Source organism: Oncorhynchus nerka, linkage group LG26 (genome assembly GCF_034236695.1).
Source record: "Oncorhynchus nerka isolate Pitt River linkage group LG26, Oner_Uvic_2.0, whole genome shotgun sequence".
NCBI lineage: Eukaryota > Metazoa > Chordata > Actinopteri > Salmoniformes > Salmonidae > Oncorhynchus > Oncorhynchus nerka.
The window spans coordinates 180,927-302,822 of record NC_088421.1 but is presented as its reverse complement, the minus strand read 5'-3'; the positions used below and the strand labels follow the sequence as shown (position 1 = coordinate 302,822).

The following is a 121,896-nucleotide window of genomic DNA, read 5'->3' as shown; positions in this document are numbered from 1 at the left end:
GCCAAAGTCGAGGATTGGTAGGATGGTCAGTTTTACAAGGGTATGTTTGGCAGCATGAGTGAAGGATGCTTTGTTGCGAAATAGGAAGCCAATTCTAGATTTAACTTTGGATTGGAGATGTTTGATATGGGTCTGGAAGGAGAGTTTACAGTCTAACCAGACACCTAAGTATTTGTAGTTGTCCACGTATTCTAAGTCAGAGCCGTCCAGAGTAGTGATGTTGGACAGGCGGGTAGGTGCAGGTAGCGATCGGTTGAAGAGCATGCATTTAGTTTTACTTGTATTTAAGAGCAATTGGAGGCCACGGAAGGCGAGTTGTATGGCATTGAAGCTTGCCTGGAGGGTTGTTAACACAGTGTCCAAAGAAGGGCCAGAAGTATACAGAATGGTGTCGTCTGTGTAGAGGTGGATCAGAGACTCACCAGCAGCAAGAGCGACCTCATTGATGTATACAGAGAAGAGAGTCGGTCCAAGAATTGAACCCTGTGGCACCCCCATAGAGACTGCCAGAGGTCCGGACAGCAGACCCTCCGATTTGACACACTGAACTCTATCAGAGAAGTAGTTGGTGAACCAGGCGAGGCAATCATTTGAGAAACCAAGGCTGTCGAGTCTGCCGATGAGGATGTGGTGATTGACAGAGTCGAAAGCCTTGGCCAGATCAATGAATACGGCTGCACAGTAATGTTTCTTATCGATGGCGGTTAAGATATCGTTTAGTACCTTGAGCGTGGCTGAGGTGCACCCATGACCAGCTCTGAAACCAGATTGCATAGCAGAGAAGGTATGGTGAGATTCGAAATGGTCGGTAATCTGTTTGTTGACTTGGCTTTCGAAGACCTTAGAAAGGCATGGTAGGATAGATATAGGTCTGTAGAAGTTTGGGTCAAGAGTGTCCCCCCCTTTGAAGAGGGGGATGACCGCAGCTGCTTTCCAATCTTTGGGAATCTCAGACGACACGAAAGAGAGGTTGAACAGGCTAGTAATAGGGGTGGCAACAATTTCGGCAGATCATTTTAGAAAGAAAAGGTCCAGATTGTCTAGCCCGGCTGATTTGTAGGGGTCCAGATTTTGCAGCTCTATCAGAACATCAGCTGAACGGATTTGGGAGAAGGAGAAATGGGGAAGGCTTGGGCGAGTTGCTGTTGGGGGTGCAGTGCTGTTGACCGGGGTAGGAGTAGCCAGGTGGAAAGCATGGCCAGCCGTAGAAAAATGCTTATTGAAATTCTCAATTATGGTGGATTTATCAGTGGTGACAGTGTTTCCTATCTTCAGTGCAGTGGGCAGCTGGGAGGAGGTGTTCTTATTCTCCATGGACTTTACAGTGTCCCATAACTTTTTTGAGTTAGTGTTGCAGGAAGCAAATTTCTGCTTGAAAAAGCTAGCCTTGGCTTTTCTAACTGCCTGTGTATAATGGTTTCTAGCTTCCCTGAACAGCTGCATATCACGGGGGCTGTTCGATGCTAAATGCAGAACGCCATAGGATGTTTTTGTGTTGGTTAAGGGCAGTCAGGTCTGGGGAGAACCAAGGGCTATATCTGTTCCTGGTTCTAAATTTCTTGAATGGGGCATGTTTATTTAAGATGGTTAGGAAGGCATTTAAAAAAAATATCCAGGCATCCTCTACTGACGGGATGAGATCAATATCCTTCCAGGATACCCCGGCCAGGTCGATTAGAAAGGCCTGCTCGCTGAAGTGTTTCAGTGAGCGTTTTACAGTGATGAGTGGAGGTCGTTTGACCGCTGACCCATTACAGATGCAGGCAATGAGGCAGTGATCACTGAGATCTTGGTTGAAGACAGCAGAGGTGTATTTAGAGGGGAAGTTGGTTAGGATGATATCTATGAGGGTGCCCGTGTTTAAGGCTTTGGGGAGGTACCTGGTAGGTTCATTGATAATTTGTGTGAGATTGAGGGCATCAAGTTTAGATTTGCAAATTATGGTGGAAAATAAGTATTTGGTCACCTACAAACAAGCAAGATTTCTGGCTCTCACAGACCTGTAACTTCTTTAAGAGGTTCCTCTGTCCTCCACTCGTTACCTGTATTAATGGCACCTGCTGTGCATATTCTAGTCTAACAGGTTAACTATGCCACTTTGTTTACTTTGTCTACATTCTCATCTCATATGTATATACTGTACTCGATACCATCTACTGTATGCTGCTCTGTACCATCACTCATTCATATATCCTTATGTACATATTCTTTATCCCCTTACACTGTGTATAAGACAGTAGTTTTGGAATTGTTAGTTAGATTACTTGTTGGTTATCACTGCATTGTCGGAACTAGAAGCACAAGCATTTCGCTACACTCGCATTAACATCTGCTAACCATGTGTATGTGACAAATAAAATTTGATTTGATTTATTACAGCACCTAAATGTTCAAAAAGGTATTTCTGCAAACAAATTGCATTTAGATAAAATATAACATATTTTTATGTTCAAATGCCTCCTGTGAAGTCGTAATGTTAGTCATATGCCCAGCTTTCTGAAACGGGTCCCAAATGCAATTTCTCCCGCGTTGGATACATCAGGTCGCAATTGTAAATGAGAACTTGTTCTCAACTTGCCTACCTGGTTAAATAAAGGTGAAATAAAATAAAATCAGTGCGCTTTTGAATTGGCGCCTTTTCCTAGACCATGTTGCTATTTTGCCTTGCATTAATTGTCTAAGAAAAGTGAGAAGAGTAAACCCCAACTTAATTAGGGTTATAATCAATAACCCGACTGTTAAATGTGCCTGACTTTATAAATCATCCATATATGTCTACAGAAATGAGACACATCCTGGTTCTGTTGCCTGAGGGTTTGTTTAATGGCCTACTGATTCCGTGAGCTCCAAGCCTTACGCATCCACAACATGTCGGATAAAGCAATTTCACAAATGCGGCTGTTTTAATCTTTGCTACGCTGTAATATAGGCTTTACACTTTTCCCCCCATTTAGAACACACACTCTGGTATTACTTATCATTTATTTAGTGTTTACACTGTTCCAAATTAGAAAATTAGAATATTGTAATCTTAACAGCACCTGTCACACATTAATGCGCATGCAGCGCTGGCTCTGATTAATCAAATCAAATCAAATGTATTTATATAGCCCTTCGTACATCAGCTGATATCTCAAAGTGCTGTACAGAAACCCAGCCTAAAACCCCAAACAGCAAGCAATGCAGGTGTAGAAGCACGGTGGCTAGGAAAAACTCCCTAGAAAGGCCAAAACCTAGGAAGAAACCTAGAGGGGAACCAGGCTATGTGGGCCAGTCCTCTTCTGGCTGTGCCGGGTGGAGATTATAACAGAACATGGCCAAGATGTTCAAATGTTCATAAATGACCAGCATGGTCGAATAATAATAATAAGGCAGAACAGTTGAAACTGGAGCAGCAGCACAGTCAGGTGGACTGGGGACAGCAAGGAGTCATCATGTCAGGTAGTCCTGGGGCACGGTCCTAGGGCTCAGGTCCTCCGAGAGAGAGAAAGAAAGAGAGAATTAGAGAGAGCATATGTGGGGTGGCCAGTCCTCTTCTGGCTGTGCCGGGTGGAAATTATAACAGAACATGGCCAAGATGTTCAAATGTTCATAAATGACCAGCATGGTTGAATAATAGTAAGGCAGAACAGTTGAAACTGGAGCAGCAGCATGGCCAGGTGGACTGGGGACAGCAATGAGTCATCATGTCAGGTAGTCCTGGGGCATGGTCCTAGAGCTCAGGTCCTCCGAGAGAGAGAGAAAGAAAGAAGGAGAGAATTAGAGAACGCACACTTAGATTCACACAGGACACCGAATAGGACAGGAGAAGTACTCCAGATATAACAAACTAACCCTAGCCCCCCGACACAAACTACTGCAGCATAAATACTGGAGGCTGAGACAGGAGGGGTCAGGAGACACTGTGGCCCCATCTGAGGACACACCCGGACAGGGCCAAACAGGAAGGATATAACCCCACCCACTTTGCCAAAGCACAGCCCCCACACCACTAGAGGGATATCTTCAACCACCAACTTACCATCCTGAGACAAGGCTGAGTATAGCCCACAAAGATCTCCGCCACGGCACAACCCAAGGGGGGGGCGCCAACCCAGACAGGATGACCACAACAGTGAATCAACCCATTCAGGTGACGCACCCCCTCCAGGGACGGCATGAGAGAGCCCCAGTAAGCCAGTGACTCAGCTCCTGTGATAGGGTTAGAGGCAGAGAATCCCAGTGGAAAGAGGGGAACCAGCCAGGCAGAGACAGCAAGGGCGGTTCGTTGCTCCAGAGCCTTTCCGTTCACCTTCCCACTCCTGGGCCAGACTACACTCAATCATATGACCCACTGAAGAGATGAGTCTTCAGTAAAGACTTAAAGGTTGAGACCGAGTTTGCGTCTCTGACATGGGTAGGCAGACCGTTCCATAAAAATGGAGCTCTATAGGAGAAAGCCCTGCCTCCAGCTGTTTGCTTAGAAATTCTAGGGACAATTAGGAGGCCTGCGTCTTGTGACCGTAGCGTACGTGTAGGTATGTACAGCAGGACCAAATCAGAGAGATAGGTAGGAGCAAGCCCATGTAATGCTTTGTAGGTTAGCAGTAAAACCTTGAAATCAGCCCTTGCTTTGACAGGAAGCCAGTGTAGAGGCTAGCACTGGAGTAATATGATCAAATGTTTTGGTTCTAGTCAGTGCTAAATACGGCTGCTAGAATCCTAACTGAAGTTTATTCAGTGCTTTATCTGGGTAGCCGGAAAGTAGAGCATTGCAGTAGTCTAACCTAGAAGTGACAAAAGCATGGATTAATTTTTCTGCATCATTTTTGGACAGAAAGTTTCTGATTTTTGCAATGTTACGTAGATGGAAAAAAGCTGTCCTTGAAATGGTCTTGATATGTTCTTCAAAAGAGAGATCAGGGTCCAGAGTAACGCCGAGGTCCTTCACAGTTTTATTTGAGACGACTGCACAACCATTAAGATTAATTGTCAGATTCAACAGAAGATCTCTTTGTTTCTTGGGACCTAGAACAAGCATCTCTGTTTTGTCCGAGTTTAATAGTAGAAAGTTTGCAGCCATCCACTTCCTTATGTCTGAAACACATGCTTCTAGCGAGGGCAATTTTGGGGCTTCACCATGTTTCATTGAAATGTACAGCTGTGTGTCATCCGCATAGCAGTGAAAGTTAACATTATGTTTTCGAATAACATCCCCAAGAGGTAAAATATATAGTGAAAACAATAGTGGTCCTAAAACGGAACCTTTGAGGAACACCGAAATTTACAGTTGATTTGTCAGAGGACAAACCATTCACAGAGACAAACTGATATCTTTCCGACAGATAAGATCTAAACCAGGCCAGAACATGTCCGTGTAGACCAATTTGGGTTTCCAATCTCTCCAAAAGAATGTGGTGATCGATGGTATCAAAAGCAGCACTAAGGTCTAGGAGCACGAGGACAGATGCAGAGCCTCGGTCCGATGTCATTAAAATGTAATTTACCACCTTCACAAGTGACGTCTCAGTGCTATGATGGGGTCTAAAACCAGACTGAAGCATTTCGTATACATTGTTTGTCTTCAGGAAGGCAGTGAGTTGCTGCGCAACAGCCTTCTCTAAAATTTTTGAGAGGAATGGAAGATTCGATATAGGCCGATAGTTTTTTTCTGGGTCAAGGTTTGGCTTTTTCAAGAGAGGCTTTATTACTGCCACTTTTAGTGAGTTTGGTACACATCCAGTGGATAGAGAGCCGTTTATTATGTTCAACATAGGAGGGCCAAGCACAGGAAGCAGCTTTCAGTAGTTTAGTTGGAATAGGGTCCAGTATGCAGCTTGAAGGTTTAGAGGCCATGATTATTTTCATCATTGTGTCAAGAGATATAGTACTAAAACACTTGAGCGTTTCTCTTGATCCTAGGTCCTGGCAGAGTTGTGCAGACTCAGGACAACTGAGGTTTGGAGGAATACGCAGGTTTAAAGAGGAGTCCGTAATTTGCTTTCTAATAATCATAATCTTTTCCTCAAAGAAGTTCATGAATTTATCACTGCTAAAGTGAAAGTCATCCTCTCTTGGGGAATGCTGCTTTTTGGTTAGCTTTGCGACAGTATCAAAAAGGAATTTCGGATTGTTCTTATTTTCCTCAATTAAGTTAGAAAAATAGGATGATCGAGCAGCAGTAAGGGCTCTTCGGTACTGCACGGTACCGTCTTTCCAAGCTAGTCGGAAGACTTCCAGTTTGGTGTGGCGCCATTTCCGTTCCAATTTTCTGGAAGCTTGCTTCAGAGCTCGGATATTTTCTGTGTACCAGGGAGCTAGTTTCTTATGAGAAATGTTTTTAGTTTTTAGGGGTGCAACTGCATCTAGGGTATTGCGCAAGGTTAAATTGAGATCCTCAGTTAGGTGGTTAACTGATTTTTGTCCTCTGGCGTCCTTGGGTAAGGCAGAGGGAGTCTGGAAGGGCATCAAGGAATCTTTGTGTTGTCTGTGAATTTATAGCACGACTTTTGATGCTCCTTGGTTGGGGTCTGAGCAGATTATTTGTTGCAATTGCAAACATAATAAAATGGTGGTCCGATAGTCCAGGATTATGAGGAAAAACATTAAGATCCACAACATTTATTCCATGGGACAAAACTAGGTCCAGCGTATGACTGTGACAGTGAGTGGGTCCAGAGACATGTTGGACAAAACCCACTGAGTCGATGATGGCTCCGAAAGCCTTTTGGAGTGGGTCTGTGGACTTCTCCATGTGAATATTAAAGTCACCAAAGATTAGAATATTATCTGTTATGACTACAAGGTCCGATAGGAATTCAGGGAACTCAGTGAGAAACGCTGTATATGGCCCAGGAGGCCTGTAAACAGTAGCTATAAAAAGTGATTGAGTAGGCTGCATAGATTTCATGACTAGAAGCTCAAAAGACGAAAATTTGTAAATTGAAATTTGCTATCGTAAATGTTAGCAACACCTCCGCCTTTGCGGGATGAACGGGGGATATGGTCACTAGTGTAGCCAGGAGGTGAGGCCTCATTTAAAACAGTAAATTCATCAGGCTTAAGCCTCTTTCTCCAGCTCCTTGTTATTATTATTTTGATCATCATTATAATAAGTAATGTCATTATAATTAGTAGGCTTATTATAGCAGCCTTCTATAAACACCAATATGCACGTAGCGCTTGATCCTTACCTTCCCTCTTTTTCTTGATCTCCAGTAGTTTCCACAAACAAGTCAAATTTCTTCCACACATCTTTCTTCCCCTTTCCCTCCTGAGCATTCTCCCATATCATGTTCATTTTTCACATCCTCTGCATCCATTTTGCTGTCACGTGTTCAGAGTTTATAACTAGAGCCCGACCGATTTATCAGTTGACCGATATTATCCTTTTACCAATGTATTTGTATCGGCGTTTAATCCATTGAAAATTACGGAAATAAAATGCTGAGAAAAAGCTTTGCTAAAAAGCCTTCCTTCATAGAATTACTTTTTCATGTATTTCTTTATTTGACCTAAAGAGGGTGCTCTTTTTATGGCTATATACCCATCTTGCCTTGATGTGCTACACTAAGACTGGACACTACCACCGTGCCAACGCAACTACCCCAGTAAGAGGGGAGAGTGAACTAACTTAGTCTTACTGCTTCTACGGCGAGTGCTGAGTAGATAGCAGCTTGCCAAAAATGTGCGCTGGTCATACTGTTATGTGAAGTGTCATGATCGGGTGTCGTGACAAACAATGGATGCTATGCCCGAATGTGAAGTAAGTGCCGTGCTAAGAACGCTCAACTGTGGTAATGTTAACGTTACAGCCCTTTAGTGAAGCCAGCGAAATCTGGTGTTATATTTGCTCTATGCAAAGGGAAATCCTCAACCTCTGTCATTCAAATGTTTTCAGAGCCACAAAAAAAACCTTTGCAGGTTACAAAGTAGCACTTCGTAGCTATGTTTTGGACGTCCCTGCGCTAAACCCTAACCGTAACACTTACCTAACCCGAACCCTTACCGTAACCATACGGAGGAAAGTTCCAAGGAATCGCAGATAGCAATGAGGCAATGCTTGGTGGAAGAGGCAACTACCAGAATTCAGTAGCAGTAGTTTGGGGAATATTCAGAGGTGGAAACCTTCCGTGGGAATTAACGGGAATATATGGGAATTAACCTAAATATATGCAAATTATATTACTATCATTGAAATGTAGATGTTTTTGCATTGGATTTATTTACCATATCATATGGAAACAAACCTTTTTACCTTGTCATAAGTAGACATAATTGCAAATAATTGAAATCCTTCCAATAGAAAAAAAAAACGATTTAGTTACGAATTTAACTTTAATTAAATGGGTTGACTCTTCTCATGGGATTATTTCACTGAACATCAAAAGGAGGGAATATTGAATGATTCTTAATGATCCATTGCATATCCCAGTAACGTTTTCAACATACAGTTGAAGTCGGGAGTTTACATACACCTCAGCCAAATACATTTAAACTCAGTTTTTCACAATTCCTTGACATTAAATCTTCGTAAAAAATTCCCTGTCTTAGGTCAGCTAGGATCACCACTTTATTTTAAGAATGTGAAATGTCAAAATAATAGTAGAGAGAATGGTTTATTTAAGCTTTTATTTCTTTCATCACATCCCCAGTGGGTCAGAAGTTTACATACACTCAATTAGTATTTGGTAGCATTGCCTTTAAATTGTTTAACTTGGGTCAAACGTTTCGGGTAGCCTTCCACAAGCTTCCCACAATAAGTTGGGTGAATTTTGGCCCATTCCTCCTGACAGAGCTGGTGTAACTGAGACAGGTTTGTAAGGCCTCCTTGCTCGCACACGGTTTTTCAGTTCTGCCCACAAATTGTCTATAGGATTGAGGTCAGGGTTTTGTGATGGCCAATCCACTACCTTGACTTTGTTGTCCTTAAGTCATTTTGCCACAACTTTGTCGTAGGTCATTCTTCCGAGCTGGAATCAGTGCAGTTTATCCTCCTTTTACTCAACTGTAGTAACACAGTTTTGCCAGAAAATAATCTAATCTTTCTGGTGTTCCTAAATTTTATGTGGTGCTTACGTTGTTATTCATTTTGTATTATTATACCTTTATTTCAACAATGAACACAGACTGAGACCAAGGTCTCTTTTATAGCTGGGCCCTGCTTATACATGTTAACACATACAGTTTCAGAAACTACACAAGACAAACAAAACGATCACAGATAACACAAATACAGCAGCAGATTGTTACATTTACACACAGGTTATTTCAGGTTATTTCCCTAACAGCACAAGAACAAAAACAGTTACAAGCAATACAAAAATAAAAATGCTCCAATAAATGTTTAAAATGGGCAACAGGGGGACAAGAGTCTCAAGTTTAAGTTTAGTCTGCAGGCTATTCCATAAGCAAGGAGCGTAACAGGAAAAGGCAGCCAAACCCAACTCTTTTGAAATCTCATGGGCCTCAAGTGTAATTCATGCTTGAGACCTGGTTTTAGGAATTATAATTCTAATGCTGATGAGTGATGATAAATAAGAAGGTAGTTTATTCAGAAGTGCTTTATAGACAAACACGAGAGCATGTTCTCGTCTCACGGACAGTGAAGTCCAACCCACATTTTGATATAAAACACAGGGGTGAGTTCTATAGCTAGTACCTGTAATAATAAGTGCTCAATGATAAGTAGCATCCAGCGATTTAAGTGCTGATGCCGTAGCATGCGTGTAGATAATATCCCCATAATCTATAACAGACAAAAGTAGCTTGCACCTGTAAGTCACTCTGGATATGAGTGTCTGCTAAATGACTAAAATGTAAAGTGAGGGGAGAGAGAAAGTGGGTGGAGAGAGAGATGGGTAGTTGGCAGTTCCTCTTCGTTTAATACTAATGATAGCCCACACACATAATTGTGTAAGTGCGGTTTCCGTCCATGGTGCTGTGTTTTGTGTAGGTTTATCTACTGTGCAGCTGAGGTTAATGCACCCCCTTAGGTCCACAACAGCACCACTGCACATCTCCCCCTCAACTGCGAGAGTAAAAGAGTCTTGTCCATGGGGTGCCATCCAGGTTATTGTGTTGTACCCACTGGAGCGTAGTAGGGGAGCTATTACCAGTGTGATTCCTGCTCTCCCCCTCTCCTCTCCACGTTGTGCAGTGTCACGGGGGAGCTGAGAGAGCTGTCTCCACCTGTCTGTCCACTCCACTGGCTGCTGGCAGTCTGGAGCGTGGAGGGAAATCCCTATCTCTGAGTAGAATGGAGAAGCCCTCATTCTCACTGGATAATCCCTAAAGCCCAAGGACGTAGCCTGGGACTGCATTAGAGCTGATCTCATCTGGATCCCGCAACACTAACAGATGTTCTTATGTACATTTGAAATCTAATCTAACACATGTTGTGTGCTTGTTAATTGGACGGGTATGGTACGGTGTTGTTGAGCTGACTAATGTGATTTGGCAGTGCCATTGGTGCGTAGCAGTAAGGGCTCTTTTACAGAGAGGGTAATTTAACTGAGGTGAGCAGAGGGGAATTGGATGGAGTGTATAGTTTCAAATAGTGATACTTTCAAATAATGAGTCGGGTTGAGAACTGGTGACAAGGTCACTAACCTAGATTATTTCAATATACATGACTGTGCTACAATTGAGGAAATGGAAATGACACTCCTTCACTACCTCTGCAAGTTGAGACTGACTCACAAAAGCAATGTATGAGTCACTATATTAAAGTAACAGTCCAGTGTTTCCAGAGTTCTATGAAATGGTTTTCCTTCCAGGTGTTAAGATGGCACCGTACCGGATGGCCGCCGTTTTGATGGCTCCGACCCAACTTTGCTTAAGAGAAATATCTATGTGAGAATGCTGTTCATTGACTACAGCTCAGCGCTCAACACCATTTTCTCTGCAAGCTAATCACCAAGGTTAGGACCCTGGGACTGATCACCTGCCTCTGCAACTGGATCCTGGACTTCCTGACGAGAATAGGCAACATCTCTGCCACGCTGACCTTCAACACGGGAGTTCCTCAGGGGTGTGTGCTTTGTCCCCTCCTGTACTGCCTGTTCACCCACGACTGCTTGGCCATGGACGACTCCAACACCAAGTTTGCTGACGACACGACGGTGGTAGGCCTAATCACCAGTGACAATGAGACAGCCAACAGGGAGGATGTCAGTGACCTGGCAGTGTGGTACCCGGATAACAACCTCTCCGTCAACGTCAGTAAGACCAAGTAACTGGTTGTGGACTATAGGAAACAGGGGTCGAGCGCGCCCCCATCGACTGGGCTGCAGTGGAGCGGGTCAAGAGCTTCAAGTTTCGCTGTGTCCAAATCACTAAGGACTTAAAATGGTCCACGTGCACAGTGGTGAAGATGGCACGACAGTGCCTCTTCCCCCTCGAGGCAGAAAAGGTTTGTGTCCAAATCCTCAAGTTATTGCAACAACACCGCCCTTAATCACATGGCGTGAGGGTGATGCGGCTAGCCCAGTACATCACTGGGGCTGAGCTCCCTGCCTTCCAGGACAGGTGTTGTGAAAAATGGTAATTAGGTGTGTTCAAAAGCAGCTTTTCTGTGTTGGAATGGTGTGAGCGTACCCCAACAACAGAATGGTGTGGGCGTACCCCAACAACAGAATGGTGTGGGCGTACCCCAACAACAGAATGGTGTGGGCATATGCCAATTTTAGTGGGGTAATATTTGATATGTCTGTATATACACTGAGTGAACAAAACATTAGGAATACCTGCTCTTTCTATGAAAGACTGACTAGGGAATCCAGGTGAAAGCTATGATGGATTTGACAGGTGACATCAATCCGTGTATATCAGGTATTCCCAAACTGGGGTACGCACAATGCTGTCGGGGGTACGCCAAATAAAAATGTGATTCACATTGTTAACAAGTAAAATATATACAAATATTCACATTTTCAAACCATTCCATTTAATATTTTCTAATGGGGATATACAGTTGAAGTCGGAAGTTTACATAGACTTAGGTTGGAGTCATTAACTCGTTTTTCAATCACTCCATAAATTTCTTGTTAACAAACTACAGTTTTGGCAAGTCGGTTAGAACATCTACTTTGTGCATGACACAAGTCATTTTTCCAACAATTGTTTACAGACAGATTATTTCACGTATAATTCACTGTGTCACAATTCCAGTGGGTCAGAAGTTTACATACACTAAGTTGACTGTGCCTTTAAACAGCTTGGAAAATTCCAGATAATGATGTCATGGCTTTAGAAGCTTCTGATAGGCTAATTGACATAATTTGAGTCAATTGGAGGTGTACCTGTGGTTGTCTTTCAGGGCCTACCTTCAAACTCAGTGCCTCTTTGCTTGACATCATGGGGAAATCAAAAGAAATCAGCCAGACCTCCACATGTCTGGTTTATTCTTGGGAGCAATTTCCAAACATGTTCATCTGTACAAACAATAGTATGCAATTATAAACACCATAAGACCACACAGCTGTCATACCACTAAGGAAGGAGACGCCTTCTGTCTCGTAGAGATGAACGCACTTTGGTGCGAAAAGTGCAAATCAATCCCAGAACAACAGCAAAAGACTGTGTGAAGATGTTGGAGGAAACAGGTACAAAAGTCTCTATATCCACAGTAAAACGAGTCCTATATCGACATAACCTGAAAGGCCACTCGGCAAGGAAGAAGCCACTGCTGCAAAACCGCCATTAAAAAAGCCAGACTACGGTTTGCAACGGCACATGAGGATAAAGATCATACTTTTTGGAGAAATGTCCTCTGGTCTGATGAAACAAAAATATAATTGTTTGGCCATAATGACCATCGTTATGTTTGGAAGAAGAAGAACACCATCCCATCGTTTCACTGCCTTAAAATAAACCAATGTCAAATACAGGTAGCCCAGTCAAACAATAACATCCAGTCACATTAATCGTTACTCTCTCGCGGGAATTCCAAGAGAATTCTCTTCGATTATAATCACAGCCGTATATATCCCCCCCAAGCAGACACATCGATGGCTCTGAACGAACTTTATTTAACTCTTTGCAAACTGGAAACCATTTATCCGGAGGCTGCATTCATTGTAGCTGGGGATTTTAACAAAGCTAATCTGAAAACAAGACTCCCTAAATTTGATCAGCATATCGATTGCGCAACCAGGGGTGGTAAAACCTTGGATCATTGTTACTCTAACTTCCGCGACGCATATAAGGCCCTGCCCCGCCCCCCTTTCGGAAAAGCTGACCACGACTCCATTTTGCTGATCCCTGCCTACAGGCAGAAACTAAAACAAGAGGCTCCCACGCTGAGGTCTGTCCAACGCTGGTCAGACCAAGCTGACTCCACACTCCAAGACTGCTTCCATCACGTGGACTGGGACATGTTTCGTATTGCGTCAGATGGAAATATTGACGAATACGCTGATTCGGTGTGCGAGTTCATTAGAACGTGCGTCGAAGATGTCGTTCCCATAGCAACGATAAAAACATTCCCAAACCAGAAACCGTGGATTGATGGCAGCATTCGCGTGAAACTGAAAGCGCGAACCACTGCTTTTAATCAGGGCAAGGTGTCTGGTAACATGTCCGAATATAAACAATGCAGCTATTCCCTCCGCAAGGCTATTAAACAAGCTAAGCGTCAGTACAGAGACAAAGTGGAATCTCAATTCAATGGCTCAGACACAAGAGGCATGTGGCAGGGTCTACAGTCAATCACGGACTACAAGAAGAAACCCAGCCCAGTCACGGACCAGGATGTCTTGCTCCCAGGCAGACTAAATAACTTTTTTGCCCGCTTTGAGGACAATACAGTGCCACTGACACGGCCTGCAACGAAAACATGCGGTCTCTCCTTCACTGCAGCCGAGGTGAGTAAGACATTTAAACGTGTTAACCCTCGCAAGGCTGCAGGCCCAGACGGCATCCCCAGCCGCGCCCTCAGAGCATGCGCAGACCAGCTGGCCGGTGTGTTTACGGACATATTCAATCAATCCCTATACCAGTCTGCTGTTCCCACATGCTTCAAGAGGGCCACCATTGTTCCTGTTCCCAAGAAAGCTAAGGTAACTGAGCTAAACGACTACCGCCCCGTAGCACTCACTTCCGTCATCATGAAGTGCTTTGAGAGACTAGTCAAGGACCATATCACCTCCACCCTACCTGACACCCTAGACCCACTCCAATTTGCTTACCGCCCAAATAGGTCCACAGACGATGCAATCTCAACCACACTGCACACTGCCCTAACCCACCTGGACAAGAGGAATACCTATGTGAGAATGCTGTTCATCGACTACAGCTCGGCATTCAACACCATAGTACCCTCCAAGCTCGTCATCAAGCTCGAGACCCTGGGTCTTGACCCCGCCCTGTGCAACTGGGTACTGGACTTCCTGACGGGCCGCCCCCAGGTGGTGAGGGTATGCAACAACATCTCCTCCCCGCTGATCCTCAACACGGGGGCCCCACAAGGGTGCGTTCTGAGCCCTCTCCTGTACTCCCTGTTCACCCACGACTGCGTGGCCACGCACGCCTCCAACTCAATCATCAAGTTTGCGGACGACACAACAGTGGTAGGCTTGATTACCAACAACGACGAGACGGCCTACAGGGAGGAGGTGAGGGCCCTCGGAGTGTGGTGTCAGGAAAATAACCTCACACTCAACGTCAACAAAACTAAGGAAATGATTGAGACTGAAAAACAGCTTCTATCTCAAGGCCATCAGACTGTTAAACAGCCACCACTAACATTGAGTGGCTGCTGCCAACACACTGTCATTGACACTGACCCAACTCCAGCCACTTTAATAATGGGAATTGATGGGAAATGATGTAAATATATCACTAGCCACTTTAAACAATGCTACCTTATATAATGTTACTTACCCTACATTATTCATCTCATATGCATACGTATATACTGTACTCTAGATCATCGACTGCATCCTTATGTCACTAGCCACTTTAACTATGCCACTTTGTTTACTTTGTCTACATACTCATCTCATATGTATATACTGTACTCGATACCATCTACTGTATGCTGCTCTGTACCATCACTCATTCATATATCCTTATGTACATATTCCTTATCCCCTTACACTGTGTATAAGACAGTAGTTTTGGAATTGTTAGTTAGATTACTTGTTGGTTATCACTGCATTGTCGGAACTAGAAGCACAAGCATTTCACTACACTCGCATTAACATCTGCTAACCATGTGTATGTGACAAATAACATTTGATTTGATTTGCAGTCATGTAGCTGCTGCTCATTCCGTTTGCTCGAAAATGGATGAAAGGTTAAAAAAAGTAAGCTGTTTCCTCGAGCACATCCAATGCTAACTCTTCAGTAATTCTACATTTGTTGTTAGCTCAGTTAGCATGGACACAGACAGTTGTGAATCTGATGCAGCCAAAGAGCTACTGCCCCCTTACCCGGGAAAGCACCGAACAAAAGACAGGGACGTTGGACCATTGAAGAGGCGCAAATATGATGAACTACATTCATTTGGGGTTCACTTATATTGGGAGTAGTGCCTTTACTCAGCCACAGTGTGTCATATGTGCAAAAGTACTCTCTCACAACTCAATGATACTTTCACTCTTACGCTGACATTTTAGAAGCAAAACATGCTAATTTGAAAAATAAGGGTTAGGGTTTTTTAGTTAGAATTAAGATGATTTTTGAGTAGTACGACATGTATAAAAGCAACAGATACCATTAATAAGAAGGGACTAGAAGCATCTTATAAGGTGAGCTACCGAGTGGCTAGGACAGGCAAGCCCCATACTATTGTGGAGGACTTAATTCTTCCTGCCGCGGACAATGCTAGAGGAAAAGGTCCCAAAAACTATACAGACAACGCTTTCATCAAACAACACTGTTTCACGACGCATCAGTGACATGGCAGGAGATTTTATGAAACAATTACTGCTTCGCATACAGGCCAGTGAATTCAATGTGTTATAGCTGGATGAGTCAACATAATTGGCGGGCCTTGCACAGCTCCTGGTATATGTCCGTTACTTTTTTGGGGGGTCAATTAAAGCACACCCTTCTCATTAACCTGTGAGTTATTCACAATTGTCTATGAACAAATAAGGTTTCATATGTAAGATGGTTAAATAAAGAGCAAATTGATTGATTACTTTTATATTATTATTTGTGCTCTGGTCATATAAGAGCTCTTTGTCACAACCCGGCTTGTGGGAAGTGACAAACTCACACTCATTCTTATGTTTAATAAATGTATCGTATGTGTGTGTGGCAGGCTTACAATGATGGCAATAAACAACATTTGAGTGCGCTGACCCTGGTGCTAGAAGGGTGTACGTAGCTGGAGGTTGAATGTTTGGGACTATAAAACGTTTGGGAACTACTGGTGTAGATGAAGGGGAGGAGACTGGTAAAAATAAGGATTTGTAAGCCTTTTTTAAAAAATTGTACCTTTATTTTACTAGTCAAGTCAGTTAAGAACAAATTCTTATTTTCAATGACTGCCTAGGAACAGTGGGTTAACTGCCTGTTCAGGGGCAGAACGACAGATTTGTACCTTGTCAGCTCGGGGATTCGAACTTGCAACCTTTCGGTTACTAGTCAAACACTCTAACCACTAGGCTACCCTGCCGCCCCATTGAGATGTTAATTGTGTATGTGTGCCATTCAGAGGATGAATGGGCCATACAAAAGATTTACGTTAAAATGTTAGTTATTTTGGCCAATCCTCTTGTGAATTGAAGGAAAATTATGAAACACAGAGACAAAAGATACATTTCTGTATTTTTTTATTATTTTTTATTAGTCCGTTTTTGGGGCTTCCCTCGGCACCCATGAATACACACCGCTGCATCCTACTAAATAAACATATTGTAGTTGTCTTTATTATTTTGAATTAGGTGTGTTCAAAGAATGGAAGTCAGTAGCTGACACTGCACTTACCTGCACACGTCCGTGTTTGTGTATGTATTTTTGCTTAGTGTCATTCTCTGCTCTTTTGTCTGTACTTAGCTTAGGAGGAGCCAGTTAATGTACCTGCGGTGTCTGATCCTCCTTAAGATGGCACCTTGAAGGGCCTTTGTGTAAGAGGCACTTTCTCTAGCCATAAATTCACTCTTCTGTTACACACACACACAGTGCCACCTGAGCTCATGCAGGATGGATGAGCCTCTAAAACAGTGAGAGAGTTGTCATTGACTCTGCCTTCTGCTGCCTGGACCAACTTTGTCATACTTTTTTCTTCTGTGATCTTATCCAAAAGTCTTCTGAGTGCTTTTCTTTGAGAACCGTAAAACCTTTTCATCTTGATGGTCCCTCTGCATCTTTGGTTGGATTCAGCACAGAGAAGAGCCATTATAAAAAAATCTATTCAAAGTACAGACTTTTGTTCCTTTTACTATGTCGCACACTGCAAATACTCAATATATGACTAGAGGGTGACTATTAAACGGTTGAAACTATCTGGGAAAATCTGGTGCTGAAAAGACTACAGTTTGTACATGTAGGAAATTAGTATTTTGAAACTCAATCTTTTGAATGTATTTTATTTTTCCCTTCTCTCTTCAGGGTACGAAAAGACAGAGGATACGGCAATCTCAGAGAAGACATCCTTAGTTGACCAAGAAGACGCACGACTGATATTCCTCAATCAGCCACAATTGACCAAGTTCTGCAGCAATCACGTCAGGTAAAACCTCTGTTCATCGGGTTGGCCTGTCATTCCATTGTTTGCCTGCAGAATGCTGAAAGTCAATAACTGTGACAATACAGTTTCCCGTATGAAAGGATAAAAATAGAAAGTGTTAGCTTATAGCTCTAGAGACCTACTAGAGTGACTTACAGGTGTTACTCATCTCGCGCAAAATATACCTTGACACAGGATGTTACATACGTTTCCTCACACAATGCTCCAGTGCTGCGATTCAAGGATGGCTGCATTTTATATCGTCAGATATTTACTTGGATGATAAACGTCTATTCAATTGGGTGCACGAAGCGCCATCGAGTCGCACTGCAGTACTTGACGTCTCCCTCTCTCCCCTCTCCCTCTCTCGGTCTCTCTCTCCTTCCCACCTGCCCGCTTTGCCCTGAGACACACCGTGCTGGGAGGAAAAAGGAACAATTTTTAAGTGTTGTCGCCACTTGACAAAACAGGGGAATGGTCCTATGTTAATGTGCCAGAGTTTAAATATGGGCTCGGGGTGATCTATAGTGGGGATGGAGGAAGGTCAGGCATTGTTGGTGTTTCATACTGGAGAGGGAATGCAAAACAACGACGCTGGACAGAGTGGAATCAGGTGTATCAAAAAGGCAGTTTATTGGTCAAAGATATCTTGTCCTGCCGTTTATCGTGCACGGACCTAAGGAATGTGACTCCTGTGAGGAGTCAGAATAATTAGGCTGCTCAGCCAGAGTTTACAGCAGAATGTATACACAGAATAATGTAGGTGGAGTCTCGTCGTGTTGATCTTCTGACTGGTCCTGAAGAGTTGGAGGCGGGCCTTGCTCTAGCCAGAGCGGGCCCCCTTGGTGCACAGCAAAGTCCATTGCTCTTGGCACCCGACCAGTAGGGGGGGGTAGAGTGTGTGTGTACAGTGCTTCATGAAATGTGTGTGTGTCAAGGAAACGTGGATATTGGTAATGTCTGCTTTAGGCTCAGGTGTTTCCTGTCTTTGCAGGAGTGCATGCAGGGTTCAATGCCAGCGAGATAGCTTGGCACTTCTAAGCTCATTAGTGTTGCAGGATGCTCTTTGTAGTTTTACAGGGGAGTAATATTTGCGTGATGGCAGCTGTGTGTCCTTCGGATAATCATGTTATTGCACACAGGCTCTAGACTTGGCTGAAGACACTGGGCCCAGAGTTATCTGAGGGCATCCGGTTTAACCAGAGCTTTGGTCTGCTAGTAACGCTTTATATTAGATTATTTATATAACAGCATGCAGTATGAACCAGACTCCCCCTATAGAAGCATCCAGCTTTTACACCCTGATAGGACACAAATAGGCCACTAGACAATCGGATAAGGTGCAAATCTTAATTTGATAAGGTAATTGTCTATTAAAAAGTGATGAATTGACAAAAATAAGATACTTATGAATACCTGATAATTCTCAGTGAAATCTGATGATAATTCATATGGGTCAATTATGGTGATTGAAGTGGTACTCTCAAGGGGTATGCGCTGGCGTGAGAATCTGTGCTGTTTTCGTCACGGCAAGCATTTTTTCTGTATCGACCTCCAGCAAATCTGACCTCTTTGCCTTTTAAAGAGATACTTCGGGATTTTGCCAATGATGACCTTTATCTACTTTCCTAGAGTCAGAAGAACTTGTGGATTTTTTTTATGTCTCTGTGTCAAGTATGACGGATGTTAGAGGTATTTTCCTTAACTAGCCTCAGTGCAATGACTGGAAGTCTATGGGTATCTGCTAACATGCTGGAGCTAGTTAGCGACTTCTTTCAAACTGCACGCAGAGACATAAAAATTGTACTCTGAGGAAATAGATAAAGGGCATTTGTGCGCAGGTGTAAATACTCATGGTGCGGCACAATAGTGCGGCCTTCCAGACCAAATGTGGCCCCCGGGGGGATGGTGCTAGGGGGTTCAAACCAATGATTTATATATACAGATGACTGATAGGGGGTGCTGTGTTGAATCCACTGTGCCTCCATCTTGACACTCCCCCAAAACTGTCAAAAATATTTTGTAATCTAAAGAAATGCATTTATTAATGTCTATTTGTTTTTGCCCCATGTATTTTTTTGTAATAAAAAAAAGTTGTGGGGTTCATTTTACTCTTGTAAAGTAAATACAGGGTCTCATTGCCAAAATCCCAAAGTATACTTTATTTTAGATTACTGTCCCCACTACAACAAAAAAATACTTAAATACATTTTGTCCTTGAAACATTTTAATTGAAATACTGTAGAATTCCATTAATTTCTATGGAGGACTGCTCCTACTGGAAAGTGCCAATATTGCTGACCGGTGGCTTCGAAGGCTCTCAATGGCCAATACATAGTTGATATACATAATTGTCAGAAAACAGATTCAAATATTACCAATCGCTGGTTCACTTTTTTTGTGTGCACCTTACGAAAATATGCAGTGCCAGACGTGTCCCCCTGCTTAAGCCAGTACATGTCCAGGCCGTCTGAAGTTTGCTAGATAGCGTTTGGATGATCCAGAAGAAGATTGGGAGAATGTCATATGGTCAGATGAAACCAAAATAGAACTTTTTGGTAAAAACTCAACTCGTAGTGTTTGGAGGACAAAGAATTCTGAGTTGCATCCAAAGAACACCATACCTACTGTGAAGCATAGGGGGGGAAACATCATGCTTTGGGGCTGTTTTTCTGCAAAGGGACCAGGACGACTGATCCGTGTAAAGGAAAGAATGAATGGGGCCATGTATCGTGAGATTTTGAGTGAAAACCTTCCATCAGCAAGGGCATTGAAGATGAAACGTGGCTGGGTCTTTCAGCATGACAATGATCCCAAACACACCGCCCGGGCAACGAAGGAGTGGCTTCGTAAGAAGCATTTCAAGGTCCTGGAGTGGCCTAGCCAGTCTCCAGATCTCAACACCATAGAAAATCTTTGGAGGGAGTTGAAAGTCCGTGTTGCCCAGCAACAGCCCCAAAACATCACTGATCTAGAGGAGATCTGCATGGAGGAATAGGCCAAAATACCAGCAACAGTGTGTGAGAACCTTGTGAAGACTTACAGAAAACATTTGACCTCTGTTATGGCCAACAAAGGGTATATAACAAAGTATTGAGAAACTTTTGTTATTGACCAAATACTTATTTTCCACCATAATTTGCTAATAAATTCATAAAAAATCCTATAATGTGATTTTCTGGATTTAAAAAAAATAATTTTGTCTGTCATAGTTGAAGCGTACCTATGATGAAAAATACAGGCCTCTCTCATCTTTTTAAGTGGGAGAACTTGCACAATTGGTGGCTGACTAAATACTTTTTTGCCCCCCTGTATACAGGGTAAAGTTGAGAATTTCATAACGAGCAATCACTTTTGTGAGGCTTGGCTGAAGTGAGAGAAGATCTCTCCTTAAAGTAAAAACGGTCAAAACCATTCGATTTTGAGATCGGAATGAAATCCAAAGTTGCGCTATATAGTCATTAATTTGTAAACAATAAATATTAATAGATTACTGTCTCAAACACTTAAATCAGCAAAAATGACAAATTAATTAGTGGGTCCTGGTGATTTCAGACAGAAAACAGGCTACTTTGCCCCCCTAATCTGATAGTGGTAGTGGGGCGGTAGATGCCTAGTCTTTATACACACGCCTCTCTCTCTCTCACTCTCTCACTCTCTCACTCACTCACTCACTCACTCACTCACTCTGAGAGAGAAGTCAGCTCAGAGTGGCCCAACTCATGACCTCCATCAGAAGCCGATTTTAATTGAAAATGGAAAATGTAATGTTTATGCAACAAATGTTAGTGCATCGCATTAAACCGAATCGCACAAAATCATTTCAAATTATAATGTATCGTATCGGAGCCCATGTATTCTAGATGCGTATTGAATCGTCTTGAAAGGGAAAGATGCACATCCCTAGTGAATATATTACGGAGCTGAGTAACTTGGTGTACAGAGAGAAAAGGAGAGGGCCTAGATCCATACACTGGAGGATACTAGTTTTTTATTTTATTTCACCTTTATTTAACCAGGTAGGCTAGTTGAGAACAAGTTCTCATTTGCAACTGCGACCTGGCCAAGATAAAGCATAGCAGTGTGAACAGACAACACAGAGTTACACATGGAGTAAACAATTAACAAGTCAATAACACAGTAGAAAAAAAGGGGAGTTTATATACAATGTGTGCAAAAGGCATGAGGTAGGCGAATAATTACAATATTGCAGATTAACACTGGAGTGATAAATTTTATTTTTTATTTTATTTTTTATTTTTTTATTTCACCTTTATTTAACCAGGTAGGCTAGTTGAGAACAAGTTCTCATTTGCAACTGCGACCTGGCCAAGATAAAGCATAGCAGTGTGAACAGACAACACAGAGTTACACATGGAGTAAGCAATTAACAAGTCAATAACACAGTAGAAATAAAATGGGCAGTCTATATACAATGTGTGCAAAAGGCATGAGGAGGTAGGCGAATAATACAATTTTGCAGATTAACACTGGGGTGATAAAAGATCAGATGGTCATGTACAGGTAGAGATATTGGTGTGCAAAAGAGCAGAAAAGTAAATAAATAAAAAAATAAAATAAAAAAAAACAGTATAAAAACAGTATGGGGATGAGGTAGGTGAAAATGGGTGGGCTGTTTACCAATAGATTATGTACAGCTGCAGCGATCGGTTAGCTGCTCAGATAGCAGATGTTTGCAGTTGGTGAGGGAGATAAAAGTCTCCAATTTCTCCAATTCGTTCCAGTCACAGGCAGCAGAGTACTGGAACGAAAGGCGGCCGAATGAGGTGTTGGCTTTAGGGATGATCAGTGAGATACACCTGCTGGAGCGCGTGCTACGGATGGGTGTTGCCATCGTGACCAGTGAACTGAGATAAGGCGGAGCTTTACCTAGCATGGCCTTGTAGATGACCTGGAGCCAGTGGGTCTGGCGACGAATATGTAGCGAGGGCCAGCCGACTAGAGCATACAAGTCGCAGTGGTGGGTAGTATAAGGTGCTTTAGTGACAAAACGGATGGCACTGTGATAAACTGCATCCAGTTTGCTGAGTAGAGTGTTGGAAGCAATTTTGTAGATGACATCGCCCAAGTCGAGGATTGGTAGGATAGTCAGTTTTACTAGGGTAAGCTTGGCAGCGTGAGTGAAGGAGGCTTTGTTGCGGAATAGAAAGCCGACTCTTGATTTGATTTTCGATTGGAGATGTTTGATATGGGTCTGGAAGGAGAGTTTGCAGTCTAGCCAGACACCTAGGTACTTATAGGTGTCCACATATTCAAGGTCGGAACCATCCAGTGTGGTGATGCTAGTCGGGCATGCGGGTGCAGGCAGCGATCGGTTGAAAAGCATGCATTTGGTTTTACTAGCGTTTTAGTAGTGAGACCACCTTTTTCAAACCATTTAGTTTTTCTTACAGATACTTGGATGAGAATGGCGCCGGTGAGAAACGGCGGCCGTTTTATAGGCTCCTTCTCCCCCCGGTGATCTTCACATTTTTTTGTACGTAATGCTTCCGCCATCGTTTCTACTTCAATGAGTCTGAGGCGAAAGACATTGATTATTCGCCTCTGCCCTCTGTTGTATTGGCAAATACTATTTACCAAGAGATTTTTCATCTGTATTTTTCCTAGCTGTCTATTTACCACCACAAAGCACACTCAACGAGCTGTAGATTATTTGTATTGTGTTTATTATGGATACCCATTAGGCAGCAGCTACTCTTCTGGGGTCCAGCAACATAAGTTACATAGTGTTTAAAATACTACATTTCATTGGGCAATAAGCAAACAAGAAAATGCTCATCCAGAGGCGGCGCTCCTAGTGGCCAGTGATTTTAATGCAGGAAACTGATCCATTTCACCTCATTTCTACCATCATGTCAATAGATCACCTTTACCCCACATACAAAGCTAACCCCTGCCCTCCATTTGGCAAATCAAACCATAACTCTATCCTCCTGATTCCTGCTTACAAGCAAAAACTCAAACGGGAAGTACCAATGACGTGCTCACTACGAAAGTGGTCCGCTCAAACGGATGCTAAGCTACAGGCCTGTTTCTCTAGCACAGACTGGAATATGTTCCGGGATTCATCCGATGGCATTAAGGAGTTTACCACGTCAGTCACCGGCTTCATTGATAAGTGCATCGACGATGTTGTCCCCGTGTTGACCATACGTACATATCCCAACCAGAAGCCATGGATTATGGAGGCCATGGATCTGCTCTGAGCTAGCAGTTATAGCTGTTGCTTTCAAGGAGTAGGACGCTTATGAGAAATCCCGCTATGCCCTCCGACAAACCATTAAACAACCAAAGCATCAATACAGGACTAAGATCGAATCCAACTACACCAGCACTTACGCTTGTTGAAGGTGGCAGTGCTTGCAAACTACTGTATCACGGATTACAAAGGGAAACTCAGCCGAGAGCTGCTCAGTGACTCGAGCCTACCAGACGAGCTAAATGCTTTCTATGCTCCCTTCAAGGCAAGCAACACTGAACCATGCGTGAGAGCAATAGCTGTTCTTGATGATGACTGTATGACCTCTCCGTAGCCGATGTAAGACCTTTAAAGAGGTTTACATAAACAAGCCCGCAGGGCCAGACGGATTACCAGGATGCTTACTTAGAGCATGCACTGACCAGCTAGCAAGTGTCGTCACTGACATTTCAACCTCTCTCTGACCCAGTCTGTAATACCTACGTGTTTCAAGCAAACCACTATAGTCCCTGTGCCTATAAACGCCAAGGTCTAAAGTCTCTAAATGACTACCGCCCCGTAGCACTCACATCTGTAGCCATGAAATGCTTTGAAACGCTGGTCATGGCTCACGTCAACACCCTCATCCCAGAAACCCTGCACCCACTCCAATTCGCACACTGCCCCAACAGATACACTGATGACGCAATCTCTATTGCACTCCACACTGCCCTTTCCCACCTGGACAGGAGGAACACCTACGTGGGAATGCTGTTCATTGACTACAGCTCAGCATTGAACACAATAGGGCCATCCAAGCTCATCACTAAGCTATTCCCTGGGAATTAACACCGTTGTCTGCAGCTGGATCCTGGACTTCCTGACAGGCCGCACCCAGGAGGTAAGGGTAGGCAACAACACATCCGCCACGCTGACATTCAACACGGGGGCCCCTTAGGGGCGCGTGTTCAGTCCCATACTATACTTCCTGTTCACCAACGACTGCGTGCATGAATCCAGCACCATCATTAAGTTTGCCGACGACGTGACGGTGGTAGGCCTGATTACCGACGACGATGAGACAGCCTAGGTGGGCAAGACAAAGGAGCTTATCGTGGACTACAGACCCCCATTCACATTGACGGGGCTGCAGTTGAGTGGGTCGAGAGCTTCAAGTTCCTCGGTGTCCACATCACTAAGGACCTATCATGGTCCAAACACACCAACACAGACGTGAAGAGAGCACAGATGCACAATCGAGAGCATCCTGGCGGGCTGTATCACCGCCTGGTACGGCAACTGCTCCGCCCTCAACCGTAAGGCTCTCCAGAGGGTAGTGAGGTCTGCACAACGCATCACCGGGGGCAAACTACCTGCCCTCCAGGACACCTACACCACCCGATGTTACAGGAAGGCCATAAAGATCATCAAGGACATCAACCACCCGAACCACTGCCTGTTCACCCCGCTATCATCCAGAAGGCGAGGTCAGTACAGGTGCATCAAAGCTGGGACCGAGAGACTGAAAAACAGCTTCTATCTCAAGGCCATCAGACTGTTAAACAGCCACCACTAACATTGAGTGGCTGCTGCCAACACACTGTCATTGACCCAACTCCAGCCACTTTAATAATGGGAATTGATGGGAAATGATGTAAATATATCACTAGCCACTTTAAACAATGCTACCTTATATAATGTTACTTACCCTACATTATTCATCTCATATGCATATGTATATACTGTACTCTAGATCATCGACTGCATTCTTATGTCACTAGCCACTTTAACTATGCCACTTTGTTTACTTTGTCTACATACTCATCTCATATGTATATACTGTACTCGATACCATCTACTGTATGCTGCTCTGTACCATCACTCATTCATATATCCTTATGTACATATTCCTTATCCCCTTACACTGTGTATAAGACAGTAGTTTTGGAATTGTTAGTTAGATTACTTGTTGGTTATCACTGCATTGTCGGAACTAGAAGCACAAGCATTTCGCTACACTCGCATTAACATCTGCTAACCATGTGTATGTGACAAATAAAATTTGATTTGATTTGATTTGATTTGAGCATGCCTCGTCTCCCTCAGGAGGCTGAAAAGATTTGGCATGGGAAAAGGAAGCTAGGTTGAAGATTCTGTATCCCTGAAAACCGTATGTTTCTCATTTCTACAGATCCTGCTGAGGGTGATGGATGGAGGCCTATTATGGATTGTGTATCCGTATGTTTCTCATTTCTACAGATCCTGCTGAGGGTGATGGATGGAGGCCTATTATGGATTGTGTGTTTACAGTGCCTTTGGGAAGTATTCAGACCCCTTGACTTTTTCCACATTTTGTTACGTTACAGCCTTATTCTAAAATGGATTAAATAAAAATCCTCAGCAATCTACACACAATACTTCATAATGATGAAGTGAAAACAGATTTTTAGAAATGATTTTGCACATTTACAACACACTTACTCATTCTAGGGTTGTTTTTTATTTGTACTATTTTCTACTTTGTAGACTATGAAATAACACATAAGGAATCATGTAGTAACCCAAAAAGTCTTAAACAAATTAGAATATATTTTAGATTCTTCAAAGTAGCCACCCTTGATAACAACTTTGCACACTCTTTGCATTCTCTCAACCAGCTTCATAAGGTAGTCACCTGGAATGCATTTAATCAACAGGTATGCCTTGTTAAAAGTTAATTTGTGGAATTTCTTTCCTTAATGTGTTTGAGCCAATCAGTTGTGTTGTGACAAGGTAGGGGTGGTATACAGAAGATAGCCCTTTTTAGTCAAAGACCAAGTCCATATTATGGCAAGAACAGCTCAAATAAACAAATAGAAACAACAGTCCATCATTACTTTAAGACATGAAGGTCAGTCAATGTGGAAAATTAATCTGGCTCTCACGAGGACTGCCACAGGAATGGAAGTCCCAGAGTTACCTCTGCAGCAGAGGATAAGTTCATTATAGTTAACTACACCTCAGATTTCAGCCCAAATAAATGCTTCACAGAGTTAAAGTAACGGATACATCTCAAAAGGCCTCCATGGTCGAATTGCTGCAAAGAAACCACTACTAAAGGATACCAATATTAAGAAGAGACTTGCTTGGGCCAAGAAACACAAGCAATGAACATTCGACCGGTGGAATTCTGTCCTTTGGTCTGTTGAGTCCAAATTTGAGATTTTTGGTTCCAACCGATGTGTCTTTGAGACGCAGAGCAGGTGAATGGATGATATCTGCATGTGTGGTTCCCACCGTGAAGCATGGAGGAGGTGTGAGGGTGCTTTGCTGGTGACGCTGTCAGTGATTTATTTAGATTTCAAGGCACACTTAACCACAGCATTCTGCAGCGATACACCATCCCATCTGGTTTGCACTTAGTGGGACTATCATTTGTTTTTCAACAGGACAATGACCCAACACACCTCCAGGTTGTGTAAGGGCTATTTGACCAAGAAGGAGAGCGATGGAGTGCTGCAACAAATGACCTGACCTCCACAATCACCCGACCTCAACCCAATTGAGATGGTTTGGGATGAGTTGGACTGCAGAGTGAAGGAAAAGCAGCTAACAAGTGCCCAGCATATGTGGGAACTCCTTCAAAACTGTTGGAAAAGGATTCCTCATGATGATGGTTGAGAGAATGCCAAGAGTGTTCAAAGCTGTAATCAAGGCAAAGGATGGCTACTTTGAAGAATATGAAATACATTTAGATTTGTTTAACGCTTTTTTTTGGTTACTACATGATTCCATCTGTTATTTCATAGTTTTGGTATGTTCACTATAATTCCACAATGTAGAAAATAGTAAAAATAAAGAATAACCCTTGAATGAGTTGAGTAGGTGTGTCTGAACTTTTGACTGGTACTGTTAAGTAATTCAGACCATTTGCTATGAGACATGAAATTGAGCTCAGGTGCATCCTGTTTCCATTGCTCATCCTTAATGTTTCTACATCTTGATTGGAGTCCACCTGTTGTAAATTCAATCGATTGGACATAATTTGGGAAGGCACACACCTGTCTATATAAGGTCCTGCAGTTGACAGTGCATGTCAGAGCAAAAACGAAGCCATGATGTCAAAGGAATTGTCCGTAGAGATCCGAGACAGGATTGTCGAGGCACAGATCTGGGGAAGGATACCAAAAAATGTCTGCAGCATTGAAGATCCCAATAACACAGTGGCCTCTATCATTCTTAAATGGAATAAATCTTGAACCACCAAGACTCTTCCTAGTGCTGGCCGTCTGGCCAAACTGAGCAATCTGGGGAGAAGGGCCTTGGTCAGGGAGGTGACCAAGAACCTGATGGTCACTCTGATAGAGCTCTCGAGTTCCAGAAGAACAACCATCTCTGCAGCACTCCACCAATCAGGCGTTTATGGTAGAGTGGCCAGACGGAAGCCACTCCTCAGTAAAAGGCACATGAAAGCCTCCTTGGAGTTTGCCAAAAGGCACTTAACTTCTCTAGGGTAGGGGGCAGCATTCAGAATTTTGGATGAAAATCATGCCCAAATTAAACTGCCTGCTACTCGGGCCCAGAAGATATGATATGCATATAACTGGTAGATTTGGATAGAAAACACTAAAGTTCCCAAAACTGTTAAAATAGTGTCTGAGGAAAAACAGAACTGATTTGGCAGGTGAAAACCTGAGAGAAATCTATTCAGGAAGTATTTTTGTTTTTGTAGTTTTCTATTCAATGCCATTACAGTATCCATTGACTTAGGACTCAATTTGCAGTTCCTATGCTTTCCACTAGATGTCTTATAAATGAGGGAGTAAGACCAGTCTGAATGAGTGGACCCTGAAGTGTCAGAGCTTTTTCATGCGCAAAATCCCAAGAGTGCATTTCTTGTTTACCTTTTACGTTATTGTCCGGTTGAAATATTATAGATCATTTAGGCTAAAAACAACCTGAAGATTGAATATAAACATTGTTTGACATGTTTCTATGAACTTTACGGATACAATTTGGATTTTTTTGTCTGACTGCGTTTGAGCCTGTGGATTACTGAAGAAAACCTGTGAACAAAATGGAGGTTTTTGGATATAAAGAGACTTTATCAAACTAGATTGAACTCTTTGGCCTGAATGCCAACGCCTGGAGGAAACAAGGCATGGCTCATGACCTGGCCAATACCATCCCTTCTGTGAAGCATGGTGATGGCAGCATCATTCTGTGCGGTGTTTTTCAGAGACAGGGTCTGGGAGACTAGTCAGGATCAAGGGAAAGATGAACAGAGATCCTTGATTAAAAACCTGCTCCAGAGCGTTCAGGACCTCAAACATTGAAGGTTCACCTTCCAACAGGACAACGACCCTAAACGCACAGCCAAGACAGCGTAGGAGTGGCTTCGGAACAAGTCTCTGAATGTCCTTGAGTGGCCCTGCCAGAGTTCGGATTTGAACCCGATCTAACAACTCTGGAGAGACCTGAAAATAACTGTGCAGCGGCGCTTCCCATCCAATCTGACAGCTTGAGATGATCTGCAGAGAAGAATGGGAGAAACTCCCCAAATATAGGTCTACCAAGCTTGGAGCGTCATATTCAAGAAGACTCGATGCTGTAATCTCTGCCTAAGCTATTTAAAAATATATACTTTTTTTTAAATCTGCAAAAGTTTCTCAACCTGTTTTTCATTTGTCATTATGCGGTTGTGTGTGTATGTGTGTGTGTGTGTGTATGTATGTATGTATGTATGTATGTATGTGTATATGTATATATGTATGTATGTGTATATGTGAAAAAATATATTTTAGAATAGGTCGGTATTGTAACATAATGTGGAAAAAGTGAAAGGGTCTGAATACTTTCCGAATGCACTGTATACATTTTGTATACTGGTATAAGATGTCTATTAGCGAAAAGCAACTGATTAATGTAACTGAACTGATATTTTTTCTGTATTTCTTTCTGTATTTTTCTCTCTTTCTCAATCTCTCCCTTTCCATCTCTCTGCCCTGCAGCACTGCAAAGTATAATGTCCTGACGTTCCTGCCTCGGTTCCTCTACTCTCAGTTCAGAAGGGCTGCCAACTCCTTCTTCCTCTTTATCGCTCTCCTGCAGGTAAGAGACATTATTTTTATTGGTTGCGACAGCCTTGGCATCTGTAGCAAATATCACATGCATGGGTTGGAACCAAAATAGTTTTCCATTTTTTTGTTCTGAGCAGAACCAGTATTTTTTTTGTCCTGTTCCACTCTTTCGACCAGCAAAATAAAGTTCTGAACCGATTCCAACCTGCCAAAAGTAATGTTTTTTAAACCTTTTTAAACCTCTGAAATCGAATCATTTTTTGATTTAACTCGACATTAAAGGGAATTTCACCCTGGAGAGATCTGGAGACTTATGTTTTTGTGTGTGTATATATGGTTGTCCTTGTTCGATAGAGCCTTTGGATGTCTTTCGGCGATGTTCCTGTCAGCGTATTCATTGCTAAATATACAAGCTGACACAATTTTTCCCGTCTCTGAAGTGTGGGGGGGGCGGTGCTTTCGTGCTCTGGCCCTGTTCCTCCCCCAAGGCAGGCTTTTTTGAAAGGGAGGCGGACACTAACAGAATCCTTTGGGCAACACTGAAAGAACTGACCAGACCTAAATGACTTCAATTTATTCCTCTCATCAACACGTATTTGATGGAGCATTTTTTGTTGCTACATGGTGACATTCAGCCATACATGTTTCTACCTGAATATAGCGAAGAGGAATTGAAAAAGTTGGATTTAGCAAGAAGCTCAGCTACAGCCGATGCCAGCACCAAGAGGGCAGATGACAGATACAGTGGTTAGCTAAGTAAGTTATTTTTCATGCAAGCGAGCTACTAACTTTAGTTGATCTACTGAAACTCATATTGTATTGCTTGCTAACATACTACTGCGTTACAGTCAGGGAAAATCAAACATATCGGTTTGATAATGTAGCTAGTCAGGTTAGTAGGTAGCTAGTCCAGCTAGATAAGTTAGATTAACAACTACAGGTAGCCATATCCATGATTAAAAATTGGTTTTTACAACCGGAAATCTATTGTAACACTTCTTCTGTTTTTAGTCGTAGATGTGGCTACTAAACAGCAAGCTACAACATTAGAACCAGCCACCTAAAGCTAGGTTTACCAGCAAACGTTAGCACATGACTGGCGTTGGCTAGCTAGTTAGCTTGGCACCTGCCTACTTGTTACTATGATCCTGGCCTCACATTTGTAATGTTTTTGTAAATGTGTGTAACATCAGCAATGGTACATAGTTTTACTTGCTAGCTATATAACATAATTGATGAGGGTTGACATTGATTATGATATTGACCGTAGATCCATTTCAAAATCATACAATTATAGGCATGACGCAAGATAGGATTCCAAACAGATTTAAATAACAATTATTGGCTATCCAGCACGCTAGCTATCTAGATAGGGTCAGCCTTCCTACCTAGGTACATTTGTACGGTCCGGTCACTGCAAAGGTTGAGGGTTATTCCATATTTCTTTCTATTCGGCTAGATATTGTTCTAAATATAATCTCTGTGCCTCTGCAACTCGTTTTACCCTAATGGTGTTATTCTGACACAGTTCAACTGTCGTTCAAACTGTGCAATGGAGTATAATTTATCTTTTTTTTCTTACAGACAATACTGTGTGGTACCTGGGCTTCTTCCTGGAATGGATTCTTAGAGAGAAGCAGAATTCCTTTGCCTGCGTGACATTGTAGCAGAACTGTATCCCTCTCGATGGATTGGACATTATGCTGGATTTCAAGCAGAAGATGACTCAAGAGGAGCTAAATGGAAAGAAAGGGGGGGGGAAACTATCTCTAGAAGATGGCCACCGAGACAGAGGAGCTATCCATGAAGAACCACTAAGACGGTGACAATCTCGTGATTTTTGTTGTAGTTTAAAGATAATCGTATTGTGTTCCTGTTTCATCTGGAGAAGATGTATGTTTTTCCTTGGGAGATTTTCATTGATTATGTTGGAGTATTTGTGTTGACCAAATGCCCTCAATAGAGAACTGTGTTCAATCAAGAAAACCTACTCCTGACTCGTTCCGCTTTAGAGTGACGCCCAATTACTTGGTCCGCTCACACGGTGATGAGGTGTTGGGTTTTGCGCCAGACATCGCGTTTACTTTGATGGCATAAAAAAGCTAAATTTGAGTCTCATCTGACCAGAGTACTTTTTTCCCATATGTTTGGAGAGTCTCCCACATGCCGTTTGGCGAACACCAAATGTGTTTGCTTATTTCTTTCTTTAAGCAATGGCTTTTTTCTGGCCACTCCTGTAAAGCCCAGCTCTGTGGAGTGTACGGCTTAACGTTGTCCTTGTACGGCCCTCTCTTGGCAGGTTTGTTTTGGTGCCATATTCTTTAAAACATTTTATAATGGATTTAATGGTGCTCTGTGGGATGTTCAAAGTTTCTGATCTTTTTTTTATAACCCAACCCTGATCTGTAATTCTCCACAACCCTGACCTGTTTGAGAGCTCCTTGGTCTTCATAGTGCCGCTTGCTTGGGGGTGCCCCTTGCTTAATGGTGTTGCAGACTCTGGGGCCTTTCAGAACAGGTGTGTGTGTATGAAATTTCATCCTGATTTCGCCTGTAGCATTAGTTCTGTGGCACTCACAGACAATATCTTTGCATGTTTTGGAAACGTCAGAGTGTTTTCTTTCCAAAGCTGTCAATTATATGCATAGTCGAGCATCTTTTCGTGACAAAATATCTTGTTTAAAACGGGAACGTTTTTCATCCAAAAATGAAATACTGCCCCCAGAGGTTCAAGAGGTTAAGTTATGCTTACTAGCTATATTTGTTAGCTAAAAATAATTGTTATTCATGTCTTCTACACAGTATCTAACAAAGATACATTGACGGGGGAGTTCACCGTGAGGGCTGCCTGCCACAGGTCCATGAGGATGAGTGAAAAGCCGCACAGCATGAGAGTAGGGAAAGGTTATAGATGGCTACTAGCTACCTTGTTAAACATCTCCTGTGAGACACTGTCATCATCATTTATTCTGTGTTTACTTGATTTCTTTCCCACACCCCTGTTATTCATTGCCTAATTAAAGCCAATACAAGCTCCACACAAACTGATATTCACTACAACACAAATGATTGATACATGTCATAGATAAACAAATTATTATTTTGCTGCTAGCAAATAAACACATGTACATTTACACTGGCTTGGCCCATGCTCTGACCAAAGGTCCGTTTTGATAGTTGATAGCACACCACTGCAAATCATTTGTTAATGCTGCCTGAGATGGTCAGGAGGATGACCGCGTCAAACAGCTTGTGCTCCTTTACTCTGCGGATCATTCTTTCAACATGCACTCTCAGCCTGGCAATGGACTGGGTCTCCCTAACATCATGCGCTGGCATCTGTGTGCGTCTTGACAGAAAGGCTGGCCGGTACACCTTGCACGGAACAATGTAATCTACGAGAAAGCCCTTATCCACCATAATGGCCATGTCAGGGGTGAGTAAGGAAATAATTCCAGACTGCTTGAAGATCTCCTTCTCACTCACAGACCCAGTGTACAATGATCCATCTGGTGACATTCCCAACATGCCCTTAAAGCTACAGTGTGACTTGATGGAAGAAAACACCTCACTCTGCAGTAGTAGTGATGGTGTCTGGCAGCGGAGTTCAGTGCAGTCGATCACTACCTGGGTGTCCTTGAACTCAGGTGGCAGGTGGGCTTTGATGGTTTTCTTGGGGATCCATATCCGTGCTGATCCAAGCAGACAGTCGAGGAAGTTGGTCCAAGAGATGATGATCCGGCTCACTGTCGATTGGTGGATACTGAACCGATGGGCCAAATCCTTCTGTTTCAGATACAGAGACAGATGAGTCATAAATAAGAACTCGTCGATTGATGGCAGTGTCTGAACATAAAGAAACCCATTTTAGTACAATAGTCCTTATATTCGGTCCATAACAAAAAGTAAATAATGTTTAACAATTACAGTAAGATCAAATAATATACTGAAGTATTTAATGAAGTTGTCCCTTACCGGTTGTCCTCGAGTAACACTTGTTTCAGATGGATTGGTGCTTGTGACTCTTATAAACCTGGTCTCTGCTGCCCGCTCAATCAAGTGCCAGAAGGCCATCCGGTGGGTGTAGCTTGCAAATCTAAAGATGGACCCAGAGTTTTTGAATACCAAAAAAGCTCATTACTGTTATTGCCCATCTTCTCTAAGCCCTAGCACTAGACATGACCTAGCTGTTATTGTTGCCTATTTTCTTGTTACTGCAATTCATACTGTAATTCACAGCAGCTATCATCACAGCAGTGAATGTGTTTTAAATGTTCTGATATTTAACCTGGAAAGTGGACTAACAACCAAATCTTATTTGAAGCAACGACCTGGGAGCATTTTTGGGGGTTAACTGAAAACTAATGTAAAGACAATATACTGTAACGATTCAATGTGCCTACTTAGGCTAAGATATGCTAGCCTAGTTTCAAATAACAATGAACATGTACTTAAAGGTAGGATGGACTTTGGCATAATAATACTAATAATGAATAGTAAATAATAAACAATAGTAATGTTTGATAATAATAAATCATTATGTTGTGTAAAAACGGATATCCTCGTCAGAACCAGCAAATCGCAGTAGACCAAAGCCGCGTTGGGTGGTCAGTTTCTCCAGCTTGGCTCGAAGCTCCTCAATTTCTCTTACGTGCTCATGGTTTGCCATTAGGGCCATGTCCACGGCTGCGGGTTCAGAGACTTCACAGTAATCATGGGTCTGGACCGGATAAGAGACGGCACAGTCCATAGGCAGCGCACCTTGTTCTTCATCCCCCTCAGTCGGAGCAGGTTTCAGTTTTCTTTCCCAAACACCAGGTCTCTTTTGAATGTGCCTGTTCCACGCGAAGACAGTAGGAACAACACCTCTTTTTAGGTATTTTTCCCTCAACAAAGTCACTTTCGACAAAATGTGTACTACACACCTTTGTGTGTTTGGTGACAGTAAAGTTGTCACGACGTACTGCCACCAACCACCTTTTTCTGAGCTCTACATCGACCGGGAAACGATAGAAGCTCACAATACCATAACATTAGGAAGAAACTGAACAATGTTCATTAGTACCTCCTTCGCGGGGCTGTAATTTAAACGTAGTCATTGCAAACTATTTCAGTCAGAAATGCATCGACGATAGCTAGTAAGCTAATGATAAAAACAATAGCAGAACTCGCTCCGGAAGTCATCAACCCGGTCAGAAGTAAATTAGAACGTTGGAGGCGGTATAATGCATAGAGCCTATTGCCTTGCACAAAGTATCTATTGTCTGGCTGCGTCCCAAACGACACCCTATTCCTTATTTAGTGCAATACCTTTAAACAAGGCCCATAGGACTCTGGTCTAAAGTATTGCACTTTAATGTCACAAATGTGATGCATGCAATTCAATGGGGCAGAAGTCTGTGTGACATATATGTGACATATATCTAGCAACAATGAGAAGATGCCCTTGACTTTTTCCACATTTTGTTGTGTTACAGCCTGATTTTAAAATAGGCTAAATTGCAAATATATATATATTTTTTAAATTGTCACTGGCCTACACGTAATACCCCATAATGTCAAAGTGGATATTTTTTTTACATGTTCATTAAAAATGAAAAGCTGACATGTCTTGAATCAATAAGTATTCAACCCCTTTGTTATGGCAAGCCTAAATATGTTTTTAATAATAATAATTTGCTTAACAAATCACATAAGTTGCATGGATTCACTCTGTGTACAATAATAGTGTTTGACATGATTTTTAATAGACTACCTCATATCTGTACCCCACACACACAATTATCAGTAAAGTTTTTAATGGCTGTGAAAGTAGAAAATTAAGGATGGATCAACAACCATGTTCTTACTCCACAAGACTAACCTAATTGACAGAGTAAAAGGAAGGAAACCTGTACAGAATAAAAACATTCCAAAACATGCATCCTGTTTGCAACAAGGCAATAAACTAATACCGCAAAAAATGTGGCAGAGCAATTAACATTTTGCATTTTTTAAACTTAAATCTACTTGGAAATCTTTGGCAAGACCTGAAAATGGCTGTCTAGCAATGATCAACAACCAATGTGACAGAGCTTGAAAAATGTTGAAAAGGATAAAGGGCAAATGTTGGACAATCCAGGTGTGGAAAGCTTTTAGAGACGCAGAAAGACTCAAATCTGTAATTGATTCTGACACCCAGGGGTGTGAATACTTATGTAAATGAGATATTTCTTTATTTCATTTTAAATAAATGTGTTAAAATGTCAAAAAACATGTTTTCACTTTGGGTATTGTGTGTAGATGGTGTTTAAAATAAATACATTTTGAATTCAGGCTCTAACACAACATGTGGAGTAAGTCAAATGGGTATGAATAGTTTCTGAAGGCATTATAGGTGGCTTGTTTCAGCTAGTTTATCTTGTTCTTGATACCATATCTTGTTTTGAGCTGTTTTGACTGAAGTCATGTCTAGCTAATACAGCAGAAATCTGCTAGCTAGCTAACCAACATTTAACAATGTACTTGAAAGACAAGTGCTTATTGTACAAATGTCTTTGTTTGCAATAAACATTGGCGATGAAGTATAGCTTACATGTTGTCAACTGCTAGGTTCTAAATGAACCTTATAAAATTGAACGAACGATTAGTAAAGCTTAAGCCATGTTTATTCACCCACTGGGTTTTTACAGCTGCATCAGACAAAGAACATATTCACACAAGCACTGATATTTAACCCTTTCCCATATGCTGAGCCCCTCCTTACACATCTGAACCGCCAATACACCTCTATTTCTATCCAGAAGATTAGTGATATATGTTCTTCCTCACTTCATGTAACATGACCTCTGCCCAAATTCCTCACTCTTCCCCAACTCACGGCTGTCATGGCTGTCAACACAACCAGACTGTGTCTCTTCTCCTCCCATAGGATGTCTGACAATAACATATCCTGGTAGAATGTAAACATCATTACATTCCCCTCTCTCTTTCGGTGCCATGAATAAGGATATTTCATATTTTCAAGTTTAAAAGTCAGTTCCGAACACAACAATCTAAGCCAACCCTGTCTGTTTTGCACCATAGTTGTGCACTAGTCGGTTTTGTTGCGAAACAACCAACCCATCTATAGGGAAGAAGGTGCCATTTGAGACGCAAACACTGACTGAATGAGTGACAGATGCACCCTCCAGTGTCCACTGGCCTCTGTGTTAGGGCTATTTGACCAAGGACCTGGCCTCCACAATCACCCGACCCGATCACCCGATGTTTTGTGAATAGTTGGACCGCAGAGTGAAGGAAAAGCAGCCTACAAGTGCTCTGCATATGTGGAAACTTCTTCAAGACTGTTGGCAAAGCATTCCAGGTGAAGCTGGTTGAGAGAATGGCAAGAGTGCGCAAAGCTGACATCAAGGCAAAGGGTGGCTACTTTGAAGAATCTCAAATATAAAATATAATTTTGATTTGTTTAACACTTTTTTTGGTTACTACATGATTCCATATGTGTTATTTCATAGGTTTGACGTCTTCACTATTATTCTACAATGTAGAAAATAGTACAAATAAAGAAAAACCCTTGAAATAATAGGTGTGTCCAAACTTTTGACTGGTACTGTATAGTTTAATAATCTGTTGTTAGACATAATATACTGTATACAATCACCAGGAAATCATTTCAAAGTGATTTTTAATTCAGGACATCTGTTCCCAAGTATTCCCATACATAGAGGTGTATATGTGATCATATCCCAATGTAATTAAGGTTTGAAATAGTTTTTGTCAAATACTTTCTGTTTGGGATTCTTGCGGTCAATTTGCAGTGCACAATTGATTTATAACTATGTTCCGGCCCCCCGACTAACCGCTCAAGGAAAAAACGGCCTATGGCTGAATGTAATTGGGGATGGTTAATGGATAATGGCCTCTTATTGGATCACTCCAACTGACCTCTGCTTGACAAACACTACTTCCGGGTTGGAGCGAGCCGGTCGCATCCGCGCTTCGGTCTGCAGGTTGTATAACTTTTTCATTACATTTCATTACATTTCATTATAGTACAACGATCTGATTTGTCTAATCTTAGCAATTTCTTCTTAGCTAGCTACATAGTCGTCGTTGTATCAAAGATAATTGCGTAATTATCGTATTTCGTCGTCCTCCTATCTGCCCAACACGTTCACCGTCTACCGTAGCACTGTAGTAACTATCACACTCAACTGAACGACTTGATTAGTGTAGTGTTAGCTAGCTACATAGTTGTCTTTGCTGTCTTCGTATCCAAGATAATTGTGTAGTTTAGAGTGTGGAGTCTTAGAGTGATAATTGCGTTATTATCGTATTTCGTCGTCCTCCTATCTGCCTAGCAGCTAGCCAGCTAGCATACGTTCACCGGCTACCGTAGCACTGTAGTAACTATCACACTCAACTGAACGACTTGATTAGTGTAGTATTAGCTAGCTACATAGTTGTCTTTGCTGTCTTCGTATCCAAGATAATTGTGTAGTTAGAGTGTGTAGTCTTAGAGTGATTATCTTAATTTACCGAGGTTAGCTAGCCAGCTATTTTGTCGTCCTTAACGTAGGAGACACTCCTAGCTAGCCAATAGCCAGCCAACGTCTACTGAATAGAACTTTCGCATTCCGGTCGCATTCCGCTTCGCTCCACAGGTAGTATCATATTTTCATTTCATTTCATTACAGTCCCAACGGTGTGATTTGTTTGATCGTAGCTAGCTACATAGCTAGCTACATAGCCGTCTTTGTTTCAAAGATAATTGTGTAGTCTAGAGCGATTTTCTAGGTTAGCTAGCCAGCTATTGTCGTTCTCCTAACGCAACGTAACGTAACCAACACTGCTAGCTAGCCAGCTAGCCCCGAAAAGCAGCATTGTAGAAACTTCACACTCAACGGAACGACTTGATTAGGGTAGTGTCAACAACGCAGCTAGCCTACCTCAGCAGTACTGTATCATTTTAATCATTTTAGTCAATTAGATTCTTGCTACGTAAGCTTAACTTTCTGAACATTCGAGACGTGTAGTCCACTTGTCATTCCAATCTCCTCTGCATTAGCGTAGCCTCTTCTCTAGCCTGTCAACTATGTGTCTGTCTATCCCTGTTCTCTCCTCTCTGCACAGACCATACAAACGCTCCACACCGCATGGCCGCGGCCACCCTAATCTGGTGGTCCCAGCGCGCACGACCCACGTGGAGTTCCAGGTCTCCGGTAGCCTCTGGAACTGCCGATCTGCGGCCAACAAGGCAGAGTTCATCTCAGCCTATGCCTCCCTCCAGTCCCTCGACTTCTTGGCTCTGACGGAAACATGGATCACCACAGACAACACCGCTACTCCTACTGCTCTCTCTTCGTCCGCCCACGTGCTCTCGCACACCCCGAGAGCTTCTGGTCAGCGGGGTGGTGGCACCGGGATCCTCATCTCTCCCAAGTGGTCATTCTCTCTTTCTCCCCTTACCCATCTGTCTATCGCCTCCTTTGAATTCCATGCTGTCACAGTTACCAGCCCTTTCAAGCTTAACATCCTTATAATTTATCGCCCTCCAGGTTCCCTCGGAGAGTTCATCAATGAGCTTGATGCCTTGATAAGCTCCTTTCCTGAGGACGGCTCACCTCTCACAGTTCTGGGCGACTTTAACCTCCCCACGTCTACCTTTGACTCATTCCTCTCTGCCTCCTTCTTTCCACTCCTCTCCTCTTTTGACCTCACCCTCTCACCTTCCCCCCTACTCACAAGGCAGGCAATACGCTCGACCTCATCTTTACTAGATGCTGTTCCTCCACTAACCTCATTGCAACTCCCCTCCAAGTCTCCGACCACTATCTTGTATCCTTTTCCCTCTCGCTCTCATCCAACACTTCCCACACTGCCCCTACTCGGATGGTATCGCGCCGTCCCAACCTTCGCTCTCTCTCCCCGCTACTCTCTCCTCTTCCATCCTATCATCTCTTCCCTCTGCTCAAACCTTCTCCAACCTATCTCCTGATTCTGCCTCCTCAACCCTCCTCTCCTCCCTTTCTGCATCCTTTGACTCTCTATGTCCCCTATCCTCCAGGCCGGCTCGGTCCTCCCCTCCCGCTCCGTGGCTCGACGACTCATTGCGAGCTCACAGAACAGGGCTCCGGGCAGCCGAGCGGAAATGGAGGAAAACTCGCCTCCCTGCGGACCTGGCATCCTTTCACTCCCTCCTCTCTACATTTTCCTCCTCTGTCTCTGCTGCTAAAGCCACTTTCTACCACTCTAAATTCCAAGCATCTGCCTCTAACCCTAGGAAGCTCTTTGCCACCTTCTCCTCCCTCTTGAATCCTCCTCCCCCCCCCCTCCTCCCTCTCTGCAGATGACTTCGTCAACCATTTTGAAAAGAAGGTCGACGACATCCGATCCTCGTTTGCTAAGTCAAACGACACCGCTGGTTCTGCTCACACTGCCCTACCCTGTGCTCTGACCTCTTTCTCCCCTCTCTCTCCAGATGACATCTCGCGTCTTGTGACGGCCGGCCGCCCAACAACCTGCCCGCTTGACCCTATCCCCTCCTCTCTTCTCCAGACCATCTCCGGTGACCTTCTCCCTTACCTCACCTCGCTCATCAACTCATCCCTGACCGCTGGCTACGTCCCTCCCGTCTTCAAGAGAGCGAGAGTTGCACCCCTTCTGAAAAAACCTACACTCGATCCCTCCGATGTCAACAACTACAGACCAGTATCCCTTCTTTCTTTTCTCTCCAAAACTCTTGAACGTGCCGTCCTTGGCCAGCTCTCCCGCTATCTCTCTCAGAATGACCTTCTTGATCCAAATCAGTCAGGTTTCAAGACTAGTCATTCAACTGAGACTGCTCTTCTCTGTATCACGGAGGCGCTCCGCACTGCTAAAGCTAACTCTCTCTCCTCTGCTCTCATCCTTCTAGACCTATCGGCTGCCTTCGATACTGTGAACCATCAGATCCTCCTCTCCACCCTCTCCGAGTTGGGCATCTCCGGCGCGGCCCACGCTTGGATTGCGTCCTACCTGACAGGTCGCTCCTACCAGGTGGCGTGGCGAGAATCCGTCTCCACACCACGTGCTCTCACCACTGGTGTCCCCCAGGGCTCTGTTCTAGGCCCTCTCCTATTCTCGCTATACACCAAGTCACTTGGCTCTGTCATAACCTCACATGGTCTCTCCTATCATTGCTATGCAGACGACACACAATTAATCTTCTCCTTTCCCCCTTCTGACGACCAGGTGGCGAATCGCATCTCTGCATGTCTGGCAGACATATCAGTGTGGATGACGGATCATCACCTCAAGCTGAACCTCGGCAAGACGGAGCTGCTCTTCCTCCCGGGGAAGGACTGCCCGTTCCATGATCTCGCCATCACGGTTGACAACTCCATTGTGTCCTCCTCCCAGAGCGCTAAGAACCTTGGCGTGATCCTGGACAACACCCTGTCGTTCTCAAATAACATCAAGGCGGTGGCCCGTTCCTGTAGGTTCATGCTCTACAACATCCGCAGAGTACGACCCTGCCTCACACAGGAAGCGGCGCAGGTCCTAATCCAGGCACTTGTCATCTCCCGTCTGGATTACTGCAACTCGCTGTTGGCTGGGCTCCCTGCCTGTGCCATTAAACCCCTACAACTCATCCAGAACGCCGCAGCCCGTCTGGTGTTCAACCTTCCCAAGTTCTCTCACGTCACCCCGCTCCTCCGCTCTCTCCACTGGCTTCCAGTTGAAGCTCGCATCCGCTACAAGACCATGGTGCTTGCCTACGGAGCTGTGAGGGGAACGGCACCTCAGTACCTCCAGGCTCTGATCAGGCCCTACACCCAAACAAGGGCACTGCGTTCATCCACCTCTGGCCTGCTCGCCTCCCTACCACTGAGGAAGTACAGTTCCCGCTCAGCCCAGTCAAAACTGTTCGCTGCTCTGGCCCCCCAATGGTGGAACAAACTCCCTCACGACGCCAGGACAGCGGAGTCAATCACCACCTTCCGGAGACACCTGAAACCCCACCTCTTTAAGGAATACCTAGGATAGGATAAAGTAATCCTTCTCACCCCCTTAAAAGACCTAGATGCACTATTGTAAAGTGGCTGTTCCACTGGATGTCATAAGGTGAAAGCACCAATTTGTAAGTCGCTCTGGATAAGAGCGTCTGCTAAATGACTTAAATGTAAATGTAAATGTAAACAATTCCCTGCAGAGCTCAAGGACAACGTTGTGACACTAAGGTTGTCACCTGGAGCCTGTGTCTGGGTGTTTGTGCGCATTCGTGCAGAGAGTTTTACATGCTATATTGTATTTACTTTGCCACCATGGCCTTTTTTGCCTTTACCTCCCTTCTCACCTCATTTGCTCACATTGTATATAGACTTGTTTATACTGTATTATTGACTGTATGTTTGTTTTACTCCATGTGTAACTCTGTGTCGTTGTATCTGTCGAACTGCTTTGCTTTATCTTGGCCAGGTCGCAATTGTAAATGAGAACTTGTTCTCAACTTGCCTACCTTGTTAAATAAAGGTGAAATAAAAAATAAAAAAGATGAGTGAGAGCCATGTGATGCTCTCGGGGGAGTAAAATAATTCCCAAGACTTGGCCTATACTGACTGAACAGGTGATACACTGTAGCTAGAAACTCATGGGATATCTTGAATATCTGGGCATTTATTCAAAAAGCCCATGGGTCACTATAAACACTATAAATGGAATAAGGTGCCTTTTGGGACATATCCTATGTGATTCAGTAATCATTTAATTGTTTTAATACTGGAACGTGTGCTTTTCCTTTCAGCAAATTCCGGATGTGTCACCCACTGGTCGCTGGACTACCCTGATGCCCCTACTCTTCATCCTGGTGGTGGCAGCAGTCAAGGAGTTCATTGAGGATCTGGTGAGGAAACATTAACAACACAGAACACTAGGGAACACTACCAACACTGAACACTAGGGGAACACCACTGAACACTATGGGACCACTACCAACACTGAACACTAGGGGAACACTACCAACACTGAACACTAGGGGAACACCACTAAACACTACGGAACCACTACCAACACTCAACTCAAACTGCCCCTTTGACACCTCCGACATCAAGGCCTGGTTGTCACGCCCTGGTCGAAGTATTTTGTGTTTATCTTTATTTATTTGGTCAGGCCAGGGTGTGGCATGGGTTTTTGTATGTGGTGTGTATATATGGGGGATTGTAGCTAGTGGGGTGTTCTAGATAAGTCTATGGCTGTCTGAAGTGGTTCTCAATCAGAGGCAGGTGTTTATCGTTGTCTCTGATTGGGAACCATATTTAGGCAGCCATATTCTTTGGTTGTATTGTGGGTGATTGTCCTGTGTGTCTTGATGTCCTGGTTAGAGGTTAGTAGACACTTGTATAGGCTGTTTTCGGTTTTCGTTTTGTAGTGTTAGTGTTTTGTTGTGTGTTACGTTTGTTTATTAAAGATGAATCGCAATAGACACGCTGCAGTTTGGTCCGACTCTCCTTCACCATTAGAAAGCCGTTACAGAATCACCCACCACAGGACCAAGCAGCGTGTCAACAGGCAGGAGCCACAGGAGAAGCAACAGAGGCAGCAGCAGCAGGAGCAGCAGCAGCTACAGTGGGAGAGATTGCACTACCTGGAGAAATGGACATGGGAGGAGGTACTGGACGGTAAAGGACCCTGGGATCAGCCTGGAGATTATTGTCGCCCCAAAGCCGAGCTGGAGGCAGCAAAAGCAGAGAGGCGGCATTATGAGGAGCTAGCACGGCAGAGCGGATGGAAGCCTGAGAGTCAGCCCCAAACATTTCTGGGGGGGGGGGCTCACAGGGAGTATGGCTACGCTAGGTAGGAGACCTACGCTAACTTCCTGTGGTTTCCGGGGGGCTAGAGAGACCGGGCAGGCACCTTGTTATGCAGTGGTGCGCACGGTGTCCCCAGTGCGGGTGCATAGCCCGGTGCGGTATATTCCAGCTCCTCGTATCGGCCGGGCTAGAGTGGGCATCGAGCCAGGTAAGGTTGGGCAGGCTCGGTGCTCAAGAGCTCCAGTGCGCCTACACGGTCCGGTCTATCCAGTACCACCTCCACACCCCAGCCCTCCGGTAGCAGCTCCCCGCACCAGGCTTCCTGTGCGTGTCCTCGGTTCATTACCACCAGTGCCAGCACCACGCATCAGGCCTACAGTGTGTCCCGCCTGTCCAGCGCCGCTGCCGGAGCGTCCCGCCTGTCCGGCGCCGCTGCCGGAGCGTCCCGCCTGTCCGGCGCCGCTGCCGGAGCTTCCCGCCTGTCCGGCGCAGCTGCCGGAGCCTCCCGCCTGTCCGGCGCCGCTGCCGGAGCGTCCCGCCTGTCCGGCGCCGCTGCCGGAGCCTCCCGCCTGTCCGGCGCCGCTGCCGGAGCCTCCCGCCTGTCCGGCGCCGATGCCGGAGCGTCCCGCCTGTCCGGCGCCGCTGCCGGAGCGTCCCGCCTGTCCGGCGCCGCTGCAGGATCCTCCCGCCTGTCCGGCGCCGCTGCCGGAGCGTCCCGCCTGTCCGGCGCCGCTGCCGGAGCCTCCCGCCTGTCCGGCGCCGCTGCCGGAGCGTCCCGCCTGTCCGGCGCCGCTGCCGGAGCCTCCCGCCTGTCCGGCGCCGCAGCCGGAGCGTCCCGCCTGTCCGGCGCCGCAGCCGGAGCTTCCCGCCTGTCCGGCGCTGTCAGAGCTACCGCCCCTCATGCCAGAGGCGCCAGAGCCCCTCATTCCAGAGGCACCAGTACTCCTCTGTTCAGCGCAGCTAGAGCTGTCAGCCTGCATGAAGCATCCAGAGCTGTCAGTCTGCCCAGCGCCGTCTGAGCTACCCGTCTGCCCAGCGCCGTCTGAGCTACCCGTCTGCCCAGCGCCGTCTGAGCCACCCGTCTGCCCAGCGCCACCAGTGCCGCCAGTCTGCCCAGCGCCGCCAGTGCCGCCAGTCTGCCCAGCGCCGCCTGAGCTACCAGTCTGCCCAGCGCCGCCAGTCTGCCCAGCGCCACCAGTGCCGCCAGTCTGCCAGGATCAGTTAGATCCGCCATTCAGCCAGGATCCGCCAGTGTGCCAGGATCCGCCAGTCAGCAAGGATCCGCCAGTCTGCCAGGATCCGCCAGAAGTGCCAGTCAGCCAGGATCTGCCAGATCCGCTAGTCAGCCAGGATCCGCCAGTCAGCCAGGATCCGCCAGATCCGCTAGTCAGCCAGGATCCGCCAGTCGGCCAGGATCTGCCAGAACCGCTAGTCAGCCAGGATCCGCCAGTCAGCCAGGATCCGCCAGTCAGCCAGGATCTGCCAGATCCGCTTGTCAGCCAGGATACGTCAGTCAGCCAGGATCTGCCAGTCAGCCAGGATCTGCCAGATCCGCTAGTCAGCCAGGATCTGCCAGATCCGCTAGTCAGCCAGGAACCACCAGCCAGCCAGGATCTGGTAGATCCATCAACCTGCCTGAGCTTCCTCTCACTCCCGAGCTTCCTCTCACTCCCGAGCTTCCTCTCACTCCCGAGCTTCCTCTCACTCCCGAGCTTCCTCTCACTCCCGAGCTTCCTCTCACTCCCGAGCCCGAGCTTCCTCTCACTCCCGAGCTTCCTCTCACTCCCGAGCTTCCTCTCTCTCCCGAGCTTCCTCTCACTCCTGAGCTTCCCCTCAGTCCCGAGCTGCCCCTCAGTCCCGAGCTGCCCCTCAGTCCCGATCTGCTCCTCAATCCAGTGGGTTTCTGGGTGAGGACTACTAGGCCATGGTCGGCGGCGAGGGTGGACTATCCAGGGACGCGAGGAGAGGGGACTAAGACATTAATTGAGTGGGGTCCACGTCCCGCGCCGGAACCGCCACCATGGACAGACGCCCACCCGGACCCTCCCTATTTGTTTTGAGGTGCGTTCAGGAGTCCGCACCTTAGGGGGGGGGGGGTTCTGTCACGCCCTGGTCGAAGTATTTTGTGTTTATCTTTATTTATTTGGTCAGGCCAGGGTGTGGCATGGGTTTTTGTATGTGGTGTGTATATATGGGGGATTGTAGCTAGTGGGGTGTTCTAGATAAGTCTATGGCTGTCTGAAGTGGTTCTCAATCAGAGGCAGGTGTTTATCGTTGTCTCTGATTGGGAACCATATTTAGGCAGCCATATTCTTTGGTTGTATTGTGGGTGATTGTCCTGTGTGTCTTGATGTCCTGGTTAGAGGTTAGTAGACACTTGTATAGGCTGTTTTCGGTTTTCGTTTTGTAGTGTTAGTGTTTTGTTGTGTGTTACGTTTGTTTATTAAAGATGAATCGCAATAGACACGCTGCAGTTTGGTCCGACTCTCCTTCACCATTAGAAAGCCGTTACACTGGTCCCGCTTTAAATGATGTGCAGCTTATAAAGGCTTCATAAAGCCTTCATAAACACTACATAAATGTGTTACTAATCATATATAACCATGTGTCATGCATTATAAAGGGTTCATAAATGTGACATAACCACCAATGTCAAATGTGACATAACCCACTATGTCAAATATGACAAACATGTGCTTTGTGGCATAACCACAGATTAATAAAGGCCTTATAAATCATATTCAATTGATGTTTCACAAAGCATTTATAACTCTGTCATGTATCTTGGTAGAGCATTTCAATGGCAGTATCAAAATCAAATCAAATGTTATTGGTCACATACACGTGTTTAGCAGATGTTATTGCGGGTGTAGCGAAATGGTTGTAATATCTAACAAGTAATATCTAACAGTTTCACAACATATACACATAAATCTAAGTAAGGAATGGATAAAGAATATACATACATTTATGTCAGAGCGGCATTGGACAAAGATATAGTGGCATAGTTTAGAGTACACTATATAAGGCTGAAGTCAGAAGTTTACATACACCTTAGCCAAATACATTTAAACTCACTCAATTAGTTTTTTGTAGCATTGCCTTTAAATTGTTCAACTTGGCTCAAAAGTTTCGGGTAGCCTTCCACAAGTTTCCCACAATAAGTTGGATGCATTTTGTCCCATTCTTCCTGACAGAGTTGGTGTAACTGAGTCAGGTTTGTAGGCCTCCTTGCTCACATACGCTTTTTCAGTTCTGACCACAAATTTTCTATAGGATTGAGGTCAGGGCTTTGTGATGGCCACTCCAATACCTTGACTTTGTCCTTAAGCCGTTTTGCCACATCTTTGGAAGTATGCTTGGGGTCATTGTCCATTTGGAAGACCCATTTGCGACCAAGCTTAAACTTCCTGACTGATGTCTTGAGACGTTGCTTCAATATATCCACATAATTGTCCTACCTCATGGTGCCATCTATTTTGTGAAGTGCCCCAGTCCCTCCTGCAGCAAAGCACCCCCACAACATGATGCTGCCACCCGCATGCTTCACGGTTGGGATGGTGTTCTTCAGCTTACAAGCACCCCCCTTTTTCGTTTTTCTTTTTCTCTCCTTTTTTCTCCCCAATTTCGTGGTATCCAAATGGTAGTAGTTAGTCTTGTCTCATCACTGCAACTCCCGTACGGACTCGGGAGAGGCGAAAGTCGAGACACATGCGTCCTCCGAAACACAACCCAACTTCTTGACACAATGCACATCCAACCCGGAAGCCAGCCGCACCAATGTGTCTGAGGAAACACCGTACACCTGGCGATCTGGTCAGCGTGTATTGCGCCCGGCCCGCCACAGGAGTCGCTAGTTCGCGATGAGACAAGGATATCCCTGGTGGCCAAACCCTCCCTAACCCGGACGTCGCCCCATGGACCTCCCGGTCGCGGCCGGCTGCAACAGAGCCTGGGCTCGAACCCAGAATCTCTGGTGCCTTAGACCACTGCGCCATCCCCCCTTTCCTCCAAACATAACGACGGTCATTATGGCCAAACAGTTCTATTTTTGTTTCATCAGACCAGAGGACATTTATCCAAAAAGTACAATCTTTTGTCCCCATGTGCAAACCATAGTCTGGCTTTTTAATGGTGGTTTTGGAGCAGTGGCTTCTTCTTTGCTGAGCGACCTTTCAGGTTATGTCGATATAGGACTCGTTTTACTGTGGATATAGATACTTTTGTACCTGTTTCTCCAGCATCTTCAAGGTCCTTTGCTGTTGTTCTGGGATTGATTTGCTCTTTTCGCACCAAATACGTTCATCTCTAGGAGACAATGAGTCTCCTTCCTGAGCGTTATGTTCGCTACGTGATCTCATGGTGTTTATACTTGCATACTATTATTTGTACAGATGAACGTGGTACCATCAGGCGTTTGGAAATTGCTCCCAAGAATGAACCAGACTTGTGGAGGTCTACAAATTGTTTTCTGAGGCTGATTTCTTTTGATTTTCCCATGATGTCAAATCAAATCCCAAATCAAATCAAATTTTATTTGTCACATACACATGGTTAGCAGATGTTAATGCGAGTGTAGCGAAATGCTTGTGCTTCTAGTTCCGACAATGCAGTAATAACCAACAAGTAATCTAGCTAACAATTCCAAAACTACTACCTTATAGACACAAGTGTAAGGGGATAGAGAATATGTACATAAAGATATATGAATGAGTGATGGGACAGAGCGGCATAGGCAAGATACAGTAGATGGTATTGAGTGCAGTATATACATATGAGATGAGTATGTAAACAAAGTGGCATAGTTAAAGTGGCTAGTGATACATGTATTACATAAGGATGCAGTAGATGATATAGAGTACAGTATATACGTATACATATGAGATGAATAATGTAGAGTATGTAAACATTATATTAGGTAGCATTGTTTAAAGTGGCTAGTGATATATTTACATCATTTCCCATCAATTCCCATTATTAAAGTGGCTGGAGTTGAGTCAGTGTGTTGGCAGCAGCCACTCAATGTTAGTGGTGGCTGTTTAACAGTCTGATGGCCTTGAGATAGAAGCTGTTTTTCAGTCTCTCGGTCCCAGCTTTGATGCACCTGTACTGACCTCGCCTTCTGGATGATATCGGGGTGAACAGGCAGTGGCTCGGGTGGTTGTTGTCCTTGATGATCTTTATGGCCTTCCTGTGACATCGGGTGGTGTAGGTGTCCTGGAGGGCAGGTAGTTTGCCCCCGGTGATGCGTTGTGCAGACCTCACTACCCTCTGGAGAGCCTTACGGTTGTGGGCGGAGCAGTTGCCGTACCAGGCGGTGATACAGCCTCGATTGTGCATCTGTAGAAGTTTGTGAGTGCTTTTGGTGACAAGCCGGATTTCTTCAGCCTCCTGAGGTTGAAGAGGCGCTGCTGCGCCTTCTTCACGATGCTGTCTGTGTGAGTGGACCAATTCAGTTTGTCTGTGATGTGTATGCCGAGGAACTTAAAACTTACTACCCTCTCCACTACTGTTCCATCGATGTGGATAGGGGGGTGTTCCCTCTGCTGTTTCCTGAAGTCCACAATCATCTCCTCAGTTTTGTTGACGTTGAGTGTGAGGTTATTTTCCTGACACCACACTCCGAGGGCCCTCACCTCCTCCCTGTAGGCCGTCTCGTCGTTGTTGGTAATCAAGCCTACCACTGTTGTGTCGTCCGCAAACTTGATGATTGAGTTGGAGGCGTGCGTGGCCACGCAGTCGTGGGTGAACAGGGAGTACAGGAGAGGGCTCAGAACGCACCCTTGTGGGGCCCCCGTGTTGAGGATCAGCGGGGTGGAAATGTTGTTGCCTACCCTCACCACCTGGGGGCGGCCCGTCAGGAAGTCCAGTACCCAGTTGCACAGGGCGGGGTCGAGACCCAGGGTCTCGAGCTTGATGACGATCTTGGAGGGCACTATGGTGTTAAATGCCGAGCTGTAGTCGATGAACAGCATTCTCACATAGGTATTCCTCTTGTCCAGATGGGTTAGGGCAGTGTGCAGTGTGGTTGGATTGCATCGTCTGTGGACCTATTTGGGCGGTAAGCAAATTGGAGTGGGTCTAGGGTGTCAGGTAGGGTGGAGGTGATATGGTCCTTGACTAGTCTCTCAAAGCACTTCATGATGACGGAAGTGAGTGCTACGGGGGGCGGTAGTCGTTTAGCTCAGTTACCTTAGCTTTCTTGGGAACAGGAACAATGGTGGCCCTCTTGAAGCATGTGGGAACAACAGACTGGGATAGGGATTGATTGAATATGTCCGTAAACACACCAGCCAGCTGGTCTGCGCATGCTCTGAGGGCGCGGCTGGGGATGCCGTCTGGGCCTGCAGCCTTGCGAGGGTTGACACGTTTAAATGTTTTCCTCGCGTCGGCTGCAGTGAAGGAGAGTCCGCATGTTTTAGTTGCGGGCCGTGTCAGTGGCACCGTATTGTCCTCAAAGCGGGAAAAAAAGTTATTTAGTCTGCCTGGGAGCAAGACATCCTGGTCCGTGACGGGGCTGGTTTTCTTTTTGTAATCCGTGATTGACTGTAGACCCTGCCACATACCTCTTGTGTCTGAGCCGTTGAATTGAGATTCTACTTTGTCTCTATACTGACGCTTAGCTTGTTTGATTGCCTTGCGGAGGGAAGAGTTACACTGTTTGTATTCGGTCATGTTTGCGGTCACCTTGCCCTGATTAAAAGCAGTGGTTCGCGCTTTCAGTTTCACGCGAATGCTGCCATCAATCCACGGTTTCTGGTTTGGGAATGTTTTAATCGTTGCTATGGGAACGACATCTTCAACGCACATTCTAATGAACTCGCTCGCCGAATCAGCGTATTCGTCAATGTTGTTGTCTGACGCAATACGAAACATATCCCAGTCCACGTGATGGAACCAGTCTTGGAGTGTGGAATCAGATTGGTTGGACCAGCATTGAACAGACCTCAGCGCGGGAGCTTCTTGTTTTAGTTTCTGTCTGTAGGCAGGGATCAACAAAATGGAGTCGTGGTCAGCTTTCCCGAAAGGAGAGCGGGGCAGGGCCTTATATGCGTTGCGGAAGTTGGAATAGCAATGATCCAAGGTTTTTCCAGCCCTGGTTGCGCAATCGATATGCTGATAAAATTTAGGGAGTCTTGTTTTCAGATTAGCCTTGTTAAAATCCCCAGCTACAATGAATGCAGCCTCCGGATATATGGATTCCAGTTTGCAAAGAGTCAAATAAAGTTTGTTCAGAGCCATCAATGTGTCTGCTTGGGGGGGAATATATACTGTGATTATAATCGAAGAGAATTCCCTTGGTAGATAATGCGGTCGACATTTGATTGTGAGGAATTCTAAATCAGGTGAACAGAAGGACTTGAGTTCCTGTATGTTGTTGTGGCCACACCACGTCACGTTAACCATGAAGCATACGCCCCCGCCCCTCTTCTTACCAGAAAGATGTTTGTTTCTGTCGGCGCGATGCGTGGAGAAACCAGCTGGCTCCACCGACTCTGATAGCGTCTCTCCAGTGAGCCATGTTTCCGTGAAGCAAAGAACGTTAGTCTCTGATGTCCCTCTGGAATGCTACCCTTGCTCGGATTTCATCAACCTTGTTGTCAAGAGACTGGACATTGGCGAGGAGAATGCTAGGGAGTGGTGCAGGATGTGCCCGTCTCCGGAGTCTGACCAGAAGACCGCTTCATTTTCCCCTTTTATGAAGTCATTTTTTGGGGTCGCCGGCTGGGATCCATTCCGTTGTCCTGGGTGAAAGGCAGAACACAGGATCCGATTCGCGAAAGTCATATTCTTGGTCGTACTGATGGTGAGTTGACGCTGCTCTTATGTTCAGTAGTTCTTCTCGACTGCATGTAATGAAACCTAAGATGACCCGGGGTACCAATGTAAGAAATAACACGTAAAAAAACAAAAAACTGCATAGTTTCCTCGGAACGCGAAGCGAGGCGTCCATCTCTGTCGGCGCCGGAAGATCATGTCAAGCAAAGAGGCACTGAGTTTGAAGGTACGCCTTGAAATACATTCACATGTACACCTCCAATTGACTCAAATGATGTCAATTAGCCTATCAGAAGCTTCTAAAGCCATGACATCTTGGAATTTTCCAAGCTGTTTACAGGCACAGTCAACTTAGTGTATATAAACTTCTGACCCACTGGAATTGTGATACAGTGAATTATAAGTGATATAATCTGTCTGTAAACAATTGTTGGAAAAAGTACTTGTCATGCACAAAGTAGATGTCCTAACCGACTTGCCAAAACTGTAGTTTGTTAACAAGAAATTGGTGGAGTGGTTGAAAAACGAGTTTTAATGACTCCAACCTACGTGCATGTAATCTTCCGTCTTCAACTGTACAGTCGTGGCCAAAAGTTTTGAGAATGACACAAATATTAATTTCCACAAAGTCTGCTGCTTCAGTGTTTTTAGATATTTTTGTCAGATGTTACTATGGAATACTGAAGTATAATTACAAGGATTTCATAAGTGTCAAAGGCTTTTATTGACAATTACATGAAGTTGATGCAAAGAGTCAATATTTGCAGTGTTGACCCTTCTTTTTCAAGACCTCTGCAATCCGCCCTGGCATGCTGTCAATTAACTTCTGGGCCACATCTGATGGCAGCCCATTCTTGCATAATCAATGCTTGGAGGTTTTTGTTTGTCCACCCACCTCTTGGGGATTGACCAGAAGTTCTCAATGGGATTAAGGTCTGGGTAGTTTCCTGGCCATGGACCCAAAATATTGATGTTTTGTTCCCCAAGCCACTTTTGTCACTTTTGCTTTATGGCAAGGTGCTCCATCAAACTGTTCCTGGATAGTTGGGAGAAGTTGCTCTCGGAGGATGTGTTGGTACCATTTCTTTATTCATGGCTGTGTGCTTAGGCAAGTTTGTGAGTGAGCCCCACTCCCTTGGCTGAGAAGCAACCCCATAAATGAATGGTCTCAGAATGCTTTACTGTTGGCATGACACAGGACTGATGGTAGTGCTCACCTTGTCCTCTCCGGACAAGCTTTTTTCCGGATGCCCCAAACAATCAGAAAGGGAATTCCTCAGAGAAAATGACTTTACCCCAGTCCTCAAGCAGTCCATTCCCTGTACCTTTTGCAGAATATCAGTATGTCCCTGATGTTTTTCCTGGAGAGAAGTGGCTTCTTTGCTGCCCATCTTGACACCAGGCCATCCTCCAGATGCACTCACACCTGCCTGCTACCATTCCTGAGCAAGCTCTGTACTGGTGATGCCCCGATCCCGCAGTTGAATCAACTTTAGGAGACGGTCCTGGCGCTTGCTGGACTTTCTTGGGCGCCCTGAAGCCTTCTTCACAACAATTGAACCACTCTCCTTGAAGTTCTTGATGATCCGATAAATGGTTGATTTAGGTGTAATGTTACTGGCAGCAATATCCTTTCCTGTGAAGCCCTTTTTGTGCAAAGCAATGATGACGGCACGTGTTTCCTTGCAGGTAACCTTGGTTGACATTGGAAGAACAATGATTCCAAGCACCACCCTCCTTTTGAAGCTTCCAGTCTGTTATTCGAACTCAATCAGCATGACAGAGTGATCTCCAGCCTTGTCCTCGTCAACACTCACACCTGTGTTAACGAGAGAATCACTGACATGATGTCAGCTGGTCCTTTTGTGGCAGGGCTGAAATGCAGTGGAAAGTTTTTTTTAAATTCAGTTCATTTGCATGGCAAAGAGGGACTTTGCAATTAATTGTTATTCATCTGATGACTCTTCATGACATTCTGGAGTATATGCAAATTGCCATCATACACACTGAGGCAGCAGACTTTGTGAAAATTAATATTTGTTTCATACTCAAAACTTTTGGCCATGACTGTATATATTAAAATCGTCCGATTAATCGCTATCGGCTTTTTTTTGGTCCTCCAAAATTCGGTATCTGCGTTGAAAAATGATAATCGGTCGACCTCTAGTTTGAAGGGACAGTTTTTCTAAATAATATGGCTACACCTCTGGCCTTGGATGAAATAGTTGATTGATACATCTGTGAAACCCAACTACAATTTAATCTCCATTGCTCTGTATGCTTTATGTCAGTTTCTTGTAGAAACATTACATCTCCAGAAAGTTTTCAAATGGGAAAAAGCTTTTCCTCTTTTCAAATTCAGTAGCCAAAATAAATAATTATTTGGTCCTCAAATACATTAGAATTGTAGCAGTAGGGTTGGCGCAAAATGTAAAGAGCAACGGACAAATTAAAAACACAAGAAAAACATTCTCCACCTCCCTCCCCCGTCCACTTCCCCAAACAAAGTGGAATATTTATTCCCCCATAAACACTGTGGAACTGCTGGACACTGCGGGGAGACATCGGCTTGCTAACTAATTTATAATGAAACTAAATTAGCGTACCTTCAGGTGATCCGACTGGGCCCCCTCACCCTTATGTCTACAACATATGCTCTTATAAAATAGCTGAATTGAGCCAAACGATGTAGTTAATATGTCCCTACCGTAACAGGGAAATCGGTCAGGTGCAGTTTTACCCACCTGTAGGACTCTGACAGTCTGTCATATCTGAAAACGTTGGGATAATCCGGCCTACCGATCACGGTGAACAGCTACTCGGGACGGCCCTATCGGTCCTAGGTGTTAGTGGCTATAGTAGTGATCCTGTCAATGAAAGACTCGGCATCCTTTGGTTTTTCGAACACCTTCTCTACCATACAATGGGTAAGAATTAGCCGAGCAATGAAGAGGAGGCCGTGTCTGATTCCCGCATCTCAAAATTTCTTCCTACCTCCATCAATGGCCTGGCGCTGCTTGGTTACCTCAGCAGTGTAGTCTGGGTATATGTTAATGACGGTGGGAATTGCTGGCGGGACAGGCGCAGAATCTTTTCCTTCTCGGAGTCGTGGTATATTTTGGCAATCATGACGCGGTGTGCTCAGTCCACTTTTAGGCCTTGGGGGAAATGGTCAATTCCTAACAGTTTTGGTATACATTTTGCCACGAACTGTGTTGGTATCAATGCTAACAATATAGCTCTGGTTCATAGGAAAATTATTACTTCATACAATAGCTGGAGGATCAGCTGAGGCATTCAGGGCAGTTATATCAAATTTTATTTGTCACATGCGCCGAATACAACAGGTTTAGACCTCACAGTGAAATGCTTACTTACAAGCCCTTAACCAACTATGCAGTTTTATTGGGCCATAAATTAGGTTAATGACATTGTGTCTTCCAACGCAGAAAAGTAATGTTTTATGGCTCCTTTCCCTCTCTCTGGATCTGACGGGGCACTGCCTGCTGTGGGAGGTCTGGACCTATCGCTGGGAGCAGCGTACGCTGTCCTGCTTCTCGTGAGCCCTTGAAAGGTTCAACGAATTGTGTGAGGGGTAGGAATGGGCGGATTTCTGTATCCCTTTTCCGACCGTTGTATTGGGCAGTTCAACGATGAGAAATGTCTCAGTCCCTGGAGCAAAAACTTTGTGCTATCCAGGAGCACAAGTAGAAGACATCAACAAGCCGCTCCCAAACATGTTAAACCTGCATCAGGACATCAATAAGCTGCTCCCAAACATTTTAAACCAGCATCAGGAAATTGAGTCCATCATAGTGAATATGGGATTCAATTATATTTTGAAGGGAAGCTCAGAACAGCTGAAGATGGATTTTAAAGAACTGATTGGGTCTCTACTTGACACCAACAAACACCCCATAATATCTGGCCTCCCTAAATCGTGGCATTGCATGTTTCCGCAGACTTTTGAACCTCCATAACAGGCTACGAGACTATTGAAGCTCTGTGGGGTATAACATTTATTTATAATTTTGATGCCTTCGGGAAACAAAGCTTTTATATGGAAGATCATTTGGGTTACTGGATCCTTTCACAGCATTATTAGGATGCTTTGAGACAATGACTTATCAATGACCCAAGCCCGGCTCAGTTAAACCCCTACCACTGTGTTGATGAGTTGTCATAATGCTTCACCAAATTTACATTACTCCAGGGGTCCTTGCATATATGGCAGTGTAAGTTGTTATTATATTAAGAATTAATCCGTTCAATTAGACTTTGAACTTGAACCCTGTAAGAATTCTGTATCTGGGCTCACAAGTGGCGCAGCAGTCTAAGGGTTGTGTTTTGGAGGATGCATGGCTCTGGACCTTCACCTCTCCCGAGTCCATATGGGAGCTGCAGAGATGGGACAAGACTGTAACTACCAATTGGATATCACGAAATTGGGGAGAAAAAGGGGTAAAAGTACATAAACATAATAATAATTGTAAAAGAAAATCCTGGATCGAGCTGTCAGACAGTTTTTTTTGTATCTCAAATCTCAGAAATGCAGTTCAACTATGTAACATTTTGTGTCTCCTTATGTTAGGGGTAAAAATAGTTTTCATCGGCACACAATTCCCAAATAATGTATTGCAAAATCTAATGCTTCTAACCGAAAGAATCACCTTACCTTGACACTTAAAACCTAAATCGATACGGTCATTAACATGTTCTTCAGTAATTATGCATAATGTGATGGCGCATGCGATGGCGTGCAAGGTCAATACTGTTGTGTCTGGATCCATGTTGGATCTAATATCCATGGCAAATTGATGTTGATCATCTGTTGTTGTTGCTTTGGTTTACAGCAGGGTCTCATTAGATTTAACAGAGAAAGTAATGAGTTCTTGTTTTCATAGGTTTTTGTGCCTCTGATTGGACACCAAGTCTACTGTGCACAACCAACTTGACAGAGTTTGAAGAATTGTTTAAATAATAATGTGCAAATATTGTACAATCCAGGTGTGCAAAACTCTTACATGCTGACCAAACCGGACGCGCGCATGTTGATTTTGTACTCCCACACCAGACACGGTCAGGACACGCAGATTGAAATATCAAAACAAACTCTGAACCAATTATATTAATTTGGGGACAGGTCGAAAAGCATAAAACAGTTATGGAAATTTAGCTAGCTTGCTGTTGCTAGGTAATTTGTCCTGGTATAAAAACATTGGGTTGATATTTGACCTCAAATGCACAAGGTCCTCTACTCCAACAATTAATCCACAGATAAAACGGTAAACTGAATTCCTTTAGCAGTGAATACAGCGTTGATTCTTCTTGGGTATGACACTACACGCTTGGCACACCTGTATATGGGGTGTTTCTCCCATTCTTCTCTGCAGATCCTCTAAAGCTCTGTCAGGTTGGATGGGGAGTGTTGCTGGATAGCTGTTTTCAGGTCTCTGGAGATGTTCTATCAGGTTCAAGTCTGGGCTCTGGCTGGGCCAGTCAAGGACATTCAGAGACTTGTCTTGAAGCCACTCCTGCGTTGTTTTGGCTGTGTGCTTAGGATCGTTGTCCTTGGAAGGTGAACCTTCACCCCATTTTGAGGTGTTGAGCGCATTCTGGAGTAGGTGTTTATCAAGGATCTTGCTGGACTTTTCTCTGTTCATCTTTTCCTCGAATCTGACTAGTCTCCCAGTCCCTGCTGCTGGAAAACATCCCCACAGCATGATGCTGCCACCACCATGCTTCAACGTAGGGATGGTATTGGCCAGGTGATGAGCGGTGCCTGGTTTCCTCCTGACGTGACGTTTTGCATTCAGGCCAAAGAGTTCAATCTTTCATCAGACCAGAGAATCTTGTTCTCATGGTTTGAGAGTCCTTTTTACTGAGGAGTGGCTTCTGTTTGGCCACTCTACTATAAAGGCCTGATAGGGAGTGCTGTAGAAATGGTTGTCCTTCTGGGAGGAACTCTAGAGCTCTGTCAGAGTGACCATCGGGTTCTTGGTCACCTCCCTGACCAAGGCACTTCTCACCCTTCCCCAGATCTGTACCTCGAAACAATCTGTTTCGGAGCTCCACAGACAATTCCTTCGACCTCATCTGAGTTGCACTGTCAACTGTGGGACCTTATATAGACAGGTGTGTGCCTCTTCCAAATCATGTCCAGTCAGTGGAATTTACCACAGGTAAATTTGCGGTTTTCGCGGTTTTGTCTCACCAGGGGTGATGGTCGGTTTCACCTTTATCGTCGAAGGAATGAGCGTTACACCGAGGCATGTACTCTGGAGCAGGATCGATTGGAGGTGGATGGTCCGTCATGGTCTGGGGCGGTGTGTCACAGCATCATCGGACTGAGCTTGTTGTCATTGCAGGCAATCTCAACGGTGTGCGTTACAGGCAAGACATCCTCCTGTACAGAATAAAAATATTCCAAAAAGTGTGTCTGCAAAAAGTTGTTTACAACAAGGCACCAAAGTAATACTGCTAAAATGTGGCAAAGCAATTCACTTTTTGTCCTGAATACAAAGTATTATATTTGCGGCAAATCCTACACAACACATTACTGAGTCCCACCCTCATATTTTCAAGCATAGTGGTGGCTGCGTCATGTTATGGGTATGCTTGTAATCGTTAAGGACTGGGGAGTTTTTCAGGATAAAAAATACATAGAATTGAGCTAAGCACAGGCAAAATCCTAAAGCCCAAAGGGAAAACTGGTTCAGTCTGCTTTCCACCAGAAACTTGGAGATTAATTCACCTTTCAGCAAGACAATAACCTAAAAGAACAAGGCCAAATCTACACTGGAGTTGGTTACCAAGAAGACATTGAATGTTCCTGAGTAGCTGAGTAACAATTTTGACTTAAATCTGCTAAAAATCTATGGCAAGTCCTGAAAATGGTTGCCTGGTAATGATCAACAATCAATTTGGCAGAGCTTGAAGAATTCTGAAAATAATAATGGGCAACCCAAAAACATTCATAGCTATAATCTCTATGTCATGCCCTGACCTTTTAGATATCTGTTTTCTTTATATTTTGGTTAGGTCAGGGCGTGACAAGGGTGGGTACGCTAGTTTTTGTATTTTCTAGGGTTTTTTGAATGTCTAGGGTTTTTGTAGGTCTAGGTGATTTGTATGTCTATGGTGGCCTGATATGGTTCCCAATCAGAGGCAGCTGTTTATCGTTGTCTCTGATTGGGGATCATATTTAGCTAGCCATTTTTCCTTTGTTGTTTGTGGGATCTTGTTCTATGTTTAGTTGCCTGTCTGCACTATTCGTATAGCTTCACGTTTCGTTTGTGCTTGTTTGTTTTGTTTTGCTGAGTTTCGGTTTTATTAAAAACATGTGGAAATCTACTCACGCTGCGCCTTGGTCTCATCTTTATAAGGAATGTGACACTCTATCATAAGTGCTTCTACAAAGTATTGACTCAGGGTGGGTTGTAAATTAGATGTCTGAATTGAATTTTCTATACATCTGAAAACAACATTTCTAAAAACATGTTTTCACTTTGTCATTATGGGGTATTGTGTGTAGATGGGTGAGGAAAAAAAATGTTTTATCTATTTTCAAATCAGGCTGTAACACAAAATGTGGAATAAGTCAAGGGGTATGAATACTTTCTGAAGGCAATGTATGTCTGCAAGATCACATTAGACGTAATATAACTGAATTTAATAGTATACTATAACTACTTTTATAACAAAAAACACCACCACATTTCTTAGGAGTTTGAATGGATTTTTCTCAAAACTTCATAGCAAGTGCCACAAGGCAAAATACATTGAACCAAAACACAGGTAGGCTACAGTTTATCACCATTTGCTTTTAAAACTGCTCACTGTAAGGCCTGCATCATAGAAAACAACACTGTAGGTTACAGAGCCTAATCCATCCTGAATACATATTCTCATGAAACTGATTGAAATCAAATGGTTAGCATGCAGATGTTTTGAAAATCCTAAAGTATCCCTTTAAAGGTTCCCACAGTCTGGTGGGAACATTGTGGGGACATCACACAAGATATGTTCCCAAAACACAAAATTGTCCATTTGTGTGGATGATTCTACAATGTTTTCTTTTCACCTGAACATCCCAGAACACATTTTGTGTGTTCTTTAAAGGTTCCTAGAATGTCTCATTAGGTTGTGGTAACATTGTGGGGACATGACGAGATATGTTCCCAAAACACAACAAATGTCCAGTTGTGCTGACGTTCAGATTGTGTTTGTATCAGGGTGCACAAAACACTCATTTGACATGGAATTATTGTAATCAAAAGGAGAGTCTTTTGCATTTCTTAAAAACAATCTAACTTTGTTATTTAATTACTGCATTAGAGTTATAAGAACCCTTTATTATGTTGTATAAAACAACCATTTGATGCAATTACACGATTATAACATAATCTAGCAAATGTAGGAAACTGGTTGAGAGAATGCCAAGAGTGTGCAAAGCTGTCATCAAGGCAAAAGGTGGCTACTTTGAAGAATCTCAAATATAAAATATATCTTGATTTGTTTAACACTTTTTTGGTTACTACATGATTCCATAAGTGTTATTTCATAGTTTTAATGTCTTCGCTATTATTCTACAATGTAGATAATAGTACAAATAAAGAAAAACCCATACTTTTGACTGTTACTGTATGTCTGAGTGAAACTGGCGTTGTTTTGTCTCTGTTGACTAGTGTTTGAGGTAGGCTAGGCTGAACATTTTTGGTTGCCCAATGTGTAGGGGGGCCCACATTTTATTAAAAGGGGGGGGGATCTTCAATTCAAATCATTGACTGCATTACTAATGTATTGTCTAAATGCCTGAACTGTTTGTCTTGGTTGAAGTGGTTCCTTTTGTCGTTGCAGAAACGTCACAACGCCGACAATGTCGTCAATAAGAAGGAATGTCAAGGTACGGACCAACTTTGTCTGTTTCTTGTTGCTGTTATCCCAGATTGATTGATTCATTGATTGATGATGTTTATTGTCCTTCAAGGGGTAATTATTTTTACTGCTCACAAGCTGAGAGAAGGTCACAGGTTACACATACACTAAATTAACAAAAGTATGTGGGCATCTGCTCATTGAACATACAGTTGAAGTCGGGAGTTGACATACACCTTAGCCAAATACATTTAACCTCAGATTTTCACAATTCCTGACATACAATCCTAGTAAAAATCCCCTGTCTTAGGTCAGTTAGGAACACCACTTTATTTTAAGAATGTGACATGTCAGAATAATAGTAGAGAGAATTATTTATTTCAGCTTTTATTTCTCTCATCACATTCCCTGTGTGTCAGAAGTTTACATACACTCAATTAGTATTTGGTAGCATTGCCTTTAAATAGTTTAACTTGGGTCAAACGTTTCAGGTAGCCTTCCACAAGCTTCCCACAATAAGTTGTGTGAATTTTGGCCCATTCCTCCTGGCAGAGCTGGTCAGTGGAGTCAGGTTTTTAAGCCTCCTTGCTCGCACATGTTTTTTCAGTTCTGCCCACAAATTTTCTATGGGATTGAGGTCAGAGCTTTGTGATGGCCACTCCAATATATTGACTTTGTTGTCCTTAAGGCATTTTGACACAACTTTGGAAGTATGCTTGGGGTCATTGTCCATTTGGAAGAAGTTTCATCAGACCAGAGGACATTTCTTCAGAAAGTGCGATCTTTGTACCCATGTGCAGTTGCAAACAGCAGTCTGGCATTTTTATGGCGGTTTTGGAGCAGTGGCTTCTTCCTTGCTGAGTGGCCTTTCAGGTTATGTCGATGTAGGACTCATTTTACTGTGGATATAGATATTTTTTTACCCGTTTCCTCCAGCATCTTCACAAGGTCCTTTGCTGTTGTTCTGGGATTGATTTGCACTTTTCGCACCAAAGTACGTTCATCTCTAGGAGACAGAACACATCTCCTTCCTGAGTGGTATGATGACTGCGTGGTCCCATGGTGTTTATACTGGCATACTATTATTTGTACAGATGAACGTGGTACCTTCAGGCATTTTGAAATTGCTCCCAAGGATGAACCAGACTTGTGGAGGTCTACTATTTTTTTTCTGAGGTCTTGGCTGATTTCTTTTGATTTTCCCATGATGTCAAGCAAAGATGCACTGAGTTTGAAGGTAGACCTTGAAATACATCCACAGGTATACCTCTAATTGACTTTTCTGGAATTTTCCAAGCTGTTTACAGGCACAGTCAACTTAGTGTATGTTAACTTCTGACCCTCTGGAATTGTGATACAATGAATGATAAGTTAAATAATCTGTCTGAAAACAATTGTTGGAAAAATGACTTGTGTCATGCACAAAGTGTATGTCCTAACCGACTTACCAAAACTGTAGTTTGTTTATAAGAAATTTGTGGAGTGGTTGAAAAACGAGTGTATGTAAACTTCCGACTTCAACTGTATTACGGAGTTGGTCACCAGTTTGCCGCTATAACAGCCTCCACTCTTCTGGGAAGGCTTTCCACTAGATGTTGCAACATTGCTGTAGGGACTTGCTTCCATTCAGCCACAAGAGCGTTAGTGAGGTCTAGCACTGATGTTGGGCGATTTGGCCTGAGGGCATTGTCAAGCTGAAACAGGAAAGGGACTTCCCCAAACTATTCCCACAAAGTTGAAAGCACAGAATTGTCTAGAATGTCATTGTATGCTGTAGTGTTAAGATTCCCCTTCACTGGAACCTGTGTCTGGGCCTAGTCCGAACCATGAAAATAGCCCCAGACCATTATTCCTCCAAGTAGCATTCTCATGGCATCCGCCAAACCCAGGTTTGTCTGTCGGACTGCCAGACGGTGAATCGTGATTCATCACTCCAGAGAACGCGTTTCCGCTGCTCCAGAGTCTAATGACGGCGAGCTTTACACCACTCCAGCCGACGTGGGTATGTGGCTGCTCAGCAATTGAAACCCTGTTCATGATGCTCCTGACGAGCAGTTCTTGTACTGACGTTGCTTCCAGAGGCAGTTTGGAAGTCGGTAGTGAGTGTTGCAACCGAGGGCAGATGATTTTTACGCTCTACGCTCTTCAACACTCGGCGATCCCATTTTGTGAACTTCTGTGACCTACCACTTTGCGGCTGAGCCGTTGTTGCTGCTAGACGTTCCCACTTCACAATAACAGCACTTACAGTTGACCAGGGCAGATATTTGAGGAACTCACTTGTTGGAAAGATGGCATCCTATGACTGTGCCACGTTGAAAGCCACTGAGCTTTTCAGTAAGGCCATTCTACTGCCAATGTTTATCTGTGGAGATTGCATGGCCGTGTGTTCTATTTTATACACCTGTCAACAAAGGGTGTGGCTGAAATTAAACCCCTACAACTCATCCAGAACGCCGCAGCCCGTCTGGTGTTCAACCTTCCCAAGTTCTCTCACGTCACCCCGCTCCTCCGCTCTCTCCACTGGCTTCCAGTTGAAGCTCGCATCCGCTACAAGACCATGGTGCTTGCCTACGGAGCTGTGAGGGGAACGGCACCTCACTACCTCCAGGCTCTGATCAGGCCCTACACCCAAACAAGGGCACTGCGTTCATCCACCTCTGGCCTGCTCGCCTCCCTACCACTGAGGAAGTACAGTTCCCGCTCAGCCCAGTCAAAACTGTTCGCTGCTCTGGCCCCCCAATGGTGGAACAAACTCCCTCACGACGCCAGGACAGCGGAGTCAATCACCACCTTCCGGAGACACCTGAAACCCCACCTCTTTAAGGAATACCTAGGATAGGATAAAGTAATCCTTCTCCCCCCTTAAAAGACCTAGATGCACTATTGTAAAGTGGCTGTTCCACTGGATGTCATAAGGTGAAAGCACCAATTTGTAAGTCGCTGTGGATAAGAGCGTCTGCTAAATGACTTAAATGTAATGTAAATGTAATAGCCAAATCCAAAATTTTGAAAGGGTGTCTACATACTTCCGTGTGTATACACTATACATTTACGTATAAAGGCATAGCCTTCAAAAGTTGAATGTATTTCTTTGTTGTCGTATGACACATGACAGAATGTGTGGTGATGACAATGCATGGTGATGATATATATTTATCCTGAGTGTCACAATATTTCTATTTTCATTTGTCTCTGCTCTTTAAAGTGCTTAGGAACGGTGCCTGGGAGATTGTGCACTGGGCAAAGGTACGTTACCAGACTACATCCTCTTAACTTAAAGGAGAATGTACGTTACCAGACTACCTCATCTTAACTTAAAGGAGACGGTACGTTACTAGACTACCTCCTCTTAACTTAAAGGAGAAGGTACGTTACTAGACTACCTCCTCTTAACTTAAAGGAGAAGGTACGTTACCAGACTACCTCCTCTTAACTTAAAGGGGAAGTATTTTACAACTTAGTGTTAGATGGTTCCGCAATCTGAATGTAGTCTATGTAGCGTAATCCATAATTCGATTTACTTGTAAAATACAGGACCTCCTCTTTAACCAACGCCATCATGCAAGGGTGTGATATTGTTATATGAGAGATATTCATAGATGGCCACTGACAGTGGCCTTTTCGTCAGTTTACGTCCCACAAGAACTGGAGCAAAGAACATGTTGATAAAGCTATGTTCACACCAGTTTCTTCCAATGCAATCTCTCCATATTAAGTAGGAATCCCCCTTCTACACACACAGACACACACACTTCCCGTTCGCCATCTGGCCCCCGGCCTTCATCAGCCTGGCCTGGCTACTAATTAAGAAGAGAAGAAAGGCTGCACCCGTGGACATAACAGAGAGAGAGAGCAGCTTTTAATCCAGCATTCATAACGCACCCCATTTAATTACCATGTCAGAAACGGCGCCCGCAACGATCAGGTACAAAAATAAAAAAATATGTGAACGAGGAATGCTATTAATAGCCTGCCCGTTAGATAGAAGGCACATGCGTGTGTTGCCGTGCAACCTGTTTCTCCTTGCATTAAGGGGGAGGAGTGGGTGTGTGAGTGAGTGCGTGCGTGCGTGTGTGAGAGGGAGGGTGTGATCTGTGTGAGGCAGGAGAAGACATTAAGAAAAATGTTTTTATCTGGTTCCACTCGGCGCATGAAGGGTATTAGTGGCTGGGCATTATCAAATCAAATCAAATCACATTTATTTATATAGCCCTTCGTACATCAGCTGATATCTCAAAGTGCTGTACAGAAACCCAGCCTAAAACCCCAAACAGCAAACAATGCAGGTGTAAAAGCACGGTGGCTAGGAAAAACTCCCTAGAAAGGACAAAACCTAGGAAGAAACCTAGAGAGGAACCAGGCTATGTGGGGTGGCCAGTCCTCTTCTGGCTGTGCCGGGTAGAGATTATAACAGAACATGACCAAGATGTTCAAATGTTCATAAATGACCAGCATGGTCGAATAATAATAAGGCAGAACAGTTGAAACTGGAGCAGCAGCACAGTCAGGTGGACTGGGGACAGCAAGGAGTCATCATGTCAGGTAGTCCTGGGGCACGGTCCTAGGGCTCAGGTCCTCCGAGAGAGAGAAAGAAAGAGAGAATTAGAGAGAGCATATGTGGGGTGGCCAGTCCTCTTCTGGCTGTGCCGGGTGGAGATTATAACAGAACGTGGCCAAGATGTTCAAATGTTCATAAATGACCAGCATGGTTGAATAATAGTAAGTTAGAACAGTTGAAACTGGAGCAGCAGCATGGCCAGGTGGACTGGGGACAGCAAGGAGTCATCATGTCAGGCAGTCCTGGGACATGGTCCTAGGGCCCAGGCCAGTTGAAACTGGAGCAGCAGCATGGCCAGGTGGACTGGGGACAGCAAGGAGTCATCATGTCAGGTAGTCCTGGGGCATGGTCCTAGGGCTCAGGTCCTCCGAGAGAGAGAAAGATAGAGAGAAGGAGAGAATTAGAGAACGCACACTTAGATTCACACAGGACACCGAATAGGACAGGAGAAGTACTCCAGATATAACAAACTGACAATATTTTAACACCGCAGGTAAATACATTGTCATTTCAAGCTGGGAGTGATTGTTGCATTTTTTTTTTACCATTACTTTGTGAAATGTCTCCCTGAAATTGAGGGCCTTGAATAATGTTTTTACATCTCCGACCATTTATATTGTAAAAGCTTCCTCCTTGATTTGAGCTTTGCTCTCTGTCTAAGCACTATCCCCCATATAAGTGTTTCAAAATGATATGAAACTAGATTATTGAGAATAAGGATTGTGCTGATGTAGTTCAACACTTAATGATAATACAGAACAAGGTAAATGCTGATCTAAATTTATTTGAAGTTGCGATGGCACATAAGATACAGTAAGATACAAAGATATTCAGACCCCTTGACTTTTTCCACATTTTGTTACGTTACAGCCTTATTCTAAAGTTGATTAAATAGAACAAATCCTCATCAATCTATCCACAATACCCAATAATGACAAAGAGTTTGTCCACCCGGCCAAACTAAGCAGTCGGGGGAAAAGGGCCTTGGTCAGGGAGGTGACCAAGAACCCAATGGTCATTCTGACAGAGTTCCAGAGTTCATCTGTAGAGATGGGAGATCTTTCCAGAAGGACAACCATCTCTGCAGCACTCCACCAATCAGGCCGTTGTGGCCAGACATAAGCCACTCCTCAGTAAAAGGAACATGACAGCCCTCATGGAGTTTTCCAAAATGCATCTAAAGACTCTCAGACCATGAGAAACAAGATTCTCTGGTCTGATGAAACCAAGATTGAACTCTTTGACCTTAAGCCAAGCATCACATCTGGAGGAAAACTGGCACCATCCCAAAGGTGACACATGGTGGAGGAAGCATCATGCTGTGGGATTTCTTTTCAGCGGCAGTTACTGGGAGACTAGTCAGGATCAAGGGAAAGATCAACAGAGCAAAGTACAGAGAGGTAAGGGGCAAGGTTCACCTTCCAACAGGACAACGACTATCAGGTATGAAGGTAAGACCCAGAATGCAGACAGCTTCGAATTAAAAATTGTTTAATGATCCAACAGGGGCAGGCAATAGACAGGTCAAGGCAGGCAGGGGTCAGTAAACCACAGGTGAGGCAACGGTACCTGACGACAGGCAGGCTCAGGGTAAGCAGAGGTCAATGATCCAGCAGTGGGGCAAAGGTACAGGTCGGCAGGCAGGGTCAGGGGCAGGCAGATTGGTCAGGCAGGCGGTCTCAGAGTCAGGACAGGCAAGGGTCAAAACCATGAGGGTGGGAAAAAGAGACTGGGAAAAGCTCCTGCTCTTTTTCCGAGCTGTACCTTTGCCCTCAAGGTGTCTGAATACTTTCCCGAATGCACTGTATTCAGTCAGTTTCTTTAGGGCACACCTTAACAAAACGAGTCTAGGCAGTCCATTCCTGTTTCATGCCGCTGTCTTTCGTTAGGCGCTAATGAACACGACCAAGGTATTCTGCCCAGTTGACCAACGCTGGAAAGAATAACCCTAAGAACAGGTGCATTTAAATGGACGTTTTCACTGATGATCTTGTTTCTTCCAACGTTTATCATTTCCACTATATCAATACGATTGTTTACATCTCATTTTAGAGGTGAAAATGTACATTTCTTCACATACACTTCCATAAAATGTCTATTTCCATATCGAATTTCACATGATTATTATTTCCATGACTTCCACAGGCAGTTAGTTTCTTTCAGGCGGTGGTGGGAGATGTATAATTTGATTAGGTTGCTCATAATATGTACCTGGGGTCTCTATCCTACTGTCATCCAGGTAGAAGTCTGGGTTCACCTATCTGTTCCTGACAGACCCTGAGGACATGTCCTCTTCCTCTCTCTCTCTCCCTCCCTCCCCCTCTCTCTCTCTCTCTCTCTCTCTCTCTCTCTCTCTCAGCTCTCTCTCTCTCTCAGCTCTCCCATGGAAGTGATGGTTGATTCCAAATTAAAGCAGACATTTTAAGTGCCTCGATAAAAACGTAGGCTCACTATCAATGCACGTTAAGTGCCTGCTACATTTTCAATGTTGTTCTTCGCGGCTTTGTAAATATCTAAGGCTGCTACTGCTATTGAAGAAAGAGTTTCAAAGACTGAGAAACACTATTGCATTGTGGAAATATCCCTTCATTCAAATGGTATATTTGGGGTTTTGGAGAGAACTAACCAAACATGTCTTTAAGTCCTTTTTTCCTTCACTTTTTCAAAATCTATTTGGACCAGGTTTTACTTTGAGCCCTGCATCGACTTACTGAATCGGTTTGATATGTCTTTTGTGACCTACTCTCCAAATGTTTAAATAAGCTGAAACAGTGCAACAGGCCTACATACTGTACTGAATCCATATAGCCCACTGTTTTGTCTGTTGGCACAGCAGCAATTTATTTGCACATTATCCAGATCTCATCTAAAATCTCATTCAATTCTTAACTCACGCTCTATGATTTATGTTGAGTAAATGGGGTTATTGTATTTGCATAGAACAGTATATGGTGTCTATAAATGACTTGATATAGTTATTAATAACCTTCTCCAAATGGCTTTTAAAACCATATTAAACCAGACCCTCCGAACATGCAGGGCTTATGCTGCATCCTTATTCTTCGTAAAATGAAACCATTGTCTCTTTTCCCTTCCTTGGTTTGGTGTCTGTTTGTACTCTACCTCTCACCCTCCTCATCCACCTCCCCCTCTTTTCTCCCTGACATCCTTCCCCTGGCCGCCCCTGCTCTCTCTCGTCCCCTCCTGGTCCGTGCTGCGTGATATCAGGTGGGAGTCGGGGAGGTAGTTAAAGCGGCCAATGGGGATCACCTGCCGGCTGACCTCGTCATTCTGTCGTCCAGGTCAGGAACCGAACCTCATTGCTGAGCTGCATGGGGGTCTGACCGGAGAGCGGGTGGGAGCATTGGGATGGCAGGAGGGGGAGAGGGCCATAGCGTACGAGGCTAGCTATAAGTCAGGACTTTTTGTCGTGCACTGCCGATTTAAATTATAAATATTAGATTTGACATTCTAGGGCAGGGAGGGAAATCTGGTTATGTTGGCAAAGCCACCCAGAATTGAGGTGAATAGGTCAGCGAACACATGGTACCCATTTAGGCACAGTTAGATGCCTCAGTCATATTGACCATGTTAACAATAAATGTTTTTATGGCTTGAGAATATAAAGAGACGAGACTTAAAGGGATACTTTGTGATGAGGCCCTTTAACTACTTCCCCAGAGTCAGATGAACTCGTGGATACCATTTTTATGTCTCTGTGTCCAGTATGAAGGAAGTTAGAGGTAGTTTCGCCAGGAAACACTAACTAGCGTTTGCGCAATGACCGGAAGTCTAGCATGCTAGTTTGAGACAAGATCATAAGTTTAGGTATGAACTGCGTTTCCATGTTCCTAACTGTGCATGGCTCTCTAAGTCCACCTTGAAACGACTGTTTGTTGTTTGACCTGACATGTTGCATGCTGTGACCATAGAAATAGAACATACATACATTCCACAGTCCACATTCCAACATAATTTTTATGAATTATCTTGGCATAATCACATATGGTAGCATGCTTACAACAATGTATCTACAATGTATCTACTATAATCAAGTAGATATTTTTAATATTGAATTGATACTAAATATGAATGAAAACTCCAGCAGGATTGTTGCACTGGTACCATCTTGTCAACAGGATATTTGAAGCATAACTCTGACTGGTTTTAGAACACATCACTGCAGAGCAATTGTCTGTCGAGAGGAATCCAAAGCCCTTATTGGCACTCGACAGCTCAAAGCAGCTGGTACTAAAACCTCATTGATTAAGGTTAGGGCTTGACTGGGCCAAAACCCTTTTTGATTTTCTCCTTCCTCCACTGTTTTTGGAAGGACCCCTGTCGTGCATCAATCACCCTATTAAAAGTGGCTAACCAGCGACCCGACTTACCTTAAAGCTCCGGCACGCTCTATAACTCTCTGTCCCCGTGCCAAGTGTCTGTCAGAGCTCCATTTGTTCTGTTGTGGTTGTAGTACTCGCTCGGCATGCCTGCTCCCTCTCTCCCAGAAAACTGAATACAAGGGCAGCTGCAAACAAAGATGTCAACAATGCCTGTGTCGATTTTTCAGGACTTGGGGCTGTCAGTTTGATATCATGATTGTGTGTTTTTTATGATAATTTGTTGCTACATTGTTGCATTCATAAAACAATACATTTTTGGCTCTACTCAAACCAACTTGGTATCAGAAAACTTTGCAGCATCCTTGTTTGCGCCTTGATTTAAATTGTTGAAAGAGTCCTCCCTACCCTACATCCAAAATCATCAGTAAATGGATGAATGAGCCTGTATGATTATTATGCAGAATTAACTTTTTGTCTTAAAATTTGTCCAGGTCCAATGTTCATCTTTATGCTTTTTTACTTCCCCTTTAAACCAGTGAGCCCCAAGGTATGTGCTATATTGAGACTTCAAACTTGGATGGAGAAACAAACCTCAAAATCCGACAGGTGATTATTTCTGTCTTCATTTTCCTATACTCTTATCTACTGGGGGAAAGGGGGATACCTAGTTGGTTGTACAACTGAATGCATTCAACTGAAATGTGTCTTCCACATTTAACCCAACCCCTCTGAATCAGAGAGGTGCGGGGGGCTACCATAATCGACATCCACCTCTTCGGCACCTGGGGAACAGTGGGTTAACTTGCTCAGGGGCAGAATGACAGATTTTTACCTTGTCAGCTCGGGGTTTGAGCCAACAACCTTTTGGTTACTGGCCCAAAGTTTTAACTACTGAGAACTGAGAAACTCATACAGGGATGACTTTTGGTCAGCCTTCCAGGAGTTTCCCAATTCAAATCAAATCAAATCAAATGTATTTATATAGCCCTTCGTACATCAGCTGATATCTCAAAGTGCTGTACAGAAACCCAGCCTAAAACCCCAAACAGCAAGCAATGCAGGTGTAAAAGCACGGTGGCTAGGAAAAACTCCCTAGAAAGGCCAAAACCTAGGAAGAAACCTAGAGAGGAACCAGGCTATGTGGGGTGGCCAGTCCTCTTCTGGCTGTGCCGGGTGGAGATTATAACAGAACATGGCCAAGATGTTCAAATGTTCATAAATGACCAGCATGGTCGAATAATAATAAGGCAGAACAGTTGAAACTGGAGCAGCAGCACGGTCAGGTGGACTGGGGACAGCAAGGAGTCATCACGTCAGGTAGTCCTGGGGCATGGTCCTAGGGCTCAGGTCCTCCGAGAGAGAGAAAGAAAGAGAGAATTAGAGAGAGCATATGATGTGGGGTGGCCAGTCCTCTTCTGGCTGTGCCGGGTGGAGATTATAACAGAACATGGCCAAGATGTTCAAATGTTCATAAATGACCAGTATGGTCGAATAATAATAAGGCAGAACAGTTGAAACTGGAGCAGCAGCACGGCCAGATGGACTGGGGACAGCAAGGAGTCATCATGTCAGGTAGTCCTGGGGCATGGTCCTAGGGCTCAGGTCCTCCGAGAGAGAGAAAGAAAGAGAGAAGGAGAGAATTAGAGAACGCACACTTAGATTCACACAGGACACCGAATAGGACAGGAGAAGTACTCCAGATATAACAAACTGACCCTAGCCCCCCGACACATAAACTACTGCAGCATAAATACTGGAGGCTGAGACAGGAGGGGTCAGGAGACACTGTGGCCCCATCCGAGGACACCCCCGGACAGGGCCAAACAGGAAGGATATAACCCCACCCACTTTGCCAAAGCACAGTTCCCACACCACTAGAGGGATAACTTCAACCACCAACTTACCATCCTGAGACAAGGCTGAGTATAGCCCACAAAGATCTCCGCCATGGCACAACCCAAGGGGGGACGCGAACCCAGACAGGATGACCACAACAGTGAATCAAGCCACTCAGGTGACGCACCCCTTCCAGGGACGGCATGAGAGAGCCCCAGTAAAGCCAGTGACTCAGCCCCTGTAATAGGGTTAGAGGCAGAGAATCCCAGTGGAAAGAGGGGAACCGGCCAGGCAGAGACAGCAAGGGCGGTTCGTTGCTCCAGAGCCTTTCCGTTCACCTTCCCACTCCTGGGCCAGACTACACTCAATCATATGACCCACTGAAGAGATGAGTCTTCAGTAAAGACTTAAAGGTTGAGACCGAGTTTGCGTCTCTGACATGGGTAGGCAGACCGTTCCATAAAAATGGAGCTCTATAGGAGAAAGCCCTGCCTCCAGCTGTTTGCTTAGAAATTCTAGGGACAATTAGGAGGCCTGCGTCTTGTGACCGTAGCGTACGTGTAGGTATGTACGGCAGGACCAAATCAGAGAGATAGGTAGGAGCAAGCCCATGTAATGCTTTGTAGGTTAGCAGTAAAACCTTGAAATCAGCCCTTGCTTTGACAGGAAGCCAGTGTAGAGAGGCTAGCACTGGAGTAATATGATCCAATTTTTTGGTTCTAGTCAGGATTCTAGCAGCCGTATTTAGCACTAACTGAAGTTTATTTAGTGCTTTATCCGGGTAGCCGGAAAGTAGAGCATTGCAGTAGTCTAACCTAGAAGTGCCAAAAGCATGGATTCATTTTTCTGCATCATTTTTAGACAGAAAGTTTCTGATTTTTGCAATGTTACGTAAGATGGGAAAAAAGCTGTGATATTCTGATATTTTTTCAGATATTTTAGAAAGCACATGAACCAATGTTAACTCAGTACATTCCAAAAGTTAAATGCAATTTCAATGTAGGCTATCTCCTTTATTTACTTAATTGAAATATAATTGGAACCTGGAATCTATGTAACATGTTTGTATGTGTGTGCATGCACATAGGGACTGCAAATCACCTCAGAGATCAAGGACATTGACAACCTGATGCGTCTCTCCGGGCGCATGGAGTGCGAGAGCCCCAACCGCCATCTGTACGAGTTTGTGGGGAACATCCATCTGGACGGACACAGGTAGGACACAACACACCTGCCTTTTTTCAACCAGCCAGCAGCTTTTCCATCTCATTTGGCCATTAGGAGTTGGGCAGTAAATTGTGTGGGTTTGTGGATAATTTTAGTAAAGGGAAGATTAGACTGAAGATGGCGCCGAAAAATAGGGCAGCCACGCTTCTAGCCCCTAAGCAACTTTGCAGTATTTACTTTTTTGTGTTAATTCTTACATTATTAGCCCAGAATTTGTTTTGCGTTATTACATACAACCGGAAATAACTTTTGATTATCAGAAGGACAATTGAACTGATTCCAGAGGCTGATCCAAAACACCGCCGGTGGAGAAGAGATATTCGGCGTGGACTCCTAGTCTGATTCAGGAGGTGCGCACACCATCCACCGCTACCGAGTATATTACTTGCTAATGTTCAGCCTCTGGATAATAAAGTTGACGAGCTCAGGGTGAAGATTTTCTTCCAGAGAGACATCCGGGATAGTAACATACTCTGTTTCACGGAAACATGGCTCTCTTAGGATATACTGTCTGTGTCCGTACAGCCAGTTGGGTTCTCAGTTCATTGCGCTGACAGGAATAAAGATCTCTCTGGGAAGAAGAAGGGTGGGTGTGTATGTTTCATGATTAACTACTCATGGTGTGATTGTGATAACATAGTGAAACTATGAAACTATGAACTCACAATCAAATGCCTTCCGTATTACCTCCCAAGATCATTTTCTTCGGTCATAGTCACAGCCTTGTATATTCCCCCTCAAGCCGATACCACGACGGCCCTCAAGGAACTACACTGGACTTTATGCAAGCTGAAACCACATATCCTGAGGCTGCATTTATTGTAGCCGGGGACTGTTACTCAGCTTTTCGAAATGCCTACAAGGCCCTCCCCCGCCCTCCCTTCGACAAATCTGATCACGACTCCATTTACTCCTCCCTTCCTATAGGCAGAATCTCAAACAGGAAGTACCCGTGCTACCGACTATTCAAAACTGGTCTGACCAATCAGAATCCATGCTTCAAGATGGTTTTGATCACTTTGATTGGATATGTTCCGGGTAGCCTCTGACAATAATATTGACAAATACATGGATATAGGGACTGAGTTTATCAGGAAATACAGTTGAAGTCGGAAGTTTACATACACCTTAGCCAAATACATTTAAACTCAGTTTTTCACAATTCCTGACATTTAATCCTAAAAAAAATGTCCGTCTTAGGTCAGTTAGCATCACAACTTTATTTTAAGGATGTGAAATGTCAGAATAATAGTAGAGAAGGATTTATTTAAGCTTTTATTTCTTTCATCACATTCCCAGTGGGTCAGAAGAATAGAGTACATACACTCAATTAGTATTTGGTAGCATTGCCTTTACATTGTTTAACTTGGGTCAAACGTTTCAGGTAGCCTTCCACAAGCTTCCCACAATAAGTTGGGTGCATTTTGGCCCATTCCTCCTTACAGAGCTGGTGTAACTGAGTCAGGTTTGAAGGTCTGTTTGCTCGCACATGCGTTTTCAGTTCTGCCCACAAATATTCTATAGGATTGAGGTCAGGGCTTTGTGATGGCCACTCCAATACTCCAATTGCCTCCATTGTCCTTAAGCCATTTTGCCACAACTTTGGAATTATTCTTGGGGTCATTGTCCATTTGGAAGACCCATTTGAGACCAAGCTTTAACTTCCTGACTGATGTCTTGAGATGTTGCTTCAATATATCCACATAATTGTCATTCCTCATGAAGCCATCTATTTTGTGACATGTGCCAGTCATTATGGCCAAACAGTTCTATTTTTGTTTCATCAGACCAGTGGACTAGTATGATTTTTGTCCCCATGTGCAGTTGCAAACCGTAGTCTGGCTTTTTTATGGCGGTTTTGGAGCAGTGGCTTCTTCCTTCATGAGCGCCCTTTCAGGTTATTTCGATGTAGGACTGGTTTTACTGTGGATACTAAAACAAGAGGCTCCCACGCTGAGGTCTGTCCAACGCTGGTCAGACCAAGCTGACTCCACACTCCAAGACTGCTTCCATCACGTGGACTGGGACATGTTTCGTATTGCGTCAGATGGAAATATTGACGAATACGCTGATTCGGTGTGCGAGTTCATTAGAACGTGCGTCGAAGATGTCGTTCCCATAGCAACGATAAAAACATTCCCAAACCAGCAGCTATTCCCTCCGCAAGGCTATTAAACAAGCTAAGCGTCAGTACAGAGACAAAGTGGAATCTCAATTCAATGGCTCAGACACAAGAGGCATGTGGCAGGGTCTACAGTCAATCACAGACTACAAGAAGAAACCCAGCCCAGTCACGGACCAGGATGTCTTGCTCCCAGGCAGACTAAATAACTTTTTTGCCCGCTTTGAGGACAATACAGTGCCACTGACACGGCCTGCAACGAAAACATGCGGTCTCTCCTTCACTGCAGCCGAGGTGAGTAAGACATTTAAACGTGTTAACCCTCGCAGGGCTGCAGGCCCAGACGGCATCCCCAGCCGCGCCCTCAGAGCATGCGCAGACCAGCTGGCCGGTGTGTTTACGGACATATTCAATCAATCCCTATACCAGTCTGCTGTTCCCACATGCTTCAAGAGGGCCCTCGGAGTGTGGTGTCAGGAAAATAACCTCACACTCAACGTCAACAAAACTAAGGAGATGATTGTGGACTTCAGGAAACAGCAGAGTGAACACCCCCCTATCCACATCGATGGAACAGTAGTGGAGAGGGTAGCAAGTTTTAAGTTCCTCGGCATACACATCACAGACAAACTGAATTGGTCCACTCACACTGACAGCGTCGTGAAGAAGGCGCAGCAGCGCCTCTTCAACCTCAGGAGGCTGAAGAAATTCGGCTTGTCACCAAAAGCACTCACAAACTTCTACAGATGCACAATCGAGAGCATCCTGGCGGGCTGTATCACCGCCTGGTACGGCAACTGCTCCGCCCTCAACCGTAAGGCTCTCCAGAGGGTAGTGAGGTCTGCACAACGCATCACCGGGAGCAAACTACCTGCCCTCCAGGACACCTACACCACCCGATGTTACAGGAAGGCCATAAAGATCATCAAGGACATCAACCACCGAACCACTGCCTGTTCACCCCGCTATCATCCAGAAGGCGAGGTCAGTACAGGTGCATCAAAGCTGGGACCGAGAGACTGAAAAACAGCTTCTATCTCAAGGCCATCAGACTGTTAAACAGCCACCACTAACATTGAGTGGCTGCTGCCAACACACTGTCATTGACACTGACCCAACTCCAGCCACTTTAATAATGGGAATTGATGGGAAATGATGTAAATATATCACTAGCCACTTTAAACAATGCTACCTTATATAATGTTACTTACCCTACATTATTCATCTCATATGCATACGTATATACTGTACTCTAGATCATCGACTGCATCCTTATGTCACTAGCCACTTTAACTATGCCACTTTGTTTACTTTGTCTACATACTCATCTCATATGTATATACTGTACTCGATACCATCTACTGTATGCTGCTCTGTACCATCACTCATTCATATATCCTTATGTACATATTCCTTATCCCCTTACACTGTGTATAAGACAGTAGTTTTGGAATTGTTAGTTAGATTACTTGTTGGTTATCACTGCATTGTCGGAACTAGAAGCACAAGCATTTCGCTACACTCGCATTAACATCTGCTAACCATGTGTATGTGACAAATAAAATTTGATTTGATTTGATTTGCTATAGATATTTTGTACCTGTTTCCACCAGCATCTTCACAGGGTCCTTTGCTGTTGTTCTGGGATTGATTTGTACTTTTCGCACCAAAGTACGTTCATCTCTAGTAGACAGAACGCATCTCCTTCCTGAGCGGTATGACGGCTGCGTGGTCCCCTGGGGTTTATAATTGCTTACTATTGTTTGTACAGATGAATGTGGTACCTTCAGGCATTTGGAAATTGCTCCCAAGGATGAAACAGACTTGTGGAGGTTACAATTTTTGGCTGATTTAGTTTTATTTTCGCATGATGTCAAGCAAAGAGGCACTGAGGTTGAAGGTAGGCTTGAAATACATCCACAGATACACCTCCAATTGACTCAAATGATGTCAATTAGCCTATCAGAAGCTTCTAAAGCCATGACATAATTTTCTGTAATTTTCCAAGCTGTGTACAGGCACAGTCAATTTAGTGTATGTAAACTTCTGACCCACTGGAATTGTGATACAGTGAATTATAAGTGAAATAATCTGTCTGTAAACAGCAATAAAAAATGACTTGTGTCATGCACAAAGTAGATGTCCTAACCGACTTGCCAAAACTGTAGTTTGTTAACAAGAAATTTGTGGAGTGGTTGAAAAACGAGTTTTAATGACTCCAACCTAAGTGTATGTAAACTTCGGACTTCAACTGTATATAGGAGAAAACCAGAAACCATGTATAGATGGCAGCATTCGCACAAAACTGAAAGTGCAAACTACCGCCTTCAACCTTGGCAAGGTGACTGGGAAATACAAACAAATACAAACAGGGTTGTTATTCCCTACGTAAGGCAATCAAACAGGCAAAATATCAGTACAGAGACAAAGTGGAGTTGCAATTCAATGGCTCAGACACGAGCCGTTTGTGGCAGGGTCTACAGATAATCACGGACTACAAAGGGAAAACTAGCCACGTCTGGGACACCGACGTCTTGCTTCCAGACAAGCTAAACACCTTTTTCGCCCGCTTTGAGGATAACACAGTGCCACCGACTCGGCCAGCTACCAAGGACTGTGGGCTCTCCTTCTCCGTGGCCGACGTGAGTAAGACATTTAAGCATGTTAACCCTGGCAAGGCTGCTGGCCCAGACAGAATCCCTAGTCGCGCCCTCAGAGCATGCACAGACCAGGAATACCTATGTAAGAATGCTGTTCGTTGACATAGCTCAACACTCAACACCATAGTACCCTCCAAGCTCATCATTAAGCTTGGGGCCCAGGGTCTGAACCCAGCCCTGTGAACCTGAGTTCTGGACTTCCTGATGGGTCACCCCCCAGGTGTTGAAGTTAGGAAACAACACCTCCACTTTGCTGATCCTCAACACAGGGGCCCCACAAGGGTGCGTGCTCAGCTCCCTCTTGTACTCCCTGTTCACCCATGACTGCGTGGCCATGCACGCCTCCAACTCAATCATCAAGTTTTCAGACAACAGTAGTAGGCTTGCTTTCCAACAATGTCGAGACAGCCTACAGACAGGAGGTGAGGGCCCTGGGAGTGTGGTGCCAGGAAAATAACCTCTCACCCAACGTCAACAAAACAAAGAAGCTGATCGTGGACTTCAGGAAACAGCAGAGGGAGCACCCCCCTATCCACAATGATGGGACAGCAGTGGAGAAGGTGGAAAGTTTTAAGTTCCTCGGTGTACACATCACTGAGAAACTAAAATGGTCCACCCACACAGAGAGCGTGATGAAGGCGCAACATTGCCTCTTCAACATCAGGAAGCTGAAGAAATTTGGCTTGGCAACTAAAACCCTCACACTTTTACAGATGCACAATTGAGAGCATCCTGTCAGGTTGTATCACCGCCTGGTACTGCAACTGCACCACCTGTAACCGCAGGGCTCTCCAGAGGGTGGTGCGGTTTGCCCAACGCATCACTGAGGGCCAAATACCTGCCCTCCAGGACACCTACAGCACCCGCTGTCACTTGGAGACAAAAAAGATAATCAAGGACAACTACCACCCGAGCCACTGCCTGTTCACCTCGCTACCATCCAGAAGGGAGGTCAGTAGAGGTGAATCAAAGCTGGTACCGAGAGACTGAAAAACAGCTTCTATCTCAAGGCCATCATTCTGTTAAATAGCCATCACTAGCACGTTAGAGGCTGCTGCCCTATATACATAGACTTGAAATTTTGAACACTAGTCAGTTAAATAATCTTTACACACTTTACGCTACTCATCTCATATGTACAGTATATACTGTATTCTATTCTACTCTATTTTAGTCTATGTTGCTCCGACATTGCTTTCCAATGTTTATATATTCTTAATTCCATTTGTGTGTATTGTTGTGAAATTGATAGACATTACTTGTTAGATATTACTGCACTGTTGGAGCTAGCATTTCGCTACTCCCGCAATAACTGCTATTCATGTGTATGTGACCAATTCAAATTTGATTTGATTAGAAGCACCTGCTCAGTGTTAGTGTCACTATAGCAGTAAGCCCAACGTTGTATTTGAGTTCCATAGTTTCTCAAGCTCCTCCACACTATGCCATGTTGCCTACTCATGGAGACTTCTGTTTGTGACTCCAGCACTGCCTCTCTGGGTCCAGACCAGATTCTGCTGCGAGGTGCCCAGTTGAGGAACACCCAGTGGGTCCATGGCGCTGTGGTCTACACCGGACACGACACCAAGCTCATGCAGGTGAAGCCCTCTGCTGGTTTACATTTGACATTTCAGTCATTTAGCAGACGCTGTTATCCAGAGCCACGTAGTCAGTGCATTTAATTAATGTAGGTCACGAAACCACACCACAGTCATTGCAAGTGCAAAACCCTCTGTTAACCCCATCTTTGCATATTGAGGTAGGACTTTGGTTCCTTGGATCATATCGCCTGTTGAGTTAGAAAACCAACAAACCAAGGTCCTACATGTGAAGTTAAGACCAATTGGATTTGTTCCCCTGCTTTTGTTTTTGTGTCCATATACTCCTGCACGGAATGTAATATTGAACATGTATTACTTATGTCCATGTCTTTTGTCCAGAACTCCACACGGCCTCCACTGAAGCTGTCTAACGTGGAGCGCATCACAAACTTCCAGATTCTATTGCTGTTCGGCTGTCTACTGGCCATTTCTCTGGTGTGCTCCATCGGACAAACCATCTGGAAGTACCAGTACGGCAATGCAGCTTGGTACATGGATTTGAACTGTAAGAGCACCAACGCCAGATATATTCCACATAGCCCACATATTGTGTCTCACTTGTCTGCCACGTCTGCTTAGTTCTCTGTTGTTTTTGAGTTACTTTTTGTTCATGTCTGTGTGTTGTTGTCTTTTATTTTTATGTTGCCTCTGGCAAAGTATGTATTTGCAATACAAGTGAAATATGTGGCAATGGGGAATAACGGAATTCCCATGTAAATGTAAAAGTGATTGTGACATGCATAGACGTGCGATATGAATGAAAGACATGGTTGAATATCAATCACGGTGCTGCTGTATGTTTTGGATCAGTTCTAATGTTCTGTTCGGTTCTTTGTTTTTCTTTGTTGTCATTTTTTAACAGCTCCAGGTAACAACCATTTTAAAAGCCCTGGCCATCCGTGAATGACCCTTCCATACTAACCCATTAACTGAAGCTCTGCCTTTGCTAAGCAAATGAAGCACCCTCTATATGGTTGCCCTACTTTGTAAAGGCCCCTTTGCCATGGACAGCACAGACCAGGGATCTGACGATAGGTTTTCCCATCCAGCGCTTACACTCTTCTCTTTAGTTCCTTTTGTTGCCTGATCCACAAAGAGTTTCTCCCTTTTCTCCTCATTTATTGTGTGACACATTAAACTCTTTGCAAATCCAGGCCTCAGATCCAGACCCCTTTAAAAAAGAAAAGAAAAACCCTTTTCACTGCAAATGGACCATGAGTCACTACACTTATTTTCTGCTCTTTGTCCTGTGAGAGCCAGAGATGAGATGGCACTCAGGAAGGAGGCTTCTACATATTTGTCGCTGAACACAGAGACTGCAGTGTAGCCCCGAGGGCTACTGCTGATATTTTCTAAATGCCTCCCTCTACTGCCTCTTTTTGTTGGGTTTATTTTTTCAGTAGAGGAGAAAGAAAGTGAAAGAGGGAGAAGGAGAGATGCCAAACTTATTCAGCACGAAGATGGGTTCTCACATCCCACTCTGAGATGCATGTTTTTTAATTAAAATGAGGTGGTGGTAGACTAACTACTATTGACAGAATAGAAGCAACAGGTAAGAACCTTACAGCTTCATTAGAAGAATAATGAAGGTTAGGTGACTTCTGTGGCTACTTGAAAAGCGCTTTAGTATTTTTTTACCCCATTGCAAAATACGGTTTTCTTTTGCAATGAGTCTGTGAGCCTTGTTTGCAGACTGATTAACGTGACACAACAGCCATTACTCTATTTTCAACTAGGCCTGTGTTAGGAGAGGTTGTGTCCTTATCCATTTCAACCTTGTTTTATGACATACACTCTCCCCTCAGTCTTAGAACATTGTCACATTGTCATGGATCTCCAGGGTTTTTTCCTGTGCCCGTTTGTAGCTTTGAAACTCACACCTAAAAGACCCATCATGTGGGGCGGCGCAGAGAGTGGTGTACAAATGAGGGTGATGTGAGTCATAAAGCAGGCGTCCATCTTGACACTGATTGTGTTCTTTTCAGTGGTGGCGGGTCTCAGTCCACTGCAGATTGTTCCGACCTGTGTCAAAAGAGAGAGGTGGCCAATTCATAACGTCATATTCACTGTACCATTTACATACTGCGTGCCCAAACTACTTGACTGTAATTGCACATTGAGACATGTCAACACAATCTCTAGTTAGCCGGAGACCACAAGTTTAATGGATTGACAGATCATGCTGGTCAATGGGGAGAGAAGCTGGATCACCACACATAAAACACATACGGTACATGCCCATATGTCAGAGATGGTCTGTTTATGATTATGCATGCACAGTAAATAATGATTTAGACTTTGACGCAGCTTACACTGCTGACATCTGGCTTAACTGGCATGGTTCCTGGTCTATAAATCTTAAAGGGTCAATCTGCACTTGCTACATCCATTTTTTTACTTTTAAATTAAGGACAAAAAAAATGCCTTTCTTTCAAAAACAAGGACATTTCTAAGTGACCACAAACTTTTGAACGATAGTGTATGCTCATTGATTCTTCAAGAATATAATTTATAGATGCCCTTATCAACCTAATTCAACTGTCATACCCCATCAGAACCCAAAATATAAGGTTGTTTTACTCCAATGTTTGTAAACAAAGTAAATGTAAACAAACTGTTTAGCCCCAACACATGGTTAAAACTATCATTTTGATATCATGGATGGTCAGTTCTTGTATCCATAGCTCTTTCCATGAGTTTGAGAGTGGTTACATTTCTCCAGCACCATCCCTCAGCTGTTTACCAAATCAGTGGCGGGGTGTCCGCTTTGTTATTGTTCGAACTGCAGGTTGCCCCTTTTACAACCTTTATGTAGATGAGGTGTTGAAAATGACTTGCGATCATTTGTTATGCATTCATGCCACCTGCTACACATCACTGTGGGTTAAATCCCTGTCCACTAAAATGCAGGTAGCTGGGTTTTTTCCCCCGGATTGTGTTGTTTTCCGCTGACTGTTCCACTACTTTAAAAAGCCGACCCCTTGAAGTTAGCAGACGGTTGTAGCTGCTCTTTGCGCTACTATGGTAGAAAGTTATTCTAGAGGAGAGGGGCTGGTTTTATTTTTGGATACGCATGCTCTGAAATGGAAGCAAATACTGACGCAAAATCACATAATACTCTTATTTTACTCAGATATTTCACAGATATATTCAGACATAGTAAGGAGATATGGTGGATGGTGCGTGTCTTGGTTTGTTTACTTGCCCATGGCTGCAACTTGATCTGATCCCAACCTTATTTACCCCTGTGAGAGTATACAAGTTCATGTGAAAAAAGGAGACCTCACAAAATGCAGAGAAAATAGTTACTTATAGGACAATCACACTGCACAATGTTGATATCAAAATCCACCCGCTCTTTTACACTCTTTGTTGGTTGGGATGGGAATGTGCTTTGGACTGAATCCGTTTCCTTGTGTCTTGCAACATCCACCACGTTTGTCTTTCTCCCCACCTCTGGCAAGCTCACCCCATCGCTCTGTGTGCTGTCCTTCCAATAGCAGTAGCCACCCCCTTTTTTATTATGTCATCTTAATATCATTCTGTTGTGGGGAAAAAGTCTCCCTCTCTCAACTGCTAAACTAAAGGGGAAAGGCTTGGGTTGAGGAAGGTAACTCTTGCCACTCCTGCAAGCTGAGGAAAGGTAAATCACATCGCTCATGTTTTGGTGTCAGTGGGGTTGTACTGAAAGTCTCCTTTTTGGTGTTTTTGATTATTTCATCATGGATCGGGTGAAAGAGAATCCATCATTGTGCACAGTGGTTTGTGGAATTCATTGCCTGGGTCATGCCGGATGCCAAGGCTGCTGCTACAGTGGCTTGCGAAAGTATTCACCCCCCTTGGCATTTTTCCTATTTTGTTGCCTTACAACCTGGAATTGAAATGGATTTTTGGGGGGTTTGTATCACTTGATTTACACAACATGCCTACCACTTTGAAGATGTGAAATATTTTTTATTACGAAACAAACAAGAAATAAGACAAACAACTGAAAACTTGAGCGTGCATAACTATTCACCCCCCCCACCAAGTCAATACTTTTTAGAGCCACCTTTTGCAGCAATTATAGCTGCAAGTCTCTTGGTGTATGTCTCTATAAGCTTGACACATCTAGCCACTGGGATTCTTGCTCATTTTTCAAGGCAAAACTGCTCTAGCTCCTTCAAGTTGGATGGGTTCCGCTGATATACAGCAATCTTTAAGTCATTCCACAGATTCTCAATTGGATTGAGGTCTGGGCTTTGACTAGGCTATTCCAAGACATTTAAATGTTTCCAATTAAACCACTCGAGTGTTGCTTTAGCAGTATGCTTAGGGTTATTGTCCTGCTGGAAGGTGAACCTCAGTCTCAAATCTCTGGAAGACTGAAACAGGTTCCCCTCCTAGAATTTCCCTGTATTTAGTGCCATCCTTCAATTCTGACCAGTTTCCCAGTCCTTGCCGATGAAAAACATACCCACAGCATGATGCTGCCACCACCATGCTTCACTGTGGGGATAGGGTTCTCGGGGTGGTGTGAGGTGATGGGTTTGCGCCAGACAAAGCGTTTTCCTTGATGGTCAAAAATATCAATTTTAGTCTCATCTAACCAGAGTACCTTCTTTCATATGTTTGGGGAGTCTCCCACATGCCTTTTGGCGAACACCAAACGTGTTTGCTTATTCTTTAAGCAATGGCTTTTTTCTGGCCATTCTTCTATAAAGTTCAGCTCTGTAGAGTGTACGGCTTAAAGTGGTCCTATGGACAGATACTCCAATCTCCGCTGTGGATCTTTGCAGCTCCTTCAGGGTTGTCTTTGGTCTCTTCGTTGCCTTTCTGATTAATGCCCTCCTTGCCTGGTCCGTGAGTTTAAGAGGGCAGCCCTCTCTTGGTTGGTTTGTTATGGTGCCATATTCTTTACATTTTTTAATAATGGATTTAATAGTGCTCCGTGGGATGTTCAAAGTTGATGATATTTTTCTATAATCCAACCCTGATCTGTACTTCTCCACAACTTTGTCCCTGACCTGTGTGGTGAGCTCCTTGGTCTTCATGGCGCCCCTTACTTAGTGGTGTTGCAGACTCTGGGGCCTTTCAGAACAGGTTTATATATACTGAGATCATGTGACACTTAGGTTGCACACAGGTGGACTTCAACTATTTATGTGACGTCTGAAGGTAATTGGTTGCACCAGATCTTATTTAGGGGCATCATAGCAAAGGGGGCATGCACCACTTTTCCGTTTATGTTTTTGAATTTTTTATTATTAACCTCCACACATTAACAAGTCCAATAGCTCAAATGAAAGATAAACACCTTGTTCATCTACCCAGCAAGTCAGATTTCTAAAATGTTTTACGGCGAAAACATAGCACATATTTATATTAGATCACCACCGAAACAAAAGACAAGCGGCGGCCATTTGTCCCAGAAAATATAAAATTTAAAAGTAGGATTAAAAAATAAATAATTCACTAACCTTTTGAAAATCTTCATCAGATGACAGTAATATTACATGTTACACAGTACATAAATTTTTTTTTCAATAATATGCCATTTATATCCATAAATCTCTGTTTACAATGACGACATTTCAAAAAATGCTACTCAAATGTCCGGAGAAATGATGATAGCTCCGACAGATAACGTCAGATAACAAGCAATAAACATGACTAAATATACATGTTCTACATATAGTTACAAAGATACACTTCTTCTTAATGCAACCGCTGTATTACATTTATTTTTAACGTTACAGAAATCGTTCACTGGGCTATACAATGAGACGGCGCTCAGATATTAGCAGTATGTCCCCTCTACGTTTGGAGTCCACAGAAACCCAAAATAACCACATAAATATTCCCTTACCTTTGATGTTCTTCGATCATTTACATTTACATTTTTACATTTAAGTCATTTAGCAGACGCTCTTATCCAGAGCGACTTACAAATTGGTGCTTTCACCTTATGACATCCAGTGGAACAGCCACTTTACAATAGTGCATCTAAGTCTTTTAAGGGGGTGAGAAGGATTACTTTATCCTATCCTAGGTATTCCTTAAAGAGGTGGGGTTTCAGGTGTCTCCGGAAGGTGGTGATTGACTCCGCTGTCCTGGCGTCGTGGGGAGTTTGTTCCACCATTGGGGGCCAGAGCAGCGAACAGTTTTGACTGGGCTGAGCGGGAACTGTACTTCCTCAGTGGTAGGGAGGCGAGCAGGCCAGAGGTGGATGAACGCAGTGCCCTTGTTTGGGTGTAGGGCCTGATCAGAGCCTGGAGGTAGTGAGGTGCCGTTCCCCTCACAGCTCCGTAGGCAAGCACCATGGTCTTGTAGCGGATGCGAGCTTCAACTGGAAGCCAGTGGAGAGAGCGGAGGAGCGGGGTGACGTGAGAGAACTTGGGAAGGTTGAACACCAGACGGGCTGCGGCGTTCTGGATGAGTTGTAGGGGTTTAATGGCACAGGCAGGGAGCCCAGCCAACAGCGAGTTGCAGTAATCCAGACGGGAGATGACAAGTGCCTGGATTAGGACCTGCGCCGCTTCCTGTGTGAGGCAGGGTCGTACTCTGCGGATGTTGTAGAGCATGAACCTACAGGAACGGGCCACCGCCTTGATGTTAGTTGAGAACGACAGGGTGTTGTCCAGGATCACGCCAAGGTTCTTAGCGCTCTGGGAGGAGGACACGATGGAGTTGTCAACCGTGATGGCGAGATCATGGAACGGGCAGTCCTTCCCGGGAGGAAGAGCAGCTCCGTCTTGCCGAGGTTCAGCTTGAGGTGGTGATCCGTCATCCACACTGATATGTCTGCCAGACATGCAGAGATGCGATTCGCCACCTGGTCATCAGAGGGGGAAAGGAGAAGATTAATTGTGTGTCGTCTGCATAGCAATGATAGGAGAGACCATGTGAGGTTATGACAGAGCCAAGTGACTTGGTGTATAGCGAGAATAGGAGAGGGCCTAGAACAGAGCCCTGGGGACACCAGTGGTGAGAGCGCGTGGTGAGGAGACAGATTCTCGCCACGCCACCTGGTAGGAGCGACCTGTCAGGTAGGACGCAATCCAAGCATGGGCCGCGCCGGAGATGCCCAACTCGGAGAGGGTGGAGAGGAGGATCTGATGGTTCACAGTATCGAAGGCAGCCGATAGGTCTAGAAGGATGAGAGCAGAGGAGAGAGAGTTAGCTTTAGCAGTGCGGAGTGCCTCCGTGATACAGAGAAGAGCAGTCTCAGTTGAATGACTAGTCTTGAAACCTGACTGATTTGGATCAAGAAGGTCATTCTGAGAGAGATAGCGGGAGAGCTGGCCAAGGACGGCACGTTCAAGAGTTTTGGAGAGAAAAGAAAGAAGGGATACTGGTCTGTAGTTGTTGACATCGGAGTGATCGAGTGTAGGTTTTTTCAGAAGGGTGCAACTCTCGCTCTCTTGAAGACGGGAGGGACGTAGCCAGCGGTCAGGGATGAGTTGATGAGCGAGGTGAGGTAAGGGAGAAGGTCACCGGAAATGGTCTGGAGAAGAGAGGAGGGGATAGGGTCAAGCGGGCAGGTTGTTGGGCGGCCGGCCGTCACAAGACGCGAGATGTCATCTGGAGAGAGAGGGGAGAAAGAGGTCAGAGCACAGGGTAGGGCAGTGTGAGCAGAACCAGCGGTGTCGTTTGACTTAGCAAACGAGGATCGGATGTCGTCGACCTTCTTTTCAAAATGGTTGACGAAGTCATCTGCAGAGAGGGAGGAGGGGAGGGAGGGGGAGGAGGATTCAGGAGGGAGGAGAATGTGGCAAAGAGCTTCCTAGGGTTAGAGGCAGATGCTTGGAATTTAGAGTGGTAGAAAGTGGCTTTAGCAGCAGAGACAGAGGAGGAAAATGTAGAGAGGAGGGAGTGAAAGGATGCCAGGTCTGCAGGGAGGCGAGTTTTCCTCCATTTCCGCTCGGCTGCTCGGCTGCCCGGAGCCCTGATCAGAAGACGTAGAAGGAGTCATACTTACCCAATACATTGTTTGGTTTCACGTTGTGTGTCAATTCCATTTCAATTCAGTGACTTAAGTTTACATCCTGAATTCACTGAATTTAAATGGATTTGACTCCAACCCTATTAATGTTTATCATCATATAGCTCTGAACCCAATTCAATTCTCCGCCTTTATCCCCGAAGTGTACACTGGATTAGTCCCCCTCCAGCATTGGGTTGGTTAAGACAGTACTTCTATCCTACACCAATTTAATGCTTTCAAATCCTTGAGTTGGGAGTGATGGAGTTACACTTCTGGGAGAAGGGGATAATCGGAATTGGGTTCTGGTCTTTAACATGCTGCCTCCTACGGCTGGTAGAAAACCCAGACTGTCTGCAACTCAAAAATAAAAGGTTACATTTTACTAAGTTAACCAACCTTTAGATTATCAAACTTAGTAAACAATTTAAGTAATACCGATTTGGGTCAAATCTCTCATGGCACACATACATACACTGGTGTCTGAAATTATTGACACCCTTGATAAAGATGAGCAATAATGACTCTAAAATAAGTAATTAAAATACTAAGCTATGTTCTATGCAAAAAAATTATAATATACAATTCTCTCTAAGGGGACGAATTATTGACACCCCCAAAGATTCTTATAGATAAAGTAATTAGACGTTTAGTGTTTTTTCCAATACTTCTAGCATGCAATGACTACAAACTTGTTAGCTACATTTGCAGTTTATTTAGGTTAATAATGATTATTTTCCAATTGTTTTGAGCATACAATATAGCTCATTATTTGAAACATGTATTTTATACAGTCATTATTGCTCATCTTTATCAAGGGTGTTAATCATTTTGGACCCCATTTGTATCTGTTCCTGTCTAGTCACTTGATTTCAAAGTCTAAATGTTTGAAGTTGGTGTTGTGTCTCATAAGATTCTGATTATTTCAGGATACAGACATGCAATATGAGCCCACTAACACCCCAGCTGTGGCTCGCACTTCCAACCTGAATGAAGAACTAGGACAGGTAACGCAGATTGTTCAATTTTTTAAATGAATTACATTGAATTCATTAATGACATTATATCCACCTCCACCTGCACATGTTGTAGTACACTAGAAAAATACCAACTGGTGAGTGAACCTGGGAGACTGACATATAAAGGAGAGGAAATGAAGGTAATGGACGTGTGGCTCCAGACGCAGGACGACGCCGACCAGGGGGAAGACCCCGAGGACGAGGAGCGGATTGGGCCGGGCGGCGAAGGTGGAAATCACGGATGATGTTGGGGTCCAGAATGTCCTCCACCGGAAACCAACACCGCTCCTCTGGGCCATACCCCTCCCAGCCCACCAGATACTGGAGCCGACCCCCATGACGTCGGGAGTCCAGTAGGGATCTGGCAGCTTACTCCGGGCTCCCCTTGATGTTCAGGGGGGTGGAGGTGTGTCGTGGGGGATAGCATCAGCTAGGGGACAAGGAACCACCGGCCTGAGAAGGGAGACATGAAAAGAGGGTGAGATACGGTAATGACTGGATAATTGTAACCTGTATGTCACCTTATTGACCCTCCAGAGAACCTTGAACGGCCCCACAAACCGGGGGCTCAGTTTCTTGCAGGGCAGGCGGAGTGGGAGGTTCCTGGTAGAGAGCCAGACGTGATCCCCAGGATGGAACACAGGGGTCTCACTACGATGACGGTCTGCCTGCTCCGATGACGCTGGAGTCTTATGTGTGCATTGTTCCACACCTCCTCCGCACGCCGGAACCACTCATCTTCCGCAGGAGTCGCAGTCTGGCCCAGGATCCACTGGCTGGAAAATCAAGACACACTGAAAGGGGGTCAACCCAGTGGAGGAGTGACGTAGAGAGTTCTGGGCGTACTCTGCCCAAGGAAGGAAACGTGCCCACTCACCTTGCCGGTCCTGACAGTGACTCCTCATCCTCTCCACCTGCCCGTTAGACTGAGGCCAATACGGATATGAGGCTAACAGTGACCTCTAGCTTCTCCAAGAAGGCCCTCCATACTCTGGATGTGAATTGGGGGCCACGGTCCAAGATGATGTCCTCCGGAAGGCCTGTTGGATGAGTGCCTCAGCGACCTGGAGAGCAGTGGGAAGACCAGGAAGAGGGATTAAACGACATGACTCTGAGAATCGATCCACTACCACCAGAATGGTGGTGAAACCATCAGAAGGGGGAAGATCAGTAACAACGTCAATGGATAGATGGGGCCAAGGTCGCTGAGGCACAGGAAGTGGTAGGAGCTTCCCTGCTGGAGCATTCCAGGCGGACTTGGTTTGAGCACACACAGAACAGGAGTTGACATACCACGTAACATCCTGCATCAAGGTGGGCCACCAGTATTTCTCAGTGATGGAATGGATGCTGCAAGAAATACCTGGATGTCCAGCGATGACAGCTGTGTGTGCCCAGGTCAACAGGCAATCCCTTATCCCCATGGGAACGTAGATGCACGCGGGAGGACAAATTGGTGTGTTTGGACCATGATAGGTCCTTAGCGATGTGGACACCAAGGAACTTGGAAGCTTTCGACCCACTCTACTACAGCCCTGTCGATGTGAATGGGGGTGTGTTCGGCCCTCCGTTTCCTGTTGTCCATGATAAGCTCCTTTGTCTTGTCCACGTTGAGGGAGAAGTTGTTGTCCTTTCATCACACTGCCAGGTCTCTGACCTCCTCGCTATAGGCTGTCTCGTCATCGTTGATCAGGCTTACCATCATTGTGTCGTCGACAAACTTAATGATGGTGTTGCGGTCATATGCCGCCACGCAGTCGCAGGTCAACAGAGAGTACAGGAGGAGACTGAGCATTCACCCCTGAGGGACCCCAGTGTTGAGGATCAGCGTGGAAGATGTGTTGTTGCATACCCTCACCACCTGGGGTTGACCCGTCAAGAAGTCCAGGATACAGTTGCAGAGGGAGGTGTTTAGTCCCAGGGTCCTTAGCTTAGTGATGACCTTAGAGGGCACTGGTGTTGAACGCTGAGCTGTAGTCAATGAACAGCATTCTCATGTTGGTGTTCCTTTTCTACAAGTAGGAAAGGGCAGTGTGGAGTGCAATAGAGTTTGCGTCATCTGTGAATCTGTTGGAGCTGTATTGGAGTGGGTGCAAGGTTTCTGGGATGATAGTGTTGTAAGCCATGGCCAGCCTTTCAAAGCATTTCATGGCTACAGATGTGCAAACCTGGACAACGCTGGGCCAATTGTGCGCCGCCGTATGGGTTCCGAGTGGCGCAGCAGTCTAAGGCACTGCATCTCAGTGCTAGAGGCGTCACTACAGACCCTGGTTCGATTCCAAGCTGTATCACAAACGGCCATGATTGGGAGTCCCATAGGGTGACGCACAATTGGCCCAGCGTCGCCGGGTTAGGGTTTTGCCGGGGTAGGCCGTCATTGTAAATAAGAATATGTTCTTAACCTCCAAATTCAAAACAACAGAAATCCCATAATTAAAATTCCTCAAACATACAAGTATTATACACCATTTTAAAGAGAAACTTCTTGTAAATCCAACCACAGTGTCCAATTTCAAAAAGGCTTTACTGCGAAAGCACACTTTGCGATTATGTTAGGTAAGCGCCAAGTCACAGAAAAACAATCAGCCATTTTCCAAACAAGGAGAGGTGTCACAAAAGTCAGAAATAGCATTAAAATGAATCACTTACCTTTGACGATCTTCATCAGAATGTACTCCCAGGTCTCCATGTTAGACAATAAATGTTTGTTTTGTTTGATAATGTCCCTCTTTATGAGCAAAAACCTCCTTTTTGTTTGTGCGTTTTGTCCAGTAATCCGAATGCAGAAGGCGCGTGCACTAATTCCAGAACAAAAAGTTTTAAAAAATAACAATAAAAGTTAGTAGAAACATGCCAAACGATGTTTAAAATCAATCCTCTGGTTGTTTTTGTCATAAATAATCAATAATATTTCAACCGGACAAAAGCTTTGTCAATAGGAAAGGAGAAACAAGAAAGGCTCGTTCACGATCAGGGCGCATGGCTGATGAATGGAAATTTCCACTGGCCACTGATTGAAAGTGCTGTATCTCCCTCATTTTTCAGAGTAAAAGCCTGAAACAATGCCTAAAGACTGGTCACATGTAGAGGAAGGCACAGAGCTCGTGAACTGGGTCCTAAGTCTTTGTATGGTGGATAGGCTTTCAATGGAAAAACAGCCTTTCAAAATAATAATACTTCCAGGTTGGATTTTCCTCTGGTTTTCGCCTGCCATATCAGTTCTGTTATACTCAGACATTATTTTAACATCTTTGGAAACTTTAGAGGGTTTTCTATCCAAATGTACTAATTATATACATATCCTATCTTTTGGAACTGAGTAGCAGGCAGTTTAATTTGGGCACGCTTTTCATCCAAAATTCCGAATGCTGCCCCCTACCCTAGTGAAGTTAACTGACTTGCCTAGTCAAATAAAGGTTAAATACACATTTAGAGTTCCCAGCAGGGACACTTGGCCCATGAGCTGCACGTACACACAGGCAGACAGGCAGACAGGCAGACAGGCAGACAGGCAGACAGGCAGACAGGCAGGCAGGCAGGCAGGCAGGCAGGCAGGCAGGCAGACAGGCAGACAGACAGACAGACAGACAGACAGACAGACCCCTTTTATTTCTTTGTTATTTTTCATTTTAAAAAACGCACCAAAGATTCTTATGCTTTTTTAGCAGTCCCCTACTGTAGAGATGATCTGTCACTCATCCCACTTCCATGCTCCTCATCAATAACCACTAGCCAAGTGATTTACCCTCATGTGAGATACTAGCCCTAACTGACCAATCTCCCTTTTAGTATCCCCAAATGAGCCCAACACACTTTGGAAAACCAACCAATCAATGTAGTTTTGTCATTGTCTGCACCATAACAGAACATGCTAACAGAACATGGTTGACTGTACAGTATTCTGCAACATGAATTTCTCTCAACAGTCACATTCCCGAGGCTGAGGATGGTAGTTTTGTCATTGTCTGCACCATAACAGAACATGCTAATAGAACATGGTTGACTGTACAGTATTCTGCAACATGATTTTCTCTCTACAGTCACATTCCCGAGGCTGAGGATGGTAGTTTTGTCATTGTCTGCACCATAACAGAACATGCTAACAGAACATGGTTGACTGTACAGTATTCTGCAACATGATTTTCTCTCTACAGTCACATTCCCGAGGCTGAGGATGGTAGTTTTGTCATTGTCTGCACCTTAACAGAACATGGTTGACTGTACAGTATTCTGCAACATGATTTTCTCTCAACAGTCACATTCCCGAGGCTGAGGATGGTAGTTTTGTGGAGGACGACTGGTAAGATTGTAGTGGTTGTGTGCTATTGCTAGCGGCTCTCTCTCCTCGCTTCTGTGATGTATACTGCCCTACCAAGCAAAAAGACAATAATTACTTATAGCCTGGAACTGAGAAAAATTTATTTTATTTACCTTGGTTTCACAGTAACTTTATGCAGTTACTTCTAACATGACCCCCATTTTCTCCTAAACACAATACAATAGAGGCAGGATACTTGTCCACATGATTAAGCATGTATTTAATGTAACAAAAATGACTAACTAATTTTCAACCAAATTAACCTTTTTTTGCTTGGTAGGGCAGTATAGTGTTGCATTGTGAATGAAAAAAAATCACTGTGCATCTGTGGTTTTCTGCTGTGTTTTTGATAAACTGACTTGGGGTATTGTGTTGTACGTGATTGTGGCACCAAGTCTTTTCTGCAGGTATTAAAGAAAAAACGGAGAATTTGCATCGAAATTTGTTACCAGTGAAAGGATTAGGGATTCACACACAGCTACTTTATATACAATATGGGAAAGTGTGATAGCTAAATTACAATACACATTCTGAAATGTGACAGACAATGCAGCCTAATTTGTCCCCCCATTTGTTTGGCATGTTTTGAAGTATTTTTATACTTTTTATACTGTGTGGAAGCTGTGAAGTTGGCAGCACATTCTCTTTTCCCCCCATAAGCATCAACCTAGCGGCTGAGACGCAGGCATCATGCACACACACACACACACCTGTGATCCATTTGCTGCACCGTGTTGTGATCCTCGGGCACAGCATGGGTGTGTCATCCATGCATGGGAGATTTGGGACTGTTTGTCGATGCAATAATGCCAAATGGGGAGCCACGCACATTTCCCACTTTGTGTGAAAGCATTAGTGGTGTAACGGTTCACCAAACCCACAATTCGGTACGTACAGTGTATTTGCTAAGTATTCAGGCCCCTTGACTTTTTCCACGTTACATTTTCTGTGATAATTTCAATTGATTGGACATGATTTGGAAAGGCAAACACCTGTCTATATAAGGTCCCCCAGTAGACAGTGGGCAGAGCATAATCCAAGCCATGAGGTCGAAGGAATTGTCTGTATAGCTCCAAGACAGGATTGTATCGAGGCATAGTACCCCAAAAATTATGCAGCATAGAAGATCCCCAAGAACACATTCTTAAATGGAAGAAGTTTGGAACCACCCAAACTCTAACTAGAGCTGGCCGCCCGGCTAAACTGAACAATCGGGGGAGAAGGGGCTTGGTCAGGGAGGTGACTAAAAACCCGATTGTCACTTTGATAGAGCCCCGGAGTTCGTCTGTGGCGATGGGAGAACCTTCCAGAAGGACAACCATCTCTGCAGAACTCCACCAATCAGGCCTTTATGGTAGAGTGGCCAGACGGAAGCCACACATCAGTAAAGGCACATGACAGCCCGCTTGGAGTTCGCCAAAAGGCACCTAAAGACTCTTAGACCATGAGAAACAAGATTCTCTGGTCTGATGAAACCAAGATTGAACTCTTTTCCCTGAATGCCAAGCATCACATCTGGAGGAAACCTGGCACCGTGAAGCAATGTGGTGGCACCATCATGCTGTGGGAATGTTTTTCAGCAGCAGGGACTCTGAGACTAGTCAGGATCAAAGGAAAGATGAATGGAGAAAAGTACAGAGAGATCATTGATGAAAACCTGCTCCAGAGCACTCAGGACCTCAGACTGGGGCGAAGGTTCACCTTCCAATAGGTCAACGGCCCGAAGCACACAGCCAAGACAATGCAGGAGTGGCTTCAGGACAAGTCTCTGAATGTCCTTAAGTGGCACAGCCAGAGCCCAGACTTGAACCTGATCGAAAATCTCCGGAGAGACCTGAAAATAGCTGTTCAGCAAGGCTCCCCATCTAACCTGACAGAGCTTGAGAGGATCTGCAGAGAAGAATGGGAGAAACTCCCCAAATACAATACTGCCCAAGCTTGTAGCGTCAAACCCAAGAAAACCCGACGCTGTAATCGCTGCCAAAGGTGCTTCAACAAAGTGCTGAGTAAAGGGTGTGAATACTTATGTAATGTGATATTTCAGGGTTTTTTTTTAAGTGGCTTTGCTTTATCATTCAAATTGAATCAAGATGTTTTTTGTCACATGTGCCTAATACAACAAGTGTAGACCTTACAGTGAAATGCTTACTTATAAGCCCTTAACCAACAATGCGGTTTTAAGAAAAATAAGTGTTAAATAAAAAATAATTAAAGATAAGCAGTAAAATAACTGTGGCAAGGCTATATACAGGGGGTACCGGTACAGAGTCAATGTGCGGGGGCACCGGTTAGTCAAGGTAATTGAGGTAATATGTACATGTAGGTAGAGTTAAAGTGACAATGCATCGATAATAAACAGAGAGAAGCAGCAGCGTCAAAAGAGGAGGTGGTTGCATGCAAATAGTTCGGGTAGCCATTTGATTAGCTGTTCATTTGATTAGCTGCCATTTGATTAGCTGTTAGAAGAGATCCTTTGTCCGACCTTTCCTAGCCCACGTTTACAGTGGCCGCTGCTAACTCAACGGCTAGGAGGTATCTGTAGTGAATAAGAGTTCAAAGTTCATACCATTCGCAACCAAAGCTCACGCTGAGGTTGGCTTCGTTCTGTAGTTATTATCTGAATCCTTCTGACATCGGATCGTCGCCCTAATGTACCCGGAACAGTTATTATCTGAACCCTTCTGACATCGGACCGTCGCCCTAATGTACCTGGAACAATTATCTGAATCCTTCTGACATCGGACCGTCATCCTAATGTACCCGGAACAGTTATTATCTGAATCCTTCTGACATCGGACCGTCGCCCTAATGTACCTGGAACAGTTATCTGAATCCTTCTGACATTGGACCGTCATCCTAATGTACCCGGAACAGTTATTATCTGAATCCTTCTGACATCGGACCGTCGCCCTAATGTACCTGGAACAGTTATCTGAATCCTTCTGACATCGGACCGTCATCCTAATGTACCCGGAACAGTTATTATCTGAATCCTTCTGACATCGGACCGTCGCCCTAATGTACCCGGAACAGTTATTATCTGAACCCTTCTGACATCGGACCGTCGCCCTAATGTACCTGGAACAATTATCTGAATCCTTCTGACATCGGACCGTCATCCTAATTTACCTGGAACAGTTATCTGAATCCTTCTGACATCGGACCGTCATCCTAATGTACCCGGAACAGTTATTATCTGAATCCTTCTGACATCGGACCGTCGCCCTAATGTACCTGGAACAGTTATCTGAATCCTTCTGACATCGGACCGTCATCCTAATGTACCCGGAACAGTTATTATCTGAATCCTTCTGACATCGGACCGTCGCCCTAATTTACCTGGAACAGTTATCTGAATCCTTCTGACATCGGACCGTCATCCTAATGTACCCGGAACAGTTATTATCTGAATCCTTCTGACATCGGACCGTCGCCCTAATTTACCTGGAACAGTTATCTGAATCCTTCTGACATCGGACCGTCATCCTAATGTACCCGTAACAGTTATTATCTGAATCCTTCTGACATCGGACCGTCGCCCTAATTTACCTGGAACAGTTATCTGAATCCTTCTGACATCGGACCGTCGCCCTAATTTACCTGGAACAGTTATTATCTGAATCCTTCTGACATCGGACCGTCGCCCTAATGTACCCAGAACAGCAAGTTATTTGCCCTTTTAACGCAGAGGCTGCAGGCCTCTGTTCTCCATCCTTTCTGAAATTACATTTGATTTCTGATATACTTTTATCAAAATATAAACACTTCTCCTGCCAGGCTGCTCAGTTTGAAATCTAATTGGATTCTTCTATTCCTTTGGGCTCCCCTCTCAAAACCAGTCCCTTATACAATTTAAACTGATTTAGGCCTATGCCCGGGACATCAAGCATCCAACTTGTAATACCTCTGCAACCCTAAAGCAATCCCGGTCTTTGTGTGGCTGGTGGGTTGGGTGCTGCTTCTGTTGTTTTTTATTGAATCATTATTTCATTATTAGAGAGTCAGTGCACTCTCTGTAAATGCTGAAACGTAAACCCAAATGGTTGATGAACGGAGAATAAAGAATGTCACACACACTAAGGCATATATTACTTTGACTTATTTATTGGGAGTATAAACTGCCCAAACACAGATTGTCGGTCTTGATATGTGTATGGTGAAGCCTGGAGTACACACCATAGAAGGTGGGGGTGGGGTGGTGAGCCTTTTTGGAGCAAAATTAATGAATGGGTAGTGACCATCCGTTGCTTCTTGGTGACAGAAACAGAATGTGCTCTAAAGGCATGGGACCACAACACAGCGTAGGCATAGCCTATAGGCCTAGTGTTTTTTTTATGTGTTATTAGCGGTTGTTGAGTGAGTAGGGAGGCCCGAAGAGATTGAGAGCAAACAACAAGTGCTCTTATTCCCATAGTGACAGTATGGATCGCTGCTGGGCTGGAGCAGGTAATCAATAACTGACCATCCTTTCGCCTTTAGCCTCAGAAATGTCATCAAGCCGATGGACTCTTGTAGTGGCGACGTCACTGCTGCATCAGTCTTAGAAAAGGGCTATACACTGTAGGTGGTAAGGGTAGGACTGACACAACAATCGGTTTGAATTCTATTACAACTAGGATGTACTGTTGCTGTGGGCTGTTATATTTACCTTGGTCTAAATTCCTCAGCTACGCGTGTTAGTATTGTGTAGCCTATTCATAGATCATTTCGTTTTAACTTGGTTTATAGATGACCATGGCCCGGTTTCCCAAAAGCATCTTAAGGCTAAGTTCATCTTACAATCATAGGATCCTGTTGTTCTAACGATGAGCTTAGCCTTAAGATGCTGTTGGGAAACCGGGCCCAGGTCTTCTCATGAGACAGGCAGGTGAAGGTATTTTCCAAGAAAGACATCCACTAAATGAGATGGCCACCTACCAACACAACACAATAAACAGAAGCCATTACACAAGCAGCGTTCTTCCCTACTGTGTGTCTGTTTGTGTTCCTCCTTGCGCAGGTGAGCGGAGAGAGACAGAAGAAATTGCTTTTCTCCCCGCACTGTGCCATATTTGAATACAGGCCTCTGAGTGTGATAGATTCCCTCTTCCCCACCACACCTATTCTCGGTATAACACAATGTCTTCCACAGCCGTGGTGTAATTGCATTGCTCTCTCCCTTCTCTCCCTTTCTTCAAAGCAACATTTATTTGTGGTGGACCATCAGGGAATATTACCGGGTGGATCTTACGAGCCTTAACAATACCTCCCCTGGGTATATAGGTAGACTTGTTATGATGGCTAATGGCAGGTACATTCCTATTGAACCCTGTTCCACAGAAGCAAATCGAATCAAATCAAATCGAATGTTATTTGTCACATACACATGGTTAGCAGATGTTAATGCGAGTGTAGCGAAATGCTGATCTGATCCATAGCCTCCTTTTTATCACAGAATCATCATTCAATTTCTGCCGGAGGTAGAAAACGACTTTTGGGAAACCGGGCCCTGGTCATCTATTAACCTACAACAAAATAATCTGCCTAGAGTCGATTCGGCCAAGATTTGGTAGTGATGCTAAAAGGCTTCCAACAAGACGTGTCACTGCTGTGCTTTTGCACTCACAACCAACATAGCCTTCCTGCAATTCGATTTTGTGATTATGACCAGACCATATGTTGTGTTTTTGCAAGGGTAATAGATGTTCATCCTCTTTATTCCCGTGTCTTTTTGACAAAAATATACTTTGTTGATGTACAGGAACAGTTGGTTTTATCACATGGCTTTCTGCTGACTTTATCTAAACGCAACCTTTTTAATCTTATGTACTGTGTACTTACTAGATGTCTGAGTGTATCTCTGTTGAAAATCCTAACAGCAAGTCATATCAAATCAAATTGTATTGGTCACATACACATGGTTAGCCGATGTTAATGCGAGTGTAGCGAAATGCTAGTGCTTCTAGTTCTGACTGCAGTAATATCTAACAAGTAATCTAACAATTCTACAACAACTATCTAATATACACAAATATAAAGGGATGGAATAAGAATATGTCCATATAAATATATGGATGAGCGATGACCGAGCAGCATAGAGGCAAGATGCAATAGATGATATAAAATACAGTATATACATATGATATGTAAACATTATTAAAGTGGCATTATTAAAGTGACTAGTGATCCATTAAAGTGATTTATTAAAGTGGCCAATTATTTTGTGTCTGTATGTAGGCAGCAGCCTCTCTGATAGTGATGGCAGTTTAATAGTCTGATGGCCTTGAGATAGAAGCTGTTTTTCAGTCTCTCGGTCCCAGCTTTGATGCACCTGTACTGACATCGCCTTCTGGATGGTGGTTGTGGCTCTGGTGCTTGTCATCCTTGATGATCTTTTTGGCCTTCCTGTGACATTGGGTGCTGTAGGTGTCCTGGAGGGCAGGTAGTTTGCCCACGGTGATGCGTTAGGGAGACCGCATCACCCTCTGGATAGCCTTGTGGTTGAGAGGGCGGTACAGTTGCCTTACCAGGTGGTGATACATCCCCACAGGATGCTCTCAATTGTGCATCTGTAAAAGTTTGTGAGGGTTTTAGGTGACTAGCTGTAGAAGTGGAAAAGAAGTCTACATTTTAATACCTGAAACAGGCAATACCAACACAAAGTTGTGTTTTTTTGCGGGCGTGACACTGTTTCGGTAATGACACAAATTGCTGTATTTTTGTGTTATGTTTTTTTTAATGCTGAAAATAGATAGTATTAATAGATATCATGACTCTTGTTTAGATACAGGTTTCTCTGCCGATTTTATAACTTAACTGTCTCTTTTGCATAGTTTTCTAGAGAGGGTTTTGCATGTGTGGAAAATGATTTAATGTTACCCAGAAGTCACCAGGTACTCCAGGCTCGTGCAATTTAATAATCCACCCCCTTGCCTGTTTCCCCTAAATCTGGTGCATTGTGGAGTAATTTCAGGCTAGCAGTTGCTGGCTTCCCAAAAAGTTGTTTTACTGTCAACATGTTACAGAATCACTTAATGTTGTCACTGTGTGAAGACTGTAACTGTATACACAATCCCTCGGGACCAGCTTCACATGTCTACAATTGAAACAATCCCCAACACACAAACTCTTCGTACAGTCTCCAATTATAACATCCTCTCTGGAGAATTTGAAAAAGAGTCTTATGGTCTTGTTGTCATAATAATGTAGCCTTGTGATTGTGTTTTTTTACTGGTGTCCTTTTTTCTCATTCTCATTCACAGCCACAGCACACAGTCATTATCTGAGGAGGCCGGATTTAATGACCCCAACCTGCTGGAAAACCTCCAAAGTAATAACGTAAGTAACTTCAGGATTCCCCCGCCACCCACTGGCAGAGTCTGGCATGCAGAGGCGTGGTGAGGAGGAGGACATTAGGAGAGATGTCAGGCCTGGGTCGTGTTCATTAGGGCATGCAACGGAAAACATGTTAAAGCATTTTGCAACAGAAAAGGAAGCGTTAGCATTTTTTTGGGTCCATCCGTTGCGGTCCGTTTTCTTCCTCTTTGTGCCTAATGAAACTGCCCCTGTTTCGTACAGCAGCACAGCTTTTGAGTCTTTTAATGGGCCTCACTGACTCGGTAGATGTGTGTGTATATACCACATTGATAACCAGTACATACAGGGCCTTTGAAAAGTATTCAGACCCCTTGACTTTTTCCACATTTTGTTACGTTACAGCCTTATTCTAAAATGGATTAAATACAAAAAGTCCTGGGCAATCTACACACAATACCCCATAATGCCGAAGCGAAAACAGGTTCTTAGATATTAAATTTGCCTCAAAATCCTGCTTTCAAAAATCCTGCAACCACTGGAGACACTTAAAGGCAGCAGCCACCTCCTGTAGCGTAGATGCGTGGCACTCTGTCTGTGAGAAGCGAGATGGTTACAAATCTATGATTGATTGGCTGGTTGAGTTAACAGGTCAGCAGACGGCGTAGGAGGCAGGATGTTAAGTTTAATTGTGTCAACAACTAGCACGGCGTCGCCCAGGAGAGGAAGTAATCCCACTGTGATGTTTGCTTTGTTATGAAATCCTCGGCGCTGTTAATTAGTTTGTGGGTAGGATCCGGTTTTAATTACATATAATTAAGAAGAACTTCCGGCGCCGACTGAGATGGCCGCCTCGCTTCGCGTTCCTAGGAAACTATGCAGTTTTTTGTTTTTTTACGTGTTATTTCTTACATTAGTACCCCAGGTCATCTTAGGTTTCATTACATACAGTCGAGAAGAACTACTGAATATAAGATCAGCGCCAACTCACCATCAGTACGACCAAGAATATGTTTTCCGCGACGCGGATCCGCCTTACAAACAGGACAACGGAATGGATCGCATGCAGCGACCCAAGGAAACGACTCCGAAAAAGAGGGAAACGAGGCGGTGTTCTGGTCAGACTCCGAAAAAGGGCACATCGCGCACCACTCCCCAGCATTCTTCTTGCCAATGTCCAGTCTCTTGACAACAAGGTTGACGAAATCCGAGCAAGGGTAGCATTCCAGAGGGACATCAGAGACTGCAACGTTCTCTGCTTCACAGAAACATGGCTTACTGGGAAGACGCTATCCGATGCGGTGCAGCCAACGGGTTTCTCCACGCATCGCGCCGACAGAAACAAACATCTTTCTGGTAAGAAGAGTGGCGGGGGCGTATGCCTCATGACTAACGAGACATGGTGTGATGAAGGAAACATACAGGAACTCAAATCCTTCTGTTCACCTGATTTAGAATTCCTCACAATCAAATGTAGACCGCATTATCTTCCAAGAGAATTCTCCTCGATTATAATCACAGCCATATATATCCCCCCCCAAGCAGACACATCGATGGCTCTGAACGAACTTTATTTAACTCTTTGCAAACTGGAAACCATTTATCCGGAGGCTGCATTCATTGTAGCTGGGGATTTTAACAAAGCTAATCTGAAAACAAGACTCCCTAAATTTTATCAGCATATCGATTGCGCAACCAGGGGTGGTAAAACCTTGGATCATTGTTACTCTAACTTCCGCGACGCATATAAGGCCCTGCCCCGCCCCCCTTTCGGAAAAGCTGACCACGACTCCATTTAGCTGATCCCTGCCTACAGGCAGAAACTAAAACAAGAGGCTCCCACGCTGAGGTCTGTCCAACGCTGGTCAGACCAAGCTGACTCCACACTCCAAGAATGCTTCCATCACGTGGACTGGGACATGTTTCGTATTGCGTCAGATGGAAATATTGACGAATACGCTGATTCGGTGTGCGAGTTCATTAGAACGTGCGTCGAAGATGTCGTTCCCATAGCAACGACAAAAACATTCCCAAACCAGAAACCGTGGATTGATGGCAGCATTCGCGTGAAACTGAAAGCGCGAACCACTGCTTTTAATCAGGGCAAGGTGTCTGGTAACATGTCCGAATTTAAACAATGCAGCTATTCCCTCCGCAAGGCTATTAAACAAGCTAAGCGTCAGTACAGAGACAAAGTGGAATCTCAATTCAATGGCTCAGACACAAGAGGCATGTGGCAGGGTCTACAGTCAATCACGGACTACAAGAAGAAACCCAGCCCAGTCACGGACCAGGATGTCTTGCTCCCAGGCAGACTAAATAACTTTTTTGCCCGCTTTGAGGACAATACAGTGCCACTGACACGGCCTGCAACGAAAACATGCGGTCTCTCCTTCATTGCAGCCGAGGTGAGTAAGACATTTAAACGTGTTAACCCTCGCAAGGCTGCAGGCCCAGACGGCATCCCCAGCCGCGCCCTCAGAGCATGCGCAGACCAGCTGGCCGGTGTGTTTACGGACATATTCAATCAATCCCTATACCAGTCTGCTGTTCCCACATGCTTCAAGAGGGCCACCATTGTTCCTGTTCCCAAGAAAGCTAAGGTAACTGAGCTAAACGACTACCGCCCGTAGCACTCACTTCCGTCATCATGAAGTGCTTTGAGAGACTAGTCAAGGACCATATCACCTCCACCCTACCTGACACCCTAGACCCACTCCAATTTGCTTACCGCCCAAATAGGTCCACAGACGATGCAATCTCAACCACACTGCACACTGCCCTAACCCACCTGGACAAGAGGAATACCTATGTGAGAATGCTGTTCATCGACTACAGCTCGGCATTCAACACCATAGTACCCTCCAAGCTCGTCATCAAGCTCGAGACCCTGGGTCTCGACCCCGCCCTGTGCAACTGGGTACTGGACTTCCTGACGGGCCGCCCCAGGTGGTGAGGGTAGGCAACAACATCTCCTCCCGCTGATCCTCAACACGGGGCCCCACAAGGGTGCGTTCTGAGCCCTCTCCTGTACTCCCTGTTCACCCATGACTGCGTGGCCATGCACGCCTCCAACTCAATCATCAAGTTTGCGGACGACACAACAGTGGTAGGCTTGATTACCAACAACGACGAGACGGCCTACAGGGAGGAGGTGAGGGCCCTCGGAGTGTGGTGTCAGGAAAATAACCTCACACTCAACGTCAACAAAACTAGATGATGATTGTGGACTTCAGGAAACAGCAGAGGGAACACCCCCCTATCCACATTGATGGATCAGTAGTGGAGAGGGTAGCAAGTTTTAAGTTCCTCGGCATACACATCACAGACAAACTGAATTGGTCCACTCACACTGACAGCGTCGTGAAGAAGGCGCAGCAGCGCCTCTTCAACCTCAGGAGGCTGAAGAAATTCGGCTTGTCACCAAAAGCACTCACAATCTTCTACAGATGCACAATCGAGAGCATCCTGGCGGGCTGTATCACCGCCTGGTACGGCAACTGCTCCGCCCTCAACCGTAAGGCTCTCCAGAGGGTAGTGAGGTCTGCACAACGCATCACCGGGGGAAAACTACCTGCCCTCCAGGACACCTACACCACCCGATGTTACAGGAAGGCCATAAAGATCATCAAGGACATCAACCACCCGAACCACTGCCTGTTCACCCCACTCTCATCCAGAAGGCGAGGTCAGTACAGGTGCATCAAAGCTGGGACCGAGAGACTGAAAAACAGCTTCTATCTCAAGGCCATCAGACTGTTAAACAGCCACCACTAACACAGAGTGGCTGCTGCCAACACACTGTCATTGACACTGACCCAACTCCAGCCACTTTAATAATGGGAATTGATGGGAAATGTTGTAAATATATCACTAGCCACTTTAAACAATGCTACCTTATATAATGTTACTTACCCTACATTATTCATCTCATATGCATACGTATATACTGTACTCTACATCATCGACTGCATCCTTATGTAATACATGTATCACTAGCCACTTTAACCTCATAGTCCGCCCCATCCCGCATGCGGTATCGTTACTACAGCCTCAAGCTCATTACCATAACGCAACGTTAGCGATTTCTAAAATCGCAAATGAAATGAAATAAATATGCCTGCTCTCAAGCTTATCATTTTCTTAACAATCCTGTCGTCTCAGATTTTCAAAATATGCTTTTCAACCAGAGAAAATCAATAATTTGTGTAAGAGTGGTGATAGCTAGCTTAGCATTTAGCGTTAGCATTTAGCACGCAACATATTCACAAAAACCAGCCAAGGAATCAAAAATAAAATAATTTACCTTTGAAGAACTTCAGATGTTTCAATGAGGAGACACTCAGTTACATAGCAGATGTCCAGTTTTTCCTGAAAGATTCTTGTGTAGGACACATCGTTCCGTTTTGTTACTATGCATTTGGCTACCGAAACTAACCGAAAATTCAGTCACCTACACGTCAAACTTTTTTCCGAAATAACTCCATAATATCGACTGAAACATGGAAAACGTTGTTTGAATCAATCCTGAAGGTGGTTTGTCATATATCTCTCCATTGAAACCCCAGTCCTTGAAGCAAGCTTTGTTCTCTGATTCGAATGGAAAAATACTGGGAGCTGACTTTTGCGCACCAATTGCCACGCAGACATCAAGCGGGACACTTGGCAATTGTAGTCTCTTATGGTCAATCTTCCAATGATATGCCTACAAATACGTCACAATGCTGCAGAGACCTTGGGGAAACAAGAGAAAGTGTCCGTTCATTCCTGTCGCATTCACAGCCATATAAGGCGATCATGGAAAACGTAGCCTCAGAAATCCTGTTCATTTCCTGGTCGGTCAAACATCTTGGTTTTGCCCGAAGCATTTGTTCTAGGGGAGTCACAGTGAAAATCTTTGCAGTTCTGGAAACGTAAGAGTGTCTTCTTTCCAAAACTATCAATTCCAAGCATATTCGAGCATCTTTTCGTGACAAAATATTGCGCTTAAAACGGGCACGTCTTTTTATCCAAAAATGAAATACTGCCCCTATAGGACTAACAGGTTAACTATGCCACTTTGTTTACTTTGTCTACATTCTCATCTCATATGTATATACTGTACTCGATACCATCTACTGTATGCTGCTCTGTACCATCACTCATTCATATATCCTTATGTACATATTCCTTATCCCCTTACACTGTGTATAAGACAGTAGTTTTGGAATTGTTAGTTAGATTACTTGTTGGTTATCACTGCATTGTCGGAACTAGAAGCACAAGCATTTCGCTACACTCGCATTAACATCTGCTAACCATGTGTATGTGACAAATACAATTTGATTTGATTTGATTTGATAGATATCTGTGGTGTTGCGAACTCTGAGCCCTAATTACATACAAAGTGAACAAGCATTTGTTGTTTGGAAACCACAATCCTCTGTAAGGATTTGTTGATGATCATGAAGTGGTCACTGGCATTATTGCATTAATTAGGCCTAATGAATGAATGAATAAATTAACAATATTGTTATGGATGCTATTGGTGTTTATTTTATTTTTGGAGACGTTTTCATTTCTTTGTGATTTGATTATCTTGGATGGAAAACCTATTTTAAACACCCCTGCGTTATCTGGAGAGACACTTTTTCAAGTGTGGAGAGATTGTAGTTGTGTAATGATGCCACTGAGGTAGAGAATGAAAGCTCTCTTCCCATAAAGCACATGCGCTCAACCTGCTTTGTAGAATCTGCTGTGCTGATCGTGCATCTTACCAGCGTCCTCTTCCTTGTTCTTGATTCAAACTGAACCAGAATATGGTGGCTTAGTTGTACTTCCACTACAAGATCTTCTGCTCTGCTGTCAACACCACCATACAACACAAATACTCACGTATTCTAGAGGAGCACACGGTCAGTTACAGTACAGCACCTCTTAGGGTTAAGTGCCTTGCCCAAGGGCACAATACTAGGACATTTTATCGTAAACCAGCAAAACTGTGCTAAAGCTGCAAAACAAACCAACCAACCAACCACCTAGCCTGACCATAACACATCTTCCATGTGCTCAATTCAAACACGTCCCCCTTTGCGCGTCTGTGTTCGTCTTACTGTATTCGGAGGTTGCACTTCCTTAAACATGACATTCAAGCCATTAAACAACAGTTGACACTGCTCCTGGCTGTTTGCGGGAAACCCTGTTGAAACAACAATGAGCTGCGGCATTGGTGGGCTGGGATGGAGGGGGTGCCTACAAAACTAAACATGGCCCTCTGGTGCTTTTCACTTTCTCTTGAGTCACCCTTGTCAAAAGTGATGCACTATAAAGGGAATAGGGTGCCATTTGGGATGCAGGCTCTGTCTGTTTTGTTTGTTTGTTGGTTGGTTTGCTTACTGCTCCGAGATAGAAGGCAGGGAGATATGGAGGCAGAATCCCTTTACACGACTTGCTGCAAGTCCCCTAACCTTCCAACCTTCCAGGTCACATCCGAAGCAAATCAAAATTTGATTGTGCAGGGAATCCGGCCAAGGTCTGGAAAAGTGTTACATCTCTGAGGGGTAGTAACTCTTCTTCTCTTCCCCATCAAATGAATGTAATATCTGGCACCATTACTGATATAATTAATGCATTTAATCGCCATTTCATTTCTGCAGGCTATATTTTTGACTCCGTTTCCAAGCACTGGTCTGTGGTATGGATGTTAATGGAGGTCATTTGTTGAATGATACTGAAATTGTCTGGATATTACTGAAGGTCATTTGTCCATTGATACTGAAACTGTTGGTCTGGGGTTTTCTTTCAGGCAATTCTCTGTTAAGCCCTACTCCACAAGCTTCCAACACACTTATGTTCTACAACACAATGTAGAATTTTTGGTTATAATACAAGGTCACACAGTTGGTTAATGATGATGACAGCCTTGGTAACCACAGCATTCGGGGGATCTAGTAGTCTCCCGTTGGCACTTCATTTGGATGATTTGGTGTCCCTGAGTCAATTTTGGAAATAGTTTAAGGATTTTTATAGGGATTAATGTCTTTGTTTTATTTGATTATAATGGGTAATGTGTAAATTGTATGTTTTGTGTATTTTGAATATCATTTTGTGTGTGGTGATGTGACTGTTGTTCCCAGGGCACGCTTATGAATGAGATCTAGGTCTCAATGTGTCTCGCTGGTTAAATAAAATAAATTTGGAGCTGTCTGTAGTGCCCTCGCCCTAACGCTCTCCTATTCTGTCACACACACACACACACACACACACACACACACACACACACACCCCTCCTGCAGTGTGCCCTACCTGTCACCCAAACCTGCCGATTTAGCATTCTGCTGTGACAGGGAGAGCGGCCAAACAGCCACCTGGTCTGTAATAGGCTCTGTGTACACTCATTTGGAAGAATGCCTTGGATTTTTCTCAGGCTTTTCTCTTTCATTGCCCCTCTTTTCCCCGCCTGGCCATATCTCTTCAAAGAGCTTGCATCGCGGAGCCGAGGACAATAATGACAAAAGCTGCAGTAATCATATGCGTACGTTTTTTTTTTATAGTTGCGTGTCCTTCGTTGAGTTTTGCATATGACTCGGGAACTCCATTTGGTACAAATAAGGGATAGCCAATATACAAGCTGTCATTTTCCATATATGATTTGTATGTACAGTATTCAGGGAGCTGAAGCATGCACACAATTTTTCCTTCAGAAAAGATGACCATTTCTAGTTTTCCATATATTATGAATATATGGTCTATTGGAAGCCAGTTGACTAACCATGCCGTACACACTGTCGCTGTCACGCCCTGACCTTAGAGCTTTTTATGTCTCTATTTTGGTTTGGTCAGGGTGTGATTTGGGTGGGCATTCTATGTTCTTTTTTCTATGTTTTTGTATTTCTTTGTTTTGGCCGGGTATGGTTCTCAATCAGGGAGAGCTGTCTATCGTTGTCTCTGATTGGGAACCATACTTAGGTAGCTTTTTTCCCACCTGGTTTTTGTGGGTAGTTGTTTTCTGTTTAGTGTTTTGCACCTGATAGGACTGTTTCGGTTTAGTTTATTTCTCTTTATTATTTTGTTATAGTGTTCAGTTACAATAAAAAGGCATGAACACTTACCACGCTGCGCTTTGGTCCGATTCCTCTTCTTCAGACGACAACTCCCGTTACAGAACTACCCACCACCATCGGACCAAGCAGCGTGGTATGGAGGACCAGAGGGTTCAGGACTCCTGGACATGGGAGGAGATATTGGACCGAAAGGGACCCTGGAGACAGGCTGGGGAATATCGTCGCCCGAAAAAGGAGCTGGAAGCAGCTAAAACTGAGAGGCGGCATGAGGCAAGGCAGCGCAGCAGGCACAAGAGGCAGCCCCAAAATATTTTTAGGGGGGGAGCACACGGGGAGATTGGCGGAGTCAGGGCGATAGACCTGAGCCAACTCTCCGTGCTTACCGAAAGCAGCGTGGTACTGGTCAGGCACCGTGTTATGCAGTAAAGCGCACGGTGTTTCCAGTGCGCACTCATAGCCCGGAGAGCTATATGCCAGCCCCCCGCAAGTGCCATGCGAGAGTGGGCATCCAGCCAAGGCTGATTGTGGCAGCTCAGCTCTCTTGGTCAGTTCGTCCTATGCCTGTGCTCCACCCGTGCCGGGCTAATGTGGTCATTGAGCCAAATGGAGTGGTGCGAGGGGTAAGCACCAGATCTCCAGTGCTCCCCCACAGCCCGGTTCGACCTGTGCTTGCACTCTGGAAGGGCCGGGCTAAAGTGGGCATTCAGCCTGGAGGAGTGGTGCCAAGGCTGCGCACCAGAGCTCCAGTGCTCCCCCACAGCCCGGTTCATCCGGTGCCTCCTCTACGCACCAGGCCTCCTGTAGGTCTCCCCAGCCTGGTGGGTCCTGTGGCAGCCCCACGCACCAGGCTGTCTCTGCGTCTCCTCCCTCCAGAGTCGCCCTCCAGTCCGGAGCCTCCAGTGTCACCCTCCAGTCCGGAGCTTCCAGGTGTTTTGGAAGTGATAGTGTGTGTGTGTTTGTGGGTGTAACATGGTTGTTGTTAGATGAGATTCCTGCGGAGTCATCACATACTAGTGGTTATTGGTGAAGCGTCCTCGCTTTCCCTCTCTTTCACTCACTGTCTTTATCTCTTTCTTGCACTCCCTCCCCTTTCTCATTCTACCTGCTCCCCTCACTCTCTCTTTCTCTTGCTTTCCCTCCCCACCCCCTCTTTCTCTCTGCAGCCCACGGCTCCTGTCATCCTGGACTTCATGACCATGTTGGCCATCTGTCACACAGTTGTCCCCGAGCGCACCGGAGATAAGATCGTCTACCAGGCTGCCTCGCCAGGTACGGCCCAGCAGTCCTGACTTCACAGCACTTGCACTATGACAGCCTTGTCACAGCTCATAATAGCCTTATGACAGCCTAATGACAGCTTAATGACAGCCCTATGACAGCCCAATGACAGCCCTATGACAGCCTACTGACAGCCTTATGACAGCCTAATGACAGACTAATGACAGCTTGAAATAGAAAGTTAGTCACTAAATGTCAGTCAATCAATCTACCAATCAAATATAAGAATGCAGAAGCAAAGGATCTCCTGTTGACCTTGAATAAATTGCTGTTGCTAGGCGATGACTCCATGTCCTGGGTTCTTTATTCTCATTGTTAGCCAAGCCCCTCAAACCTCTCAGTATCGTCTACAGACATATAATGACAACACTATCACATTACAGACATCAGTATCACAAAAACATTGATATCAAGTAATTGCATTAATACCTTCTCAAAGACGGTAGAGAGACACTGAGACGGGACAGTAGTGGAACAAACAACAGAACAATAGATTTTTTAAATGTAACTAGGCAAGTCAGTCAAGAACAAATTATTATTTACAATGATGACCTACCCCAGCCAAACCTGGACCAATTGTGCACCGCCCTATGGGACTCCCAATCATGGCCGGAAGTGATACAGCCTGGATTCGAACCAGGGACTGTAGTGAGGGTGAAAGGGTGCACATTAAGCCCGATATCCTTTATCTTAGACAAAGTCAATCTGACTTTCATATGCTTTGATCCACCAAGGCTAGATGTTTTGAAGTGGTAAAGGGTTGTGTTCATTAGGCACCAAGCGGAAGAAAATGCACTAAAACACTGAGGGACCACCTGGACTCGTCCAATAAGTACCGCAGGGCTCTAGGCTGACCTTTTTTAGAAGGAGCACGTGTGCGCCTAAGTTGAAAAATGTAGGAGCACACAAAGAAATATAAGAGTAGGTTCCTCCCCGTTTTGTTGTTTCAGTTAGTCTTCTTCCGTTTGGTGCCTAATGAACACAACCCAGCTAAGGAGCTGTGTGGGGATGGAGAGTAGTCATAAATAGAGAGCTAGCTAAGTTAACTGTAAACAACATGCAGAAAGGTTTTTCTCACCCTTTGGCGTTTAGATGCGAGCTACAGTATAACCTGTACTACAGCTTTGTTTGTACCTAAAGTATGTCTTGATGAATTAGCGTTATGTACAAATGGTAGTTGTAGCAGTCATCCGTAAACAACTGCCTGATCATTTTAGAGGTCTAAAGCAAAATTAAATCTGAGGATCATGTTCTTTCAAGTGCTTACTACTGCTTAGTTTGACACCAACTGTCTTGGTCAGCACTTTTTAGTGTTGGCATCACATGCCTCTGTAGTTCTAAAATAAAAATAATGTGATACTGGTGTTGCTGTTCTGGTGCACTTCTCATCTCACAACATTCCCTTGGGTTCTCCTTGGGTTCTCTTCTGATTCTGCAGACGAGGGGGCTCTGGTGAGAGCAGCGGCGAACCTGGGCTTTGTGTTCTCTGGTAGAACCCCAGACTGTGTCATCATAAAAGCGGTGAGTAGATGCAGTAGAATCCATAGAAATAGAATTCCCCTGCCTCCGGAGTGATGCAGGGGTCTAAGGTACTGCATCACAGTGCTAGCTGGGCCACTAGAGATCCAGAGTCCAAGCTCTGTTGCAGCCGGCCGTGACCGGGAGAGCTATGGGGCGGCGCACAATTGGCCCAGCATCGTGTCCTTGTCCCATCGCACTCTAGCGACTCCTGTGGTGGGCCAGGCACATGCACGCTGACACGGTCGTCAGGTGTACGGTGATTCCGCCGACACTGGTGTGGGTGGTTTCTGGGTTAAGCAGGCATTGTGTCAAGAAACAAATCAAATCAAATCAAATCAAATTTTATTTGTCACATACACATGGTTAGCAGATGTTAATGCGAGTGTAGTGAAATGCTTGTGCTTCTAGTTCCGACAATGCAGTGATAACCAACAAGTAATCTAACTAACAATTCCAAAACTACTGTCTTATACACAGTGTAAGGGGATAAGGAATATGTACATAAGGATATATGAATGAGTGATGGTACAGAGCAGCATACAGTAGATGGTATCGAGTACAGTATATACATATGAGATGAGTATGTAGACAAAGTAAACAAAGTGGCATAGTTAAAGTGGCTAGTGACATAAGGATGCAGTCGATGATCTAGAGTACAGTATATACGTATGCATATGAGATGAATAATGTAGGGTATGTAACATTATATAAGGTAGCATTGTTTAAAGTGGCTAGTGATATATTTACATCATTTCCCATCAATTCCCATTATTAAAGTGGCTGGAGTTGGGTCAGTGTCAATGACAGTGTGTTGGCAGCAGCCACTCAATGTTAGTGGTGGCTGTTTAACAATCTGATGGCCTTGAGATAGAAGCTGTTTTTCAGTCTCTCGGTCCCAGCTTTGATGCACCTGTACTGACCTCGCCTTCTGGATGATAGCGGGGTGAACAGGCAGTGGTTCGGGTGGTTGATGTCCTTGATGATCTTTATGGCCTTCCTGTAACATCGGGTGGTGTAGGTGTCCTGGAGGGCAGGTAGTTTTCCCCCGGTGATGCGTTGTGCAGACCTCACTACCCTCTGGAGAGCCTTACGGTTGAGGGCGGAGCAGTTGCCGTACCAGGCGGTGATACAGCCCGCCAGGATGCTCTCGATTGTGCATCTGTAGAAGTTTGTGAGTGCTTTTGGTGACAAGCCGAATTTCTTCAGCCTCCTGAGGTTGAAGAGGCGCTGCTGCGCCTTCTTCACGACGCTGTCAGTGTGAGTGGACCAATTCAGTTTGTCTGTGATGTGTATGCCGAGGAACTTAAAACTTGCTACCCTCTCCACTACTGATCCATCGATGTGGATAGGGGGGTGTTCCCTCTGCTGTTTCCTGAAGTCCACAATCATCTCCTTAGTTTTGTTGACGTTGAGTGTGAGGTTATTTTCCTGACACCACACTCCGAGGGCCCTCACCTCCTCCCTGTAGGCCGTCTCGTCGTTGTTGGTAATCAAGCCTACCACTGTTGTGTCGTCCGCAAACTTGATGATTGAGTTGGAGGCGTGCATGGCCACGCAGTCGTGGGTGAACAGGGAGTACAGGAGAGGGCTCAGAACGCACCCTTGTGGGGCCCCGTGTTGAGGATCAGCGGGGAGGAGATGTTGTTGCCTACCCTCACCACCTGGGAGCGGCCCGTCAGGAAGTCCAGTACCCAGTTGCACAGGGCGGGGTCGAGACCCAGGGTCTCGAGCTTGATGACGAGCTTGGAGGGTACTATGGTGTTGAATGCCGAGCTGTAGTCGATGAACAGCATTCTCACTTAGGTATTCCTCTTGTCCAGGTGGGTTAGGGCAGTGTGCAGTGTGGTTGAGATTGCATCGTCTGTGGACCTATTTGGGCGGTAAGCAAATTGGAGTGGGTCTAGGGTGTCAGGTAGGGTGGAGGTGATATGGTCCTTGACTAGTCTCTCAAAGCACTTCATGATGACGGAAGTGAGTGCTACGGGGCGGTAGTCGTTTAGCTCAGTTACCTTAGCTTTCTTGGGAACAGGAACAATGGTGGCCCTCTTGAAGCATGTGGGAACAGCAGACTGGTATAGGGATTGATTGAATATGTCCGTAAACACACCGGCCAGCTGGTCTGCGCATGCTCTGAGGGCGCGGCTGGGGATGCCGTCTGGGCCTGCAGCCTTGCGAGGGTTAACACGTTTAAATGTCTTACTCACCTCGGCTGCAGTGAAGGAGAGACCGCATGTTTTCGTTGCAGGCCGTGTCAGTGGCACTGTATTGTCCTCAAAGCGGGCAAAAAGTTATTTAGTCTGCCTGGGAGCAAGACATCCTGGTCCGTGACTGGGCTGGGTTTCTTCTTGTAGTCCGTGATTGACTGTAGACCCTGCCACATGCCTCTTGTGTCTGAGCCATTGAATTGAGATTCCACTTTGTCTCTGTACTGACGCTTAGCTTGTTTAATAGCCTTGCGGAGGAATAGCTGCATTGTTTATATTCGGACATGTTACCAGACACCTTGCCCTGATTAAAAGCAGTGGTTCGCGCTTTCAGTTTCACGCGAATGCTGCCATCAATCCACGGTTTCTGGTTTGGGAATGTTTTTATCGTTGCTATGGGAATGACATCTTCGACGCACGTTCTAATGAACTCGCACACCGAATCAGCGTATTCGTCAATATTTCCATCTGACGCAATACGAAACATGTCCCAGTCCACGTGATGGAAGCAGTCTTGGAGTGTGGAGTCAGCTTGGTCTGACCAGCGTTGGACAGACCTCAGCGTTGGAGCCTCTTGTTTTAGTTTCTGCCTGTAGGCAGGGATCAGCAAAATAGAGTCGTGGTCAGCTTTTCCGAAAGGGGGGCGGGGCAGGGCCTTATATGCGTCGCGGAAGTTAGAGTAACAATGATCCAAGGTTTTACCACCCCTGGTTGCGCAATCGATATGCTGATCAAATTTAGGGAGTCTTGTTTTCAGATTAGCTTTGTTAAAATCCCCAGCTACAATGAATGCAGCCTCCGGATAAATGGTTTCCAGTTTGCAAAGAGTTAAATAAAGTTCGTTCAGAGCCATCGATGTGTCTGCTTGGGGGGGATATATACGGCTGTGATTATAATCGAAGAGAATTCTCTTGGAATTCCCGCGAGAGAGTAACGATTAATGTGACTGGATGTTATTGTTTGACTGGGCTACCTGTATTTGACATTGGTTTATTTTAAGGCAGTGAAACGATGGGATGGTGTTCTTCTTCTTCCAAACATAACGATGGTCATTATGGCCAAACAATTATATTTTTGTTTCATCAGACCAGAGGACATTTCTCCAAAAAGTATGATCTTTATCCTCATGTGCCGTTGCAAACCGTAGTCTGGCTTTTTTAATGGCGGTTTTGCAGCAGTGGCTTCTTCCTTGCCGAGTGGCCTTTCAGGTTATGTCGATATAGGACTCGTTTTACTGTGGATATAGAGACTTTTGTACCTGTTTCCTCCAACATCTTCACACAGTCTTTTGCTGTTGTTCTGGGATTGATTTGCACTTTTCGCACCAAAGTGCGTTCATCTCTGAGACAGAAGGCGTCTCCTTCCTTAGTGGTATGACAGCTGTGTGGTCTTATGGTGTTTATAATTGCATACTATTGTTTGTACAGATGAACATGTTTGGAAATTGCTCCCAAGAATAAACCAGACATGTGGAGGTCTGGCTGATTTCTTTTGATTTCCCCATGATGTCAAGCAAAGAGGCACTGAGTTTGAAGGTAGGCCCTGAAAGACAACCACAGGTACACCTCCAATTGACTCAAATTATGTCAATTAGCCTATCAGAAGCTTCTAAAGCCATGACATCATTATCTGGAATTTTCCAAGCTGTTTAAAGGCACAGTCAACTTAGTGTATGTAAACTTCTGACCCACTGGAATTGTGACACAGTGAATTATACGTGAAATAATCTGTCTGTAAACAATTGTTGGAAAAATGACTTGTGTCATGCACAAAGTAGATGTTCTAACCGACTTGCCAAAACTGTAGTTTGTTAACAAGAAATTTATGGAGTGATTGAAAAACGAGTTAATGACTCCAACCTAAGTCTATGTAAACTTCCGACTTCAACTGTATATCCCCATTAGAAAATATTAAATGGAATGGTTTGAAAATGTGAATATTTGTATATATTTTACTTGTTAACAATGTGAATCACATTTTTATTTGGCGTACCCCCGACAGCATTGTGCGTACCCCAGTTTGGGAATACCTGATATACACGGATTGATGTCACCTGTCAAATCCATCATAGCTTTCACCTGGATTCCCCTAGTCAGTCTTTCATAGAAAGAGCAGGTATTCCTAATGTTTTGTTCACTCAGTGTATATACAGACATATCAAATATTACCCCACTAAAATTGGCATATGCCCACACCATTCTGTTGTTGGGGTACGCCCACACCATTCTGTTGTTGGGGTACGCCCACACCATTCTGTTGTTGGGGTACGCTCACACCATTCCAACACAGAAAAGCTGCTTTTGAACACACCTAATTACCATTTTTCACAACACCTGTCCTGGAAGGCAGGGAGCTCAGCCCCAGTGATGTACTGGGCTAGCCGCATCACCCTCACGCCATGTGATTAAGGGCGGTGTTGTTGCAATAACTTGAGGATTTGGACACAAACCTTTTCTGCCTCGAGGGGAAGAGGCACTGTCGTGCCATCTTCACCACTGTGCACGTGGACCATTTTAAGTCCTTAGTGATTTGGACACAGCGAAACTTGAAGCTCTTGACCCGCTCCACTGCAGCCCAGTCGATGGGGGCGCGCTCGACCCCTGTTTCCTATAGTCCACAACCAGTTACTTGGTCTTACTGACGTTGACGGAGAGGTTGTTATCCGGGTACCACACTGCCAGGTCACTGACATCCTCCCTGTTGGCTGTCTCATTGTCACTGGTGATTAGGCCTACCACCGTCGTGTCGTCAGCAAACTTGGTGTTGGAGTCGTCCATGGCCAAGCAGTCGTGGGTGAACAGGCAGTACAGGAGGGGACAAAGCACACACCCTGAGGAACTCCCGTGTTGAAGGTCAGCGTGGCAGAGATGTTGCCTATTCTCGTCAGGAAGTCCAGGATCCAGTTGCAGAGGCAGGTGATCAGTCCCAGGGTCCTAACCTTGGTGATTAGCTTGCAGAGAAAATGGTGTTGAGCGCTGAGCTGTAGTCAATGAACAGCATTCTCACATAGATATTTCTCTTAAGCAAAGTTGGGTCGGAGCCATCAAAACGGCGGCCATCCGGTACGGTGCCATCTTAACACCTGGAAGGAAAACCATTTCATAGAACTCTGGAAACACTGGACTGTTACTTTAATATAGTGACTCATACATTGCTTTTGTGAGTCAGTCTCAACTTGCAGAGGTAGTGAAGGAGTGTCATTTCCATTTCCTCAATTGTAGCACAGTCATGTATATTGAAATAATCTAGGTTAGTGACCTTGTCACCAGTTCTCAACCCGACTCATTATTTGAAAGTATCACTATTTGAAACTATACACTCCATCCAAATTCCCCTCTGCTCACCTCAGTTAAATTACCCTCTCTGTAAAAGAGCCCTTACTGCTACGCACCAATGGCACTGCCAAATCACATTAGTCAGCTCAACAACACCGTACCATACCCGTCCAATTAACAAGCACACAACATGTGTTAGATTAGATTTCAAATGTACATAAGAACATCTGTTAGTGTTGCGGGATCCAGATGAGATCAGCTCTAATGCAGTCCCAGGCTACGTCCTTGGGCTTTAGGGATTATCCAGTGAGAATGAGGGCTTCTCCATTCTACTCAGAGATAGGGATTTCCCTCCACGCTCCAGACTGCCAGCAGCCAGTGGAGTGGACAGACAGGTGGAGACAGCTCTCTCAGCTCCCCCGTGACACTGCACAACGTGGAGAGGAGAGGGGGAGAGCAGGAATCACACTGGTATAGCTCCCCTGCTACGCTCCAGTGGGTGCAACACAATAACCTGGATGGCACCCCATGGACAAGACTCTTTTACTCTTGCAGTTGAGGGGGAGATGTGCAGTGGTGCTGTTGTGGACCTAAGGGGGTGCATTAACCTCAGCTGCACAGTAGATAAACCTACACAAAACACAGCACCATGGACGGAAACCGCACTTACACAATTATGTGTGTGGGCTATCATTAGTATTAAACGAAGAGGAACTGCCAACTACCCATCTCTCTCTCCACCCACTTTCTCTCTCCCCTCACTTTACATTTTAGTCATTTAGCAGACACTCATATCCAGAGTGACTTACAGGTGCAAGCTACTTTTGTCTGTTATAGATTATGGGGATATTATCTACACGCATGCTACGGCATCAGCACTTAAATCGCTGGATGCTACTTATCATTGAGCACTTATTATTACAGGTACTAGCTATAGAACTCACCCCTGTGTTTTATATCAAAATGTGGGTTGGACTTCACTGTCCGTGAGACGAGAACATGCTCTCGTGTTTGTCTATAAAGCACTTCTGAATAAACTACCTTCTTATTTATCATCACTCATCAGCATTAGAATTATAATTCCTAAAACCAGGTCTCAAGCATGAATTACACTTGAGGCCCATGAGATTTCAAAAGAGTTGGGTTTGGCTGCCTTTTCCTGTTACGCTCCTTGCTTATGGAATAGCCTGCAGACTAAACTTAAACTTGAGACTCTTGTCCCCCTGTTGCCCATTTTAAACATTTATTGGAGCATTTTTATTTTTGTATTGCTTGTAACTGTTTTTGTTCTTGTGCTGTTAGGGAAATAACCTGAAATAACCTGTGTGTAAATGTAACAATCTGCTGCTGTATTTGTGTTATCTGTGATCGTTTTGTTTGTCTTGTGTAGTTTCTGAAACTGTATGTGTTAACATGTATAAGCAGGGCCCAGCTATAAAAGAGACCTTGGTCTCAGTCTGTGTTCATTGTTGAAATAAAGGTATAATAATACAAAATGAATAACAACGTAAGCACCACATAAAATTTAGGAACACCAGAAAGATTAGATTATTTTCTGGCAAAACTGTGTTACTACAGTTGAGTAAAAGGAGGATAAACTGCACTGATTCCAGCTCGGAAGAATGACCTACGACAAAGTTGTGGCAAAATGACTTAAGGACAACAAAGTCAAGGTAGTGGATTGGCCATCACAAAACCCTGACCTCAATTGTGGGCAGAACTGAAAAACCGTGTGCGAGCAAGGAGGCCTACAAACCTGTCTCAGTTACACCAGCTCTGTCAGGAGGAATGGGCCAAAATTCACCCAACTTATTGTGGGAAGCTTGTGGAAGGCTACCCGAAACGTTTGACCCAAGTTAAACAATTTAAAGGCAATGCTACCAAATACTAATTGAGTGTATGTAAACTTCTGACCCACTGGGGATGTGATGAAAGAAATAAAAGCTTAAATAAACCATTCTCTCTACTATTATTTTGACATTTCACATTCTTAAAATAAAGTGGTGATCCTAGCTGACCTAAGACAGGGAATTTTTTACGAAGATTTAATGTCAAGGAATTGTGAAAAACTGAGTTTAAATGTATTTGGCTGAGGTGTATGTAAACTCCCGACTTCAACTGTATGTTGAAAACGTTACTGGGATATGCAATGGATCATTAAGAATCATTCAATATTCCCTCCTTTTGATGTTCAGTGAAATAATCCCATGAGAAGAGTCAACCCATTTAATTAAAGTTAAATTCGTAACTAAATCGTTTTTTTTTTCTATTGGAAGGATTTCAATTATTTGCAATTATGTCTACTTATGACAAGGTAAAAAGGTTTGTTTCCATATGATATGGTAAATAAATCCAATGCAAAAAACATCTACATTTCAATGATAGTAATATAATTTGCATATATTTAGGTTAATTCCCATATATTCCCGTTAATTCCCACGGAAGGTTTCCACCTCTGAATATTCCCCAAACTACTGCTACTGAATTCTGGTAGTTGCCTCTTCCACCAAGCATTGCCTCATTGCTATCTGCGATTCCTTGGAACTTTCCTCCGTATGGTTACGGTAAGGGTTCGGGTTAGGTAAGTGTTACGGTTAGGGTTTAGCGCAGGGACGTCCAAAACATAGCTACGAAGTGCTACTTTGTAACCTGCAAAGGTTTTTTTTGTGGCTCTGAAAACATTTGAATGACAGAGGTTGAGGATTTCCCTTTGCATAGAGCAAATATAACACCAGATTTCGCTGGCTTCACTAAAGGGCTGTAACGTTAACATTACCACAGTTGAGCGTTCTTAGCACGGCACTTACTTCACATTCGGGCATAGCATCCATTGTTTGTCACGACACCCGATCATGACACTTCACATAACAGTATGACCAGCGCACATTTTTGGAAAGCTGCTATCTACTCAGCACTCGCCGTAGAAGCAGTAAGACTAAGTTAGTTCACTCTCCCCTCTTACTGGGGTAGTTGCGTTGGCACGGTGGTAGTGTCCAGTCTTAGTGTAGCACATCAAGGCAAGATGGGTATATAGCCATAAAAAGAGCACCCTCTTTAGGTCAAATAAAGAAATACATGAAAAAGTAATTCTATGAAGGAAGGCTTTTTAGCAAAGCTTTTTCTCAGCATTTTATTTCCGTAATTTTCAATGGATTAAACGCCGATACAAATACATTGGTAAAAGGATAATATCGGTCAACTGATAAATCGGTCGGGCTCTAGTTATAAACTCTGAACACCTGACAGCAAAATGGATGCAGAGGATGTGAAAAATGAACATGATATGGGAGAATGCTCAGGAGGGAAAGGGGAAGAAAGATGTGTGGAAGAAATTTGACTTGTTTGTGGAAACTACTGGAGATCAAGAAAAAGAGGGAAGGTAAGGATCAAGCGCTACGTGCATATTAGTGTTTATAGAAGGCTGCTATAATAAGCCTACTAATTATAATGACATTACTTATTATAATGATGACCAAAATAATAATAACAAGGAGCTGGAGAAAGAGGCTTAAGCCTGATGAATTTACTGTTTTAAATGAGGCCTCACCTCCTGGCTACACTAGTGACCATATCCCCCGTTCATCCCGCAAAGGCGGAGGTGTTGCTAACATTTACGATAGCAAATTTCAATTTACAAATTTTCGTCTTTTGAGCTTCTAGTCATGAAATCTATGCAGCCTACTCAATCACTTTTTATAGCTACTGTTTACAGGCCTCCTGGGCCATATACAGCGTTTCTCACTGAGTTCCCTGAATTCCTATCGGACCTTGTAGTCATAGCAGATAATATTCTAATCTTTGGTGACTTTAATATTCACATGGAGAAGTCCACAGACCCACTCCAAAAGGCTTTCGGAGCCATCATCGACTCAGTGGGTTTTGTCCAACATGTCTCTGGACCCACTCACTGTCACAGTCATACGCTGGACCTAGTTTTGTCCCATGGAATAAATGTTGTGGATCTTAATGTTTTTCCTCATAATCCTGGACTATCGGACCACCATTTTATTACGTTTGCAATTGCAACAAATAATTTGCTCAGACCCCAACCAAGGAGCATCAAAAGTCGTGCTATAAATTCACAGACAACACAAAGATTCCTTGATGCCCTTCCAGACTCCCTCTGCCTTACCCAAGGACGCCAGAGGACAAAAATCAGTTAACCACCTAACTGAGGATCTCAATTTAACCTTGCGCAATACCTAGATGCAGTTGCACCCTAAAAACTAAAAACATTTCTCATAAGAAACTAGCTCCCTGGTACACAGAAAATACCCGAGCTCTGAAGCAAGCTTCCAGAAAATTGGAACGGAAATGGCGCCACACCAAACTGGAAGTCTTCCGACTAGCTTGGAAAGACGGTACCGTGCAGTACCGAAGAGCCCTTACTGCTGCTCGATCATCCTATTTTTCTAACTTAATTGAGGAAAATAAGAACAATCCGAAATTCCTTTTTGATACTGTCGCAAAGCTAACCAAAAAGCAGCATTCCCAAGAGAGGATGACTTTCACTTTAGCAGTGATAAATTCATGAACTTCTTTGAGGAAAAGATTATGATTATTAGAAAGCAAATTACGGACTCCTCTTTAAACCTGCGTATTCCTCCAAACCTCAGTTGTCCTGAGTCTGCACAACTCTGCCAGGACCTAGGATCAAGAGAAACGCTCAAGTGTTTTAGTACTATATCTCTTGACACAATGATGAAAATAATCATGGCCTCTAAACCTTCAAGCTGCATACTGGACCCTATTCCAACTAAACTACTGAAAGCTGCTTCCTGTGCTTGGCCCTCCTATGTTGAACATAATAAACGGCTCTCTATCCACTGGATGTGTACCAAACTCACTAAAAGTGGCAGTAATAAAGCCTCTCTTGAAAAAGCCAAACCTTGACCCAGAAAAAAACTATCGGCCTATATCGAATCTTCCATTCCTCTCAAAATTTTAGAGAAGGCTGTTGCGCAGCAACTCACTGCCTTCCTGAAGACAAACAATGTATACGAAATGCTTCAGTCTGGTTTTAGACCCCATCATAGCACTGAGACGTCACTTGTGAAGGTGGTAAATTACATTTTAATGACATCGGACCGAGGCTCTGCATCTGTCCTCGTGCTCCTAGACCTTAGTGCTGCTTTTGATACCATCGATCACCACATTCTTTTGGAGAGATTGGAAACCCAAATTGGTCTACACGGACATGTTCTGGCCTGGTTTAGATCTTATCTGTCGGAAAGATATCAGTTTGTCTCTGTGAATGGTTTGTCCTCTGACAAATCAACTGTAAATTTCGGTGTTCCTCAAAGGTTCCGTTTTAGGACCACTATTGTTTTCACTATATATTTTACCTCTTGGGGATGTTATTCGAAAACATAATGTTAACTTTCACTGCTATGCGGATGACACACAGCTGTACATTTCAATGAAACATGGTGAAGCCCCAAAATTGCCCTCGCTAGAAGCATGTGTTTCAGACATAAGGAAGTGGATGGCTGCAAACTTTCTACTATTAAACTCGGACAAAACAGAGATGCTTGTTCTAGGTCCCAAGAAACAAAGAGATCTTCTGTTGAATCTGACAATTAATCTTAATGGTTGTGCAGTCGTCTCAAATAAAACTGTGAAGGACCTCGGCGTTACTCTGGACCCTGATCTCTCTTTTGAAGAACATATCAAGACCATTTCAAGGACAGCTTTTTTCCATCTACGTAACATTGCAAAAATCAGAAACTTTCTGTCCAAAAATGATGCAGAAAAATTAATCCATGCTTTTGTCACTTCTAGGTTAGACTACTGCAATGCTCTACTTTCCGGCTACCCAGATAAAGCACTGAATAAACTTCAGTTAGGATTTTGGCAGCCGTATTTAGCACTGACTAGAACCAAAACATTTGATCATATTACTCCAGTGCTAGCCTCTACACTGGCTTCCTGTCAAAGCAAGGGCTGATTTCAAGGTTTTACTGCTAACCTACAAAGCATTACATGGGCTTGCTCCTACCTATCTCTCTGATTTGGTCCTGCTGTACATACCTACACGTACGCTACGGTCACAAGACGCAGGCCTCCTAATTGTCCCTAGAATTTCTAAGCAAACAGCTGGAGGCAGGGCTTTCTCCTATAGAGCTCCATTTTTATGGAACGGTCTGCCTACCCATGTCAGAGACGCAAACTCGGTCTCAACCTTTAAGTCTTTACTGAAGACTCATCTCTTCAGTGGGTCATATGATTGAGTGTAGTCTGGCCCAGGAGTGGGAAGGTGAACGGAAAGGCTCTGGAGCAACGAACCGC

General features: G+C 44.4%; 1 protein-coding gene across 1 annotated transcript; it reads left to right on the top strand.

Moving 5' to 3' along the window:
• Positions 1-11,353: 11,353 nt before the first annotated feature.
• On the top strand, positions 11,354-79,598 carry atp8a1 (ATPase phospholipid transporting 8A1). The gene is made up of 13 exons (XM_065011049.1): positions 11,354-11,392; positions 11,589-11,646; positions 17,542-17,662; positions 29,849-29,948; positions 42,684-42,782; positions 60,328-60,373; positions 63,554-63,594; positions 68,135-68,208; positions 69,786-69,855; positions 72,173-72,300; positions 78,581-78,692; positions 79,035-79,200; positions 79,558-79,598. The coding sequence occupies exons 1-13, from the start codon at positions 11,354-11,356 to the stop codon at positions 79,596-79,598; spliced, it is 1,095 nt and encodes a 364-aa protein (XP_064867121.1).
• Positions 79,599-121,896: the final 42,298 nt, after the last annotated feature.

What these genes read in the sequence shown, in the direction of transcription:
- atp8a1 (XM_065011049.1), top strand. Translation starts at nt 11,354, where the DNA reads ATGGCACGACAGTGCCTCTTCCCCCTCGAGGCAGAAAAG. An exon ending in ACGACACCAAGCTCATGCAG is followed by an intron (nt 78,693 to 79,034) that starts GTGAAGCCCTCT and finishes TCTTTTGTCCAG; the next exon opens with AACTCCACACGGCCTCCACT. An exon ending in TTGGTACATGGATTTGAACT is followed by an intron (nt 79,201 to 79,557) that starts GTAAGAGCACCA and finishes ATTTTTTAACAG; the next exon opens with CTCCAGGTAACAACCATTTT.